The following is a 143,303-nucleotide window of genomic DNA, read 5'->3' as shown; positions in this document are numbered from 1 at the left end:
AGGCCAGACAGGAGGGGTGCAGGGACTGCCTGAGGAGGAGGCTGGGCAAGTCGCTAGGGTCCTGGAGGCTCAGTTTCCCCATCTGCCACCCCAAGCATCTCCATATTTCCAAACGGTGTTGTGAGGACCAGTGCTTGCCTGTGCGGAGTACCCACAGATCATGCTTATTTCCACTCCGTTTGTAGTAGCTTTCTATGGCCGCTGGACCAAACTGCCACCAACCAAGTGGTCCCCTCAGAGTTCGGAAGCTAGAAGTACCAAACCGCAGGAGCCTCTTGCCTAGCTTCTGCCATTCCCGGCGTTCCTCGCCCTTTCTTGGCTTGTAGACACAGTCCCGGCCGCTGCCGTCCAAAGTCTTCTTCCCTCTGGGGACCTCCCGTCTGCCTGATATCAGTTCACCTGCTGAAGCCCTAAGCCTCCAGGTGGTGGTGTTTGGAGGCGGGACCCTCGGTTTGGATGAGGGCCTCAGGGCGGAGCCCTGATGGGATTAGGCTCCTAATCAGAAGGGACACGGGAGGGCTTGCTGTCCCAAGTTCACTGTCTCTGCCTCCTGAGGCTGCTGCCTACAGGCCGGGAAGACAACTCACCAGAATCCGCCCAGAACCGTGAGAAATAAATGTCTCTTGGCCCAGGCCCCCCGTCTGCGGTCTTCTGTTAAAGCAGCTGAGCTGACGGATCACACTGTCTCTGTGTCTCTGTTTCTCTCGCCTCTTCTTCCAAGGCCAGGCCGTGTTGAATGGGGCCCGGCCCCGCTCCCCGTGCCCTCATCTTAACCGGACACATCTGCAAGGTTCTGGTTCCAAACAAACCCGCACTCTGAGGTTCCAGGGATGTGAATGTGAGTGGACACGATTCAGCCCAGTACAGTGACTATCTCGTTTGTTGCTCCATCCAGCCCTATAATAACCTGGTGAGGTCAGGATGATCACGCTCACTCTCAGATGAGGAAATGGAGGCTCAGGGGCGCCGGGGCCCAAGCGGCTGCCGAGTGACAAATGCAGGACTTGTACCCAGACCCTTAGCAGCCAGAACCTGATGGAGAAGGCAGGGTTTGCCTTCAGGGCCCTGAAATTGCCGACACCTCTCCAGCTCTGCAATCAACATAATTGGCCATAAAAAAAGAACTCTAAAGAAGAAAACTCAAATTGGCCCTGTGTGTTTACAACCAAAGGTTCTCTCTTGGGAGCAGAGTATGAAATTTTAATATTTTAGGCAGGCAGGCAATGCTTCTTGTCTAGACACGGGGAAATGTTCAGACGCAGACTTCTTTCCAACACTCCCGCTCCAGCCAATACAGAGCCGTTCCCACGCATACCCCCACCCCCCGATTAGGGGGTGTCATTTACTTTTTTTTTTTATAGAATTTTTTATTTTATTTTATTTTATTTTTATTATTATTATTTTAAATTTTATTATGTTATGTTAGTCACCATACATCATTGGTTTTTATGTGGTCACTTTGCATTGGCGACCAGAGATCACAGAGATCCTGGTCGCCGGCAGGAGGCCTTGGACCCCAGGGATGCTGGCTGGGCCACTGTCTTTTCCCAGACAATTGAGCTACTTACAAATCAATAAACACAAGGTTGATCGGGATGAGGGCTTCCTCCTTGAGGCTCACACCGCTGTCGGAATGACGGTGAATGTGCAAGTGGGATCATTAACCCTGTAATTAGGTCTGGGGAGCACTGGGGGGCGGGCCGAGGGAGTGAGGACGGGCGGGCGTTCCTGCAGTGAGCGTTGCCCTCTCTCTCCCCCTATTTGCCACCTGGGAAGGTACGCAGAGCCGGCTCCTGCTGGTCAGTCTAGTGGGGTGCCAAAGCTGGGGCTGACCCCCTCCGAGCTGTGCATCCTTCGGCCAGCTCCTCCCCCTTTCTGTGCCTCAGATTCCTCACTTATAAAATGGGCTCTGGCGTGGGGAGCTCGCTGAGTTGGCAGAATTTGTCTCTTCAGCCCCAGTGGTTCCCACAGGACCAGCCTGGGGCGCAGCAGGGGCAAGGACAGTCTCTGGGGCGCTCACTCTTCCTGCGGGGGCCGCTGAAGGACTGGGCACTGTGTGGTCATCACCAAGCAGGTCTCTCACCCGCAGATGGGGAAACTGAGGTTCAGAGCCAGGCGGGCAGAGCCAGGGCCAGGACTCCAGACTGCTCACCTGCCAGGCTTTCTCTGCACCAAACATTTCCTTAGCACCAACTGTGCCCCGGGCTGGGCGCTGCCCGACCTGGGTGCTGATCCGTGAAGCCCACCAACCAGACCCTGGAGGCCAGCCCTCACCAAGGCTCTGGGACGGCAGAGCACTGGGCATTGGGTACCTTTGCGTGTCCCACTTACTGGGCAATCCATTTCCTTGTTTGCTAGAGGGAACTGGGGACCAGCGAAAGGAGGGTTGGGCCAAAGGGGGAGAGGTGACAGTAGCCCCCGGGGGCCTTGCTGCAGAACGGCCGACCTCCTCCCCTCCCGCGGCCCCTGGCCCTGGCCCGCATGGTCTTCTTGCTTCCCTCTGTGCCCCCATGGCGGGGGGGTGGTGTCTGGTGGAAACACCCTGTCCGCCCTGTCCATCCATGGGGGGGTGGTGTCTGGTGGAAACACCCCATAGAAGTGGCACCAGAAATGTGGGGATCATGTGCTCGAGGTCTGGGGTTGACTTAGTGTTTTATGTGACATCATTTACTGCCCAAGCCCCGTGCTGCCTTTCTTCCAACGTGCCTGTGCAGCATCTCAGAAGCGCTTGCGAGCAAGTCCACAGATACCGTCCGAGGCTGGTTTCTGCGCCATCCCCTTGCTAAGTCCTCACGGACACTGGCTCTGTGCTGAGGACTCTGTGTGAGCTCCTCGCAGCCTGAGAAGGGCCTGTGAGGGAGTGGTCCCACTTTACAGACGCTGAGAGTGAGGACTGGCAAGGCAAGTGGGGGGCTCGAGGGGACAAGGGCCTCCCAGTGAGCTCCCCAGAACCGGTGAATGTGGTACGTTACCCGGCAAAGGGAGATAAAGTTGCTGATCAGCCGACCTTGAGATGGGGAGATGCTCCTGGGTTAGCAGGTGTCCCAAGACAACCACAGCGTATTCATGAGTGAAAGAGGTAGGCAGCAGAGTTGAGTCCCATGGGTGCTTGAGGGAGACTCAGCTGGTCATTTCTGGTTTTGAAGGAGGAAGAAGGGCTACCACACAAGGAATGTGGACGGGGGTGGTCTCTAGAAGCTGGAAACGGGGAAGAAATGGATTGTCCCCTAGAGCTTCCAGAAGGAACAGAACCCTGCCAACACTTTGATTTGCCCAGAGACACCCGCTTGGGGCTTCTGACCTTCAGAATTCTAAGATGATAAATTCGTGTTGTTTCCAGCCGCTAAGGGTGCGGTATTTGCTACAGCAACAAGAGGAAACTGATGCAGCCAAGTTACTTGTCTAAGGTCACGTACAGTAAATGGTGGGGCTGTATTTAAACCCAGACCTCAGTGATCGGCTCAGGGATGGACATGTGAACAAGGCTGGCGAATCCAAAGCAATCCTAGAAGTTTTGTTGGAACAAACAGGAAAGGAAAACTCCCTTTTCATCAGGACTGCTGAGGACAAACAACAGGTATTAGCTGGAGGTCCCAGGAGTTGATTAGCCACCACTGGGGAAACGTCTATCTGAATTACAGAGCTGGGGTGAGAGGAAAACAAGATGATGGCATCATTTGAGCCCCTGGATACCACCATGCCTGAAGCCAACGCATCTTTACATTTCAGGAACCTATAAATATGCCTTTCTGCTCAAGCTGGCTTGAGCTGGGCTTTTTGTCACTTAAAACTGACAGATTCCTGGCAATCTCAAGATTTGGACATGGCTTTTGAAAATCTGAGGGATTGAAACTTGGTCTTGCTTTCCCTTGTGCAGACTCCCCCTTTCAGGTTTTCAGAGAGAACAAAAGGTCGGATGCCAGGAGGCTTAGAATCATATAACCCTACTACGGCACAACCTTGAGAAGCCCCTTAGTCCCTTTCTCTACACTGTTTTGCACTGAGGCACAGGGAGGGGAGGTGACTTGTTCAAGGTCACACAGCTGCTAAGAGACAATTGAGACTAACATTTCTCTCCTCACCATGACCCCTCTCCTCTGCCCTCTGCACTTCCACAAGAAAGGGCTTTGAGTCCATGATTTCTGGACTGTTTTTCCTGCTGACAGGACTCAGGAAAGAATCAAGCTTGTCCGGCCTTGATTTTACCACACTCATAACCTGGCTCACATTTGCTTGTGGTCCAGGCTTTAGAAGCTGGCATTCTGGCTGAGCTACTCTCCAGGCCAGAACTGGTCTGGAAGCCATTCAAAGGGTCTGCCCATCTGGTAAGGTGTGGTTGTGCAGTTAATATTTCCCAGAGTAGGCTTTCTTCCTGGTCCCCAGACTCTCTGGCCTCCCAAAGATCTGTGAAGAGAGCAATGTGCCAAAGGCGGGTCTCCCAGCCACCCTGGTTTCTCTGTTGGTTACCTGCCACACTTGGAGGAGACAGATGGCTCCCCTCAATGTGCAGCTTGGAGCCAAGAGGTCCGCACCCCAGGTTGGTGCTATCAAACCCCAGACATGTCGGATGCTAGCACCAGCTCCCATGTACCAGCCCAACTGGAAACATCCTTTGCTCCAGCCTTGCCTCCATTAATAAAAAACTTTTTGCACTTCCTTCCTCATTCACTGCAGGGGACCAGCCTCCTCTTACTGCGAGCTGCTTTGAGCAGACTTGCCATCGCCGATCATAAACCGGATGTTTGGGTCCTTACCAAGTGTCAGGAAATTGCAGACTATTCGGTGACAACCCTATGATGTGGGTACAGTTATTATCCCATTGTAGATACCAGGGAACGCACCCAGAGACATGGAGCGTCTACCTTAGGACAGCACAGCTAGGGAGAGTCAAAAGCAGGGACAGAGGTGGCATGAATCTTACTTTGTCCATTTGACCAGTGAGACAGAGGCCCAGAATGAAGTGACTTGCTCAAAGGCACACAGCAAATGAGAAGCCAAGGCGGAATCGGCTTTCATGTTTCCTGACTCCTGGTTTCCTCTCCCCCCAGGGGCCGTACTGATACCATTATAGTGGGTGTAGCGGGTGGATGACCTTCACCACGGGCTACCATGTGTCCCTTGTGAAACCTGCCTCTACCCTCGGGATTGGAAAGCCTCCGTGGCCCCAGAAGCCTTGCCCTCTGGAAGGCAATGCTATCCAGCCCATAGATCGCAGCAACCCCCTCCACCTGGGCACCCCCACCTGCCCCCTCCTGACCCCCCAAGAACTGCAGTGGCACCTGGGGTGGGCAGTGGAGTTGCTCAGCCTGATGCTGTGCTTGAAGCTTTAGAAAACATTCCATTCGAGGTGTATTCTCCCCTTCCCAGAGCAAAGATTGCTTTCTCAAGTCTTACTTAGAAAGTGAGCATTTATTCATTCAAGAGCAGTATACTACGCATCTATGATGTGCCAGGCACTGCACTAGGATGGGGACACTTGGCAGGACCCTGCCCTCCTGGGGCTCAAATCACAGTAGGAGAAGCAGATTGATGCTTTGGGCAATTTCCCACGAGGAAGTGGTGAAAATGGAGCAGGAAGTTGGGCCGGGGTGGGGAGGGGCCAGGGGAGGCCTCTCTAGGGAGGTGGCATCGAGGTGAACCTGAACAATGACCAGGAGGTGGCCATGAGAACATCGGAAGAAAAGTTATGAAGAGTTCCAGGCATTCTCCAGAAAGAATGGCAGGTGCAAAGGCCCAGAGGTGAGAATGAGTGTATCTTACAGGAAAATCCGTGAGGTCAGTGAAGAGGGAGAGAACGGTAGGAAATGAGGTCAAAGAAATAGATCTTTTAAAATAGTGCAAATAACCTACCAATGGTGTATTCTGAGATACAAGCATCCAACTGCCATTGGCCAAGGGGGGTGAGATAAGAGAACTTCGGTTTCTAGCGTGACCGCCATGTGACATACACAGCATTTCCTGCCAACCTTGCAACGACCAGTGAGGTGGGCACTGTCGCTGTCCCTGTGCGGCAGATGAGGGGCCCGAGGCTCAGGGAGGTAGAATGGGGCCAAGGAAGCCATTCCTGACCCCACTGGTGTCTGGCGTCGGTCTTGGGCTGAAGAAGGCTGCTTCTTTCGTAAAAACATGAAGTCCAGCGGAGACAGCTTGCCTGGCATCTTCGCTTTCCCCCGAAGCCCAACATCGTTGCACTCCTCCTACTCCTAGCCAACATTCTGGAAAGTCTTGGCGGCGTGAGCCCCGAGGTCTCGGGCAGCAATGACTTCCATGAGCCTTGTGCAAAGCCGCAGGGAACGGGCTTCTGCCAACCTCGCCTTGCTCAGGTTGGGGGAGTGCCCTCTCCCGCTCGAGGTTGGGGATCTGGAAAGAGTCTCTCGGGGTGCAGGGCTTTTCAGAGTCTCAGAAACAGCCTTCATCAGGAAGCAACTGAAAGGGAACTCACGTGCAAATCTACTGACAACCAGTTTGAGGGGAATGGCCCCCACGGAGGCCTGTGAGCTCTGGTCGGGCCACATGGCTGGGGCGGGGGTGGGGCGTGACCCCCCCAAGTTCCCTTGGAGGCCGTGGCAGCCAGGATCTCCTGGGTGCTGCTCCATGCTGGGCCCAGGCGTGATGGACAGCTGGAGTGACCTGTGCATTATCTCCGCAGGAGGCCAGGGGGCCAGGGGAGGATCTGTTCATTCATTTGCAAACATGTCCTGATCCTTGCTTTGGGCCGGTCTCGCCTCAGCACCAGGATGCAGCTCCCCTCCCCCCGCCCCCAGACGGAGGAAGCCTGGTCTCCCGAGGCTCACGCTATATTGGCACAGCCGCCCCCCATACACAGAAACAAAGCTGTGTCCCCTGGGAGGGACAAACCATGAGGGGGAAGGGTCGACAGGTGGAAGAAGGCGGTCAGGGAAGACAACTTGGAGGAAGTGGCCTTTGTGGGGAGACCTGAGTGGAGAGAGAAGACCCCCTTCCCGGGGGAAGGACAGAACGACAGAGGGCCTCAGGCTCCAAGGTGGTGCTAGCTGCTGGCTCTGCCCTAAGGAGGCCCATTTTACAGATCAGGAAACTGAGACACAACAAACCCAAGTAACTTCTCAAGAGCTAAGAAGTGCCAGAGGCAGGCTTCAAACCCCAGCCCCCTGGGTCCAGGGCCGACACACGTAACCCCCAGGCCCGTTGCCCCTGGAAGATAGCAAGGAGCACAAAGTCCTCCCCCTGATACTCACCCCGGCCTGTGGCTCCAAATTAAGGTCCTAGGTACATCTAAAGACCAAGGGGGTGGTGGCGCTGGGCACTACCAGCCTGACCAGTGGAAAGCTGTCCTCACCCCCTCACCCCTTGGGGGTGCCAAGTGTCCCCCACCACTGCGGGCTGCCTTCGCCGGGGACCCGGAGCAGACTCCCGGGAGCTCTGCCAGCGGCAGCCCCCCAAACCCCGTGCGGCAGAGGGTCGGACGGCTCGTTCCCAGTCGGTCAGAGTCCCAAGGCGGCCCCACTGGGCATGGCTCAGCCCTCGAGACACATGTGACTCACGCAGCCCCAGCCTCGCCTGCCCGGATGCCATGGGCAGGTGTCAGATCGCTATATGGCTTCTTAAACACTCCCAGTTTCTGCTCTTCCTTCATCATGGGCGAGTAACAAAAAGGTCACCAATCACAGGAAGTGCTGAGTGAACACCGCCACACGGCATCTGTCCACCGGTGCCCCCAGCATTAGCCACGCTCGTCCCTTCCACTTCCCGAGGAGCCGCCCACGTGTCTCAACGATGTCAAGGCAGGGACAGGAGTGCCCAGGACAAGACTCTGCCCCTGAATGCCTCCAAAGCCCCCAGTCCCTGGTTCCCCGCGGTGGTCTGGGCTCCATGCTTCTGGGGACGGGCAGGGGCAAAGGCTTTTGCTGTTCAGCCCTGTTGGCCTCCGTGAGGCTCGGTGAACAAGCACAGCTACTGGGGGGCCCCGGGGGGGGCCCCCCTCTCAAGTGGCTGCACCAGCTTCTGGCCGCCCGTTGCTCAGCCGTTCCTACCTGGCAGGCCCCCAAGCTCCTGCTCCGGCTGAGTCTCACCTCAAAACTGCCCCTTGTCCAGGGAACAGCCCAAAGCTGGCCAGCCTCTTGATGGCCCACCCCGTACTGGTGGCAGCGGCAGCGGCGTGGGGGGCCGTCAGACCACCTGGTCCGGCCCAGCCAGCCCCAAGTGGCTCTTCCTTTGAGCCAGGGGGCCGGCAGCCTCAGGACCGGGGGCACCCCAGGCCCCAGCAGAAAGGGACGGAGGGCTTCTGGCGGGCAGTGCGACAGCAAGATGAAAAAATAAAGTGCATTTCTCTCAACTTCCGGCAGAAAAGCATTGACTCACCACCCCACCACCCCCAGTTTTTCTTTCCATAGCAATCACTTAAACTTTTCCCACTTCAGTCCCCAAAGCCGATTAAATCATTTATCGGGTTTGAGTTTTCCTGGAGACAGGCGTCAGGAACGTTCGGTGTTCTCAGGTAGGCACTCAGGGTCCACCCCACCAACCAAGTTGAGAGATTCTCAGGGTCGGAGCCTCCCGGGCCCCCTCCTTTTGCCCAGCTTCATCTGGGTTTTGGGAACAGTAAAAGGAAGCTCTTGAGCAGGAGCCCATGGGAGGTTTGGGGCGAACGTCAGTCTGATTTACAAATCTTGGTACAAATGTTGAAGCTGCTTCATTTTAACAGACCAAATGTTATGAAGTAGCTTTGAACGATGGGGAGCAAGTTGCAGAGGGCCACTACCCTTCTCTAGCCCCATAAAGCACCCTATAATCACGTCCTTTGTGGAATGTCTACCAGAAAGATGTTCTATGAAGGTGCAAAGCTGTTTGTTAAAGTCATCAAACTGCAACTGAAAAACGCAATTTTTTTTTCCACATATGCTTTCTCCCCTTCTCATCACCAAGAAAATTGAAGTATAAAATCCAGCAAACAATCACGCCTCGCGGAGCGGTGTCATGTCTGCAGGCTTCAGTGACACCTGCAGTGGCCTCTAATTAGATTCAGGGTTCTGTGGATGTGAGGGCTCCAGCTTCGTGCCAGTTGGAAACTCATCATGCTAAGTGAGATTGTACTATAGGGAAACAGCCAGGCAAATGGAAGGCTTGTGACACAGACTTGCGACACTTACAAAAGCCGTGTCACCGAACGCACCGTTATTATCGCGAGAGGAGCGGAGTCATCCACCCGCGGTATGTTTGAATGGCTGGATTTGCATCCACGCCGGCGTGGCACCGAGGGCTGTTCCTTCTCGAAGGTGCCAAGTTTTAATTGTGTCCTGGCTACCTCTGGCCCTGGGCTATGTCTTTGCAGGCAGTTATCTGGAGAAATTTCTTACTCTCTAGTGCAAGGTGTGAAAGCAGACACATACTTGCCTCATTTTCTTGGGACACAGGGTTCAAAGACAGCCTGGGGGGCTGACATCCGGAGTAGAGGTAGCCTCCAGCCTCGTTGGATACCTCATGTGTTACAGCTTATGGCCCTGCAACAAAGTAACCGAAGATGCTTGCCTGGATCTAATCTGCACAAGTGCAAGGTCAAGGTCAGTTCACTTCTTTGACAGTTGCGGAAACTGCCAGATCTGGGTAGGAAAACTCTGCTGTCTCCAGCTCTCTGAATTTATGTCAAGCTGGTTCATCTTCATAGAAGTGGGACGAGTTTCTCAGTTATCCACCTGTTTATATGAGAATAAGGCCTCCAATGCAGCCGCTACATTAATTTCTAGACCAAGGGTCCGAAGCGAAGACCCTCAATTCACCTCTTCTGTGTCTTTATTTCCCAACTGTAAGGTAAGTATAGAGAGATTTAGCTGATTAATTAATTCCTGTGTCATTCCCCAAATACTTATTTCCAGGTGGTAGAGATTTTAAAAAATGAATAAAACGTGTTTCTATCCTCAAGGAGCAAGGATCCTTTGGAAGGCAGAGCCTGAGGCAAGAATTAAGAGGCTAAGGTTTACTGGGGAGATGGTACGTTACTGGGGACTGGTAAGCCTGGGGTAGGGAGGTGGAGGAAAAGGGGGGTGAGGTGCTGCGGAGGGACACAGTAGGCGGCCCAGCAGGGGTGTTGACACAGCACACAGACTTCACCGGAAAGGTTGTAAGGGAGAACCACACAGAGTCTACGGGAGAAAGGACAAGGCCTGGCTCCCACTAGAGCCTTCCAAGTTGCCTCACCCAGCGCCTCAGCAGCTGCTAGGGAAGCCAGAGGCCATGGCCCAGTGTGTGGGGTTTCATCCATGTAGGGAAGCGGAAACGCAGGGTGGCACAGTGGGGTACCGTCCAAGAAGGAAGGAAGGAGCCCCTGGGAGAATCTGGGAAGGTACGCAAGGTTTGTGTGCCAGTTCGCAGAGACAGGCCGGTAAAGAGCCAGGTGCGTGTGTCTGAGTACAGAGGGCGTCTGGGGGGTGCACCTTGTGATCTGTGGGGTACAGACAGGAAGAAGGAGCACGTATCCTGACACCCAAAAGAGGAACAGGATTTGGCCAGAGGACGGGTGGGGTGGGGGGCAGGGCTCCAGGCGCTGGCACGGGTAGGTAAAGGCTGTGGGCTGGAGAGAGCATGCGGGTTCTGGAGAAGCGGGAAGTGGGCGGGGACGAGCGCCCGGAGAGGTGGCAGGGCCGCGGTGGGGGGCGCAGGGGCTCTCACCCCCAGGGCAGTGGGGAGGCGCCCTCCAAGCATCCAGTGCCCTGGCCCATGGCTCTCAGGGGTGGGAATCTGCTTCTCCTTTACCCCCACTTGCTTTCCCTCCCCTTTTTCTCTCTCCTTCTTTCTGGGCTGGGAGCCCAGAGAAATTTACAACCAGCCACAGTCTGCAGACATCAGGGGGTGAGAAAGTCCTGTCCTCCCTGTGCTAGCCTCATGACGAGTCACCCTCACACCCTGCCAGCCGCAGGGGACATCCGCACTCTGCCAAGAGCTGGCAGCCTCGCTCCTCTACTGGCCCGGCAACAGCAAAAGGAGGGCAGGGAGGCGGATGTGGCTGGTGGGGCAGGAACTGGCTCTCAGGTCCTCGCTGGGGCCCTGTCTGGCTGGGAAGCCCACGATGTGAGGCAGGGTCAGCCTCTGGGCGGGGACGGACCCAGGGCCGTGGCTCGTGTGGGACCCCGCCGGTGTCGGCTGAGCGCAGATCCATCTGATAGCCATGGATCAGAGCTGCCCACCGGAATCTCCGATAGCCACAGGGACCGGATCGGGGATGGGCGTGGGACCCAAGCTGGACCAGTCAGAAGTCCGACATCAAGGCTTGGACATGCTGCATGAATGAATGAATGATGAATGAGGCAGTCACAGGTGCCAGGTTCCAGAGGCAGAAGTGAACTTCAACTTAACTCCTCAGAGAGCCTTTTCATGTATGTTTCCTGTATGTTCCCTGCGGTTTCTTACGCATGGGAGTGTCCACCTGCTGTGCTGATTTAAATGACGTCTTGCGGTACCGAATGCTCCCGGGTCACGTCCACGGCCCCGCCCCCCAGGATTTTGTGGAAGTTGTTCTGTCTCCCAGCACTGTGTGTTGCCGTGGAAAAGCGTGAGGTCAGCTTCAGATTGCCCTGCTTTTCCGTGATTTGTTTTCCTGCTTCCACGTTCAAGGAAGTTTTTCTCCATCCTTGAAATTCAGTGGTTCACTTAGACTATGTCTCGGTGTCGAGCCCTTTAAATAAAATTTTCTTAGAAAACCATGTGTGTTTTTCAGTGTAAAGTTTTAGAGGTTTTTCTTCACTTCAGGGAAATTCTTCTGTTTCACGTCTTTGAATACCCTGTGGTTGTTGGGCTTAGTGATTCAGGGACGCCCCAAACCCTTGGACCGCACGGCCCGCGGCAGGTGTCTGTCAGCTCTGCGCCCATCGCCTACTGCGTCCGTGTTTATTTATTCTACCTCCAGCCTTCTCTCCATGTTAGTGATGGAGTCCCCAACCGCACCTGTTGGGAATTTATATTGTTATTTCTTTGTTATGTAATGATGTTATTTTTGTTTTTAATCTGTTTCCTTAGGTCAGCTTATAACCTAAATAGATTTCTTGTTTTTATCATGCTGTCTTTGAGCATTTGTTTTATTGAATGCATGGTTTTCATTAAGTTTTCTCTACAGTAAAGCCACTGAGAGAAATTCTCTTCTGTTTCCGGAGACACATATTCTTCTGGGTTGGGCTCTTTGTCCTTTTATACCTCTTCTTTTCTCCCCACCTCCTTCCCTCCCCCCTCCTTCCTTCCCTCCCCTTCTCCCTCTCCCTCCCTCCCTCTCCTTCCCTCTCCCTCCACTTTCCCTCTCCTTCCTCCACCTTCCCTCTCCTTCCTCCCTCCCTCTCTCTCGCTTCCTTCTCCCTTCACCTTCCCTCTCCCTCCACCTTCCCTCCCCCTCCCTCCCTCTCCCTCCCTTTCTCTTCCTTTCCTCTCCCTCCTCCCTCCCTCTCCCTTTCCCTCTACCTTCCCCCTTCCACCTTCCACTTGGTATATCTTTCTCCACTCCTTTATTTTTAATCTGTAATGTCTTTATATTAGAACCAGGTCTCTTATGGACAACACATAGTTGGGTCTTGTTTTTTACTCTGCCAGTCTCTGGCTTTTAACTCGCCTATTTAGACCATTAATGTTTAAAGTGATTATTCACATAGTTTGATTGCTACCTACTGTTTCAATTCATTGTGTTTATTATTTTTTGTCTTCTCTTTTTCTGTCTTGTCTGGTTTTAATTGAGCATTTTCTCTTTGATTTCATTTTCTCTCCTCTCTCAGTATATCAATTAGGCCACTTTTAATTTTTTTTTAGTGGTTGCCTTAGAGTTCACAGTATGCATTTACAACTAATCTAAGTCTACTACCAACCGGAACTATAGCACTTCATGGATAGTGAAAGTACCTTCTAACAGAGTATTCTCAATCTGTTCTTTCTTCTGTCCCCTACAACACTGCTGTCATTCATTTTACTTATCCATAAACTATAATAACCCAATGCATTTTTGCTATTACTATTTTATTTTGTTTAAGATTTATTTATTTATTTATTTTAAAGCATGAGAGAAAGAGAGATAACACATACATGGGACGGGAGGGGCAGAGGGAGAGAATCTCAAGCAGACTCTGAGTGTGTTACCAGATGTGGGGCTCAATCCCATGGCCCTGAGATCACGACCTGAGCCGAAACCACGTCAGACTCTTATTAAACTAAGCCACCCAGCTGCCCTGCTATTACCATTTTAAACAAATAGTTTTCTATTAGATTATGGATAAGAAAAACAAAACATTTTATTTTACCTAAATGTATTCCCTCTCTTTCTTTCCTCATGTATACCTAAATTTTCCTTCTCTCTGAAGAACTTGTTAAATTATTTCTCAGAAGGCAGGTCTACTGGTGACAAATGTTGTTTGAGAAAGTCCTCATCTGCCCTTCAAATTTGAAAGATAATCTCATTGGATACAGACTTCTAGGTTGGTGGTTTTTTTCTTTCAACACTTTAAATATTTCATTCAAATCTCTTCTTGCTTGAATAGGTTCTGAAGAAATCTGATGTTATTTTTATCCTTATTATTCTGTAGGTAAGATGATGTTTTCCCCTTCTGGCTTCTTTTAAGATATTCTACTTGTCTTCAGTTTTCTAAGGTTTGAATATGATATGGCCAGGTGTCGAATTTTTTACCTTGACCCTGCTTGGTGTTCTCTGAGCTTTTTGGTGTGTATCATTAATTTTGGAAAATCTCAACCACATTATTATGCACATATTTCTTCCATCCCTTTCTTTTTTCTTCTGCTGCTATCCCCTTTGACGTATGTTTCACCTTTTGTAATTGTCCCACAGTTCCTGGATATTTTATTTCTTCTTCCTCCTCCTTTGTTTCTTTTCACTCTTTTTTTCTCTTTGATCTTCAGTTTGAGAAGTACCTACTGTCATCTTTAAGCTCACTGATTCTTTCCTCAGCCATGCCCAGTCTATTGATGAGCCCATCAAAAGCATTCTCACTTTCTGTTACAGTGTTTTTGATTTCCAGCATTTCTTTTTGGTCCTTTCTTAGAGTTGCCAACTCTTTGTTTACATCTGTTCTTGCACTTTTCCCTACTAGAACCCTTAGCATATTAATCATAATTATTTTTAATTCCTGGTCTGATAATTCTGAAATCTCTGCCATATCGGATTCTGGTTCTGTTGCCTGCTTTGTCTTCTCAGGCTGTGTTTTTTCTTGCCTTTTAGTATGCTTTGTAACTTTTTGCTGAAAGCTGGACATGTTGTACAGAGTAACGGGAACTAGGTAAATAGACTTTAGTGTGAGGGTTGATGTCACTCTGGCTCCGAACTGGGCTGGGTTTCATCTTTATTGTAGCCACAGGTTTCAGAATCTTCAACTTCCTCTTGTGTCCTTGCTTTGCTCCCTTTGGGCTTCCCCGGAAATTCCTTCTTAAATTGAGTCAGTGTCTTGCAGGTCTCAGTTATAACCCCCTGTTATTATATTGGAGTCCTGTGGATGTGACAGCAAGGTGATGGGGAGAGGTGGTGTTCTGTAATCTTATGATTATATCTTTCAGCAGGTCAGAGTCCCTGGGCTGTGACCTTCGGAAAAGTTTCTTTTTCTTTGATTTTTACTTTTCTCCCCTAAATGAGATAGAAGGCTGGAGGAGTGGGGGGGGGGAGGGGGAGACTCCTGCTGTGTAGGTGCCCCTCCCTAGGTCAGATGAGGCTCTGGTATTTTCCCTTCAGTGCAGACCTTTGCTAAGGAGAATAGAAAGTTTGAGGCATGTTTCAAAATGGCTGATTTCCCTCCCCCTGCTGGACGCACAGGTGGGGCTCCCAGAGGGAAAACTCACAAAAGTGTGGGGCCTTGTGGGAGTCTGTCATGTCGAGCCAGTACACTCAGCCTCCGGCAACTGGTCAGTTGCTGTGGAAGTGTTCTTGCCAGCTACTGGCCCCCGCAGCTCCCAGTCCCCGTGAGCCGTGACTCTGTGGCTGCCCGTCCGCCTCTCAGCTTTCTGGGGCAGCCGTGTGCCCCGTGACCTCGATTCTCTGAAGGATTTAAGAAGAGATGTTCGTTTTCGGTATGTTCAGCTTTTTCCTTGTTGTGAGGATGAGAACGATGACTTCTGAGCTCTACATGTTGGAACGGAAACTGGAAGTCTCTGAATACATTTTTAAATCAAGTTGTAATGTATTTTATTGCCAGTTACTTAAAGCCTCTTGAAAAATTCAGATCAAAAGAACAAATTATTTCTTGCATAAGGCCTGTGTATAATTGCCTCAATTACCCCGATAGCCTTCTTGCGTGTGGAGGCATGTGACCTTAGGTCAGCCTCAGAACCAGGCCAGCACTTCTCTCGGCTCAGGTTCCAAGTGCTATGCCATGATCGGGCCAGGACTATGGGGGAACCTCGTCCCAGGGGGCATTGTTCAGAGTCATGAACAGGGTCCCAACAAGGGTGAAGAAAATGAGACACCCACGGCATGAAATCTGGGGATGCCTGACTCTCTGGCATCGACCCTGGACCTGTAGAGTCCCAAGAAGGACCTCTCTCTAAATTTTGCAGCCTGGGTGCCTTGCTTGATCACCCTGGTCCCAGCCTTGGCTATGAGCACAAGCTCTGAACCCAGACTGCCCGGGCTCATCCCTTTCTGCTGCCCACTGGCCAAGTGATGATGCAGGAGGAAATAACCTCTCAGTTCCCTCCCTTGCAAAGTGGAAATAAGGCTAAAGCTTCCTAGTGGGGTTATTGTGGGGACTAAGTGACTCATCAAGGGCAAAAACACTAAGATGAAGCTTGGCTGCTATAGAGGGCATGTCTGTGTCCTCCTCCCCGCCCCCCAATTCCTATGCTGAAATCCTAACCCCCCACGTGATAGTATTTGGAAGTAAGGCCTTTGGGACGTGTTCAGGTTATGAGGGTGGAGCCCTTGTGGATGGGAGTAGTGTTCTTATAAAAGAGGCCACTTTCACCACGCAAGGACACAGCGAAATGAATTTCTCACAGTCATGTGACCCCAAGCCAGTGACTGATGCTGATCTCCAGGTTGCTCATTGGTGAAATGGGCAGATGGCCCGGAGGGATTCCCAGGGCTGCAGTGAGCATGGGATGAGTTGTCACATGGAAGGGCTTGAGCCCTCCATGCACCCATGATGGGCTGCCTTTCAGTGGGTGTTTACAGTTCAATACAAAATTTATAAGGCCCATTGCCCCCGATTCCTTCTGATTCATGGGTGAATTTTACATTGTCTATATAAAAGCGAAATTACTTCCATGCCCACCAAAACCAAAACTGCATTTCCTTTAGGGGAGAGAAAAGCAACTACTGGCTTGCAGATTCCCCAAGAGACATTTCCTAATTTTGCATCATGGCGACTCACTGACGAGGCTGTCTTGTTGAAAGCTAATCAGAGTCGACACTTTTGCCCCAAAGAAAATAAACTTCTCCTTAATGATGTGACAGAGAGACAGAGCCAGGAAATTTTATCCGAAAAATCCAAAAGGGATGAGGAAACTGGCTTCTCCTTTATGCCAAGCATCTGTAATTTTGACAGTTCACTGATGAAAGAAAAAATATATCAAACAAAACATATCTTCTTAACTAAAGAAGTCTGCCTGGTGAGGGAGGAGGTTTCAGGGGAAGAAAGTGGAATTTTCCTCTCTCGGGTTGAACATGAGCCGATGTGGGTTTCCTTCCCTGCCTCCTCTCTCACCGCCTCTGTCCCCCCGCCCTCTTCCCCTTTCTCCTCGTCTCTCTCCACACTCCTCCTTCCCAACTCTCAGCCACGACTGCTCACCTTGAGGCCCCCCTGCCAGTTCCCACCCGTCCACTGCCTTCCAAGCCTTCCCCAGTTGCCCCCGTCCATGGATCCTCTCTGTCACCCGGGAGCTGGCACACCTCGCTGTGACTCCCAGGTTGGGCTCATGCCTAAAAATGCCATGGAGACCTGTCACAGCCCTGGGGGACCAGCCGTCTGCATCAGAGAATCTTCCCTCTGGGCTCCAAGTGTCTCCTCCTCTGACACATCCCTCTTGCCCAAAAGATCCCAGGTTTTCCCGGCACTCTGGGGTAGGAACTGTGAATGGTTGGCATTAGCTTAATCCTGGCCATTAGCTTCCTTTCATTCAGCCCATGATGCACCCCCAGAGCAACTCCTGTAAAAGGGTCAGGAAGGAAGGCCATCTCCACCCTACATAAACCACATGCCTCCGTCTGGTGCTTTATGCTGATATTCATCGGCGGGTAGATGAACCATCACTTCTAACCATCAGGAAGCCAGGGGATGTCCCAGGAAGACTTCAGGGCTCATAGGCATGGGAAGCTCCTCATAGCCAAGTTATGTTCCCCACTCTCAAGCTGCCCGGAGCCCTGTTCCTATTATTCTTCTGGGTCACTGAACCAAGTTCAACTCAAACTGCCTTAGGTAGAAAAGTTCAGAGATCTGGTAGCTTCAGGCACAGCTAGATCCAGGGGATCTGACAGTGCCACAAGCAGTGTCTCTCTCTCCGTCCTTTGACTACGCTTTTGTTCATGGAGCTTCCAGTCTCAGCAGGGGCTTCTCATGCCATGACTTCCAGGAGCTTCCAGCCTACATTCCCTCAGCTTAGCATCCCCACTAGAGAGAATACATCTCTTTCCCAAACTCTCTTCACAACGTCTGTGGCTGCCTCTCATTGGCTGGGCTGGGGTCACATGCCCATCACTGAACCAATCACCATAGTCAGGAAGCCGGGTGGGATGGAAAGCCCTGATTGGCTAGGCCTGGGTCATGTGTCTTCTCAGGGCCTTAGGGGTGAGATCAGCCCCACCCAAACCCGGTGGGTGGGGAGGGAGGGAGGGAGGGAGGAGGCGTAGCGCCGGAGAGTGGGGCGCTCTTAGTAGAAACGGTGGGAGGGGATGTTGGGCAGCACGCGGCACGCACACACGTCGAAGTGTGCCAGGCTGGGTGTAGCCCCTGGGATTGTGCCCCGCAGCCGGAATCTCCTACACGCTTGAGTCCTTTGTATCTTCTGTGGGCCCGGAACCCAGCCTGGATTTGGAGCACAGACTTTGGGGCAGAACAGAACTGAATCCACATCCCAATCTGGCCATTTACCAGCAGCGTAGACACTTGCACGACCTTCCTGACTAAGCCTTGGCAACGTCTGCCCCGGGCTGGCTTCATAGGTCTACAACCTGGGCAGGTGCCCAGGGCACCGTGCCCCTGCCTGGTTTAACGCGCTGTTGTTGCCATCCTGAAGTTCTTAACAATCTCGGAATAGAGGGCCCCGTATTTGCATGTTGCACCCGGCCTCATAAATGCTGTCGCTGAGCCAGACTTGTCCACTGAAGGTTTGGGGTACTGTGCGCTCAGTCCATCCCTGTCCAGAGCCAGGAAATGCAGCAGGTGGGGGTGGGGGGTCCCTGAGACATCTCAGCCCTCCCTCTGGCTTGCCCTTTGTACACCATCCTCTCTCCCTCTTATGGGGTACAACTCCCCCTGTTCTTTACTGCAGCCTTAGACCAGCCCGCCTCCGACTCCTGAGGATGCCGTTCTGACCTGACAGTCCATCTAACAGCTCCTGCCCCCACTGCCACCCTCTTCCTGCCTGCCCTGGGGCTTGCTGCTCACTGGGCACACACATGGGTACCAGCCGGACTGGAGGCAGTGATGCCTATGGCGACTTTTGACCCACGGGGCACAGGGGCAGATGGGTAAGTGCCTCCCCTGCCACCCCGGCTGGGCAGCTCCGAGGGGGCCCTGAGAGTGCCCACACAGCCAGGCCTCCTGGGTGCCTCTCCCACCCCGTGCCCTCCTCGCTCCCCACCTTGCATTCCGGCTCCTGGGGACGCTGCCTCGCTGAGCCCTCGCTCGGCTGCTGGGGGCAGCGCTTCCCCTCACCTTGGCCGCCACTGACCCCATGACGGCAGTGCTGAATGACGTCAGTGTAGTGGCCTTGGGCGTGCCGTGGGCTCTGCTGACCCGGCCCCCGACCCTTCTGCGCCCCCCCACCCCGAGCTGGCCTGAAAGCAGCTGCCTCACAAACAGGGCTGTGGGCTCAGAGAGCTCCCGGAATGCCAGGTCCCACCCTGATGGGTACAGAGCAGGACTCGGCCTGACCCCAAAGCCTACACACGCCCCTCACCTCAGCAATCCCTTCTGATAGAAGCGTATGGGAGCCCTGAGACAGGAGCTGATTGGGGGTGCCAGGTGGGGCTTGGAGGAGGCCCGCTCGGGACACCCCACACCCGGGGGTGTCCGGGAAGCCCAGGGTTCTTTGGGATTTGTGATTGCTCAGCCCTGCCAGCATCTTGGGTGGATCCACTGAGAACCCCGCTTGGATGGCCTCAGGGTATACCAGTCTTAGGGCTCTTGCTGGGGGCACTTTAGCCTCTGGGCTCCTTGAAAGTCTGGGGCTGAAGTAAGTCCACACCAACCAAACCGTCTATACATGGGCTGGGGTCCCAGACGAGGACATGAGGCTCAGGGCAATGAGGGGCCTCTGAGACCACCTGGGCAGCCAGCGTCAGAGTCAGAAGCCTGGCAGCCTCTTCCCCTCCCCCCCCCCCACCAGCCTGGGGATGTCCCCACTCGATGCAGAGCCCCCAGCTTCTGAATAGCAGAGCAAGGAGTAGGAATGGAGGCTTCAATCTGGGGGTCCAGCCACCTCCAAACTGGGGCCACTGGCTGGAACCGCCCTTCCCCAGAGGCAGTGGTGGGGAATAAATGAGAGGATGTCGGGAAACACTTGGCCAGTGCTGACACGTCATACACTCTCAGTCAACAGGAACAGGGCTGATGACCACTCTTCTTCCCAATTTATTACCCTAGTGATTTGGGTCCTTAGGGTCTGCCTTTCCTAGGCTCCCCGAACCCACGAAGGAGACGGCACTTTCTCCTCCTGGGGCCCAGTTGGCAAACATCTCTGGGCCCCCTGGCTGCCCTTTCCTGGGACCCAGACCCTGGATCCTGCTGCCCCAGACAAAGCCAGCTTACGGATGTCTGCACCACCTGCCGAACGAATCAGTATTTTTGCTTAATTTCTTTGCTCCAGGGTCCTGCCAAATAAGGTGCAGCGTCTGAGGGCAGTGGGCTGTGGCCCAGGGGGGTGGGGATCGGTCCCCCACAGAGAAGCTGGCCGGGTCACCCTCCCAAACACTCATGGCTGGGCGTTGGCAACTTTCATTCTCAAGGCCTTGACGCAGGGCCCGTGAGCCCACAGGGTGCAGCTCGGCTGAGAAGCAGCTTCTTTCCCTGGGTCTGTACAGTGTCCCCATCCCCCCCGGCCACCACCCCTTTCTACGCCCCCCTCCCCACTGCCCCTGGTGGGCTTCGGCTGGAGCTTCAGGTGAGCACCAACATTCATGAGACAGGTCCCCTGATGCTGACTGGCGTCTCCTTCACTGTTTGTTTTGGTTTGGGTTGGGTTTAGGAATTTTACAAAATGACTGTGTAGGATCCTGCTGTGTTTATACCCCAAATGAAACCTGAGACAGTACTCCTCTTTCCCACAAATACTTCTGACTATTTCCAAAGTCTGCTCCAGACCCCCGGGGGCGTGCAGGTACGGACCTGTGTGGTTACAGGCCTCCAGGGAACCTACCGACCTCTGGAGGCTTCAGTTTGCACATGCTGTGAAATGGGACTGGGGGGTATCTTCTCTGTGGGGCTGCTGGGAAACATGGTGGATTCGTGCTGAGGACGCTCCTTGGACAAACCTGGCTGTAACTTCTCAAGGGGTTTGCGGGAAGGCGGGTGGAAGGAGAAATCCCACATCTGGCTGAGTTGCTTCCACTCAAGAATGGACCCCGTGGAGACACAGCCTGCCCCGGGTCTGGATGCTCGCTGACGCTGCTAAGGGCTGATCCCGTGGCTGGGGAAGTGCTTCTGGTCTAGGGTGATGCACTTGTCCTAGTTTTCAGTTGTTGCACTGAAAGTCCCACGACCTGGAAGACATTTGGCCACAGGGCCTGGGCTCCATCATCCGTAGACAGGAGGTAAGAACGGGGTCGTTAGGTGACCGCATGAGATCACACAAGTGAAATGCATTATGTGCAGACTGAGCTCAACCCACGTAGCCAGCACGGTCCTTTAGCAACGTGAGAGAAGGAACCGACGTGTTGGCCGTCGGTGGCAAGTGGAAGGAGGCCTCATCCATGACTTCATGCCTCCTCTCCTGCCCTGGTGGCCCTGCGGGGGCCGACCACCTCGTCCTCCCAGGGCTGTCCCGGCAGCTAGCATCAACCGTGTGCCCGCTGCATGTCAAGCACAGAGCTAAACGCTCACCATGGAGTGTTTTCCACTCCCCAGTGTTGTTCCCAGTTCAGGGATGAGAAACCAGTGGCCCACAGAGCTGAAGCCACTTGCCCACAGCAAGTCAACCAGGGTTGCTCACCTAGATCTGTCTGACTTCTAAGCCCACCTTTCCCAAGGAGGGAAGAAACTTCCAGAACCAAGGTCGGGAATGAAACCCTGGAGGGTGGTCACTCTCATGGGCCCTGGAGTCATGTTGGCCCCCACAGGAAGCTCTGGTAGGTCAAGGCCATGGGTGTTGGGTTCCCTTTCTCCCACTTAGGTCTGGAGCAGACAGCAGTGTTCGTGACCCCTGGGCAGGGCGGGGCTCGGGGTTTGCTCCGTGTACCTGCTTCTGCTTTTCCCCTCTGTGCCCATATGGCCCGTGTGTTGCCCTGGCGCAGAGTCGGAAACGTGACTCCTTGCACCGACGCCGCTGACTTTGCCCGCTTTGGTGTCTGCAGTGCTGGGGGGGCCTGGGTGGGCTCCCGGGGCTGTCACTTCTGAGCCGGTCTGTCCTCTCCCTCAGCTCCAGCCCAGTCGGAGGGATGGGCGCTGGGTGGGCCCAGAGGAGCAAAAGGAACTTTCTTAAGCTTCCCAGAAATAGTCCCAACTGTCTTTTACTCAATTCGTCAACTCATGTCCTCTCAAGTCGACTCAGATTAAGTCAATGTAAGTAAACCCAGACCGAGTCACACCGAGGGAATCCAACTCAGTGAAGGCCAGTCCGCCGACCGCACCCTGTCCATCCCGGTCAGGTGTTTCCGGGGGGTGCGCTGGGGCTGGCCTGGGGAGGGCTCTGTCCGGTTACCCAGGGAAAGGGTTCCGAGGCTCCAGGATTGCTGCCAAGTGCTGAAGCCGTCAGGGGGCATCTTAGGGAAGAGAGGCCGGGAGCTCAGCCGCTGCGCTTACAGAGTTCGGTTGAGATCTTTGCTCGGAAGTTCACCGACCTCGTAACCAGAGCAAAGTTAAAGTTTATTATGCAGGTGAGTCTGACTTACTCTCCTCTCTTGTAAAATGGGAATACTAATGGCACTGTGAGAGTCCAGTAAGGATGGGATGAGATGGGGCACATAAAAGGTTTAGAGGCCTGGCTGGCCTGGAGGGAGCACCCAGCACGCAGGCGCTCTATTCCCATTATCTCCAACTTTTTAAGGGCAACCCTGTGCCAGGCAAGGTGACCTGAGAGACAGGGAGAAACGTCCTGTCTCCTTGGGTCTGGAGCCAGCCCTCTCTGGAGAACGCACCTTGAGTCAGACCACGTCGGGGGAACTTGACTGCTGACCGCAGCTATCCGAGGGTGGGAGGCACTCACGGCTCAGGTCTTGTGAGGCGGCAGATCGCCAGACACTGCATGAGTCCCTCCACCCCGACGTGCTCAGAGTAACACCAGCAGAATAACCAGGAGCCTCAGAAGGCAGCTTGAGCCCCTCACAAGCAAGAATTTCCAAAGACAGCGTCTTCAAGATGCAAGGGCTGCCTCGGGTTCCTAGAAGTTTGAGCGTGTAAGCAGATCCAAGCACCAAAGGACTGGTGGCCCAGAACCCTCTGTCCAACCCATGCTGCACGGCGGTCGGCCCTCCAGAGCCCTGACCGATGGGCTCCCTGACCCTGACAGGCTGCCTTCCCAGGGACACCTCACAGGCTGGTGGGAGGGCCGCGTTTGGAGTGAAGACAGATGTGGCCTGAGTCTCTGTTCGGCCACCCACCATCTGTGCGCACAGCCACGGCGCCCCCAAGCCTCAGCGGCCTCATCTTTAATAGAGTAGTGACCTTTTTGGGCTCATGCATTCATTTCCTGAGGCTGTCCTAACAAGTGACCCTAAACTGGGGAGCCTAAAACCACAGAAATGTATTTGTTCACAGTTCTGGAGGCCAGAAGGCCCAGGTCAAGGTGTCAGCAGGGCCACACCTCTCCTTGAGGCTGTAGGGGAGAGGGCACCCTTGCGTCTTACAGTTGCTGGTGGTCCCCAGCTTCCCTGGCCTGTGGCTGCTCACTCCAGTCTCCCCACCTCTTTCTATGGTCTCTCCCCTCCCCTGTGTCTCTCCCCTCCCCTGTGTCTCTCCCCTTCTCTATGTCTCTCCTCTTCTGTGTCTTATAAGGACACTTGTTGGACTTAGGGCCCACTTAGGGCCCACTCAGGTAATCCAGGAAGATCTCATCTCGAGATCCTAAGCTTACTGACATCCTCGAACACCTCACTTTTCCACAGAAGACCACATGGGCAGATTCCAGGGGCTCGGACAAGGACACACTGTCCAGGGGGCCGTCATTCCACCTGCTACAGTCAGTCTGAGACTTACAGGCTCTGGAGGACTGAAGCCAGAGCCTGTGTTCCAGTCCTGACCGCAGTGCTCCGCTGTGTGACTTGAGGACGTCATTATGTCTCTCTGCCTTACTTTTGTCAGCTACGGAAGGGAGATGCTAATAGAACGTATTTGGAGGGGCTGTTCTGATAATGGCGTGACTTCAGACATGTCCACGGCTTACTACGGTCCTGGCCATCACGTCAAACAGCCACTATACGGAGGCCAACATTGTCATTTATAAATAAGGCTGATACTTTTTTCCTGCTGAGCCTCGGGCTCCCCCTAATTCCCTCCCCCCTCCTGCCGCCAGGAGCCCCTTTCTGCGAAGCTGCCATAGCGCCCCCCTGCGCATCTTCCCAGGACACCTGCTTGCCTCCGGGTGCCTGGGCCCATTTCTTCCCTCAGCCTCTGGGGTGGGGAGAGCCTTCTGTCAATTAAAACTATTGTCTCCCCCCCCTCCCCAGTTCCCAACCGCCTTTGGGGCAGAACATTAAGATGCAATTTCTGCAAAGCCACTTTATAAAATGAGAGCAGTTGAATGCTCTCGGGTGTAGGAGTAATTATAATTCCCAAGTTTCTCTGAACATTTTTCTAACTGGATCTTTTTGTGTCGCTGTCTCAGAATAGACACGCTTGTGGGCTTTCCTGGGCTCAAAATAGTCGTGAGATAGGGGTTGAAATCGACATCTGAGTTTGAATTATAACAACTCGGGTACAACTTTTGATTGGATGAACTTCACCAGCCAAATGTGGCTCTTTCTGCAAATCCAGCTTCCTTTTATGGAAGAACAAACTCCCTGCTCGAGGACTGGGCCTCGAGGCGGGCCTTCCTCGGTGTGGCGGCCCGGGCCTTGAGGGGCGCGTCCACCATGGGCCATCTTCTCTGGTCCAGGCCCCGGATGGAGACGGGGTACCTGTCGCCAGGCTTCGGAGGCTGACGTGTGGGCAGGCCTATCTCGGCCAGAATCCGGGCCTTCTTGTAATCCGGCCTCGGGCTTTGGTCCCTGTTGGTGGAGCCCAGAGCCTACGGGCCTCTTCGCTGAGGCCAGATGGCTGGAGTCAGAATCTTGCCTCCTCCACTTATGGCCGTCGTGACTTCGGGAGACTTAACTCCTGTGCCTCAGTTTCCTCTTTTGTCATGCGGGAAAACCACGGGCACATCTCCCTGGGTGGTTGTAAAGATTGAGTGGGCGGATCCATTTAAGGGTCTTGGAGCTCTGACTGACACAGGTGAGTGTTGCTTATTTTGATTGCTTGGCACACAGTGGTGCACAATAAATGTCTGAGGACCCAAGTCAGAAGTCATGGGTCCTCCTGCTTCACAACTCCACGGATGTCTCAAGACCCATGGGGTCTCTAATGGGGTGGGGTCTGCGGGGACCCTGGTGGCGGCCACAGGTGACTCAGGAAGGGCCGAGGGGCAGAGATGGTATTGGGGCCCCCCCAGGCCCAAATGTGTGAGGGAAAGAGGAGCTTTCATTCTGGACTCTGGAATCCCTTCTTCAAAAATGCATTTGAAAAGCTGTTCTGGCTCCCGGCCCCCTGCCCCCTGCCCGGGACGCTGTGTTTCAAGGGACCGAATTTATTCTCCAATGCAGCAGCTTGACTGCGGACACCTGTCACCTTCAGGAACCTGTGTTTCTGGCACGGTCTGGGTTAGCCTTCACCATGTAATGGAAAGATAATGCACTTAACTTCATTTTCTTAAACAGTATTTTATTGATTGAACCAAAACCGTCTCATCCATGGATCCCCTCCCGCACTCCCTGAGCCTGTGCAGAAAAGGAGGGATGGAGGGAGGGGGGGAGGCAGGGAGGCCTGTCTGGCTTAATTAACCCCTTTGAAATGTGGCCGGAAGGTAATCACGCTGGGGCCCTTGGAGGGCAGGTACCCGTCCCCTCGTGCCTCTTCCTGGTGCTCGACACCAACCAAAGGAGAAAGCAGTCATACCTCCTACCCCGAGAGCTCTTCAGCCACGGAGCCTTTTCTCACAAAGGAGACGCAAGAAAGGGGGAGAGATAAAGAAGCCAAGCGGGGCAGCCGTGCTGGAGGCCGCGTATCCCCACCGGGCACAGCTTGGCCGATGCCCACGCCGCCTGCAGCAGAGGAGACCCTGTGCCTTTGATGACAGCCTCGCTCTGTGTCGTGTGACCGAGCTGGCGGCACGGGGCAAGTCGCTGTCTGAATACTTCCCATTATTATTGCATTGCTCGCCCCTGAGTGAAGGCAAAGCAGGAATAACTATGGAATTAAAAAAAAAAAAAAAAAAGTGATCATAGTCCCTCCTCGCTGCTAGGACAATTACTGTTTTAAAGTCACAGTGTGTCCCCCTTCATGGCCCTGTCATTCTGTCTCATGCCTATAACAGCATCCATCGGCAGGGCCACCTCTGTGTCCCGTTTCTCTGAGCACCTGGCATAATTGAATCAGTACGTAACCAGCAAACCACAGGCAAGAAGAGGCACCAAGGGCGGGAGACACTCTGTGACCCCAGGCTACAGGTGCTCCAAGCTGAATGCGATGACACAGTTGTATTTAACCAAGAGGATGCGCCACTGAAGATCGCTTCTTCCTCTAAAACCGTTGCCTTAGTCTAGGTGAATTTACATGTAATTAAACGGGCACATTTTAACCCTGTAGTTCCCTGACTTTTGACAAATGCGTTCACCTGCATGACCACCACCCAATCAAGATCTAGAACACGTCCAGCACTGTGGGAAGTTCTGAGCATCGTTTTAACAACAGAAGCTATTTTATAAATTGCACACCACAAACACACAGAACTCTTGTTTTCTTGTGAATTGCAGGTAGTTGTTCAGCTAAGAACTTCTGATTTATCACAGCTTGAAACAAGACTATTTTCCACAAAAGGCGGTGGCTCTCCATCACCCCAGTTACCGTCCAGGGGGAAGTGTTCCTTTCTCAGGGAAAGGAGGGGGCATTTTCATGGTGTGGCTAAGTGGGAAGATGGTCGGCGCGCTGATCTATTGAATTCTTGTCTTGGAGAATGTCACGGTGTCTCCTTCCCCGAGGAGGACCTTCTGGCTCTGGTAGACCCCAGCCCTGGGAGGCAGATGTAGCTGCAGCATCCTGAGCCCAGAGCACCTGCAGTCTAATCTGGCACCTTCCATGAGTCCCCATCCACCGTTCTGAGGCCTCCTCTCTGATTTTAGATGGCTGTTAACACTTGGGTTACTCTGGCCAACAAGGAAAGGCGGCTAAGCCCAAAGCAGGCTTGGCTAAAGGACATAGGATGGGACTAGGGCACCAGCAAGTACAGTAGAATGATGATTCCCTTCCTTGTCCTCACTCCCCAAATCCAACATCTGCTTCCTCACCAAATGCCACTCCCAGGCCAGCCACTGAGAGGGGGGATGGGATAAGCACAAGAGAGAGGAGGAAGAAGATGCCATGAGGGGCTGGGAGCAGTGTTCCCCGTGTCAGGAATGCTGTGCCAGGAAGACAAGACTCAAAGATGTCAGGGAGGTGTGACACCTTACATGTGAGTGTCCTTGGAGCTCTCAGGCCACTGGCTGGGCTCTCTCCTGCCTTTGAGGCTCTGTGCCTGGAGCTCGGTCTCCCTGGAAAACTCCTACACATCCCTCAAGAACCCAGCCTGAATGTCACCTCCTCTGGGAGACTCCTTCTTTCAATTCTCCCAGTCAGTGCTTCTGACTTCCCTGTCCTGTGCTTCTCCAAATTCCTTCGCTTTATGTGCTTTTTTTTTTTTTTTTTTTTTTTTAATGGAGTCAATTTCTTTAAATTTACTTTTGGGATCTCAGGGGCAGAGATCTGAATAAAATCTGTCTTCTGGGCTTCAAACTCTCAACTTTCCCTGCTCCCTGGAAAGCCCCGCCTTGCTTCATTTACTCTCTTCCCTGCTCCCTGCCTGCCTTGCTCACCACCGCTGTTCCCGCTGCTCTTCCTCCTGCAACGGCCCACACTTCGCGCTGGATGTGTGTCCTTGAATTGTATGTGTCTCCCCCATGAGAAAAAAACCTGAGGACGCAGAATGGCACTGGGGTCCTTTCCACTTCCTTCCCTCCTTGCACCCCCCACCCCCCGAGCTTTGTTTTCGTTGCCAAAATTCCTGCTGCCATTTTGGGGCCCCAGGGAGTGGGAAGCTTTGAGGCAAGAAGATGGGGCTGTGGGCCCAGATGTTTCTCATCTCCCACATCTGCGTCTTTCTCTGCACGTTAACAATTGTAAGAGTTTACTGTTATAAAGTCCCGAGAAGACCGGCCAACCGCTGTTGCCAGCCCTGTGTCTCTTCCATCACAGGTCAGCTAAGAAGGCTCTGGCTTCATTACCCTTGGGTGAGCCAAGAAGAGGGACTGGAGGGATTATTATTTTAATAATCAAGATACAGATTTCAAATCAAAGCGATTATCCTAGCCGGGCTTAACCAAGGTCTCTCACGAATACTTGGTCAACATGAGACCTCAAGAAGAAGTTCTGTCTTAAATTATTTTTATGGATCGTTCCAATTTTCAATGAATATTTAGTGTGCAGTTCACAAAAAATCTTGCTCTTTGGGGGTGGGGGGAAGAAAACTGGCTTTCATTTTACAGTTTTTGTCTCGGTCAGCATTTCTAACGGTGAGAATGACAAGCTTTGCTTGGGAAAGACCAGTGCCGTCAGCTGTGTTTTATTATCAAATATTTCTGGGGGTGAGCTTGGCTGCCGCTCTGTTTATATTACTTGTAAGATTTCATGCAAGACTCTGCGAGGTCGTGGGCTTCATCCGAAGTGTCTGATGTGCTGGGTAATTCATTCCATCCCCTTCATTCCTGGTCCCTTTCCTTTTATTTTTCTCCAAGGGCACGCTGAGCACTGTCAGAAAATGGAAGCTGGTGGAGGGGGTGCTGCAGACCCCCAGGTCCCCACACACCTCCAGGTCGCCCTCTCGGTCCATGAGGGTGCAAGGTGACTGTCTTGCTCTGGGGACCCAGGAATGCCACTTCACTAAGAGGCTTGTCCCCAAGGTCAAGCAAATAAGCTTCAGTTCTGTCTTGACACTGACCTTTTGGCAAGCACCTCCCCACACTCAGCCCGTCAGATCCTGCTGCTGACTTTCGGGGGGTCATTTTGTCTCCAAAACTCTCAGTTTTACCTAAAGCTGGTAAACCTGTCTTGGAGCGTTAAACCTGGCTTTGGAGGTATGAATGGGGTCTCGGCATCTTGCACTGTCTCTTTCCCTTTATTCTTGGTGAGAATGAAACAAACCCCATAAGAGAAGTCACCAGACTACCTGGGCTCCCCCCTAACACCCGCCCCAGGCCATTTGTCTATTCATTTGCTTTGTCTATAGACATTGCCGTCAGCTTCTGGGTGGGTATAGAACTAGAGTCCAAATATCAGCAGCCATCGCCTTGCACCCTCAAAAAGATTGCCTCCAAACCCCCTTGCACACTCAGTGGGAGTCCAAAACTCTCTGCTCGGCGTCTGCAAATGGGGGGAGGGGTAGGCGATTCGTCGAGGTCGCCTCTGGTCTGTCCCCATAATGAGCTTGGGTTATGGGTCCTCCAGGCCTCGGTGGCCTCTACTCTTTATGGTGCTGGGTCCTACAAGAGCTTCGGGCTTTCCTGGGCTTCCACTGAGAGCTGTTACTCCCACAAGACGCACACACCCTTGGAAGATTTTCCTGGGGGTTGGAGACATGGAGAGGATTCTAGCAGCCTTGTGTCTCCTTTCCTCCCTGGCCCTTGGGGGCAACCCTGCGCCCTGTCCTACCAGCTGACCTCAGAGACAGGCCCACGGGTGGCTTCCACGTGGAGGGTCTGACTCTCATTTCCACCAGGAAATAGAAGGTGGTCACGAAATCAGTGGAGCGGGGAAGGGCCCAAGGTCCTGGGGCTCCTCTGCCCTGAAGGGTCACCTGAGCCAGCTTTCTTCCTGAAGGTGGAGCTCCCGGTGTCCCCCTACTTCTGAGAAGTAGGTTGGAAAAGGCAACCGGGGCCCATGCTTGTGCCCACTGGGGGCATCTAGGAGACGGATCTGGAGACCAGGCAGCTCCCTGGCCTCTCTTGAGCCTTCCCTCATGCTGCCCTCTCAACCTTCATCTTCCCAAACCCAAGGGAAGTCACCTGCCTCCTGACGATCTGTGCTCAACACCGAATCCCAGGGCAGGAGCTGGGGCCAAGGGGTGTCTAATCTCTGGAGATCTCTAAGCTCCTTTGTGCAGGTGTTTTCGCGGCTAGCAAGTGGGAACAGTGAGAGTGCTGTGCTTGGGGGGAGAGTCCCAGGGGACGTACCGTCACCGTGACTCCTGCTTTACGAGTGCAGGTAATCAGGCGGCCTGCTGGAGACCCTGGGCTGGTGGGGGCCCCCCACTGACCCCAGTGCAGTGTGGCCCCCCCTGCCCCCCACCAGCGGGACACAGAACGATCCACCCAGCAGCAAGCACTGGGCACTCCTGGACTAAGTGCTCTGCACACTCTGACTTCCTCAGTCCCCACAAATGGAGGAGATGGTATTAGCATCCCTGTTGCACAAAGGGGAAACTGAGGCCCGGGTCGTTTACGTAACTTGCCCACGGCGGTGTGGTTAGCCGGCGGCAGAACCAGAACCAGGCACGCAGCTCGGTGGGCCCGGCAGGTAGACCCGGCTCCTGCCCGCACCACTCCTCCCAATCCCCACAAAAGACCTCACGGTCCACCAAACTCTCTTGATCACAAAGGACATTCAACCGAGATTAACAGCTCGAATCGCCCGGGGGCCCCTTTCGTTCCAGATGCTTTTTGCGAATTCCAGATGGTTGTTTTGTTGGTGGTAAACTAGCGTCTTCGTGCTCTTGGCTTTAGTTAGCGAGAGCAGGGTTTCTTTCCAGCCCGTGTGGAGTGACTCCTCCCCGAATCCAGGTCACAGAGGCAGGGCGTGGGGTGGGCGGCCAGATGTCCCGCAGCACTCAGGACTGTCCTACAGGTGTGAGACGGTGGGTGCTGGGGCCTTCAGCATGGCCACCTGCTGGGGAGACGTAGGGCCCTGGTCCTCAGCCTGGCCAAAGAGCCTACAGCCCCGAGAAATCACAGCCCCTGGGATTTACACACTTAAAGGAACGGCTACCCTAGCCCTCATTTTCTGGATGTGATTTTTTTTTTTTTTAATTAAATGGGTTAGCTCAGGGTTTCTTAGGTGTGAATGCACCCACACAACTTCCTTGGAGGTTTTGTTAAAATGCAGATTTGGGCTCAGCAGGTGTGGGATGGGGCCCAAGATTCTGCATGTCAGAGCAGCTCCTGGGGGGTGGGTGTGATGCTTCTGGGTCCCAGGACCACACTGCAAGAAGCAAGGGAAGAGGGGCCGGCAGATGGCCCGTGTGTGGTTTGCGCTTGCAGGGTGTTTGGGGGCTGGGGTGCGACCAGATTCCAGAGAGGAGTCAGGAGAAGGGTCAGCTTTGGGAACACAGACGTGGAAGGGCAGTGAGTGGCCCACATCTGTCTTATCCTTCAGGCCCAGGGACCAGAAGGGAGAAAGGGCTGAGCAACAGAGGCTTGGGTGCTCCTGAGCTCCATTCCCAGGGGCTCCCGGGGTTCTGGGACTCCTGTCTTCCCTCTGATTTCACAGCACAGTGTGGACTCTTCCATGTTCCTCAGCCCTGACATTGGCCAACAAAGGGCCTCAGGGGCATCTTGCTCCACTGAGGAGTTGGGGTCCAGAGGCCGGGCCCCAGGGGTGGAGCACCAGGGCATCCCAAGGGCAAAACTGTCTGGAAGAGGCACCGGGCTCATGGTTAAAGATTTTTTTTATTTGGAAATAACTTCCAACTTTACAAAAAAGTTGGAAATAAAAAATAAAAACCATACAGAGAACAGCCATTTACCATTTACTCGGATTTACTGACCATTAACATTTTATCCCTGTGCTTTATCATTGTGTGTTCTCTCTCCTTCCTCGTTCCTCTCTCAGTCTCCCCCCACCCCCCACATCCCACCCCACACACGTCCGTGTAGATTTTTCTGAGCCATCCTACAGCGTGTGTTCCCTCCGAAAAGGAGTGCCATCCTGTCCAGTCACAGAGCAGGGGGCAAATGTCAAGAAAGTTAAGGCAAGTGCAATTCTTTGATCCGACCCTCCATCTGCATACCAGTTTGAACAATCGGCCCGACATCGCCCTTTATAGCATTTTTTCAGGCAGTGTAGGATCCAATTTGGGACTGGGTTTTGCATTTAATCGTTTTGGCTCTCTAGCCTCCTGGAACCTGGAATAGTTCTGCAGTCTTCCCATGTCTTTATTATGGCTTAGACTTTTTTGAAAAGTATAGTCCCTCTTCCCCATCCCCTTCTGTAAAAACAATACAGTGTTCCTATTTGGGGATCAGTCTGATGTTTTCCACTCGGTTAACGTCAGGTTAGGCCTTCAGGCTGGTCCACGACGAGGTGACGTGTATTCTCTCTGGGACCCCTGTGCTGGGATGTTGGTCACCTGGTCAAGATACTGTCAGATTCCTTGGCTGCATCATTACAATTCTTTCTTAAGACCACCAAATATCCAGCTCCTCAACAAATCCTCAAATGACCCATCAGGGACCCGGGCCCTGACCGGTTTCCACCACTGTGGTTGCAAAATGTTCCCCACTCTAGCACTTTCCACAGCTCTGTCTGCAATCGGAATTCTACTTTAAGCAAGAACCTTTCCTCCTTCTTCCTTCCTTCCTTCCTTCCTTCCTTCCTTCCTTCCTTCATCTACTTATCATTGGTATGGACTCATGAATTCCTGTTTTTTACCCAATGGTTTATCACTCACTACTGTTCTTAATCATTTTGGTGTTTAAATTGTCCCAGATTTAGCCAGTGGGAGCCACTTGAAGCTGCTTTTGTGTTCTTCTGACATGTCTGCATCATTTTTGCTTAGCACATCCTGACTTTGTGGAATAACAAGCTATTTGAGGCTGATCTAGAACCTTCCTTGCCCTGGCCCTGGAATTAACTGTTTCTCTGAGGAGCCTGTTCCTTTTCATGGAGAATGGTTTTAGGAACCCAGATCTGGGTACTAGGGGGCACTCATCACTATGGGGTGTCTGCTTCTAGGCCTCTTTAGTAGACAGAGCTAAGAAATACCTGACTTTTAGATATAGACTTAGTTGCCTATGTATACACACACACACACACAAACACACACACACACGCATGGCAGTGTGAACATACCACGCACACCACATATAAATGCATCTTGGAAATCACCTGCAGACCCAGAAGCTTGCCTGTCAGACCTGCGGCCAAGTAGGGTGGCATGTCCAGCGGCCAGCTCAAGTTCCCTCAGCTTCCAAGCTGAAGTCAAGGTCCTGTCTGGAAGGCTTCTAGCAAATGGCTGAGCAGCTGGTGCCACAAAAGCCTGCCCATTGCAACCCAGCACGGGACACCTCCCCAGGCAGTCCTGGCTCAGAGACCCCCCATCGGGCTGACGGAGATGTCGTCATCGAGTCCACAGATGGTCTGAAGCCCCCACCGCCCAGTCCTGCGTCCTGTCCTTTCCTTCAAGAAGTTACTCTCTGAAGCCCTGTGCACGCCCAACGTCACGTCAGCCGTGCATCTCCCATGCCAACCATCTGATGCCCGTTCTTCCCTGGTGAGGATCCTGGCTCCGGAAAATCAAATCACACTTATTCATATGCTCAATTCATAACCCCAAACAACTTCACAGTTGTGTTGCTCAGAGCACCCCAAAAAGGTCTATTCAAGAGCTGGGTATACATCAGTACCCGTGCAGCCCCAAGCCCTGGGCCCCGGGGCTGCCCAGGACCGTGGTGGGTGTGAGTGAGTAGGATTAGTTCTTGCTTTCTTGTCCTTTCTCTTTTCCTCTTTCAGGCTGGTTATGGGGCTCATTTGAAATACATTTGAGCTCGTCTGTTCGTTCCCTTTCGCTCTTAGATCCTCTCCCCCCACTCCATTCTTAATGATTTAATTTTGTGTTTTTGGAGATGTTTTTATGTTTTGGACATCACCATGTTCCCAAATGTCACAACTGGACTGAAAGTGAAGAGCCTCCCTCCTGAGTCCCTCACTTTCCCCGACTCCGTGCTCTTGGGGATCAAGTTAATAGTTTTCTGGTTATCTTTTCTGTGCGTCTCTTTCTCTGTATGTTTTCTTATTTCCTCTTTCCTTACACAGAAGGCAGGACACGCACTACCTGCACCCTTCCGCACTCTGATGTTTAGAGAGAGCACCATCTCCTGGAAATCACCCCGTATTCGTTCGCAGAGGTCCCTCTCATACTTTTCCACAGCTGCGTCATGCGCCACGGGGTGGAAGGGCCTTGGTTTCTGCAACTCTGGTTCTGCGTGTGGGCTCTGGGGATGCTTGCGGTATTCCGCAATGGGGACAACCGAGTGAGAACAACCTAGTGTCGGTGCTTTTCTGTACAACGGGAGGCACGTCTTTAGCGTAAGTTCTGGAAGCGAGGTGGCTGGTTTGGGGGTAGGTGCATATATGATTTTGTGTGATTTCACCTTGTTTTCCTCCATAAGCACTGATCCTATCATGCTGCACTCCCACCTGCAAGGCAAGTGAGGGCCTTTCCCAAGCTTGCCAATGGAGGTGGGGCTGAGCTCTTGACCTTGGCCATTCCAGTGGGTGAGAAACGGTGCCTCCGTGGAGCTGACATTGGCGTTCCCTTATTAGGCCAGTTTCATAACTAAAGGGACATTTTAATTGAAAATAGAGCTACCATACGATCCAGCAATTGCACTACCAGGTATTTACCCCAAAGATACAAATGTAGGAATCCGAAGGGGTACGTGCACCCCGATGTTTATAGCAGCAATGTCCACAATAGCTAAACTGTGGAAAGAGCCAAGACGTCCATCGACAGATGAATGGATAAAGAAGATGTGGTATATATATACAATGGAATATTATGCAGCCATCAAAAGGAATGAGATCTTGCCATTTGCAATGACGTGGATGGAACTGGATGGTATTATGCTGAGCGAAATAAGTCAATCAGAGAAAGACATGTATCATATGACCTCACTGATATGAGGAATTCTTAATCTCAGGAAACAAACTGAGGGTTGCTGGAGTGGGGGGTGGGGTGGGAGGGATGGGGTGACTGGGTGATAGACATTGGGGAGGGTATGTGCTATGGTGAGCACTGTGCATTGTGCAAGACTGTTGAATCTCAGATCTGTACCTCTGAAACAAATAATGCAATATATGTTAAGAAAAAAAAAAAAGAAGATAGCAGGAGGGGAAGAATGAAGGGGGGGAAATCAGAGGGGGAGACGAACCATGAGAGACGATGGACTCTGAAAAACAAACTGAGGGTTCTAGAGGGGAGGCGGGTGGGAGGATGTGTTAGCCTGGTGATGGGTATTAAAGAGGGCACGTTCTGCAAGGAGCACTGGGTGTTATGCACAAACAATGAATCATGGAACACTACATCTAAAACTAATGATGTAATGTGTGGTGATTAACATAACAATAAAAATTTTTTTAAAAAGGGGCCATTTTATATCCCTTTTTGTGACTTGTGTGTTTATGTCTTTTGGTCATTTTCCTATAGTATTGTTGGTCTGTTTTCCTTGTTTTTTTTTTTTAATGTTCTATGTATTTTATTTTATCTTATTTATATTTTAATGATTTTATTTATTTATTTGGCAGAGAGAGAGAGTACAAGCAGGGGGAGTGGCAGGGAGAGGGAGAAGCAGGCTCTCCACTGAGCAGGGAGCCCAACACAGGGCTCAGCCCCAGGACCCTGAGATCATGACCTGAGCTGAAGGCAGACGCTTAACCAACTGAGCCACCCAGGCATCCCTGTTCTATGTATTTTAAACAATATTAATCCTTTGTCTCTGATATATATTGCAGAGAATTTTTCGCAGTTTTACCCTTTGTCCTTTGACTTTGCATGTGGTGCTTTCTGCCATGAGACAGTTTTTAATTAAATTAATAAAAAACATAAAATTTGTATCAAACTATCAGTCCTGATTTTTCATCAAAAGTCTTCCCCTTTACCCAGCTTAAAAAAATTCACCCACGGTAGAGGGAATTCCTTCTAACCCTTGCACGGTGTCTCTGATCCATGCAGGGTTACTCTTGTGTTCGGGATGAGGAATGGACTAATTCTATCTTCTTTCCAACTGGCTGTCTAGTTGTCTCAACACATTTATTACTCAGATTGCCTTCGCATTGGGCTCATTTTTAATTCTTTCATGAATAACCTTGGGGGTGGCGGAAGGAGGGGGCGATGGGGGCAGGGCTTTGATGATATTTCCAAGTGAAGAACGGGCAGCCTTCGCAGGCTGAGAGCCTCTTCCTTCTACCTCCCTGGAGGCTCAAGGATGCTGAAGGCCCTGCCCTCAGGGTGGTGTGGGGAACCGGCTTCCTGGTCCACCAGCAAGATGGCAGGCATCAGCATTCCTGGGGACCAGGGTCCCCTGACCCAGGAAGTGCGGCTCCAGCCTATTCCTGCAGACAGGGGGTAGAGGGGGGAGCACAGGCAGACCGTGAGAACCTCTGGAATTTCTGAACAGAAAGTTGTGAGTTTGGCTAGAGCTATCGGAACAGAGTTTCCTTTGTTTGCACTGAACAGATCAATATTTGAAGTTGAGTGCTCCTTACCTGCTTGAACTCAAAGTCAGCAAAGGCCGAATTTTGTAGTTAAAGAAACTCAGCAAGTTCCGGGGGCCTCAGTGTAGTTAAAGAAACTCAGCAAGTTCCGGGGGCCTCAGCGAGCCCCAGGGTCCCCCAGTACTGGAGGCCAGCCTGCGATGCTTTCTCTTCTGTATCACATTTTCTTGGTTGGAAGATTCAAGAACAGGGGGTTTCTGAGTCAGGATGTGGCAGGGCAGGCATGGGGTAGTCGCTGAGTTCATGGACAGCAGAGCTAAGCTCAGGTGTGGCTTCTCCCCCCAGCTCTCCCCTGACTTGGGTCTGATGTCCTGGGCTCGAGTGCCGTGGACCAGAGGGGGCTTTCGTGCTGGCAGGGTTTGTGGCCGGGGAACAGGGCTCTGTGATCAAGGCCACGCACTGCCAGGCTCCCGGCTCAAGGTGAGCAGATGCAGCCCTGACTCAAGGGTCCGGGGAGACCACCCTCATCCAGCAGAGAGGAGCTGGTGATCAATGCCCGCCCACTTTGTTCCTGTGTGGTGGGCTCTGAGCACATCCGCATCCCCGGGGACCCCAGGTGCCTGAGCCAGGCGGCCCACAGCAGACCCCACTGGGGGACTACCCTTGGCTTTCTTTCCTCTCTTTTCTTTTACCTCATTGTCCCCATTCATTCCCCTCTGCAGGTGGGATCATGTTTACAAGACTGTCTGGACCCAAGCCTTGCCTCAAGCTCTGCAAAGTAAGACCTATCTTCTTCCATCAGAGTTTGCCGGGGGCACCACTGGCCCTTGGGGCGGGATCACTCCCTGCTGCAAGGCTACCCTGGACCTTGCAGGGTCCCGGCCTCAATTCCCTAGATGCCACAGCAGCCCCAGCCCCCCATCTGTAAAGACTGAAAATGTCTCCAGACATTGTCCGAGGCCCCCAGCGGCCAAACCACTGTGACTGAGAACCGCTGTCTTAGAACAACGGCCAGAAAGTCAACTGCCAATAAGGTCACATAAAGGAGAGAAGAGGCCCAGGGGACCCAGGGGCTGCGGGGGCCAGGGGGATAGCAGCAGGGGGAATGGTCCCACCCCACCCCCATTCTAGTTTCAAAGGAAGCTAGAAACTGGGGGTCAGTGTCATTTTTTTTTCTGATTTCAAAAACCGAGTTGGCCAAAGCAAACATATGTGGCGGCTCGTTTGGCCCTTGGCCCCCAGCGAATGGCCCTGTTCCCCCACAAATCCCCTGGCCCTGAGACTGACCCCAGGCTTTCGGCTTCATGCCTCTGTTGCTGGGAGCCAGGCCCGTCAGGGGCCTGGGAGAGGCAAGGCTTGCTCTTGTTCTTGGAATATTTCCAGTGATTTCCCAAAATTACCGAGGTCTGGCAGCCTCACCCGTGGGGAGGGAGAGAAACCCAGGAAGGCCATTTCTTGGGAACCTCAGGCTGAGTCAGGGAACGAGGCCCACGGGGCTGGGCGGCCAAGGTCTCGCTGTCCATGCAACCCGCAACGGGTCTGTCCGAGCCTAACACACTTCGGGGATTCTTCGCACCTTAAAAAGAAACAGAGCCTAGAAGCTGAACTGCATTAGACAGGGGAGCCCTTTCTGCAGCCCCCCACCCCTGGGCCCGGGGTACGAAACCCAGACTCCAGTTCCCACCTGCACCTGCTCACATCAACTTTAGTGAGACACTGAAATTGCTGTGATCCCTTCAGTGAGGAAGTCGCTTGAACGCCTGCAGCGGACCTGGTCCCGCGCCTGAGTGACATTCTACCCCCGAACCTGCCAGAGCGTGGGCTCCACAAAGGTCAGGAGCTCGGTTCCTGGAATGTCACAGCCTCCCCAGCCCCTGGAACGGCACCTGGTGTGTGGCCAATGATCAAGGAACGCCCGCCGAGGACAGAAGGCCCAACCTTGCAGCTGCCGGGGGGGGGGGGGGGGGGGGGGGCAGGAAAGGCTAGGCCTCAGAGAGGGCAAGTAGCTTTTCCAAGGTCACACAGCTATATCAGGTGGGGGAGACTCAGGACTGCGTGGCTTTCAAATCTGCCATCTTAGCCACTTCACCGTCCCCACCACCGGGTCTGCTGGGAGGACCAAAGGCTGAGCTGTCTATTCACTGAGCAAATGAGCACCAAACACAGAGACGGACGGCCTCGCCAGAAAAGACCACACTCTGAAGTGTGCCGTCAATACATTACAGACTTTCCGGTGTAGACATTTCTTACAGCTGCTTTAACAAATTGCCACACACTTAGCGGCTTAAAACCGCACAGATTTATTCTCTTACAGTTCCGGATGTCGGAAGTCTGACATGGGTCTCGCTGGCCGGAAATCAAGGAGCCGGTGGACCCCTTCCTTCTGGAGGCCCCTATCTCCTCCTTTCCCAGCTTTGCGAGGCTGCCGAGTCCCCTGGTTCAGCGCCCCCTCCCCCAAGCTCAAAGCCAGCGGTGGCATCGCGAGGACCCCTGCTCTGTCGCTGACCCTGTCACCTCCGTTTCCTTCCATGAGGACCCTTGTGATTGCTGCTAGGCCCACCTGGATCGTCCAGGAGCATCCCCACCTCGAGATCTTCCACTTAATCCCAACTGCAAAGCCGCCCCCGGTTCCGGGGATTGTGGAGCGGACGTCTCTGGGGGCCGTGATTCTGCCCAGCGTGGCCGGTTTGTGGAGCTGGGTTTCCAGAATTGCAGAATGTCTGCATGAGCCTGGGCTGCCATCACAAAAGACCACAGAACGAGGGGAGTTTAAACAGCAGAAGAGTATTTCCGCACCGTCCTGGCGGCTGGGAGTCAGAGATCAGTCTGGGTTTGCAGACCGAGGAGCTGGAGCCGACAGCCCTGTCTCTCTCCCTCCTCTTATCAAGGCCACTGGTCCTACTGAATTAGGACCCCACTCTTACGATCTCATTTAACCTTAATTACCTCCAAACACAGTGCGTTGGGGTTAGGGCTTCGACATATGAATTTGGGGGACCCCACTTCAGTCCACAGGCCACCGGTGACTGCCCCACACCCACCCCCCCTTCCTCTGGGAGCTACATTCCCAGGCTGCCCTGCCCACTGGCTGCCCTTTACAAAATACCTCAAATGGTGCGGGAGGTTTCAAGTGTCCTCTTCGTTCCTTCCTCTCTTCCTTGCCCCTCCTTGGGGACGGTCAGTGGCTGAGCAACAGAGTGCCCGAGGTGACGATGGCAGGTCCCTGTTGTGAGTGCTCGGGGACTCAGTACGCCGCCGAGCCCACAGCTACACCCAAGTCCTTCTTTGCTCTTTCGTGGTATTCTGTATTTTCTAAGTGCTTTAGGACAAACAGTTGTTACTTTTGTTACTAAAAAAGCACTAATAAAATACAGAATAATAATAAAAAAAAAACCCAGGGCTTTCCTCAAGTCCAGTGCTGTCCAATGGAACTTTCCATGATCATGTAAATGTCTTTACATCCACACGGTCCAATTTGGTACCCACTCGCCACATGTGGGCCAATGTGACTGGGAGGAGAATTTTAAATTTAATTTAATTTCTATTACAACTGAAACAGGCATATGTATGGGTTACCACATGGGCCAGTGCAGCTCCGGATGCTTGTAAGATTCCTGGGACCGTGGGGACATGATAGGATGAACAGAGATTATTCCTCCTTCAGAGAATTTCTCCCCAGCATGTAAACACCTGCGTTAAAAATGTCCTGTACAGAAAAAGCATAAAATCATTCAACGAGCTATCACCGTGCCCAGCCTCCGGTGAGGGGGCAGCGTGGGCCGGGCTGGAGGGCGCAGATAAATGCCAGGTGGGCTCAGGGGGCAAGGCGAGCCTCCCTGGGCTGGCAGGTGGGGGATTCGGGTGGTGACTGCAGGGCAGACGGCCCAGAGGACATCCGCCCTCACTTCCTCCTCCCTTCCTCCTGAGCCCGAAACGCAGCATGTTTAATTCAAGGGCTTTTATAAAACCCTGAGTGGCACAAGTGAGGAAAACGTAGTAGAGAGGTCAGCAGGGAGTTTTTCATTCCCATGCAAATAAATCTGCTCGCTCACGGGGCGGGGGTGGGGGGGGAGGGGAGGGAGACATGCCCTTGGGGCTGGGTGTGGAAGACAAGCCCCCCCACCCCGCTCTCCTCTGGGTCCTCCCCCAACCCCAGCACCCCCCAGGCGAGGCCTACAGAATGTGGGGAACCTTGGGGAAAGCTCCCTGGTGAGTCAACAACTTCGGGAAGCAACTCCCTAAGTGGCCGCGGCCTTCCCGCCTCCCCTCCCATGTGCAGTGCCGCCCACCCCATTTATCAAAAACTAACACCCCCAGTATCCTCTCCCAGACCCGCTTGGTCATTTCGTCCTCCACTCAGTCATGTCTTACAGAGACCGTGGGACCCAATCTCACCTGGTGAGGAGTCCTGTCCTAAGAGGGGAGAGCACTGACCTTCATGGAGATCCAGGGAGGGGCCGGGACCTGGGCAGGGGGCTCTTAGGTGGGATCACACTTCATTCCCCAAATCACCCCTCCCACAGGAGAAAAGAACATGGAGGTGTAGAGAAGTAAAGCGCCTCGCCCAAGGTCTGACCACGAGTGAGCTGGGGGACTGGCATTCTGGAAGATTCTGGAGGATTCTAGAGTCTGGGTTGTTCTGCTTGCCACACCCAGCACATCTTTGCAGGAGAGACAGATACCACCACCCACAGGAGTGGCTGAAAGAGCGGATTCAGGACACAGAAAGGAGAGAAAGGAGGGGCAGGGTGGGAAAAGCTTTGGGTGATTGATCGAATGGTTTGTCTAACCTAAAACCAACCGCAGGAAGTGTTTAGCTGCGGTAGTAATGGTGGTAAATTTCTGAATGGCATTCCCTGCACTACAGAAAGCTTTCTGAGTATCCATTCTTTCAAATTTGCGGCTTCCCAGTGAAGGGGTACCACTGTTACCACCCCCCCAGTTTTACAGGTGGAGAAACGGGCTCACGATGGGAAAGGATTTGCCCAAGGTCACTTGATCGGTGAGGAGTGGCACAGGGCCTCGAACCCAGATCTCTAACCTGGCGCTCTTCGTGGGCGCCCTGCTCCTCTTCCTGGGTTGATGGAGCAGAAAGAAGTGTCACCAGAGCTTAGCCATGTCCCCATTGCATTTTGTGTGCCCTGACAGTGACCGGGCCTCCCAAAATACCGTCCCATCAAGACCATCAGAACTCAGCCCCAACGGGGCCCAGAGTGATTCTGATATTTCCCTTCCCCTCCTGATGTTGACAGTCACACACCATCCATCCTTGCTGGCCCTGAGGACAAGAGCATCTCGGAGGGTCCGTCTCACCTCTGACGCTGCGGGATGCTACGGAGCCCTCTGAATTAGACAGTGATGACACAGAATCTACCCCCTTCAAAAAGCAGGAGGCATGAGAGAGAGCCTACCAGGAAGGCAGGACACGCAGAGCTGGGGACCCAGGCCTTGCGAGGGGTGGGCCACCAGATGCCCATGCAAGGTTCCCGGGGGTCTTGGCATCACAGTCTGGGAGGTGCCTCAGCCCCCATCACCCAGCCATTGAACTTTCTCCCCATGCCCTCCTCTTGCTAAAACAAAAAATAAGGTATTAAGGGTTTAAAAAAGGAAACAGGTTTTGAAGTCATAGTGACCTGAGCCAAATCTCAGCTCAGCCACTTCCTTACGAGCCACTTAACTTCTCTGACCTTCTTCATCCCTCCTGCATAAATCAGAAAACAATGGTACCAACAGCATGTGTTCATTAGAAATAGATCAATATGTGAGTGCTCGGCCTAAGGCTGGACGCAGATGCCCACTTGTCCCATGGAATGAGTTGTGTGTTGGTCTCAGCCAGCCATGATGATTCTTTTCTACTTTGTCAAATGCTTGCTTTCCTAGCCTCCCTTATAACTAGGAGTGGTTGTGTGATCTGGTTTTAGATGATGAGGAGAAAGGAAAAATTCTACTGGGTTACATCTGGGAACAATTTTCTTCCTGAATAAAAAGGCCGGATCTTTTGGGGAGAAGGTTTTTGGTCTCTGCCCTCTTCTTCCTGCTGGGGATGCTGCATGCAAGGGCATGATGTTTGGAGTTGTGGTAGCCACTTGGTGACAATGAGGCAACAAGCTGGAGGACAAAACTGGGTATATGAAGGGGCAAAGCCTGGATCCTTGATGCTATTGTTGAGTGTCTAAACCATCCCTATGACCATATATACCTGTTTAAGTGAACAATAAATATTCTTATAGTTGAGTTTTCTATTGCTTGCAATCAAAAGCATTGTTAACACAAGTCGCTGAGGAGCATGTCCGGGAGCATGAGAGCGGTGTGTGAAGGCTGAAGCAGTGAGAATGAGGGGCTCTGAAGCAATGCTGGGCATGACAGAATTGCAGAGAAGGCAGAGGGCATTTCTCAGAAGTGTCTTGTGAGTTGCGATCTGGATCCCTTAAATGTCCTTTGAAAATGCAAGTATCTTTTGATTATTTAGCTGTGTGCTTTGACTAGTCAACACGGAGCCTTGTAGAGCAAAAGGTTATTTGGATTACATTTGAAACCACAACTTGGGTTCTTAAAAAAAAAAATCAGGGATTAAAAAGGAGATAGAACCAGGAGAATGATGTTCATATGCCATAAGTCGGGCCTTTTCATTTGGAATAACTTAGGGGGTATAAAATCAGTTTACTGCCTGCCAAAGAGACTAGAGAAAGGACACTTATGTCAAAGTAAAATATTCAAAAAGTCAAAAGCATAACTCTCAGAGAAGCACGCAGGGAGAATACATCACAGTAATTTTTTCATGAATGAGGGAACTAGCAGGATGATGAAGTTGGTTCAAAAGTGGCAAAAGCAAACCATAAAAAAGATATAAAACTGGTTCATGTCTTATGTCTTATTGGGGGAAAAAAGGTAAACTGAGGTTATCTTTTCTATTGACCATTAATCATTTGCATCTCTTCTGGACAATCACTGTCAACTTATCAATCTTCCCCAAGTTAACAAGTCACTTTTCTAATCTGGGCTCTAAACAAGGGTAAATGGTAAGTCACACAAAGTTACATCCGAGAATCAGATCACTTTTGTTCGGGCACGTTAGACATTGTTCTAGTATGATTCTGGAAGAACACATAATAATCTTTCCCCCTCATTTCCAAGTTTGAGTGATATCTCAAGACCATAAAAGGGAAAATAGATGGGTGATGCTCTGTGGCTCATCAAGCCCTGAGGTCTGGTACCTTACCTTTCATATCCATACACATGTATGCACGCACATGGGCACAAATGTGCACACGTGTGGATGCATGCACACAGAATTCCTCCTGGGGTAGAGTGCAACCCTGTTAAAACCCACTCCCCATGCTGCCCACTGATACAAGAGTCAGATTTGGTGCCTACAACCACAAGTCAATAGCAGGCAGTCAGGTAGTTACTGGTGTCTCTCAAAGAACATCAGAGGATCCTGTTCGTGACCAACAACGTGACGAGGCAGACCACATCCACTCTGGAGAGCTGGCCTTCTAGAAGCTCCAGGCTTTTTCAGACTCGCTGCCTGTTGAGGGATAAGCTCTCTCCTGTCCACCAAATCTCTATTCTTTTCATGTAGACAAACTTGGCTTTTCTGGGCAGGTCCTCCTCTCTCCCCTTCTGCCTTTCCCGTCCGATTTCTGTCCACTACCCTTCCAATTCTGCATTACCAAATTCTGGGACGTGGTTGGCAAGGGGTAGTTCTCGATTCGGGGGCCGGAGCAGGAAGCCGGGTCAGGAGGTGAGAACCGGCACACAGCAATACATCTCACTTATTATATATTGTGTCTGCAACCCCAAACCAAAGAAGGTTCAGGTGGAAGGACCGCACTGTGCACTGCACGCACACGTATACACACAACACACACGCGCGTGTGCACACACATACTGTGAAGTCCCACGCAGCTTGGGGCCCGGGGCCGCTCACTTCCAAGGTCCTAGGAAGGGCTCTAGCAATTCTGTGTTCACAATTTTATCTTCATTTTCTCAGCAAAGGCCTCCAACAGCGTAAGCATCAGGCCCCACAGAACCTGCATCCACCCCCTCCTTCTCTAATAACTGGAGAAGAGTTGCTGTGATAGGCAGCATTTGGGGTTTTCCACCAGCCATGTCTTTTGGGGTGCAAGCGCCCCCTTTCCTGGTGGTTAACCTTGCTCCAGTGGAGTGGGACCTGCTCCAGCAGGGGGTCCGCCAAGCTGCTTCCTGGGGGAGCCCTGGGACCACTCTTGGTCCCGTGGTGACCGGGCCATTTCCCATCCGACAGCTGGAAAGGAGAGAGGCTGGAGCGTGGCCCTGGGGGTCCAAGGGGGCGATCACAGGACTAAATGACATCTTAATTACCCAAGTCCTACTCTTTGGCCTCCGCTTCCCGTCCCACAGCTGGGAGGCCCCTACAGCCTCCAGAGCCGCCCAATCCGGATCCTGGCTAATCGGCTCTGTCACCGGCCTGACGCGCCTCCCAGCCTACCCGAGCCCCTTGGGCCTCTGTCGCTTACCGATTTGGGGAACTGGGGGCTTATCTTTAAAGAGCAGATGGAGAAGTTCTCATTTTTTATTAAAGCCATCCAGTCTGCACGGAAAAAGTAATCTGCAGGCAGCTGCTAGAATAGCTATTTTAAATGCATTTCCCTAGATCCTCAGCTGTCCAGTGGGGCTGGATTTCTGTCCCTCTCCTCTCCTGGAACACCGCCAAGTGCTGGTGTCCTGCTCAAAGCTGGGGGGCCTCCTGCATGATGGGGGGACACAGAGGGAGCCGCGCCAAGTCTCTGCCAGTGTCTCCTGGTTCGCGGCTGTCTGCTTCCAGCTGGCATGAGGACCCGGTGCCCAGCGCCCAGGACAGGCTCCTGTGGACACTCGATGCCCGCTGGCTGGGGTCCTGGGAACGCGGAGAAACTCACAGTGCTCCCTTTCAAGCCCCCCCCCCACCCCCCTGCGCATCCATGATCTGCGCTGTCAGTCTTCCTATAAGCATCCTTCGAACCCTACCATTCCCAGGCCCTGGGCTCCATGGCGATGTTGCGTGACTAAGGTGGGTGAGGTTCCTGCCCTCGTGGGGCTCACCTCTGGCGTGTCAGAGGCAGGAGAAGCAGCCGACAGATACACACGTGCAGAGAGCTGAGTGTGGACGCAGCAAAGCCGGGCGACGGGACGGAGCGGGGCTGCTGGTCCGGGGAGGCTGCGTGAGATGCGCGCGGGGGTCGGAGGTGGAGAGGCGAAGCAGCCGCCGCGTGCTGGCCTGGGGGGACGGATTCCAGGCTGTGGGGCCAGCACGCAAAGGCCCTGAGGGTGCCCATGTTTCAGGAGGCCCGGAGTGGCTGGACGAAAGCGAGAGAGGCGGCGTGTGACAGGGGAGGGCGGGCACAGGACAAGAACCTGGCATTATTCTGCAGTGACTGTGGGGCCCGCGGGGTGACGGAGATGCTCAGAGGCAGGCAGCGTGTGGAGGACATGTGAGGGCGCCACTGGCCGGTGGGGAGGACAGGTGCAGTTGGCTCTTCGTCTGCGCCCCCCCAGAGGCCGACCCTGACCCAGCCAGGGAGGCGGTTTCTCTGGGAGTCCCTCCCAGGAAGCATCGGTGGGGAGTGGGGGCCTGAGCAGGGAAGGGCAGACAGTGGATAGAGGTCACCGCTATGGGCACCAGGCTCCCCTCCACTGGGGACTCCGGGGGGCGGAGCAGAGCAAGGGCCCCTGGGATGAGGAGGCCGGGATGTTGATGGACCAGCCGGACACCAGGTGAGGCTGCTCCTGGGGGCCACAGAGGTCGCCTCCCCCCCCCCCCCCACGGAGGGTCACCACGTGCAGTGGAAAGCCCTTCCTGGGTGGGACAGAGCAGAACAGAGAGGGCCAGTGAGTGGGGGCGGGGCACAGAGGGCAGGCCTGGTGTCCGCCGTGGGGGTATGGGGTCTCCTCTGGGAAGTGGAACCTTGAGCCCCACCCTGCAGGGCTATGGTGCTCGTGTTTGTGGGGTGTGCATACAGAGATTAGCAGGGAGCCTGGTCCAGTGAAAAGTTCTCCTCCTCCTAGTAAGAATGGGGTGGTGCTGTTCTGAGCTAGGAAAGCGTGCCCTAGGGCAGGGAGCGGCCAGAGGGCTGATGAGGAAGAAGGAGGCTGGGGGAAGGGGTGAGGGATGTCACGATTCTAGGAGAATGTGGCCCGAGGAGGGGAGAGCTGCAGGCCCAAGGTCTGCCTCCTGCAGATGCAATGTCTGAGCCGCCCACCTTCGGGGTCCCCGCACACTGCATGCACTTCCCACAGGGACCACCCCCCCCACCACGAGGCCCCCAGGGAATGTTTGTTTAATGAATAATTAAAAGAAATAGAAAATCAAGAGAACCAAGGTCTAGGCCCTATGCTCTTCAAACAAGACACACGGAGAGAGCCACCCTATCCTCTAGGCAAGTGGTTCTCAGCAGGCACAATGGGGCCTTTCTGGAGTGGTAGTCACCACTGGGGTGGGGTGGGGCTATGGTCAAGCAGCCAAGGCCGGGGATGCTGCTAAAGCTCCTATAATACACAGTGCAGCCCCTGCCACAAGGAACATCCAGCCCAAATGTCAATGGTGTGGTTGGGAAACCCCCCTCCAGGGAAAAGATGAATGTTCCAGAATGTTCCAGAATGTTCCAGAAACACAGATTGGACTCCTATCACCTGGAGACTGCTTGGCTTTGTGACCCACGGTGAGTAACTTGCTCTCTGTGCCTCGCTCCCTCTACCTGCAAGCCAGGTTACTGCCCCCCCATGGCTTTCTCCCTTGACTCTTTCCAGGGCAAACAGAACCCATATAGGAATGAGGTTTTATAAATAAAGACCCGATTTTATTTCACTGCCTAGAAATCCGAGGGAGGGAAAAAAGTCACCTCCGGCCCCAGGCTGAAAGAGTTGCCTCATTTCTTTCTGGAAACAATCTGCTCTTAAACCCTAGCCGGGCGGCCCGGCTCTGAGCATCCTGCCCTGCAAGGTCAAATCAGTTTGAATGTGGCCGTCTCTCTTCTTCAAAGAGTTGGCGGTCCCGGCTCCCTGAGTGAGAGCCTTTTCATGAGGCCCTCAGTGTAACGAGGCGATTCAGCTGTTACCTGGACAGGTACCCTTCTTGCAAGGAAGTGCAATCTCTCCTCTCAAAGAGATCTGAAAAGCCTCCGTCAGGCAACTCTTCCTAAATGGTTCTAGCAGTTTTCCCTACCTTGCTGGGTTTTCATCTAAAGGGAAGTTCCTGAAAGTCCAAGACAGTGCTGAGTCTCCTGGCCAACCTCACATTTGCCAACCCTGTGCTCAAGGACCATTGGCCCCCGAGGAGTGGCTCTTGAACTGGAAGGATTTAAACCACATAAGGAAAGTATTAAACCCAAAGAATGCAATCATCTTGTCCCATTGGAGACACCCCGTTGATATTTGTACACAGATAAATCACACATTGGCCAGAGGATGGGTGAGGGTGGGGAGCAGTGATAAATCATCATGTGTTTCTCCTTAACTCTTGTGTTCTTCAGTAAGCTTTCTCCTGGGCTATGTCACCAGCATTGGAAGCACCCCTCTCGGATGCTTGCCCTCCCTCAGATTTCTAGGCAGTGAAATAAAATCGGGCCTTTATTTATAAAGCCTCATTCCTATAAGGGTTCTGTTTGCCCTGGACAGAGTCAAGGGAGAAAGCCCTCTGGGGCAGAAAATGCCAGCATTCTTTCCAGGGCTTCTGTTTAAGTTCTGCTAAAACTTCTAAATACTCACAGAGGTATTGACTTCCAAATTCTCACCCCACTTAGCCTATGTGTATTGGGAAGGACTGAGTGGGAGAAAGGGTGTCTATCGTGGGTAAAGGGCTCCATCACTGGGGTCAGGTGGCCTGGGTTAGAGTCTGGCTCTCGGTTAGGGGGTTGCTGTCCTTAGGCACTTGTGCAAGTGGGTGGGACCCAGGTAAGAACTGGAGAAAGGGGTCTTGACAGTATCCGCCTTGGACACTTAGATGCAAGAAGAATAGAGCAGGAAACTGGGCTCCCAGGCAACTGGTTTCAAATCCCGGCTGTCCCCCTCTCTTAGGCGTGTGACCTTGGTCACAGGACAGCTGCTGTGAGGCTCAGCTTCCTCATCTGTGAGATGGGGATCATGGCAGCCCCGCCCTTCTGCTTGGTGGCCTCATGCCCGCAGGAGTGTGCCCAACAGGCCCACGCAAATCCTCCATAATGGGGCTGTGACACTGGTCTGTAAGCCACAGGAACTCGTGACCCCGGGCTCGCAGGATGGAGGGTTGAAATGCATTCCTGAGAGGCATTTTATTTCTGTTGGATGATGAATTGATAACCACGCGTACTTTCTGTCTCTCTCTGGGCTGCCGAGAAAACAGGCTATGTCTAGAAAAGAGTGGATTCAGGATCCAAACAGCCCAGGAGACAGAGCCCAGACCTACTTCCTGTCCCGGATGGGTCCCTTGCACCCTTGGCTCCTGAGGGTCATGGCTTTGAAATAAAAAGCCTGAAAAAACAGGATCTACTTAGTTGGGGTCTTGAGTTTTGGTGACTTGATTTGGAGAAGCCCCACCCCACCCCCATCCCACGACCTAGGCTAATGAGGCGTGGGGCCGGACGGTCACCAAGGAAAGGACAGCCAAAAGGAGTCTGTCAACTTAAACACGGGAAGAACGTGAGGCCAAGAGAGGGAGGACGAGCCCAAGCTCGCCCCGCGAGTCAGGCCACAGCTGGACCACAGCCCCATATGTGAAGAGGCGGGATTCCCGGGCCTCATGCTCACTCACTAGTTCCCTCATTCGTTCCACCTAGGCGAGTGCAGCCAGGACAGACCTGGGTGGGCCTGCAACCCAGCCACTCACTGGTGCCAGGAGCCACGGGGAGAAAAGCAGGGCTGCCCCCCGCCACCCGCTGTGCTATGTTGGAGCGCACCCCCCTTTGGCCAGGCCTACCCACTGGGGGACGTATGCAGGTCTCCTCGGGGTCTCTTGCCCGTGGAGCCTGAGCCAGACCCCCACGGTTTCCCCTTTCCACATTGCTTATGAAATGAGGTCACTTTTTCTTTCAGCTCATCTTGAAAGGAGTCCTTTCCTTTAAAACATCGGGGTTCCTGCCCTTCATTTTGCCCCCTGCAGACCTCCTGGGGGAAGGCCCTGTCTCAGCCCCTTCCTCACGGCCCCCCAGCCAGTGCATGGACATGACCGCCTGTCTGCCATGTCACGGAGTGCAGCTGGCCGAGAGTGCGCACCAGCGCCCCCCGACCCCCCCGGTCCCCCCTGCCTCCCCTGCCCCCCACAGACCTGACCTGAGCACAGCTGCAGGCCAGACCGGTTCAAGCACTGGGGACGCTGCAGGACCTGCCCACGTGGGTAAACCTTCATCTGGCCACCTTCCAGACTCCATCCCCTGGGGTCGGACCGCCTGCCTTTGGCCACCAGCACAGCCTAAAGCCAAGGCAGGTCTGAGGCCCTGTTCTGTGTGGAGTCCTGGGCTCCCCTCCGCTCATGGACGGTTGTCCGTTGAATGCAGATTTCCCGATTTCATCTCTGATGGGATGGCAGTAGAGAGCTCGCCCAGGGTGGCCTGGCTAATGAGGACCCTTCGGGCCTCCTAAGCTGTGTGAGGACAGGAGATTGATGTTTAGGGAAATGCTAACCACGTTGGGCCCAGCACTGATCCTGGTGCCACCCATTGGGCTGGAGAAGGCCCTATATTCTACCCTCCATTGCTTTTCTCCAAATTACTTTCCGTCCTTGATATTCTTCCTGATGCCACGTTGATTCTCTTTACCAAGCGCTGTTGCATGACGGGGATGGCGAGTGGAATTACAGTCAGAACACCTGCTAGAAGCCTGTTACCGTGCCATGCCTATTTTCATGAATTATTTAATTTACCCTTCCCATCGGCCTTGGGTTTTATTATAATCTCCATCTTAATGGGACTGCTGTGTGATTGTCCATGGAACACTTATCACTGTTGGAAACGTTCTTGCTTTTTTATTTGACCCCCTGTGTGTTGTTCGTTTCTCTGGCTAGACCGTGGCTCCTTGAGGGCAAGTGTCCTCTTCTTGGCTGTGTCTCCAAATCTAGAACAGTGCCTGACACGAAGGCAGTTCTCAGTAAAGGTCAGAGGAACGAAACAGGGTGACGGAGAGCTAGAAGGTCATGCCCGGGCTCCTCTAGCTGAGACGTTGCCCCGTGTGCTCGGTGTCACCACGCAGGCTCGGTCCCCGGGGCACATGTCCGTGGTGGGAGGAGGTGATGGGTTTGAGTTCTCAGCTCAGATGGAGGCTTAAGCTCTGGGAACTGGGGTGGCGCTCCTATACCCTCCACGCTGGAGCCAATCCAGGTGGCCCTACTTGACTTTATCCAAGCCCGTCCTGCAACTTGGGCCCAAGAACCCTCTCCCCAGAAATCCTGGTTCCGTGCCTCCTGCAGGAGCACATGAGGATCTGCCCCTCACTCCTCTCTCTCTCACCATTCTGCCCACTGCAGCCCTTGAGCCTGTGGTTCTTGGCCCTGGTTGCACATGAGAGTCACCTGGGGAGATTTTAAGACCCACTGCTCCTTGGATCACCATCCTACCGAGGAAGTCAGCCCTGCAGGGTGGGTTCCGGGCATCCATGCTTTCAAAGCTCCCCAGGTGATTCCAGTGGGCAGCGAGGGCCAAAGACCACTGACTCAGACCCTCCCTGTAGGAAGTGGTGTCGTGGGTGACTTGCTTCCCTGGGCTCCTTCCCCGAAAGTGCCCACAAGCTAATCCACCAGCTCTGCTAAAAGGCCTTTTGCAACTTTGCCAATAGGGAGAGGGACCCAGGAGGAGGTAAAGCTGAGTCTCCTTTCTGGAGGCAAAACCTCATCCCAGCTCCTCCCTATTTATAGACCCTTCCAAGGCCCACAGAAGCATCTTTACATGTTGAGACCTTTTCAGGATTCTAGAAATATTGAAACCTGGCTGTTGACTGGAAACTCTGGAGCATGGGCAGGGGGTTGAGGGCAAAGTAGCCTGGAAGGGGGATCTTTCGGTAAAGTTGTTGGGGAAACAAAGGCACAAGCCATTTCCCACCCCTTCCTCGTGAGTGGCAAGTCTGGCACGAGCAAGGGTCTGTGTTCAGAATGGGCTGGAAGTTCCAGCACAATGGTAAAACCTGCCACTTGCCGAAGGGGTTGGGGGCTATGCTGGGCGCTTCCTGAGCAACGTCTCTGAAACAGGCTCTGTGATGATCACCAACCACCCCACGAGGACACCGAGGCTCAGAGAAGTTAATCTCCCACAGCCAGTGAGCCGTGGCCCCGACCCCAGCCTGGCTCTCCTTACTCCTGCTCCGTCTGGAGGGTCGAGGGGATGGGCTCCTCCATCCGGCAGCATCTCTGGCCTCTACCTTCTAGATGCCTGTAGCCCCTCCCTCCCCGGTCGTGACAACCCAACCTGTCTCCAGACATTGACAAATGCCACAGGGGTGGGACACGATGGCCCCCAGGAAGAACTGGTGTAGACAGACTGGGACACCCTGGTCTCATTGGTCTAAGTGGGACCTTTACTCGGGAAGGGTGTAGGTGCCCGGCCGAGAGCAGCCACCCCACAGCTGCCTCTCAGGTATGAAAAGCACAGTGTCCCCTGTTCCTGGCACCACCCCTCCTGCCCGACCCCTGCAGCGAGCTCCCGCCCGCTTCCCGCTGGCCCTGTCCACAACCAGTGGGCGGAAGGAGGAGATAAGCACTGACTCCAACTGGCCCATCTCCGAGGGCCCCCCACATTTCCCTGTCTGTCTGCCTCCCTCCCTGCCCCGGCCCCCGTCGCTGGTGTTCCAGGCTCTGGATAGGGTGTCCCGCTTCCCGAATCTCCCCTGGAACTTCTTGCTCTCCTCCTGGGGCCAACGCCGGCCACCCGTTTCACCGCTGAGCATGGCGCCCACATGCACTAGGCCCTCCGCCAAGGTTTTTTGTGGACGCACTAACCAGAGCGCGAAAGGGCCATTTGGAAAGCTTGTGCCTCTAAAGCACATGTTTGTCTTCCTCTAGGGTAGGTGGGCAAGCCTGACGATTGTAGGGGGAGGGATGCCTCTTTATTGGGGCCCTAGGGAGGTGTCACAATGTAAATATTTAGCAGCCAAAGGTCGGGTGCTTTAGGGTAACCATTCATGCTCTGGCAGGGCCAGGCGGGGATGATGTACCAGAGGCCGAGGGCCCCTGCGTGTTGAGTTCACTCCTCTGGCCTCCCCCTCCTTTGCCCCTTGTCGCAGATGGTGTCCCGAGGTGAGCCCCAGAGGATGCCCTGGCTTTGGGGCTTAGCCACCCAGACCTGTGGTCCCATTTTCTGACTTGGAGAAGATAGGGGTTGGGTAGCAGCCTTTGGGGTGGGGTTCATAACTGGTGAGTGCCCCAGCCAGCATGACAACCAACTCACTCATGCGCACTTCTGTCCCAGCCCCTCCCAGGCTCCTGAACATGCCTCCCAATTCATCCCCCCAATAGGCTGGGTCAGGGGTGGGTTAGAGGAGGGGGAGCTTTGGGGATGGTGGGCCAGTGGGACCACTGGTCTCCGTTTGTGCATCTGGAAAGTATGGTAATCTACAGAATCACCCCCAACACACATGCACACGCGCACACACACACACAGAGTAGGCTCAAGCCTGGCAGTGGCTGGCACACTTGCTGTCTAGACAGGGCTGGGAGCTGAATGGTCTCCTACTGTGCGAGGCAGCTTGGAGCTGCAGACACGCATGCACACCCATGCACACACACACACATGCACACGGGGATGGCTTAGTGATGCTTCATTAACATTCACGGGGTGATTGATCATTGTCAGGCGAAATTCCCGTGCATTGAGGACCGGATAATCAGCTCCTGCTCTTTGGATCCCTAGCTTTAAACCATCATTTATCTTGGAATTAAGGAAAACGTGGCCCCCGATGCTCTTCTTCTGCCCCTTCCTTTGTGGGTGTTCCAATCTGCAAACCTGGACGCTCCTCACCTCTGCCCCTCTGCAGGTAGTTCCAGTCACCCCCGAGGCCCCCAGCCGGATGCTGAGGCTCTGGGCTCAGGGATGCGAGGGTCTCCTTCGCAGCCCCCGGAGGCCGTCTCAGACAGACAGGAAGGAGGGGGACACGCATGCGGCTGCTAGAGCCGCCGGCTGCTCACTTAAAATATTCCAGTCACATCGCCGACGGCGAAGCCGTAACCCGGGTGCATTGTAACAGAGGGAGAATTTCATTTTGTTTTTGAAATGCTGTTATTACACACTCGGGAAACCCACAAAGGCACCTTGGCAGGACAGGATCAAATAAATACCTGAACTCGGAGTGCGGCAACATTTACTTAGCAAATGACATTTTAATGCTGTGAGTCGAATTTACATACTAATTAAAATTTCCCTTTAAAACATGGAGACTTTTGGCCTCTCCGCCTACCCACAGTGACAAAGATTAAAAGATTTTTATTACGTCCTGTCAAACAGAGCTCATTGGGAAAGGCGGGCGCCCATCCGCACCATCCCCGATCGCCTCCCGGGCAAGTCCAGCCGCCTGGCCTCCACCTGCTGCCCTGCAGGGGCTGGGGTCCAGGGACCCTGCTCCTTTGAGCCGGGGTCTCAGCTCTAAGGAGCTGTGATGGGGGTGCAGCAGAGACTTAGTGTCTGGTTCAATGCCTCCAGAGAACATGCTTCTGGTCTTTGGTGATCCTGGCATAACTTAAAAGAAAATGCTATAGCACCATGGCAGGAGGGACACTGGACGTTTCATTTTGTTTCAGGGGCTCAGGGTCCCAGGGATGCAGAGAGAAGGTGCTAGCAAAGACAAGTGTGCCCCTTCTCTCCTTCCCTTCCCTCCCAAGGTTCCTGTTGATCACAAGGTGTGGTTCTTTGTGTAGCGGCCCCCTTCTGGGCGCTGGACATGTAAGGGGTCCCAGATGGCCCCCCCCTTCCACCGGAGGCCACACTGACCTTCCATCAGTTCATGCGCCCGAAATGCCTCCTTTCTTGCCTGTTCTGGGGCTGCTCTGCCTCCAGGGTCCCCGGACACCCTGCTCAGTCATTTGATGAATATTTATCAAATACCTAGAGTGGTCAAGCAGCATCCTAGGAAGACGGGTAAGACTCCTGCTGCCTCGAAGTCTGCATGTCAGCCAGGGAGAAGAACATCACGTTAACAGGATAATCCCCGAGAACAGCAGGTACTCTGATGCCCATAGAAATCTGTGCGTAAGTCCCGGTCCAAGTTCACGCTGCCTGTCTTTCAACACATTAACTCGGTCAAGCCTCACATCCACCCATGAGGCAAGTACCATCTGACGTGACCATCATGGTCATTTAACAGATGAGGAGACAAAGACACAGATACTCTAACTTGCCCAAAGTCACACAGCATCTTTGAACTCACAAAATTGAGCCCAAAAATGTGTTTGTGACTCCCTCTCATAAGTACCTGGGGAAAATAAAATGGGTTCTCAGGAGAGAGAGTGGCTGAAGACTAGGTCTGCTTTCTTTCTTTTTAGTTATTTTTTTAGGTAAACTTAGATTGAGGTAGAACTCACATTCGGAAAAGCGCACAAACCAGAAGCAAGCGTTCGGCTCCCTGAGTCTTCACAAAGTGACCGCACCATGTGGTCACCCTCCATAGGAAGACCAGTTCCAGCCCAAGAAGCCCCCCGCCCCATCCCGGTCTCCCCCCCACATCTGTCCCCAAGGATGCGTCTTGTCTCTTCTTGAACTGAATGTAGAGGGAGTCATACTGTATGTGCACTCAGCTGTCTGGTTTCTTTCACAAAACTCCAAGTGTACGAGATTCTTCCATGTTGCTGGGCATGAGCACTACTCCACTGTGGAGTGGAGTTCTGGACACCGTGATGCACCCTTTTTATGGGGCGCACACTGTGCTGTTTCCAGTGCAGGGCTGCTGTGAATAGTGCCGCCCCGAAGTTCTTGTGTGTGGCTTTTGTGCACATATGTACATCTATCCGTTGGGTCTCCACCCAGGATTGGAACTGATGGACCCTAAGGTAGAAATAGTTCAGTTTTACCAGATACTGCCAAAGCGTTTGTTAAAGTCAAATCTGGTTTGCACTCACACCAGCAAGCAGTTACTCCACATTTTAGCCCACATCTGGTGTTGCCTGAGTTTTAAATTTTAGTAATTCTGGTGGGTGTGTATAGTATGTTACTCTGCCTTTATTTTGCATTATCCTAATGAGTAATGAGGTGAATCCCCTCTGATGTGTTGACTGGCAGATGGAATGTTCCCTTTTTGTGCAGTATCCTCTTTCTTTTTTTTTTTTTTTTTTAAAGATTTTATTTATTTATTTGACAGAGAGAGACAGCGAGAGCAGGAACACAAGCAGGGGGAGTGGGAGAGGGAGAAGCAGGCTTCCCGCTGAGCAGGGAGCCCGATGTGGGACTCGATCCCAGGACCCTGGGATCATGACCTGAGCCGAAGGCAGACGCTTAACGACTGAGCCACCCAGGCACCCAGTATCCTCTTTCTTGTGGGTTATCTTTTTCTTACTGGTTTGCAGGACTTCTTTATATATTCCGAATATCCGAGTCCTTTGTTGAATATCTGTGTTGTGAATATTCTGTCCTACCCTGTGGCCTGCTGGTTACTCTCTTATTGGTTTCTCTTGCTGGATAGATGTTCTTAATTTTAATTTTATTTTAAAAGAGTTTAGCAGTCTTTCCTCTTTGGCCAATGCTTTTTATGTCCTGCTCAAGAATTCTTTGCCTACTCCAAGGCATAAAGATCACTTCCTATGTTTCTGTCTCGAAGCCTCATACTTTTGACTTTACATTTAGATTTACAAATACTCTTAGAATTGCTTTTTGCATATGATGTGAGGGAGGGATCAGAGAAGGCCTCTCTGAGTTGGAGAAGCCAGAGCCCACTCTGGGCCTGGGGCAGAGCAGCGTGGATTACAGTGAAGGCAGCAGAGAGAAGGCAGTCTCTCTCTCTCTCTCTCTCTCTCTCTCTCTCTCGGGAGCATTGGAAGCTTTTACCTTTGAAGCAGAGCGGGAAGACAAGATGGACTGAGCTGCTGGGTAGGCAGCAGTATATAAAACCAAAGGGTCTGGAACATTCACATGCCAGCAGGTCAACCCCTTGGCACCTCTGAGCACATCAAGCCCTTATGTCCTGCTTGACCCACTGGTCACCCATCTTCCCCCGGGACCCTCCCAGACCACCCTGACCGTGGTTCTCTCCTCTCCTTCTCCACCCTAGAAGGGCTTAACCTGGTCCCTTCTGGGGACCTAAGCACACACTCTCCCACCTCTGCTCTCTCCTGAAAAGCCAGTTTTTCCCTCACCCTAGTATTTTAGGTTCACCCAGGCCTCTTTCTCAGTCTCTCGTCTCCTCTCTAAAGTTCCTCTCCCACTCTTGACTATTTTCACTGACCCAGCAGCTGACTGCTCTCCTCTGAAGGAAACAACCGTTCTGCTACGAGGGAGATGGAGTGCTGCCGCCTCCTCCAGGTGATACCCGCCTGATGCCCAAGGTGTTCCTGCCTACCCATCCATGAAGCTGCCTAAAGATGTTCTCCTAGGGACTCAGTCTGAGAACGGTGTCAACGAGAGCCCCGTGGAAGCTGTTGGCAAGTATTAGATGCTGAGACTGTGTAGCTGGCCCGTATGCCTGCGATTCATCTCCATGGAAGGATCTGTGGGCCCCAAGTCCCCAGTGTCTTTCCCCCTGCAGATGAGACCCTCACAGCCCAGCTGCAGAGGGGGGACCGCTTCTGTTCGGCCAAGAGATACATCACAGCAATAGATGACCAGAACGGGGGTCCTCCGCTTTGGCAGAAAAGACAAAGCCTTCAACTCTTAAAATAATTCCACATCCATCCCCATCTGATCTCACCTCCAGCATCCTCCCATGGAAGGTGAGCTCCAGGCTGGGCCCAGGTGCTGAAAAGAAATGGTAGGTTTCCTTGTCTCAGAGCCCTCTCCCCACACCACCCCCAATACGCACACAATCTAGAATGCTCCATTCCTCCTGAACATAGTTTTCTTGATTGCTGTTCTTAAAAATATAGGTCTTGCATTAGGGATTAGAATTTTCCAGCAGTCACATGGATAATGAGAACCAGCTGAGAGTCTGTTTTGGAAAAATTAAAGACCACAAGGAAAGGCCCTCCAAAACACAAAACCAAAAGAATGTTCCTGTCCCATAAGTCAGAAACCCACGGATATGCTGTTTATCTGTTTGTTTTTACTTAGAGGAGTGCTTTAAAAAAGCAAGCTCTCTCATGGGAGGATTTGCAAATGTGATGAGTGGGGGCAGGCGTAGCATTATTTAAATATCTGAAAGTATTGTCTTCTCTGTCAAAGCTGAGAAGCCCCTGTCCCAGTTGTCTGCTGCTGCATAACAAATGATCCCAAGCATCATGGCTTCAAATGGCAACTTAGTATTATGGGCCAGCATTCTGTGGGTCAGGTGGACAAGGCTCAGCGGGGATGCACGTGTTTAGGACCTGGGCTGGGCTGACTCAAATGGCTGGGAGCTGGCCCAGCATCTCTCCCTTGCTCTCTCAAGAAGCTTGGGCTTCTTCCTAGCATGGTGGCCTCACAGTAATCAGACTCCTTACATAGTGGCTCAGGGCTCCACAAGGAAGGAGGTGGGAGCTGGCCGTTCTTTTATAAGCTGGCAGAGCATCCTTTTTTACCATACCCAAGTGGTCAAGCCAGTCACAGACCAGCCCAGATTCAGGTGGAGGCAACATGGACTTAACCCACCATGAAAGAAAAGTCAGGTAATTTGTAACCATCTTTAACCACTACCACCCTAAACCTGATGGTATCTGGAAACTTCAAGGCTTGAAATAACAAATGACAAGAATCAAACCAAAAATAAATAGAATGCTCCAGGCAGATCAAAGAAACAGAAAGTAGAAAACGCAATGTGTTGCCTCTCTATGTCCCAGGGGAAAATAAAAGCCATTTATTCACACATGCATTTACTTATTCACCCATTTGTTCGATAAAGGGAAGACCTACCATGTGCAAGGCACTGTCCCAGGTGCTGAAGATGCAACAACAAGCCAGACAGGGCCCTGCTATCACGGAATTTACAAACAATTATCAGGAGGGGAAGACATTAAACACACAATTACAAAAATATTTAACTATCAAAAGGTGACATCATGGAATCTTAGAAACATGTACTGGGGGGCTCTACCCAGGCAGGAGGGCTGGAAGAGGTTCTTTTGAAGAAAGGCTGTGGACATAAAATGGACATAAAAAGGACCAGCTGGAGTTTTCTGGGTGAGGGAAGGCGAGGGGAGCGGGGCATTCCCAGCAAAGGAAGGGGCCCAGGCAAATGCTCAGAAGCAGGAAAACAGAGAGGAAACCAGGTGGCTGGAGCACTAGAGTGCAAGAGGGGAAGAAGGTGGTCTGGACGTGTCTGGGGCCTGATCTTGCAGCTTGCTAAGGATTTTGTCCCATCACAGGGACAATGGTAAGCTCTTGGGAAATTTTAAGCAGCGAGGGACCTGGCCAGACTTGGGTCCTCTAAGCTCATTCTGAGGGCTCAGGGAGGAAACCAGGAGACTGGGGAGGGGTTGGCAACAGTTGTCCAGGTGAGAAGCAACAGGGACTTGTTCCAGGCAGGTGGAGTGGGAATGGAGCACATTCAGGAGGTAAAACTGACTGTCCTTGGTGATGACACAGAGCCTGGTCATGGGAGGCTCCCTATTAATATTTGTGGAAATAGAAGACACATGAATGAATGGACCGGGTGTCAGAGATGAGACAGAGGCTTCAAGGTAGACCCCCAGGTTCGGGGTTTGAGCCCTGAAGGGGGTTTTGGAGCTGTGGGTGAAGCAGCACCGTGGGAGAGAAAAGAGGGAGAGTGAGCTCACTTTTAGACCCAGTGAGTTTCTGGTGTCTGAGGAGCAGCCACCCCCTCCCTGCTTGAGTGAGGCTCTCTCTCAGGGGGCCTGGGGGGGTCACTAGGGGCTTTGTTTCTGGGCATCAGCACCAGGCAACTGGCCAGAACATGGCTCCCCTCAGAAAATGGGCTCTGTCCTAGGAGAATGAGCAGTGGAGGAGGCGGGGAGGAGGCTGCAGCCCACCCCAAGGGCTAGACCAACGCTTTGATGTTTCCCAGAAGGAACTGAGACTCCAGCCCCCATGTCTGATGATGCCAGTCTCAACAGGGTGCACACCCAACCCTGGGCCCCCAGCCTTAATTATATCCGAGACTGTTTACAGTGTGTAATTATTGCCATTAATTGACTGTGGGAGGCCACACTTCTCCCCTGCAGCCAGCTTTCTGACGCTGTAATCCCCCATCCTGCATGCCTGCCTGCAAGGGCAAGAAGGAAAGGTGGCTGGGTTCTGGCTTTACTCTATTACCAGGATGTATTTATTTCTGTGACTTTCTAGAAGGAGATAAGCCAACACAAAGAAACACACACACACACACACACATACACACACAACAACAAACTCCAAGTCATTGCTTGACTCTGTATTCTAAATGTAAACAAGCGTTTCTGCATCTCACACAGGTGCCTGTGCTCCCTCCCTTCCTGCCTTCAGACCTCTCTTTCTCCCTCTAGATCTGTCATGATTCGTGAGCCTTAGTTTTCTCACCTGACAAGTGGGAGGACAGTTGTACCCACCTCAGAGGTTTTCCATGAAAATTCAGTGGCTGTCAAATGTTATTGCGGTTTCTGGGGTGTGAGTCACCCACTTGCAGGGACATTGTCTAAGTTGTCACGGATAGGTCCCGTCTTCTGGGTTCTGCTTGGGAACGGATGCATGCTGACTTGGGTTTGAACTTGGCGCATGCAAATCCAAGAAGCATACAATGGCAAAGGTACTCTGGGCGCCCAGCAGAGGGGAAATGAGTCCAGGAAAACAGAGAGTCAGAACACATTCGGTGTTGAGGTGCTCGGTGCCTACACACCAAAGCAAGTGCAGAATGAGCTGGGCAGACCTCATCAGTGTGTCCCCTTCACATCTACCCTTGTACAAGTTCCTACCTTGACCAGAGGCTGGTGTGTTTATACCTCCGTGCCCTTGAAGAAGCACTCTGCAAAGGTGAAGGTATGATTAGGGTCACACACCCTACAGGTGGGGAAGCCAGGACTGGAACTCTACCTTTGGACTCCCAGTCCAGTGCTCCTTCCATAAGAGCAGCCACGTCAAGCCCAGGGGACATGCACCATGTGCTCTTAATATGAGTATGCCCACAAATAAGGTGAGGTCTCCCTGAAATAGTCCCTGGGGAGGAGGGCGCCCCTCGCCTAGGGGTCACAGTCTCCTGGGCTGGCGGGCTCTGTCTGGCTTGCCCTCCTTGGAACCTCAGGTCCTGCTGCGATGCAGGTGGCCACTGGCTAGGCCACGTGCAAGAGCACCAAGAGGGAGCTTTGGCACTGAACCGACACCGTTCAGACCCACTGTGCTCCCTGCAGGGCCGTGGGCCAGTGACCCAGCTTCTTCCTGCCTCTAAGGTCAGGCAGGCTCCCAAGCAGATCCTGAGATCTGCATGCAAGTGATTTATTAAGGAAGGACTCTGGGACGTGTGACCTCACAGGTAGTCCCAACCTCGCCCAATCCCACCAGTAGGTCTGGAGTAGAAGCTGCCCCTTGGTGTGTCCTCACTCCAGCCAAGGGAACTGGGCTTTCGACCCCTGCACCCATCAGTCTCTGGGGACAGTCATCTGGAGGCTGAGCCACGAAAACCCCGGGCTCTGTGGCTCCATCCTGCCAGACTCCAGCAGGTCTCTGAGAGTATAGGGGCAGGCAGAGCCGGGGTGGGGGGACAGAGGGGTCAGGGGGCTTGCAGGACCGGAGCAGAGCACCTCTAGTGTGTGCTATAGGCTCCCATCTCCTCACCTGAGGAATGGGAATGATAGCGAGACCATCTCGTATCGTAACTGCCGGTGGTCCACGGGAGACTTCCACTCAGATGGAAGTCAGGCTGGAAATACAGCGGATTCTCTCTGCTTCCACAATTGGACAAACCAGAATGCACGGGAGGCAGGGAATGACCTCTTATTCACCCCTTAGGAGCTGGGGCACCTGAGCCCCTGCATCTCCAAACCTTGTCGATTTGGACAGGGTCTGGGCACTTAGAGAAGCCCCAGCCGACGCAGTCACGTGCCTCCCCCTCCGTTCCTTCTAGACTCTTCTTCGGGGAGGCCTCGTCCCGAGGGTTTCTCAGGACGCTAGGAGAAAGTTCTTCTAAAGACACAAGGCTGAGGCTTTGTCTCCCCTCAGCCTAAAACACGTCCTCGGCATTGGCAGTGTCCCCCCGCTAGGAATTAGTTCACTCAAGAGAAAACTGTTTGCAAGTCCAACTGTGTCTAGCAGGATCAGAGTGTGGGCTCACCAGGAGCCAGCCCGAGGCACATATATCACACTGTGTAATTAGACTAATCATAGTAATTGTATTAACTGTCACTTCTTGAAATTGTACTCTATGTTCTATTATTAACACCCCTATTTTACAGATGAGGAAACAGTCTCAAAAGGCAAAGAACCTCTCTCAAGTTTACCAACCACCTCCACGTCTTGGCAGCCTCCCCACCCAGGGCCCCCGGGGGCGGTGGGGGGGGGGGGACACAGGAAAGGAGCAGTTTCTCCCGTCATGCACGGTCTGCAGTAGGTATGGTGAGTTAATGAAGCAGAACCTGCCGGGGGAGGTCAGAATGGCTCCGCTCCGCAGGTGGAAAACACAGCATCCCCACAAGGCATCAGGGAGGGGAGCGTGGGGCTTACTAACATATTGCAAAGGGAGGTGGTTTTTCTTGGTATGCCTTGCCCATCAGGGTGTCCAGAAGCCAGGGTCCGGCCAGCCCGTGAATGTGGCTCTCCCTGGGGGGAGCCTGGCACGCTCCAGAGCATTCCAGGGTCCTGGCCAGGCCAGTGCAATGGGAGGGTGCTACACACCATGTTGGTGACCCGTCTGGATCTCTCGTCGCTTCCCCAGCCTTGCTTGAATGGAGCACTGATACCTGGTTTTGAAACAAGGTCATATCTAGGGAAACGTGCTCTTCAGCCCAGGCGTCTGCCTTCATCATCTCTGCTCCCGTCCACCGGGAGTGGACTTCCCCAAGAACTCTTGTGAGAAGCCACTGATCTGATGAGGAATCAGCCCCTCTGGGCTGGAGCACCTGCCTCGAGATGCTTGCCTGGGACTCAACTGCCTTCCTTTTACCTGTCCTTCACGGTTTAATTCTTGGGGTACAGGTGACTGATGTTGACGGTTCTTTGCTGACTTTCTCTTCTCCGTTCAGGAGGCCAACCTGATCCCCTACTCGGGGATGAGTGCTGACCAGCCCAGGTGACTCATGGTTGGGGAACAGGCATGCAAGTCAGTTCCAGACAACGGGATATGAGAAGACATGGTGGGGCTGCTGCCGTAGGTTTTCTCACTTTACAAAGAGACCTACAAGGAGAGATGGCCCCTTCCCTGCCTTGGAATATTGTCATATCTGTGTGAGATGCTTGGAGGGGTGGCAGCCTTTTTGTGACACTGAGGGGAAGCATCCAAAGACAAAGCCAGCACACAGAGGATAGCAGAGAAGAAACACAGTCTTGCGCTGTCCCTGAGCCACTGAATCAACCAACCCTGGAGCTGCCCCGCCTTTAGATTTCTTGCCCGATAGCCTAAGCAATTATCTTATTACTAAACCAGTTAAGGCAGGATCTTCTACCACTTGCAGCAGAAGTCTCCCTAACGTGTCCAGCAAGGCTCTTGCCCAGCACTCCTGAGTTCCTTCCTGCCCCTGGTGTCAGCCGTGAAGGACAGTGACTTTCTGTTTCTTTGAGGTGCCGCCAGAAGCCCCCCAATGTAAATGTTTATTTACATTCAACATCCAAGAAACCTTTTTGAGCACTTACCGTCTCTTCCCATGCTGTATGTTCTAAGTGCTGGAGTTACGATGATAACCAAGACAGACCTTATTCCTGCCCTCATGGGGCCCACAGCCTTGTGTCTGAGCACTTGCGTGTGCTGGGTAGTGAGCCAAGTCATGACAGCCAGCCTCGTGGGGCTTGTGGCCTTGTGCTGCTCGAGCTTCTAGCCTCTACTGTGTCAGGAATGGTGCTGAAAACCCAACAGATGTTGTTACCACATTTAACCTTCAGGACTGGAGGACAGTTACAGTCTCTCCCGTTCCCAAGATGAGACGGTTAAGGTAGTTGCCCAAAGGCAAGCAACTTTTCCAAGGACAAGCAGAGAATGGGAGAGGCCCCCGACTCAAGAGCACAAGCCACCAGCCCACCTGCTTCCTGCCTCCCTGAGCCACTCCCTCCACCCTTAACTTAGCCTTGGGGCTGCCACCTGGGATGGTTGATTGCTTGGTTGTCCCTGGCAGAAGGGCCCTCCTGTCTTACCCACTTTAATCAGTTGGGTGCAAGCCACCATTTCCCGACACTTCGTAAGAACCAGGAGAGCAGAGGAGATACGGGTTCCTGCCTTCCAGACACCCAGGGGCTAGAGCCACGGTCCTCCGCTCTGCTGCACAGTTGAGCCACCAGGAGCTTCAGACCCCATGCCCAGGCCAATCCCAGACCCGTTAGATCACAGTCTCGGGGGGCAGGGGCGGGCCCAGGCCATCCCACATGCGGCCTGCAGGAAGTGAGGGGACCAGCGCTCCAGGCAAGTGAGGAGTCTGCTTGCGCATGACGGGCGAGTCTATTGTGAACCGAGTGAGGGGTCAGATGGCCAGTTCAGACCCGTGGACCCTGGAAGGACTTCGATTCTTATTCTTGGGGAGGCTCATACTTGAAAGGAGGACTCCGTCAGCTGTGTGGAAGACAGCTGGGGAAGACAGGAGGAGGAGGGGCGGAGGCCAGGGTAGAGGCACAGTGATGATGGTCTTGGGCAACTTGGACCCCTTTGCCTGGTGACCCGGTGAGAGGTGGTTGGCAGAGCTAACCGGATTTGCCGAGGGACTGGATGTGGGGGAGAGGAGAGATGAGCAGAAGGTCAAGGAGGACTCTAAGGCAAGGTTCTGGCCTGAGGAATGAGGAGAATGGGATTCCATTTATTGAGATGGGCAAGAGTCGGGGGCGGGGGTTGGGGCTGGGGGTACCAGGAGCTCCATTTGGGGCTGTTGATGGAGCTGATGCTCAGGCATCTGTGTGGGAGTCAAGAAGAGGATTTTTCTTAAAAACTGGGGAAAAATCTACAGCATTTTTGATGCTAGTGGAGATGACCCAGCAGAGGGGGAGATGTGGGTGGTCCAGAGGCAAATGGACAGCAGCTGGTGCCTGAGGGGAGGGATGGGTGGGGTCTGCGGGGGATGGGGCGGTGCTGGAGAAATCCTCCGAACCAGGTGGGCAATGGGGAGCAGCAGAGGTTTGAGGAAAGAAGTGGAGAGTGAGAAGTAACCATCTAAGAGAGCGAAAGGGACATGAAGCCGATTTGTCGGGCAGCTCCAAAGCCCATGCAACATCGGCAGTTAAGGGGCAACTTCTAAAATCATTTAAGCTGCGAAATAATGTGGTTGATGACAATACCGACCTAGGATCCAGTGTGATCTGGGCGCACATTCTGGCATTGTTCAGCCCTGGGCAAGGTGCATCACCTCCGAGCCTTGGTTTCTTCCTCTGTAAAATGGAGATGGTGAGTCTCCCTGGTGCGGTTGTGGGAGGACCAGACATGGTGACACGGGGAACCTGGCAAGGGACTCAGACGCAGGGGACAGAGTATTCTCACCCGCCTTCCTGAGCCCTCCCTGAACTTCCCGGCGGTTGTCCCAGGCGTTCTGACTTTTCTAGAACTCAATGCTGTTGAGTTCTGACAAACTCTGACAAACGCTGACAAAGGCAGACGAGAAGGCATGCCCACTGCCGGTCTGGAGAGGGAGGTGGACTCCTGTGTGGCCCGCGGGTTGGGACCTGGGACCCCAGGGCCGATCTGAATAACAGGCAGAGCTTGCGTGCCAGTGAGGTCGAGTCTTCAATAAATAAAATCACAGACAGAAAGCAAGGGAAGGGGAAACAAGGAAATTGTAAAATCAATAGGTGGCTGACATCAGAATTTACTGTGCTATGTGAGATACTGAAAAACCACGGAGTCTGGGTCTGAAAACATTAGCATTTCAGAAGCGCTCAAGTGCCATGCTGGTGGGCAAGAGGAACCTCACTCCGCATTAGATCATCGAGCAATCGCTCAAGTGTCTGCCTTTTGCTGCATGGACACTAACTCCTTCCTGACATCCTTATGGATGGAACCGTCTGGAACCATTTCCAAAAGCCAGGAACAGAATCAAGAAATAATTTCCCACCTTGGTTGCTGGCACCCAAAAGAGCTGACTTGGAGTTGCTTTTGTAATTATTGATTTCAAGTGAGATGTTCCCTGACAGGCAGGCTCGTGAACCTGGAAGGGGTCAGGGGGTGAGTGCAGATCCCATGTCCTGGGCAGTTTTCCACATACAGGGCATCTGGGGAGAAACTGAGCTTGGGGCTAAATGTCTCTGGCTGGGGAGCCCATTAGCCATTTGCTCTCAGGGCTGATTCGCTGGGACGGATGGCAATGACCGAGGATTCCAAACCTGTCTTTCCAGGTGTCTGTGAGCGTAGCGTTCAAGTCATAGTCCACATTCAACCAAACACTCCTCAGTCAGTGTCCGTTTTGCTGAGTCATATGGAATACCATGAAGGACAAAGCTGGGGCGGGGTGGGGAAGGACTCCCCTATACTCTCAACTTCCCCTGTCCACCCCTTGGCTTCAATCGTCCCCCATCTGGATTCCCTCTGCTTTAAAGACCCACTTCAGTGATGCCTCCTCCATAAAGATAATTTAGATCCCCTATGTCGAACAGGATTCTCTCTGTGGCAAGGGACAAAAAAACAACTCAGCTCGGCTTAAATAAAATAGGTCGATTTATTTGCTCACACAACTAAAGGATCCCTGAGGAGACCTTCAGGAGAGGTTTGATCTAGGAGCTCTATGGATGCCACTAGGGTGTGATCAGCTTGGTGTTGTCCTACTCCACTGCACAGGGACACATGGGAACAGGGGCACAAGGGCACGGACAGCAAGGGTCTTACACCCTAAGGCTCTAAGCATGAGAGAGAACGTCCATCTCCCAGCGTCCAGGCATGAAATCTCAGGGATGGACTTGGGTTGGGTCTGGAGTTGGAGCTCCTGGTTGGTAGCACTGCCCTCCCCACCCACCCATCCTTGCAATGGGAAGGGTGGTTCCCTGAAGGAGAGGGAGGTGAGGGACTGGGGAGAATGTGGGGGGTGCTCTGCCCCACACCCAGGACCCCCTTAATCAGAACCAACCTCTCCCTCTCCATAGGACCCCGGTGGGCAGTGGGGGTCTGTCTTGCAGCATGATCCGTGAGCTTGCCTTGCTTCCCTACTGGACCAAGAGCTCCCTGGAGCAGGGACAGTCTTGTGTTCATCAGTAGATCCCAGAGCCAAGGGCAGGGCTGACACCGAATGAGCCCTCAGCAGCTTTTGTTGGGCTGGACTGGGGGCTTTTGGCAAGCAGCCATGAATGAGAACCACGCCCTTTCTGGAGATTTAGGGGGTTTGAGCCACAGATCTAGAAAGAGAGCCTGCAGGGTCTGGTAAGTTGACAGACAGGCAGCCCCAGGTGTGCTTTCGGGAGCACCCTGCCTCCCCCAAATATCTTGCCCTTTCCCTCACATTCATATTGACAAAGATTCTCTTCTGGACCAGACTTGAGTCAGGCTACCCTGACTTTGGCTCCACGAGGCCCCACGCCGCGCTCCGTCTCCACCCCTGCAGAGCCCTGCAGACAATCCTGCTGCATCAGTATGGAAAGAATCCACCCCCTCCACGTCTGATCAGGGTCCTTACCGCCCCCTCCCCGGGCCAGCCCTCAGGGGGTGTCTCACCCCTTGGCTGCCCTTAGCAAGAATCCTGTTGGTTCAGCTTATCCAGAGCCCCCCGACCCTGAGATTCCCTCGTGGTAATTTGCCATCCTGACACCCCCACCGCACCCCCACTCCCTGGCCGGGAGTCCCCGCTGCTCCTGGCGGTGGTCAGAACCCTTCCACGCCAAGGCCTCTCCCCCCTGCTGCCACAGTTCCTGAGCAAAGTCTGCTTTTGCTGCTTTCATGACACTCCAGCTCCCTTTTCTTTGACAGTATCTTGGAGTCACGAGGGTTTTCATATCTTTGAGCCAAGTTTCTGTTCCCGTCCTTTGGAGAAGCATGTCATAGCTGACCCCACCCTGGATGCCACGGCAGCTCGCCCTCCTCCTCCTCCCCCTCCTCCTCCCTCCTCCTTCCTCCTCCTCCTCCTTCCTCCTCCTCCTCCACTGCAATGCAAACTTCCCAACACGTGCACGTCACCCGCTACCGACGTCAAGTGAGGCCAGCAGCCGTCCCCCCGGAGGACGAGGGAAAGGTGAAGCCACCCCTTTCTCAAAGCCTGGCAGGGCCAAGCATGCAGGATGCTCTATGGTTCCCAGCCGAGGGGCTCCGTGGCAGCCTTCCGTGGCAGGTGGACGCCTCGCCCCGCCAGCTGAGTCTGCCCAAGCGGAGATGTTAACTTACTGGAGCAGCCGTGCGCCCACGGTGCCTTGATCCAAAGGTGCGATATCCTGTATGGGCTCCCGCCCAGAGGAAGCATGGACAGCGGGAGGGGCCGTCCTGTGTGCCCCGTTGGTCATTTACCCCTCGGCCAGGATTCCAAACCTGCCGGTCATGGCAGAAGCTTGGCCAGCAGGGGAAGGATCCAGATGGGGACCAGGGAGGGCCAGGAGCAAGGCAGGAGGTGCCCAGGGGTCTTCCCAGTTTGCAAAACCCAAGGAAACAGCCCTTCCCCGAGCGTGTGCCTCGAATCAACCTGTCCCACCCGCGCTCACTCGCGGATGGATTTGTTCAGCCTTTTAATTCTGCCGATCACCTCCCTGCGCGGTCAGATGGGTTCCTTCTTCAGAGCCCGGCGGCATGTGCACCCCGCCCGGTGGGATGACGGGCGCCCAGGGCGGCTGAGCTCGGCCCCCCCCTGAAGCCTCCGTGGGGAGCGAGGGCGAAGTCACGGAGCTCCGCTGCTGCAGGCGGTTAACACAGGCGTCCCGGGAAGAAAGATGTCGTGGTCCTTTATGTGAACCGTAAACAAGGTGGTGGCTGTTTTTTAAGCAAGCATATTTTTAAGGGATGTTCTGGGGGACTGTGCCTCCCCCTCACTTACAAACCACGTGTGACAGTGTGCCGGGCCTGTGGCCTTCGAGACACAGAACTCCAGACAAGGAATCTCGTCCGACAGGCGATTTCTCCAGTAAACCCCGTGAGATGTTTCCTGCTGGTGGAAGGCGGCAGAGGCAGGGCCCTCGTAGACGCTGGCAAGATTCGGGAGCCATGAGGAGGGGGCTGTGGTTCGTCTCTGTGCTGGCTTGGGGGCTGCGGGGAGGAGAGTCATTTTATGAAGTCGCATGTGTCCACAGGGTCAGCTTTTCCATTCGATGCCAGCATCTGTCAGGGGAGGGTCGCTTTAAACACCTGCCCCGTGAGCTACTGGGAGGCCCGTGAGAAACTGCTCTCCTGCAGGTGGCTCTTGGCAAAGTGGGGTTCCTGGGAGCTGGGGAGAGGCCTCCTTGTGCTCCAGAAATCACTTGTGTCCTTCTGCTTAAGAACCAAGTTCCGAACACTATGGAGTTTCCTCAAAAAGTTAAAAATAGAGCTACCCTACGACCCAGCAATTGCGCTACTCAGTATTTATCCGAAGGATACAACATACTGATTCAAAGGGGCACCTGCTCCCCAATGTTTATAGCAGCAATGTCCACAATTGCCAAACTGTGGAAAGAGTCCAGATGTCCATCGACAGATGAAGGGATAAAGAAGGTGTGGTGTACACACACACACACACACACACACACACACACACACACACACACGGTGGAATATTACTCAGCCATCAAAAAGAATGAAATCTTGCCACTTGCAACCATGTGGATGGAACTAGAGGGTATTATGCTGAGCGAAATAAGTCAATCAGAGAAAGACAAATACCATACGATTTCACTCATATGTGGAATTTAAGAAACAAAACAGAGGAGCATAGGGGAAAGGAAGAAAAAATAAAATAAGATAAAAACAGAGAGGGAGATAAACCATAAGAGACTCATAACTCTAGGAAACAAACTGAGGGTTGCTGGAGGGAAGGTTGGCGGGGGCATGGGTAACTGGGGGATGGGCATGAAGGAGGACACTTGATGGAATGAGCACTGGGTGTTATATGCAACTGATGGTATCTAAATTCTACCTCTGAAACTAATAATCATAATAGAAAAAGAAAAGAAAAAAGAACCAAGTTCCAAGGTCCCTGTGACAAGGGCTAGGTCAGAGGTTTTTGAACGTTTGGGTCTTAGGACTGCTTTACCCTTTTAAAAATTATTGGGAAACCCGAAAAGCTTTTGTCTATGGAGATTGTATCTATCGATACTTAATATGTTAGAAATGAAAACTAATATATCTTTAAGGCACCAGAATCACAAGCACCCAGAGCAAGGACGTCAATCACATGTCGTGGGCCTACTGGAAAACTTCACTGCGTTGCCATGAAAGAATGAGGGAAAGAAGGCAAGTGATGGCTTAGTATTAGGAGGGCAATGGTTTTGAGCCTGTAAACCCTCTGAAAAGGTTTCAGGAACCCCAAGGTTTCCCTGGACCATGCGCTTTGAGAATCACTGTTCTTAACCCACAACCACTTCTGTCTCCACTCTCTGCTGTGGGTTCATTGGGCACCTTCCAATAGGAACGCTGTATCTAAGGGGTACATTTCTGAATCCAGGGCCTCTCCAACTTTAGCATGTACAAAAGTCCCTGGAGAGCTTGGGGGAGCAGGAATTCCTGAGCCCTGTCCGTAAGGATTCTGACTTAGTGGATCTGGGTAGGGCCCAAGGGTACGCATTTCTTACAAGCTCCCAGTCTTTCAGCAGCACTGTTCTGACCCAAAAACTCAGACAAAAAAAAAAAAAAAAAAAAAAAAAACTAGGTTCTAAAAAGTCTTTAAATATACCTCTGTCTGATTCCGAGCTCCCAACACTCAAGGGAAATTCAGTCTTGGTCATCCTAAGATGTGCAAAGACACTGGGGTCTTGCATGGAGCCAAGCATTTGCAAGCCCCTCTTGTCTTCAGTTCGTGTCAAGTCCCCCAGCTGTGCTCAATGCCAAAGCCCCAAATTCTTAGACTTTCTGTGCCTCGCTTGGAGACCAGGGCAGAAGCATGATCCCTTTGGCTGCTAGAGCTACATGGAGGGAGGGGGGAGAGTGGACAAGGCCCATGGTTGTCCGGGTGAAGGCAGTGGGTAGGAGGCGAGGTAAGTGGGTCACAGAAGCACATTCTAGAGAAACCCACTACAGAGAATCAACAGGGATCGGCGATTCTCCAGAGTGTCGTGGTTTAAGGGGGCAAGAGCTTGCCCTGGGGGTATTTTTCTGCTGGATGGCTGTTCTGGAAAGACAAGGACCTGGTTTCCTGGAATCCGTGGCTGTGGCCGTGAGCGGGGTGTCTGGAGAGAAGAAGGAGAAGGGCTACGCGCCCCCCACACCCAGCCCCACCTGGTTCATAGGCTCCTATTGCCTTGTCTGCCCCGCAGTCTGATGAGTGCCCCAAAAGGAGATTAGAAGTCACTCTGGAATGCTGCTGGGAGGCCGGGAGCTGAAGTCCCAGGCCTGGAGTGCACGTTAAATACGCACGCGTGGGGCCGCCAGCAGCAGTCGGAGCGGAGACCGGAGTCGTGGCCATATGGGGATGTGGTTGTGGGAAAAAATATTTATAAAATGGCTTTTCCAAATGTTTAATCTACAGCAGATGCATCTTACATTAATCTGTTTGGCTTGGCTTTTGCTGTGGGGAGATGCTGTTTCATTGTGCAGGCCCTCCTGGAGCACAGGAAATGGGGACTAAGATTCATCTGTGACTCAACTCAAAAGGAAGGTCTTTGGGGGGGACAACCTGGGGTGGATGGGAAGGGCAGCAGGGGCGGGAGGTGCGGGGCCGGGAAGAGAAGGCAAGGAAGCCTCCCACATCCCTGTGGCTCCCATGGGTCACCCACAATTTAATTTTCATCCCACAGATGCTGTGTGTTTAATCTCCACTACTGGAATAATAAGCGGACGGCCGAATTTCTTACTAAAAAGTTGTGCTGTCGCTGTGATTACCATTGAGTAATGTGGCCCCACACCCATTCCTAACTGTGGTATTTCCGTGACTTTTGCAGACAGTCCCTTATTGAAAGTGTTTAATATCATAGATGTTTCTAGAATGGGAAGTGAGACCTCTGCTTTCTCTAGCCTCCCGCTCACTATATGTCAGCCACCTTCTCCATTTCTCAGATCCCAGAACACCCAAGCCCTACCCAACCACAGGGCCTTTGCATATTCTGTTCCCTCTGCTGGGAAAACTCTCCCCTCACCCTTTGCCTAAATAACTCCTGCTCTGGGCTTAAACATCACCTCCCCAGCGAAACCTTCTGAACTTCCAGGTCACCGTAGCTTTGTTGTCATAGAACCCTGCGCTTTCTGCATTACTGTTAAGATACTCAAAACCGCATTTCAATCCGTGCAACACTACGGTTCAGGTCTGTCTCCCACCGGGGACCTTGAGCACCACTGCTGTGGACACCTGCATGACAGCCGGCCTGAAGAGCTGCCCAGACCGACAGAGCCGGAGACGGTGACGTGTGCCTCTCAGGTGATTCCTTTCGGAAGACCTGGGTAGGGGAACATCACAGCAGGAAGGGCATGTATGTTAAAATGTTGGCAGTCCTTTCAGCCCTTGGATGATCACCTTCCACCTGGTCTGAGGACAGGGAAGGGGACGGGGCCCCCAGAAACTCTCCAGCTCCATTTTCACCTGTCCAACTGTGGAAGGCAGTCCATGTCCCAGGCCCCAGAACTACGCTACCTTTCCCAAAGGGACTTTGCAGAAGTGATTACATGAAAGATCTGGAGATGGAGAGATCATCCTGGGTTATCTGGGTACCTGGCTGGTCTGATCGAGTTAACACGAGTCCTTACCAGCAGAGAACCTGGGAACATCACTAATCATTAGGGAGATACAAATCAAAACCACAAGGAGATAGCACCTCATGCCCATTAGGATGGCTACTATCAAAAAAATAAATAAATAAATAAACTAAAACAAAATAACAAGTATTGGCGAGGATATGGAGAAAAAGGAACCTTCGTGCATTGTTGGTGGAAATGCATCCTGGCGCACCTGCCGTGGAAGACAATATGGAGGTTCCTCAAACAATTAAAAATAGAATTATCCTATTATCCAGCAATTCCACTTCTGGGTATAAACCCAAAATAATTGAAAGCATGTTCTGGAAGAGATATGTGCACACCCAAGTTCCTAGCTGCATTGTTCACAATAGCTAAAATGAGGAAGCGAGCCATGTGTCTCCATTGATGGATAAATGAATAAGCACACTGTGATGTATATATACAATGCAGCATCATCCAGCCTTAAAAAGGACATTCTGACACCTGCTACCACATGGATGAACCCAGAGGACGTGATGCTCAGCAAAATAAGCCAGGCACAAAAAGACAAATGCTGCATGGTTCCACTTATAGGAGGTACCCAGAAGAGTCAGACTCATAAAGGCAGAAAGTAGAACCCTGCGACCAGAGCTGGTGGGGGGGTGGTGGAAGGGGGGGTTTGTGTTTCATGGGATAAAGCATCAGATCTGCAAGATGAAAAGAGTTCTGGAGACTGATGGTAGCAATGGTCACACAACAATGTAAATGTATTTCATGCCACGAAACTGTATACTCAGAAATGATGAGGATGGGACATTTTAGGTTCTCTGCATTTGACCACAATTAAAAACAACTTCATTTTCATGGAGAACTTTTGCCGGCTACAGCTCTGAAGAAGGGACAGGGAGATGCCAGGTGAGAAGCCGTCGCACCCCGTTGCTGGCTCTGAGACACGGGCCCACAGGCGGGACGAGGAGCCCAGAGGCCCCGCTGACAGCCGGCAAGGAAATGGGATGTCAGTCCTCCAACCTCAAGGAGGTGAATTCCACTAATGACCCAAATGAGCAGGACACAGATCCCACTGTCAAGCCTCCAGAAGGAGCGCGGCCTGGCCGACACCTTGATTCTAGCCCCGTGATTCCAGAAGGAGCGCGGCCTGGCCGACACCTTGATTCTAGCCCTAGTGTCCAAGGTCACTCACCTGCAGGCTGTAAGAGATACGTTCATATTGTTTAAGCTGCCGGGTTTGTGCTCATGTGTTAGGGGAACACATGAAACTAGTACGCCAGGGAAGCCCAGGGGAGGGCAGAGGAGATGCCGGGACCTGGGCAGCTGCATCCCTGGCCACGCCGCACCTCAGGGTCCCCGTCTGCACATAAAGGGTTGGGCTCAAGAGTGGTGTCTCTTTCTTTCTTTCCTCCTTTCTTTCTTTCCTTTACTTTTTTCTTTCTTTCTTTCTTTCTTTCTTTCTTTCTTTCTTTTCTTTCTTTCTTTCTTTCTTTCTTTTTCTTTCTTTCTTTCTTCTTTCTTTCTTCTTTCTTCTTTCCTTTCATTAGACCAGAGAGAACTTCCCTTGAATGAAATCTTCTGTGGAAGTCCCAAAATGTGTACCAGACAAAATTTTTTCAAAGGTATGCTTTGTATGAAGCGAGGGTGGGGGTCTGAGCCCTGCTTCCTGGCTACTCCTCAACCCATCTGTAGGGCCCTGCACCCCCCAGCTCTACAGAGCTCTGGGTCCCTTCCCTCACCATTAACAGATGACCAGCCTGGGGTGTCCAAGGCCCTCAGCACTGACAGAGTTTGTTTTTTTGCCAATCTCAATCTTCTAGAAATACAAACATGATCAGACTCCCTTCTCCTTCCCTTCCTGGTCTCTCCCTCTGCTCTTAGAGAAGGTCCCCCCATTACTCTCCGAAACCCCCACCAACTCAGTCCCTGCTGACCTTTCAGCACTGACCCTCCACACTCATTACCTGGCCCTGAGTGTTAGCCACATGATCTCCCCTCAGACCTCGTTCTCATCGTGCCTCTTCCCACCACAGGGCCTTTGCACATGCTGTTCCCTGACCATAAAATGCTATTCTCAGCCTTCATCCCCCAGGTCACTTCTGAACCGACTTCTCATCTCACCTTCTTTTCCCTCCTTACCATGGTCAACCTTTCCTTCCCTCTCCCACCCCACCCTGTTAGTGTTCTCACTGCACCTTTCTTCTCTCCTTTGTGGCACTGATAAGAGTTATAATTTTAGGGGTGCCTGGGTGGCTCAGTCGGTTAAGCGTCTGCCTTCAGCTCAGGTCATGATCCCAGGGTCCTGGAATCAAGTCCTGCGTCGGGTTCCCTGCTCAGCGGGAAGCCTGCTTCTCCCTCTCCCACTCCTCCTGCTTGTGTTCCTCTCTCACTGTCTCTCTCTGTCAAATAAATAAATAAAATCTTAAAAAAAGTTATAATTTTATACTTTTTTGTGTTATTCTTTTGTTAATGTCTGTCTCCTCCCCTAATATAAGCCAACATTCACATAGCACTTACCTTGTCCACACCCTATTCTAAGCACTTTATATAACTACTCATTTTATCTTCAGAAAAACCTTCTGAAGTTGATACTATTATCACCCCCATTTAACAGATGAGGAAACGGAGGCACGGACTTGTTAAGCAACTTGTCCAAGGTCACTCACTAGTGAGGGGAGGAGCTGAGATTTGAGCCCAGACACTCTGTCTGTCTCTGTGTCTCTCCATCTGTCTGTCCATACATCCATCCATCCATCCATCTAACCATCCATGCATCCATCCATCCATGCATCCATCCATCTATCTGCCCATGCATCCATGCATCCATCCATCTATCCATCCATGCATCCAACCATCTATGCATCCATGCATCCATCCATCTATCCGTCCATGCATCCATGCATCCATGCATCCATGCATCCATCCATCTATCCGTCCATACATCCATCCATCCATGCATCCATGCATCCATGCATCCATACATCCATCCATCTATCCGTCCATGCATCCATCCATCCATGCATCCATCCATCCATGCATGCATCCACCATCAGTTCTATAAGGACAGAAATCATGATGGTCTTATTGCTCTAACCCCAAGGTCTAGCAGATTTGTAAATATTTGAAGAATTAAAAGATGAATCTTGATCTTTACTCTGCAACAGTTCCCCACAGAAGGACCCTGTTGGAACCACCAGGAAATAAGGAGAAGAGAGCTTTGGCTGCCTTGACTCCCTCAAGCTGGCCGAGGCGGCCTCCACCAGAGATGTTCTATGATCCTGCCGGCACGCCCTGTCCACATGCTGTTCTGAAGCATGTCCACTGCTCCACATGCCAATGGCCCCACCTCTGAACTTGAGGAGCTGGCACAGGGTTGAGTCTCAAGTGGAGAGAGGAAGAAGAGCCCCTTCTGAACTCTGCATTCCTGGACCACACGGCAGCAGACAGAGAGGCTCCTCCATCCCTTTCCAGTCACAAACCACCATTCCCACACACAGGACAGATCCACCCTGAGAGGTGTCCAAGCCCTGTTAAGACGATGGGTAAGTGACAACTCACCACAGTTGGGTGGTCACTTGCAGAGCAGGAGCATTTCTTGGCTCTCCCAAACACTTCCGTTGGGAACAGATGGACACCTGCCCAAGGTTATCTCGGAGAGACTCTCTTCCAGGCCTTAAATGAGTCTGAAAGAAGAGCCAGGACTGAGAGCCAGACAGATCTGGTTGCAGTCGTGTTTCAAACCCAAGACCCTGATCCAACTCCCTAACTCCCCGAGCTTCATTTTGTTATCTGTGAAATGGGGATGTTCATGGCACCTAGTTCATGGGGCCGCCATATGTACACGCCACCGAAAACATGCTCAGCGCCACACCAGGCCCCGTAAGAAGCAACCTGTACACGTTAGATGCAGTGATTGTTAACGAGACCCCTCAGCCTTCAACTGTTTCTTGTCCACCCCATCCCCACCGCCCCCTCTCCCCCCCGAGAGCATCTCTCTCAGCCCCAGCTGGGGCGGAAATGAGGAAATGAACCTAACATTCACTCTACACATCCCTTTGATGAGAGTCACCCTTCAGGAGGAGAGACCTCATCGAAATGTAATTTTTTTCCCATTAATCATCCACCCAGACAGCTCTTAGTTCTCCAATTCTCTTAAGCAAATAACAACCAAAGAAAAAAATCTTTTCTTCCAACTAGAAGTGCAGATTTGTGCAATAAAAGCACAGCACTGAAGTGCTTATCTCCTCTCATCTGGCTCTCCTTTCATAACTCACAAAGGTTCCCTCCTGTCTCTCAGTCTCCCGCCCTCTCATTCCTTTCTTTGAGGCCACACGCACACGCGGGACAGATAGCATCACTGTAGGCCCCAGACAGGTCTCCGCTGAGCCCAGCTCTGAGCAGTTGAGCAGCCCCTGGGGGCCCCCACCGTGTTTTCCCTGGGTGCTGCCCCACCCCCGACTCCCTCTTCCCCAGCCTCCTTATTCTCAGCCTGTCACTTTCCCAGCCACACAGTGAGCAGAGGAATGGAGGACAGTAGAAAATGTGGCTTTGAAACCTCAGACCAGGGTTCAAATCCTGGATCAGCTGTGTGGTTTGGGCAAGTCACTGCCCCTCTCTGGGTCCAATTTCACATTGTAAAGTGAGTGTAATAAAACCAACATCCAAGCCTTACTGAATGTCAAGGGCTGCCATTATTGAATGGATCAATTCAACAACTATTTGTTGAACGTCTACTGTGTGCTAGGGCCAAGGGATCCCGCCGTGCAAGACCCAGCCTGAGACCCTTTAGGCACTTACGTCCTAAGGCCCGTCACAGAAGAGGAATTCTCAAAATGGAAATTGCAGAGTATAGGGGTCCCCAAGATCATCCTCACCTTGACACCAGTTGCAAGTTTTGGGGTCCCCAAGGGCACTATCTGTTTTGATAATTCACTAGAAGGACTCAGAACTCACCGAAAGCTGATATAAGTCACAGTTACACTTTATTACAGCAAAGGATACAGATGCAAATCAGTCGAGAGAAGAGATACAGGGGACAGTGCCCAGGAGAGTTCCAAGCATGGAGCCTCCAGTTGCCCTCTCCCCATGGAATCATGGAGAGTGCTAACTTTTCCTGGCAATGATATATGACAGCATGCACAGAGTACTGCCCACTGGGGATGCTCGTGAGCCTCAGCATCCAGGGCTTTTATAGGATTCAGCCACTAGACTTGGCTGGCTGCCCACGTGGCTGACCTTCTTGTCTCCAGCCTCTCTGGAGGTCAAGTTGATGTCACATGGCCCAAGATGGCCAACAAGTAAACCAAGCCACTCTGTGAGGCTGGACACTCTGAGGAATTAGGGGTAGCCTCCCAGGAGCCTGGACGAGGGCAGACCTCTCCTTGAGCAAGGTGATTCCTTTACTGCCCAGAAGTTGAGTTGCAAAATCTCTCAAGACATGAACTCTGCAATCTGTCGCCCTCGTCCCCTTCCAGCCAGGCCAGTGATGCCACTGGATGGACACAAACGTGTCCACTGTAACTCCAGTTAGAAAAGGGATAAAGAAAGAAACCAAACAAATGCTCAGGACCAGGGCACATTTAAACAGAGAAAGACACGCCCATCCCGTGGAATACAGAGCGGCAGATAAAATGAGGAGGCCCTGCTCTGTGCGTGATGTAGAAAGAGGCCAAGGGCATGTTGTTGGTTGGAAGACAAGTTGTCAAACCCTCGCTACTGAGAAGTCGTGTGGCCCTGAGCAAGTGATTTAATCTCTTGACCTCCTCAATGTCCTTGTCTCTAAAATGGGGCAGCTCTCTGCCCTCCCCCAGCCTGGGAGCCACACATAGGGAGCAGCAGGTGCAACGTGGGGGCTGTGCCGGGACAGCTCTGAGCTCCACGCCACGCCTGCATTCTCAAGTCCCCAGGATGGAGTCCTCCGGAGCAGATGGGGACAGATGGTGGCTCCTCTGTGTGACATTTGTGACCGGGCCGGTGCCTTGATCACTCAGTCATTAAAAGTTCTTGATAGACTGAATTGTTCATTCATTCATTTATCTACATTGAGGCCCCACGCTGAGTGACGTGGACTCAGGCGTACTGAAGCCAAGCAAGGTCTTTATGGTCAAGGAGTAGCCAGTCCAGAGCAGAAGACACTGGGGACTGAGCCCAGAGACAGGGGTGCACTGGCCCAAGCTGGCCCAGCAAGGCCTGAATGCCCTGCTCAGGAACAAGAAGGACGTTCTAGCAAAGCTGCATAGAAGCTGGTTGGGCGAAGAGGACGGGGCAGGGAAATGGTGTTCCTGGCCGGGACAGCTGTGTGGGGAGGGGCTTAGAGGCCTGGCAGTGAGGGGGGTGTCAAGACTTCGAGGATGGAAGAGAGCCCAGAGTGGCCGAGTGGGAGGTCCACGAGAGAGGGAGTGGCAGAGACGAGGCTGGGGAGGTGGGCAGGCGTCAGCAGGGCAGGGCTCCATGGACCCAGGTGCAGAGGGGGCACTTTACCCTGGAGGTGATGGGGAGGCCTGAAAGGTGTAATTCAGGGGTGGCATGCTGGAGCTGTGTGAGAAATGCGCTTCTGCTCGTGGTGGAAGGAAAGATTCCAGGGCTGAGAGAGGAAGCAGGGAGGCAGCTGTGGTCACTGGGCCAAAGGGATGCTGTCCCGGTGCCGCCCGGCCGCTTTCCACCCGCCCTGCTCCCTCCAGCTGCGGCGAGGCTGTGCGGGCTCAGCTCCTCCTGGCTTGTGAGAGCTAACTGTCAAATAGCCAGGAATTTGTGGGCCAGTTGTTACACCACTGGTAGCTTTGAAATCGGCCACAGAGGGAGTGTGGACACCGCAGAAATGGCAAAAGCTACAAATCAGGACTTTGGTCCTCCCACGCCCGGAAAACTGGTTTCCCAGCACACTGTCACTCCCTAGGACTACCACCCCTTCTCTGGAAACATGTCCTTGACTGGGGGGAGCCTCCCCACCCACCGCAAGGGCACCCCACAGCCCACGACTGATTGACAAGGGGGTTCGAATGCCTTGCCTCCCACCCGAGGCAGTTTACACTCCTGGGGTCCTTCCCCGTGGGACCCGGCTGAGGCTGGACACTAGCTGAGACCTCACCTCCTTCCCTGCCCTCGCTGCCTCTCCAGCTGCTCCGGGAATCGGCACCCGCACCAGAACCCCTGTCTCAGGCTCTGCTTCCTGGAGCCTGACTGGCGACCCCACCTCCCACGGCTCCCACATGGGTGTGCCCCCGGGGGTTCCCTCCAACCACACCTGGGCCCCATAAGACCAGCAGGGTGTCTCTCCCAGGGCTGGGGAAGAACCAGAACCAGCGACTGCCAAAGTCAGCCTTCTGCAGCCGTGGAGAGCCACCTGGATCTCCGTTTTGGAGACAAAAGCTGCTCATGAGCCACAGCTCCTGAGCGCTTAGAAACGAAACGAAATTCAGTTTTGAATAACAAGCCTTCAGTCGTTGGGGTGAGGTCAGTGTGGAACCACTGTGTCAGTCCCAAAGAATGTTCTTGCCCCCCTGCCCCTGCCCCCCCACCCCGCCTTTTGGGTGACCGGGAACGGAGAGGCGTGCCCGTGCAGCAGGTCACCCAGATACACAGCCCTCCGCTCCTAGCAGCCACCGCATGCTGGGGGGAGGTCCCTCTGGCCGCTTCGTTTGGGTCTGTTTTAAAGCTGTTGGTGTCTTGAGAATCACTCCAGGTTCACAGGAACCGGCCTGGGCAGCGTTGGCCTCACAGACATCCACAGTGGGGACCTAGAAGGGACCGCAGGCTGTCCCCAGATGCTATGTGATCTTGGGCAGGTCCCTTCCCCACCCGAGGCCTCGCTCTTCCCATACACAAAACTCGAAGCTTCCCCTGGATTAGCATTTCCTGAATCACCCCCACACTTTTGGCCCAGCCACTGTTTCTGCGAATCACCTCAGGTTTTTCACCAACTTTTAATTTAAAAGGAATTTAATTTAATTTAAAAGGAATCTCGGTATCACCATCCTACATGGAAATGAGCGTCCCTTGCCATTAATAGAAGGTAACTACAGAAGCACATGCCTTGAAACGATTATTTTAAATAATAATTTCTCTATTATTCACAACTCCGAGAAATAAGTATTTCTAAACTAGTATCACTCCGTGCCGGCCCGGTGCGGCTGCCTGCTGAAGTCTTCGGGCCTGGGGCCCGTCTCTTGGGTCACAAGGGAGATTAGAAGCATCAGGAGGCGCTAAAGGCTCTTCATGCCCCAGGAGGCGTCCCCCCGAACCACCCAGAGGGATGGAAAGGGGCATAATTTCTGCACCGCCTGAGCCAGTGTCATTCAACGCCACGTGCATGCACCACTGAAAACCACTTCACCTGCAACCAGGGACCCTATGCTTTGGAAAACACTGGTTTGGATCTTCCCTAAAAAAAAAAAAAAAAATCTAATTTTGCATAATACTTGGGAGGTCTAGAATCTTGCCAGAGCTCCCCTCAGATCTAGCTCAGTGTTCGTCCCAGGGTTTTGCACAGACGGCTCGGATCAGTGACCCAGAGAACCTGTTATAGAGGCAGATTCCTGAACCCCACCTACTGAGTCAGAATCACGGGCTGAGGGGCCCCAGAGTCTGCCTGTCACCAGCCCCCCACCCCGGGATTGGAGTGTAAGGAGTGGCGTTCAGGTTAGAGAAACAGGACGGGTGCTTGTCCGGAGGCTGACGAGAGCAGGCCCATACTTGAACAGGTGCTGAAAAAGTCAAGTTTCAAGAGCCAGGATCTGTCTGGGTTACCCTCCCGGGGTCAGCTGCGGCACATCCATGCACAGAAACGGTTCTCTTCTGGGTGGGGGTTGAGCTACCCGGCGGGCTCCTCCCAAGAGCCACAGCGAATCCCTCTGCCTCTGTCCTCAGAACGGGTTCACATCAACCCACCACAAATGCGCCCTCAGGGGAAACAACCTGGGGTTGAATTTTGCTGACGTCAAGCAGCAAACACTCATCGTGTCCTCAGGAAGGATGAGGCCTGTGCCAGGCTGAGGCCAGGTTCCCGGAATGTTGGAGAAAGCAAGAGCTCTTCACACCGGGGCGTGTAAACCCAGAACCCGCGAGCCAGGCTGGACGCCCGGCCGGGCTTCTGCTTGTGCCCCAAGAAAGCACCCCCCACGCAGAGCTCCCGGCTCTGCTCTCTGCGCCAACATCAACTTGGAAGTAGGCCGCGCGCTCCTGCTCTCTTGGGGGGCCTCCAGCTGGTCGGCTCCGAGTCTGTTTTATAACCAAGACGTTTCTTCTGGCCGTGGGGCCTGAGAACGCAGGGCGCTTTGGAGCCAGCACCATGTTGTTCCCTGTGCTTTCAGGGGAAGATGCCATCTTGAGAGAGGGGTCCAGGTGGGGGCTCAGTGCAGGTCTGTCTCTGAAAATCACATGCATTCAAAGCCCAGGCAAAAACAGGGGCCCGTCCTGAGGGCTGCCTGCCCCTCCTCGCCATCCCTTCTTCCCAGGGGGGTTGGAGGATGGAATGAAATGATGTCTACAAAGCACCAAGCACGAGAACAATAGAAGGTGTTCTGGGCTGACCAATGTTCACCCAGAATTCACATCTACCTGGAGTCTCAGAATGTGACCTTATGTGGAAATAGGATCTTTGCAAGTATAATTAGTTAAGTTGAGGTCATGTTGGATTAGGGTGGGCTTTAAATTCAGTGACTGATGTCCTTATAAGAGTGGAGGGACACGAAGACATAGGGACATGCAGGAAAGGGGGCAGGTGACAATGGAGTCAGAGATTGGTGTTTTACTGCTACGAGTCAAGGAACAGGCAGCCAGCAGGTGCTAGGGGGGTTGCATGGACAGACTCTCTCTCTCTCTGAGCCTCTACAAGGCACCAGATTTCAGACGTCTGGCCACTAGAAACATAAGGAAATAAATTGTTGTTTTAAGCCACCCAATTTGTGGTATTTATAACAGCCCTAGGAAATTAATACAGGAGGTAATTTACTGAGCATTTACTACATGCTAAGCATTTTGTCGAGTGCAGTACAGACATTTCTCCAATCTGCCCAACGATCAGACATAATAGATACTCCCGCTATGTCTATCTTATAGCTGGGGAAACTGAGGCTCAGGGTGCTTTGCTGCTCAAGCGCACCCAGGTAAGTGGCCTACGATGTTCAAAATCCTGTCTCTCTGATTCCAAAGCCTGTGTCTGTTCCATGAGCTCACTCAGCTCACAGACGCAGGGATCCAGCGGGGCTCAGCAAAGTTCCTGGCACAGAGCAGGCCCTCAGGAGATACGGGAGGACTGCGTTCTGTGATCCAGCGAACTCGGAGGATTGGGGGATTGTATGCCCTTCATCTGTTAACCGAGTAACACACACTGCAGGCCTACTGTGTGCCTGGCCCTGGGGACACAGCGGCAAACACCACAGTCGTGGCCCCGGCCCTAGTCCCCAGCCCTGGGGAGCATGCCGCACAGGGCAGGGGACTGACGCCGTGGAAGATGAAGAAATCACTGGTGTGCTAACCACTGGGCCGAATGCTCTGAAGGTAAAAAGCAGGGAAGAGCCTCAGAACGGAAGATAGTGCTGCTGATGCCCAGCCCTCTCTCCGAAGGCCTGTCTGCCGGGACCACGGAGGCTTGGGGCAGCTCCTTTAAGAAGTTGCTGGAAGGGCCCCCAGATTTATCAGCTGTATTGTTTGCTCTCTAGAAAAGAATAAGAGGATGGCCGCCCAAAGGCCTCTGGTCCCGCTGGTCTGCTCGAGCTCATCTGGGCCCTGGTGCCCCACACCGGCAGCAAGCCTGGTGCGCAGGAAGATTTCCCAGGGAGCACAGCGAGCGGCCTGGTTCCTGAGCTTCCTAGCTTCCTGGAGGACAAACTCTCCTCCCTGTTCACCTCAAACCCATGTCACTCAACAGCATCCGGGAACCATCCCTGAATCAGGAGGGGAGGGCAGGGAGGGGCTGGGACATCTCTGAGCAAGGTCTTAACTTCTGTTCTCTAAAAGGAAGGCAGGAAGGGAGGGAAGGAGGGAGGGAGGGAGGAAGGATGGAAGGCAGGCAGGCGTTGAGGGAGAGAGAGGGAAACAGACCGAAAAGGAAGAAGGGAAACAGACTGAAAAGGAAGAAGGAAAACCTCTATGTATCTTGATTTTTATTTGACTATAAAAGTAACACAACTTTGCTGTAAAAAATTTAAACATAAAAGAATCTGTTGGTCCTTAGCCTTTGGTGGGCAAAGAATGTTCTGGGGAAATGATTAAGACCGCAGGTTCTGTGGGTGACCCCCTGCCCTCGGGTGATTTGGGGGCAGGTGGCCCATGGGGTGCACTGTGAGAAATGCTGATCGGCAAAGTCAATATGCACCTCTCCTTCTGAATTAGATGCATCTTGCAGGGAGAGAACTCCCGCCAAGGAAAGAGAGACTCGGGCAAACTGGTGCAGCCCCAACAGAAAGAGCCGTTCCTGAGGGAGTCTGAGTGCAGCCTTGCTGCCGAGTACCCAGATGGAGGGGGGTCCCAGGGGACCACAGCACTGCAAATACAGAGAAGGTCTGCAGACTGGAGGTTGGAGAAAATTTCCCAAACCATTTCTGTTGTCACTCAAAACCAACAGTTAACATTGGTGTGGCCCAAGTTAGGAGGGTCTCTCGTGAGGTTTATTCTTGGTCATATAAATGGAAATTTGTCACAGGGTCAGCCCTGAATGTCCATCATTCAAGGACATGGTTATGCCCACTCTCAATGCACCCAGGATCATTCTGTTTGGTCCCTAAGTAAACAAGTCAAACATTCCAGCCGGAAGGACTGACGAAAAGTTTCCGGCTCCAACATGGATGAAGCTCGAAACTAGTTGTCCTCCGTGGAAGAAGCCAGTCACAAAAGGACAGGTGCTGTGGGCTTCGCTTACAGGAGGGTCTTAGCCCATTGGGTCTGCTGTAACGAAATCCCACAGGCTGGGGGCTCAAACAACAGACACTCATTTCTCACAGTCGAGGCTGGAAGTCCAAGAGCGGAGTGCCGAGCATGGCCGGGTTCTGGTGGAGATTCATGAGGACAGGAAGTAGACCGGTGACACCAGGGGCTGAGGGGAGAAGGGAGATGGGGAGTTGCTTTGTAGGGACAGAGTTTCAGTTTGGGAAAATGGAAAGTTCTGGAGATGGGTGGTGGTGACGGTGACACAACCCCATGAAGTGTACTTAATGTACTTAATGAACCGTTCACTTTTTAGGTAAACTTTGTGTTATGTATATTTTACCACAATTTTTTAAAAAAATTCCCCCAAAGGCCACTCTTGACTTTGCAAACATGACCCTTGGGGGTTAACAGTGGACACTGATTTGCCTGAAGCTTCCATCAACAGCTTGGAAGCTTCACCTCCTTGCCTAGAACCCGAGTTGCTACAGATTGGGGTCCCAGGCGCCTCCAGTTCTTGCCTCCCCTCAGAGCCCCCACCACACCATGGCCCCCAACCCCTGAGACCGCAGTGATGGACTGCCGGAGCCTGGCCCCAGCAAGGCCACCCCACAGGGCTCTCTGTTCTAGGACCAACAGGACGGGGCCACGAGGACATTGCCCAGAGGGTCTGGCTGTTTCCACTCCACATTTTAAGAAGGCTTTGAGCCTAAACTGAAGCCAAGTATGCTTCAGGTAAATATTTGCTTTGCTTCTCTGTGCCCCCAGGGGACCAGGCCTGGGGCCAGATGAAAGCAGCAAAGAAAGAGGAATTTATGCACTGAGAAAAATTGGGCAAGAAGCAAAGCCAGATGTTCTGCCCAGCTGTTCCGGCCACAGCCGGTCACATTCTTGGGGACCACGCTGGCCCTTTCACTGCGTGGGAGGCGGCCCCTTGTAAAGGGACACCACTTCCGTCTCGTGGGGAGAAGTCAAAGAGCACAGGCTTGCTGTCGGAGACCTGGGTGCCAGCTCTGCCCTCTGAGCTGACCTGGAGGGCACGGCACTCATACTGGGGCTGGGGCTGTGCTCCTTGCCGGCTGTAACTCGGCCTCCATGGATCCTAAGACTGAAGGAGGAGGAAGAGGAGGAGGGAGGGATGGTGATGATAGCAACCTTCTGTCCAACCAATCCCAGTCAGCGAAGCTTTGTGGGCAGGTGACTCAGATCGCCAGTCAGGGCCTTTATGGCTGGGTTTGGAGGTGGAGAAAAAGAACACCTGCAGACACTGGGGACTGCCATTCTACTGTGGGGCAGGGCAGCCTCTTCACTGGAAGACAGCAGAAGCCAAGCAGAATCAGATGAGAAGAGACAAAGAATCCAGAAGACAGAGCTTGAGTCCCTGGATCCAGCCATACCTGCAGCCAAATACTCCTGGAATTCCTGATAAAAATGAGCCAGCAAATTTCCTTTCGTTTCTCAGCTAGTTTACTAGCTCAGTTTATTTCTTAGGCTTCTGCACCTGCTATAGAAAGCCTAACTGATAAGCAAAGATTATCTGGAAGGAGAGAGTAATCTGCCTGGGGCGCAGGGCCTCTCAGCTGTGGGCCTCACCTGACCAGCTCACTCAACAATTTACTGAGAACTGGGGAAGAAGAGGCAGGGCTCATGATGACCCAGCTGCTCGGTCAGGCCTGGGGTCTGCCATGCCCTGGCAATGTGGACTAGGGGAAGTCACTTCAGTTCTCAGAACCCCCCACACCTGCAAATGGGACAATGATAGTAGCACCTCCAGGCTCATAGGGCTGCAGGGGGACGCGAGCGAGAAGCCATTAGGAGCCCCCCTCAGGCCTCCTATTCCCCATCACCCGCACTCCTCACACTGCCCCGGGGTCATCCGCAGATTTTCTATCTTCTTCCTTGAACTGGGAACTACTTTGGCGCAAGGGTCTTGTCTGTCCCATTCATCATAAAGGCCCCCCACTTTTGAAAGTTTTGCACCCAGTCAATAAATATGTTGCTGAGGCTTTGCACCACTGATTTGTGACAGTTGCTCACCCAAGAAATGCTTACATGCGTAAATGCTAACGGCCCCCAGGACCACCCCCCCATAACCTGCAAGATCATCACTTTTCTGTGAACAGTGCAAACAACCTGCATCCCTCTGCCAGGTTCCAGCTAGCGGGTCCATCTGCTGTGGGTTTGTCTCCCCTGCCCCCCGGGAGGTGTTTGGGGCGGGGATGTGGTCTTGTTCCTGTGAGAGCAGAGGGCAGGGAGACACTGTGGATTTTCGCATTCAAATTTACATTTCTAAAGCTCTCCCTGAGTTCTTTGGTGTGTGTGTGTGAGAGGGGACAGGAGGGGGACAAGTGACCGCTGGGGGACTGGTTGGGAGGCAACATGGCCCCCCAGGTGGAGATGGACAGCAGTGGTCTGGCCTCAGGTGGGCAGTGGGGCAGGGAGAGGGGACCAGCCAGGACTGAGTGTGGGAATGGGGACCCCAACTCTGGAACCTGGTGGCCTCACGCACCCTGGACACCACCACCTGCAGACTCGCCATCTTTGACATGTGACTGGAGCTCTCTGGGCCTCTGTTTCTTCATCCATGAAAGGGACTCATCATAGAACCTACCATGCTGGGTGCCCGTGAAGATTATAGAAGCTGACATTGCAAGGGCTGAGCACAACCCGAGCCCTTCCCGTGGGCCTGACCACCACAACCACTCCACGGGGACGCCACCAGGAGTTTCCCGGGGCCTGGGGCAGGGACCGTGCTATTCATCATTTACGCCCAGTGGCCCACACACAGGGAACATGCTCCAAGCGCTGGACGATCCAAATCACATGAAATAGAAGCAGATCATTTGGGAAACCATCCCAGGCAGCCCGGGCCTTCCTTTGTTGACGACGTGTCCCTTCGGACCTGACCTTCCCTGGGAGTCCACGAGTATTCTCAATCCTGGGGACACCCTCAGTGTTCCCGCTTCAATTTGCGGCAGAGAACAACAGTCAAAATTTTAATTTACAGGTTCTCCGTAAATTACCGCCTGGTCTGATTTATAATTCATAGTACAATATTTATTTCTAAGAGGAAATTAATTTTGGAAACTCAGTGGGTGATTAAATTAAATTGCAAAACCATTCCACTTGCTTGGGAGGGGGGAAGTGGGTAACTGGTGATTATATTTAGAGATAAATGGGAAGAGTCTGTCCTCAGAACACATGCGGCGGGAGGAGGGGTTGCAGCTCACCCTTGCTCAGAGGAGGGGTCTTACAGCACGTCTACCCTGCACGCCGGGGGCTCGCCCGTTCCTCGCGGCTCTTTCCCGGTGAACTTATCACTGAGGAAAAGAAAAATGTAGGCCGAAATTACTTGCATGCAGTTCAGTGTCACTCCCCGCTTTTCCTCTTGGCTGTAAACCAAGTGTTGGGACAGACAGAGGTATATGCGCTGGGTTAAGACAATTGGTCTCTGTGATGGTGAATTTTATGTGCAAAACAGCTGATAAAACCTTATTTCTGTGTGTGTGTGTGTTTCTGGAAGAGATTAGCATGGGAATCAGTGGTCTGGGTAAAGAAGATGCCCTCCCCGTTGCAGCTAGGCAGCACCCAATCCACTGGGAGCCTGAACACAGCAAAATGGCGGAGGATGGGCAAACTTGCTCTCTCTGCCTGAGCTGAGACATCCGTCAGTGCTCTTGGTCCTTGGGCTTTGAGAGGTAGACCAGGGCTCTTCCACCATTGACCCCCTAGCTCTCTCACCCCACACCCCACTGGTTTTCAGGCTTTCGGACTAGGACTGAATTATACCAACAGCTCTCCTGGGTCTCTTGTTTGCAGATGGCAGATCATGGGACTTCCTGGCCTCCATAACCGCATGAGGCAATTTCTATCCTATATGTTCTCCTTTATATGTCTTATGGATCTGTTTCTCTGGAGTACCCTGACTAATACAGTCTCAGAGGGGGACAGACCCGGGATCTAATCCCAGCTCTGAAAATGTTTGGCTGTGTCACTCTGCCCCTATCCCCTCCTCTGCAAAATGAGGATAATGACAGTCCTTAAGTACTTTGCAAGTTCCTTTAGGATTAATTGGAGAAATAGGTATTGTACAAGTTACTTATTGTGTAACTAATTACCCCGCAGACATTGTGTCACATTTTCTGTGGACTGGGAATTTGGATGGAGCTTATCTAGGTGGGTTTGGCTCAGCGTCTCTTGTGAGGTAGGGGTCAGGATGTCGACAGGAGCTGTATCATCTGAAGATAGGCTGGGGCTGGAGGGCCCATTTCCAAGATGGCACCTCACGCGGCTGTTGGCAGAAGGCCTCAGCTCCTTGCCACGAGCATCTCTCTACAGACTCCTTGAGTGTCCTCAACATGGCGGTGTCTTTGTCCAGAACAAGTGATACAAGAGAAAGGGAGTGGGAGTGAAGGACAGTGCCTAGCTGCCTCACCCCTGGGGAAGGACGCCCCGGAGGCGTGCCCTATTCCACCTCCCAGGGGTCCAGCGAGATTGAGCCCCAGTTGCCTGCAGGGTGACCTGCACATTAACATACCCTGTGTCAGCCTCCAGCCCTTCCTTCCCTCATTTCCTCACACCCTGTGGGAGCATCCCAGGCTTACCTCCCAAATGAACCCCTTGACTAAAGTCCTTGTCCTGGGGCTGCTTCTGGGCCAGTTTCAGACAGCTATGGACTCCAAATGCAAAAACCCGAAGACGTTAATGATGGATTAGGCTTTGCACACACACGTGTGCATGCACACCACACACGTACCCACTCACATTTATGTGCACCCACTCATACATGTGCGCGCACACACACACCAGCCAATACGGTACCTGGCCCATAACAGATGCTCAGCAAATTCTCCAAATAGGTGAATGAATTAATGATTGGCTTTCCTCTATCCATAATCTCCTTTGCACTCCAGCAGTCTGGACATCAAACAGAGGTGCCTGAACAGACAGGCAGGTTTCCCCACGGGGAAGGACCTGTGCTCATTCCAGGAGCCTATCTGCTGGCAGGAAGGGGCAGGGAGCCCCTTATCTTCCATTTTGCACCCCCAGCAGGCTGCCCAGTATCTGCTGGGGGTTCCCCCCCCACCAGCTCGCTTGCTGGGCCCCCCACCCCGGCCCATCTGTTCTGCATGTGTGAGCATTGTCAAATTGTTTGAATAAATTGTCACTCTGATTAAAATGTTTATGTCTGCAGGATGACTCGTTTCTGCCAAAGTGTACCTAAATAGTCTCGCATTTGCTGTAGATACTGACATCTGTGTCCGGTGTCCCCGCTGACGGCCAGCCAGAGACCAGGACCCACGCAGTCGCTTCCCTGTTCCTGCACTCACACCCTGCAGCCGCTCAGGGCTTGAGCCCAAGTCAGTGGGAGGGAGAGTAATGCTGTTTTGCCTACCCTGCCCTTGACCAACTGCACGCATAGACACACACACACACGCACACACATGTACACACACACCTTTAATTTTAATACTTATAATGTACTTTTAATTTTTTATAATTTAAAAAATACTTCTAATTTTCCTGAGATCAGATTTAGATGGTAAGACTCTCAGTGCCTTCTCAAAGCTGGTCAAAGCTGGTCTGCTAATCACATGCAGACAAGGGACAACCCACGATGGAGCCCATATACCCCTGGGGTTCCAGACATTGCTGGTCAAAGCATCAGGCTGGCTGCAACATACAGAGCTTCCTCGTGGTGACCCTCACTCTGCAGGATGGATGGAAAAATGAACTAATAGAATAACAATAATACTGCCCAATGAATGTCTGCTGGAGTACATGTGACACTTACATCCATTTGCTGACAAAGAGCAGAGCGTGGTTTGGCCAGAGTGGTCAGGATGGACTTCCTGGAGGAGGTGACATTTCAGTGTGTACAGGCTAAATGGAGATGGAATTTTATTTTATTTTATTTTATTTTATTTTATTTTATTTTATTTTTTTAAAGATTTTATTTATTTATTTGAGAGAGAGAGAATGAGAGAGCACATGAGGGGGGGAGGGTCAGAGGGAGAAGCAGACTCCCTGCTGAGCAGGGAGCCCGATGCAGGACTCGATCCAGGGACTCCAGGATCATGACCTGAGCCGAAGGCAGTCGCTTAACCAACTGAGCCACCCAGGTGCCCGGAATTTTATTTTAAATGCAATAGGAAGTGATAGAAGGGGTCAATCTAGGATGTGGCAGGATTCTGTTTAGGCTTTCAGGTCACTTTTGTCTCCATCGAGCAGGTATGAGAACAGAGACTTCCAGGAGGAGGATTTTGCAGAGAAATGGGGACTGCCTTGGCCAAGGCTCCCGGGAAGCAGGCTCTGAGATGCAGTAGGTAAGCACCAGAAGGATTATTAGGGGCCCTTGAGATCCCACACGGGTGAAGAGGTTGAGGAGGAAGAGGAGTGGGTGGAGGTCCAGGCTCCATGACAGCCTCAGCCTGCCCCAGGGGGACTCGTCCTGACTAGGGCCGTGTTGGCCAGGTCTTTATAGCCCTGCATCCATCAGTCAGTGGACACTGGCCAGCAGGGGAGGGATGAGGCATTGGGCAGGTCAGCAGTCTAAGCTGAGGCAAGCCCCCGGGGCTGACCACGGAGGTCTGCCTGCTGATGGAGATCCTAGCAACTGAGGCAGCCAATCCCTCCCTGCGGGGATCTGGGAGGCACATCTGTGTCCATCACAGGCAGGCATGCTCCTGCACCCGTGACAGCCGTGAGCCCAGAGAAGCATCCACTGGACACGGGCGCGGAGGTGGCGCCGGCCCCGATCAGTGTGGGGCTGGTGTACTCTTTTAAAATGCCCGCTGCGGCCATGTCTCAGCTCTGGGAGCTCTCCGCCTCCCTCTGTGCCCACCTCCCAGGCCAGGGACAGCCCCCCTCGGCTCCTCGCCTGTCAAATGGGGTGGTTTACAGGTCTCCCTGAAAGGGCCGAGAGAAAAAAGAGGATGTCATTGTAACGAGGTCAGGACAGCACCTGGCTTATGAAAAGTGCCGAGAGCCGGCCAGCCACCCATCATCGTCCTCAGCACAGGCCTTCCCGGCCTCCACCACGGACCTCTGAGGCAGCCCACTCCCTGCGGCGGGCCATCCTGGGCTTCGCTGGATTTCAGCAGCATCCTGGCCTTCACCCACCCACCCCATGCCGGGAGCACGCCCCCTGCCCCACCAACTCTTGACAACCAACCCTGCCCCCAGACAGCACCAAATGCCCCCAGAGGGCAGGAGGATCCCTGACGGAGAAGCACTGAGCCCACAGAAGACAGACAAGAGCCACGACAGGACCCTGGAGTTAGAGAAGCGGGGGGGAGTCCTCAGGTCGGGAGGAGCGGAGAGAACATCCCAGGCTGTGGGGTGAGCACAGGAGGCCGGGTGGGGTGCCGCGCGGCTGGACCGGCTTCGCCTCCACGCAGGCGCTCGGTAAATACCAGGACATGAGTTACGCAGAGGTGTGCAGGAGGCAATGCTCATCTCCGGCTCTGCCTGACCTGTCTCCCCACTTTCCCCCCAACCCGGTCCCCGCAACCCGGTCCACGTGGAATATTCCACAAGGGGACACAGAGCATCTGCACCCCCATGGCCTGGCCCGCACCCAGCGCAGGAATGTCCTTCCCATCCTGTCCCTGTGCCGTTCCTCGGGGGGTTCCTGCCGCCTTCAGCTGAAATAACACTAGGCCTGCATGGATCCAAGCCTCTGCGGGAGAGGGGCCGTGGAGACAGCCATGCCCCGCTCAGCCTGGGAAGCCTCTCTGAATTTCTGTTTACCTGACCTGCTGGCCAGCATCCGGCCGTGAGGTCCTGGCTCCTGCCGGGCCTACAGCCTTGCCAACCCAGGTTCAAGGGCTTGGTCTCTGCCAGCTTTCATACCCTTTGCGGCCATTCCCGGCACCTCGAACCAGCTCTGTCCTTGCCCCGTCCTCTCTCTCAGCCCCCACCGTGAAGGCACAAGGGGACCAGGCTAGAAAGAAAGCACAACGGCCCAGACTCAGGGAGCTCAGGCATGGAACACAGGAGCCCTTCTGGATACATGTCACCCTTGTTCCCCCACATTCATTTGGCTCCGAATTGGTCAACAAATAGATTCTGAATATGAGCACTTCTTTCAGAAGATCCCACCGTGCTGCAACCCACACCCTTTCTTACCCAGATACCTGCAGTTGCCTCCTCCGGGGCTCCTGAGCCTGCCTGGGCCTCAAGTCTGCATCTCAGCAGCCAAAAAGATCCCATTAAGGTGCAAGTTGAGTCCTATCAATTCTTTGCTCTCGATCTTCCCACCAATCCACATCTCATGACGTCTTGGCCGTGACCTAGGTCCCACACCACCTCCCCTTGCCTTTTTGCACACTCTGCCCACTTTTCCCCCGGCTTCCCTCTGCTCCAGCCCACCTGCCTCCTTGCCAGTCCTTCGATACCCCAGGGTCTTTGCACTGGCTGTTTTGGCCACTTGAAACAGGCTCCTTGCTATTCCAGCGGGTTACTCCCTTATTTTCTTTAGATTGTTACACAAATCCTGCCTTCCCTTTGAGGCTTTATCTAACCACCGTACATGTAAATTGCGCACACACACACTTGCACACACACTCACGCACACACATACACATCTCCCTCCCGCCTTCGTTTTTCTCTGTAGCACTTACCAGCACCTGGCAGCAGAAAGTCCAATAGCCTCACCAATGCTTGCTCTTTAGAGACAATTCCAGCTCGAGTTTCCCCTTTTTCTCTTTATTGACTACTCTGGGCTATGAGGGTCTCTTTCTCATGGGTAAAGCTCTGTGTGACCTAAAAATATTCATAGTAGCTGCCATTGCAGGTTCACTGCATCCCAGCTCCACGCAAAGTGTCTAATGACACTGTCCCACCAAATCCTCAAGTCAGCTCTCGGAGACTGGAAGGATTATTATCTTCATTCTGTAGATAGGGATGTCATCCCTCACAAGCATTTAAGTACTGGGGACTCACACCCACAGCCGTGGAACAGCTCCCTGAACTTCAAGTCCAAATGCCACCCATTCACGTCAGAGCCAGGACAGGTGGGCTCCACCCTCAGCCAGGCCAAGCCCAGGCTCCTTGGGCTTTGCTTGGGCAGGGAGGCTTGGTGAGGGTTTTGGGGTCTGGGGCATGGGTGGAAGCCTCGCTTGGGACAGGGGACAAGGGAACTCAGACGTGACACTCCACGCTCCTGGGTCTTTGGCCAACACCTCTCCAGGCTCGTGGATTCTAAGACTGTCCAGGCCTCCTGGGAATTTCTTCAGGGCTAAGAGTAGAGATCTGGGCTCTTTGGAGCCCCAAGGGAGCTGTTCTCCAGGCACATTAGAAGGAGGAAGCCGGCAGGGAAATCAAAGCTTCATCTACAGTCCTTGAGGGATCTGAAGATTAGGCAGGGTGATTTGGCTTTTTTTTTTTTTTAATATTTTATTTATTTGACAGAGAGAGACAGTGAGAGAGGGAACACAAGCAGGGGGAGTGGGAGAGGGAGAAGCAGGCTTCCCACTGAGCAGGGAGCCCGATGCGGGGCTCGATCCCAGGACCTTGGGATCGTGACCTGAGTCGAAGGCAGACGCTTAACCATTTGAGCCACCCAGGCGTCCCAGGCAGGGTGATTTGGCTTTTAGAGCATTTATAGCCATCTGTGCATGCGTGCATGTGTATATTAATATAATGTATAAATCTCACTAAACATACGTAGGCATTTGTTGCTCAACATCGTGGTAGAGACTGTCTTCCTTGTTTTCAGATGATACATCATGATAAGAGTGGAATCATTCAGCAGTAATCATGCTCAGCACTGAGCTGAGTTGGAATGTGTGTGTGTTCTCTCACTGAATGCTCACAACTACACTGGCCGTGGGTACGGCAACACCCCTATTTTACAGGTAAAGAAACTGAGGCCGAGGAAGCTTGAGTAGCTTGCTTGGGATTGCAGAGCTAGGGGTGGCTGTCCCGCACTCCCTCCTGGAGTCTCCCAGAGCAGAGGTCCGGCTCCCTGGTAGGCCTAAGAAGGGCAGGCTGTGTTCTCCCCTAATATGAGATATGCACCACCCACAGCCCCCGAGAAGACCCAGGTGACAGGCAGACAGCACTGGAGGGAATACCGTCTCTCAAAGAAAGCTCATTCCTGCAGGTCCTTCCTCCTTCGTGGAGAAAGTCTCCTGGAGATGCTAGCATGTCTTTAACCTCCTTCTGACACATGAGTAACAGCAACCACAAAAAAAGGGAGCCTTGTGCTCAGAATCTTCACAGGCAACCATCTCCAGCCAATGTGATGAACAACTTCGGCCGCATCTTCGTTGTTCTTATTTTGAGGAGTACCGTCTATTGGTGGCATGTGATACTGATTTTCCAGATACAGTAGTCACAGGAAGTTCTCACTTCAGATACATTTATTTGACTTGAGAAAGCAGAGTGCCTCAGTGTAAAGAAATCTATGAAGGAAATAACTGAGGCCGATTGGACCCAATTCTAGCCCAAGTTCTGCTGGAATCAACCATAGGGCTGCCAAGGGGAGAAAGGAAGGGAGAGAAAGGGTGGAGTTCAAGGTCTCTCCGCCTGGGCACTAGTGAGGTTTGTGACCAGAGCATTCATCCTCGGGGGGCGAGGGTTGTTCTGTGCATTGTAGCGCTGGGCAGCATCCCTGGCCTCTCTCCACCAGATGCCAGCAACACCCGCCACCCCCAGGAGTGACAGTCAAATGTCCCCAGCCACTGCCGCATGTCCCGGGTGAGAACTGTCGTTCTTGGAATCCTCCTGGCCATTGACCGGCAGAGGAACCCAGCAACAGGGCTACAAGCTAAGAAGGCTGGAGAGGAGGAGGGAGAGCAGCCGTCCCCGCGGGCGCTCCCACACCTACGTCTCGGCGCTGCTGGGGGTCACTCTGGGACGCGCAGAGCCCAGGCGGGAAGAAGCAGAGGTACAAGAGCTATTTAGGGTCCCGCCTCTCCCCGGGTTTGTGTAGCCCAGTTCCCGGAGAGACTGCAGCTGCGCTGTCAAAAATACCCAGGCTGGGGTGACTTGGGGAGCTGCTCGGTTCCTCTGTGTAAGCGGAGGGCGCAGGGGCGCGCCAGGGAGGGTGCGTGGGGGGCGAGGGCTGGGGGCGGGGAGACATTCGGGAGGGAGAACCGCAAAGCAGGAGGAGCAATCGGGATGGAAATAGGGTCTGGAAGAAGAGAAGGATGGGACGCAAGGATTGTTTTATCACCTGGAAACTTAGTAAGATGCCAGAAAAGTTCCCTGGGACAAAGAGGGAGGGGACCGGGAGGTGGTGCTCCCTGGGTCCCCACTGCGGGCCTGGGGAGCGCTGCTTCTCAGCGTTGGCTGCAAGGACAGCCAGGCCAGCTGGGAGCGAGGGGGCATCACCCCTTCTTCCCCCTCCCCCCTCCCCCTCTCCCCCCCTCCTCCCCACCCCCGTTCGGGGTTGCGCGCGCCGCGCCAGGGCGAGGGCCAGTTTCTCCTCCAGCTCACAGCCTAGCAGGGCAGTCTCAGGGAAACTGCTTCCATTTTATTTCTAAATTACCTTTCTCGGCTGCCCGGGCTTCTTTGTGTTTCCCTTCCTGTGGGCCTCCGTGCCCCCCCCCCCCCCGGCCCGCCCCGCATTCTGTTCTGTTGGTGCGATTTTTAATGTTTCTGCCTGATTGTTACCACGTTAGGGGCTATACCAGAGCTGTCTGAAGCAGCAAAATCCTCTTTATCACTACGTCGTTCCTAAGCTCGGGGCAACGGCACCCCAAGGCGGGCTGTGCACCCAGCAACCTTGGCCCCAAGTGCACAATCCGGAACAACACCGTAGCTATGTCCACGCAGCTTCACAAGTTCTCAGAAGGAGGAAAGCGGTAAGCTATCCCTCAGATATAGACAAATGAGGAAAATGCTGAGCCCAACAAACTAGTGGAAAAGTTCAAGATCAGCATTTCTGGAAGTGGGCGTGGCAGGACCTCGGTGGCAAGATGTTAACAGATGTTGCAGGAAAAGGGGGCTACCTGTGGAAATGCAGAATCTAATCTGCAAATGCACATCAGCCAATCTCTCAAGGGCATCGACTAGCCAGCATTTCCCAAGTCTGTTTGACACTGCACCCCCTTTTACTCTTGGGGCGCGCGCCCCCAAGGACCAGCCACTTTTGCAAATGCTGAAGCAGGAAAGCTGGGCATGGCCAGGAACGCGCCCAGCTTCACCCAGACGCAGACGCATTTTTCTACCTTCCAGTCTGGTTTTGCTCGAGCAAATACACAGAAGCCTCTGGAATGCCAGACCCCGAGAGACACCTGGCCTGTCTGGGCACTGCTGTTTCCCAAGTGTCTAGCAAGGCGTTTGGACACAGTCAGCTTTCAGAAACTATTTCTCAAGAGTGAATAAGTAAATGTTAGGATGCTAACCTGGTGAAGGACCTAATTGTCTCTGTGTTATCCCCACTTGAGATCTTCAAGGAGGCGCTTTGTAAGAATCTCATCTGCTCTGGTGCACGGGCGATGGATGCTGGGCGCAGCTATAGCAGCACCCCTTACCTTTACTCCCATCTCCCAAAATGCGGCGCAGGCAGGCCGGGCATACAGTGAGGAAGACGCAGACAGGTGCACAACGTAGGGAGGTGTCAGCTTCAGGGTCGTGCTCGCCCAGGGTCCGCACAGACAGGGACCCCTCTTTACATTTGGAGCCCGGACTCCTTGCCGGCCTCGCCCAGAGCTGGTCTTCGTGGAGTGCAGAGTTCACGCAGAGACTTGCCAGGGAGACTTATTGCTCCTTGAGGAAGCTACAGACATATATTGTAGAAGAATGAGAACTGTGAGAGTTTTCCAGGTAAAACACAAGCTCTAAATAAATTCCAACCTTGCAGCCCCTCCCCAGGTCCCGGGGAGACAAGCCCTGGCTTTGACTTCTAGTGGAATCTGGGTGGAAACGTTAGAGAAGTTCCAACTCAGCTGGGATGAAGATTAGAAGACAGAGGGGTCATTTAGTTCGCGCTTCGAGCTCCTGAAAACCATGTCGTCGGATGAGAAGCAGAGAGCAGGCATGGGACTGGGACACCGGGAGGTCACGGAGATGCTCACGAGCAGCACCTCTGCAGAGGGTGGGGAGCAGGTGGAGGGGTGCGGCCAGGGGCTAGGGTGAGCTGGCAGGCGGCACAAGGAGGCATAAAAGTCTGTGGGGTTGTGGCAGGAGGAGTGGGGCACAAATGGGGAAGGGAGGTGGGAGCGTGTGCTGGTCTGGCTACAACAGCTCTCCACTTCTCTCCACGTCCCAGACTCAGACCCTCCACCTCCCCCTGCGCAGCACCGCAGTCTCGTACCCCTGCACTCCATCCCCAGGGCTCCCACCCTGTCCTTACCCCAGTGTCATCTTGTATGTGCCCCGGGTCCCTGTGCCCCCTGGTTAGACCCCCCAAGACTCCAGCATGCTTGTGGGACCCTCCTCCTCCCACCCCCTGTCAGCCCCTCCCGCACTCAGCCTCCCAGAGCTTTCCAGACACCCTGCTCTCTGTCTCCTCCGAGCCACTGTTTCTCCTGATTCCAGAAGATGTTGGACCATTCCCATGGGCCCCTGATAGTCCTGGGTTCCCTAGGCACTGTGCTTAGGGAGAAATCGACCCCATGCCAGGGGTCCTGTCGAGATGCCCTGTTCAGGTTTTCTGAAGCTGCCCACCCTTGGAAGGACTGGTCTCCCCACCTGACTTCGCCAACAAGCAATGCCCCAGGCAGCCACTTCGGGCTCAATTCATCACGACCTCGATTAACCAAACTCAATTAGCCAAGCGGATAATGCTGGGGAAGGAAGCAAGCCAGCCCCACACTGGACAGTCTGTTGTGGCTAAATGAGCATGAACGTGGCCATCTGCCTGGAGAGATAAATATTATCATCACCATAAAAGCACGAATGAGTTGTTGAGGTTGTTGTAAACACAGAGAAAGTCTGCAGCCACTCGATGACCATGAAGCTAGAGTTTAGATGCTAAATCTGTCACCAGGAGCCTCTATCTGGCCACTGTGGGGCTCATTCCAGGGGCAGGCTTATCCTAGCGTCTGTTTTGCCCACATCGCCAGCTAAAATTACTCCAGCCCAGCCAGTGTTACGAAGGAAACTCTGGCTCAGTCCGATTTTTTATTTTCCGTTGTAGGTTTTTCTTCAAAAAGCATTCTGATGAAGGAAGCAATGGTGAAGTAACCAACAGGGTTTACAAAAAAAGAAAAGTTTCTCTCATTTTAAAAAGTAGTCTGGGGGTGCCTGGGTGGTTCAGTTGGTTAAGCATCTGCCTTCCTCTCAGGTCATGATCCAGGGTCTTGGGATTGAGCCCTGTGTCGGGCTCCCTGATCAGCGGGAAGCCTGCTTCTCTCTCTCCCTCTGCTGCTCCCCCTGCTTGTGCTCTCTCTCTCCCCCTCTCTCTCTCTGTCAAATAAATACATAAAATCTTTAAAAAAAATAAAAATAAAAAGTAGTCTTTTTTATATAATTCCACTACTTTACAAAGTCGGTTGGTTGTGCCAAAACCATCGTGGAAGGGAGGTAGGCTGCACCTCCCCTCCCCCCACCCCCGCTGTATGGATGCTGCTTTGCTGGTCACGAGGTGTCTTTTACCACGCTGCTTTATTTTACACATCAGGTGAGAACACTGAAGGTCAGGGGCTTCTGACTTGCCTGCGGTCACCCAGCTGGACTTGAACTTGGATCTCCTGACTCCAAATGCCACAGCCCATCAGCTCCTCTGCCTCCCCATGGCGCTCACTTACCGTTCCGCGAACCTCAAAATTGTCCCAGAGAGAAGACTGCTTTAATTGTTTGATTTCTCTTTCCCCTCGCGTGGAATTTAATCCATAGTTTAAATAGGGCATAAATCAAAGTTGCAGAATTAATGAGATGTCTTCTAGGTGCTGGATCTGCTTTCTGGCTGACTGATAAATGCCAAGGCAGTTCCTGAATTTAGGTCCATGATGGATGTAGTCCTGGGAAGAAAAAGCATGTCTGGTAAGCCAGCTGAACCGCTGGTCTCATTGAGACGCCTCCTGAAGGTTGCAGCTGAATAAAGTCATGAAAGTCACCCAGGGCCCCGTGGGCCAGTCACCCGGAGTTCTCCACCCCCAGCTGGGCCATGTAGTGTAACCCATGAAAAGATATCCCTGTTCCTGTTGTCTTTATAATCCTCTATGCCGACCAAAGTATTCTTCAGACCCACTCGACAGAACCATCACACCACAACTGTGCGCAGGGTTCTCTCCAGAGCACAGCAAACCCCAAATTGTGCCTGATGCCCCGGTCCCCTAGCCTGAAAAACCCAGACCATCCATCCCCACTCAGGGCCTCCAATGCCAGTGCAGTCTTAAAGCTCAGATCGCTGCAGAATCACAAAGGTAACCTCCTTCCCCTGGGGCTGTTGGCATTCCGGCCCAGCTGCCCTGGACTGCGAAGGCAGGCGGGTATCTTAGTGGGGCCCCTTCGAGCTCATTCAGGGAGGACAAGCCCTTGAACCCAGCTGAGATGTTCCCTTGAGGGCTCTAATTTATAAAATTGTTAGCAATGGACCTGTGGAAAAAGTATATTCAGAATTGATAAATGTAATCAAGACAGTGAGAGACCATTTTAGAACTTAATGGAAGAAAGGTCTTTTAAAATAATAATACTCAGAGCCTGGAGAGTGGAGAACAACAGAGTCTCACACATTCTTAGACACACCTTCACGATGAAAAGCAACTTGTTGATGTATGTGCACCTGAAATATATTTAAAACACTCATCGACTTTATTCGGTAGTTCCACTTTTGGGAATCTGGCCCAAGAAAATAATCAGGAAATGAAAACAGGTTAATATAAACAGACATTAATCATGGCGTTATTTGACTTTTTAAAAAATTAAATGTCCAACCCTGCAAAAAAAATGGTTAAATAAATTATAGAATGTCCTTGTGGTGGAATATTTATACAATTATTAAAACTGATGTCTACAAAGCATTCTTAATAAAGGGAAAATGGCATGCTTGGGACATAATGCTGAGTGAACACCGGATCCTTAGCCCATGTCACCCAGAGAAGACGTGTCGTAGAGAAGGGCCTGGAATCAAATCTACTGAGAGATAGATCAGGGGTCGAACACGTGGAATTTCCCATTCCTCCTTTACACCTTTCGGATTTTTTCTTCCCAATTTTAAAAATTAACTTGATTTCCTTTCCTTATAGGAAAATATACACTCGAACTACATTAGTTATTGTTGGGGGATGGAGGGTTTTCGAGACGGTGGCCATGAAGCTGCATAGTCTCATCAGGAACATGGTGTCGCCGAAGCGCAGTCAGTTCTGCCTTGAGGTGACATATGGCTCCTAAAATCACCACGCCATGCAAAGTGACACAATCACAACCGCAGGGCTTACGGTAAAAATGGGGTGAGGAACGCAGCATGCAAAATGTCATCAGTAACACATTAAAAAAAAAAGATACCTTGATCCAGCCGGGAGCACTTGTCCACGTTCACCTAGTATTTCTTAAGGTCAGTGTCGCATCTGAGCAAACACGAAAGGCCTGTTGTGTTCAGACTGCGCACTAATCTATCGACCCCATTGGAGCACATCTGTGTTTTCCCAAGCCGCTGTTGGAAGCCCCACTGCATCCAGCCAACGGTGGGGCTGTCAGGGGAATGCTGGCTTGTTTCCGGCATCCAGATCGTTCTTCTCCACGGTACGTTTCTACAAACTTTTCCTGCTTTTCCTGCATGGTAGCCTGGCTCCAGGGGTTCTACTGAGGTACATGGGGTGGGTGGGAGTCATGGCGTGCCATGGCGGGGAAAATAAGATCCAGCTGAACCCAGCGGAAGAGAGGCCCACGATGGGGGGTGCGCCCTTCAAAGCTTCGGGATGAGGAGCGTCCGAATTCCACTCCAGATCTATCACCTTCCCACAGCCTGGGCTTTAGCAGGCTCCTCGGTGTCTCTGGGCTCAGCTTCCTGATCTGTGAAATGGGGACAAAGGTAGTACAACCCTCCCTATGCGACTCTGAGGATTGTATGACGTCAGGCATAATCAGTAAACTCAGTCACCTCCCTCCTCCTCCTCCCTCAACATCTACCACCTCCTCCTCCTCCTCTTCCTCGTTGCGTGCTCTTCCCTCTTTCTGCTCGCTCCTCCTACTCTGCTTCCTCATCTTCTTCATCATAGCCCTCTTCCCCATCCTCCTCCTCATTGCCATCTTAGTGCAAAGAGCTAAGGTCATGACCCACCAGTTCCTGAGACTCTGAAGATGAACATGGGGGCCGACGTCTCAAGAGCACCAAGTTCTCAAGGCCCTCGTGGGCTGGGGCCTGCCTCCTGGTCCTTCTGGAGGCCTGGACTTCACTTATCGCAGGGAGCAGACTCTTCTGGAGGAAACAGCAGGAGCAAAGCTCGCCTTGGCCTGGTTTCATCGTGTGAAGAGTCGTCCTACTGGGTCCTGTGCAGTGGCCTCTGCTCCCTGTGGCCCTGCATTCTGTGGGCCCAGTATGAATCCAGGAGGCCAGCTCTAGGGAGGTGGGACTCCAGCTCAGAGTGTGGTCTGCAACCACAAGCAAGGGCATCACCTGGGAGCTTGTCAGGAGGGCAGAGTCCCAGGCCCACCAGGAATCATATCTGCATCTTCATGGGATCCTCAGATGATTTGGATACACACTCTGTTCGAGAAGCGCTGGTCTTACAGGACCCAAGAGGCCACAGGTCCGGATTCAAGAAGAAATGACTCTTCTTCGACACGTCTGTGCTGATACCCAAGTGACTGTTTTTCTTGGTATGCCTGGTGATCAGGCGCGTGGGCTCTGGACTCAGATGAGACAACGCTAGAATCCCGGTCTGCCTGACACAGTGGAGTGAGCGGCTTTGCCTCTCGGAGCCTCAGTTTCTCTCTCTGTGGTAGGAAGTAATAGTAGTCCTGCATCACTGATCCGAACCATGTCGGACACCCAGCACAGAGCACAGCAGGTGGTGAAACCACAGGAAGTGATGTTAGGGACATCACTATGTTTGGAGAAGGATATTGCAAGGTCCCTAACGAGTATCCACTCTCTTTCTTCTTCACTAACAGAATCTCAATTTTGCTTAGGCAGTAAGGTACCTGTTTAAAAATATTCACCTTCCTAGACCTCTTTGCAATTAGAAATGACCATGTGGTTCAGGACAGTGGGAAGTCAGAAGCAATCCTTTGGCAGGGTTTTAAATTTAAAATTTTTTTTAAAAAGGAATTTTAGCATTTGCCCTCTTCCCTTCCTTTCTCTCTCTGAGACTATGGATGCAATGTCTGCAGATGAAGCAACCACTTTGCTCTCATGAGGCCGAAGCACACACCATAGGATGAGTGAGAGAAAGAGGGTGGCTGGACTCTTGTAGAATTATGGAGTCATTGTTTGCATTACCTGTTTCTGAGCTTCATGTTACATGGGGCCTAGGGGTTGGGGGTGAACCCGATTTTGTTGAGTTGTTGTTGAGTTTCTGTTTCATGTAGCCTAACACAATCCGAATCAGCACACCACCACAACAACAGCTATTGTTATTGGCCATTTCTGACCCTCACTAAGGCCTCAAACTGGATCCTTGGCAAGCATTTGCTAATATCATTGAGCAGTTTGAAGGAAATTTAACTTGAGAAATAGAATTGATTGCCGAGATTCATTAAAAAATCAGAATCAAAAGAAAACATGACCCAACTATCTATCCACCAGTAAAAGCGAACACTTTGACTTGGAGCGCTTCGTCTTTCTTTTTGCAGACACATTTAAGTATTTACTCAGTTATCATGGGATCATGCACCGCACTCTGCCTTGCTACTTTTCTTGTAGCTCATGGTAACACTTTTTTCATGGCATTGAATTTGCTTCCCAATAAAAATAATAAATCAAGCAATGAGATGACCCCGATCCTTCAGTTACTCCAGATCTGCCTACTAAGGAGCAGGTCTTTACATTATTCAAGCAGACCTCCGCCCCACAGATACCTAAACGAACCCTTCCTGTTCAAAGTGCGTTAGGGAAAGACTTCAGAGCCGCTGGTGAGGGGTGTTTTCTGGATGGCTTCTTAGGATGCCTTGGAGGACATATGGAATCATCTCTCCCTTAATAAATACTCATTATGTTCTTTCCAAGTATTTCTATGAAAAATTCATACAGATTTTCACAATGAATATGCACTTTTGCACAATTATAGGAAATGTGAAACTTTAATTCTGAAATTCCACCCCACGGCCCTGGACGCAGCCCCTGAGCTGGCCTGAGCCTCACGACTTTGTGCTTCCGTTCCTGCGTTCGTGCAAAGTCCAGCCCATGTGGGGAGTCCCGTCTTCAGAGGGGCAGTGAATCAGAAATTACTTGTGAAAGTGAATCCAATACTGATAACGTGCTGATCACGCTACTAATCCTATGTTGCTCACTGAATAAAACAACCCAAGAAACAATTCAGAGAAGGCCTTAACTCACTGCCACAGGGGCCAGGCTGGCTGGGGAGCTCGTATTCCCATCCCCTTCCCCGGTGCTCCCCCCCCGGCCCCCACCGCACCGGAGGGGCAGGCAGTCTGTCCTCAGCCCCAGCGAAGAGGCATCTATGTGTCCCAATCTGGAGTCAGTACTGCTAGATTTAAGAGAAATCAGAAATACGGATTTTTACTTAAAATCTTCTCATTTGTAAATATTTGCCACTTCTTAAAATCACAAACACAAAACAAAAAAGGGCCCCAAAGTAAAAGTGCTCTACTCTGAGCAGAAAGGGCAGAATCTCACCACCGCCTGTGGTCTCCGCGTCAGTGCTGCCCTCCCCACCACCCTGTCTGGTTAGGGGAAGAACACACTTTCAGAAGGAGGGACACCACATTCTGGTAAGAGCCTTTTAGCTTAACACTCTTGTACCCTGTGCTTTAGGCACAAATGAGGCAAATTAAGGACATTCAGCTGCGAACGAGTGCACATTTTTTTCCGTTAAGGAGCTGAGCGAGTCATTACGAGCCCAGTGCCGTGGGAGGCGGGGAGGCCCCTATAAACCCCGGAGGTGCAGAGGATCCACGACCTCATTCTGTCCCAACCCCAGTCTTCAGGGCCGAGGCAAGGAGCAGTGACGGGGCCGCCGCCTCCAGCCCCACGTGGCAACAGCAAGCCCAAGGGGGTTGGGGGCTTGCTTTTTGTATCCCCCCAACTGTCCAGGCCTCCAGACCCAGGTCTGGGACATGTAGAGGAAATTCCAAAGAGCAGTCTTGTCCCACTTCATTGGAGTGGTGCTGTGACTGAAGCCCTCATCTGCCTGGGGTGCTCTAATCCCTGACGGACACCAGCAGCCGTCTACCCTGTTTGCTTCCAAGGACTTGACTGAGTTGTCTTGCCTTGCGTTTAATCATTCAGGCTTCAGTCTAGACAAGGCGACCCACCCTTCCCAGTCTGCCAGGACTGAAAGTCCCATATCCTGGGAAGCCCCCTGGCCCAGGCAAACCAGGACTGCTGGCCACTCCGAGTCTATCCGAACCCCAGGGAATTGGTTTAGAATCCACAGCTGAGAAGTCCTGTCAGACTGCAAGAGGGAATAATCTAGAAGACCTGCAGACAAGGTGTGGTTCCTCCATCTGCCGAATGCACAAGCCGCCGTGGTTTCATGTTATTTATCCCCGACTGGTGGTGAATTTTTGAGAACAAGGGACTTTGTGCTTTTTTTTTTTTTTTTAACCTCTTCTGTCTAGATTTTCCAGAATCTTTCAGCTAAAAGTCACTGAATTCTGCTTCAGTTAAAAATGCTAGAGTCTGCAAGTCACACGAAACTCAACTAACAGAGGAGTAAACAAATGGAGTTTATTTTTCTTGTATGTCGAGGAGTAAGGAGGGGGGCTGCTGGGTTGGGGCCCGGGTTTGGTGACACCCTCAGGGACCAAGGCTGTCGCTGCCCACCCCTCCAGCATTCCAGGCACCGTGGCTTTTTGTCCTTGGTTTGGGGGCCTCTTGGTCTCAAGATGGCTGCTGGAGTCAGACATTTTCAAGATGAAAGGAAAGCAAAAGGGGAAGCCAGTGAATATGGCCTTTTTAGCAGGAGAGCACACTATTTCTCAGACACTCCCTGTCAGACCTCAACTTGCGTCTCATTTGTGGATGCAGCAGGGGCTGGAAAATACGGTGTCAGGCAAAGGGGCGTGGGGAGGGGGGGTCCCCTTGTAAGTGCTCAGTGGTCTTCACCCGATGGCCTTCATCATGTGGGTTTAGACCGTCTGTGTGTGTCCAACTCCCCTGAAGCTGATAGAACCCCGGACAGCAATGAACGTGCCTTGAACGTGCCTTAACTATCTCCATGTATCACTGGCGCTAGCATGCCAGGCACAAAGTAAGTGCTCAGTAAACATCTATCAGATGAATGAATACATGAGCGTACCCTCAGTGGCCATGAACCTTATTGCCTCGACGATGATATCGTTCCCAGAGCTGCTTGTCCCCAAGCATTTGCAACATGGTATCATTGGCTTCATCTGATCACTCTGCCACCTTCCAGCTCACTCCATAATGACTTCTCTTTCCGAGCTGGAGCTGGGTGGGCTTCAGAGAGCCCGGGGCAAAGTCACACAGAACAGGCCAACCTGTGTCCGAAATTCGGTTCTCTGCGGAGCCTGGGTTTGGAGTGCGACTCTCGAGCTGCTTCTCCGCGGGCAACCACGCCCATAAGGCTGACCACATCAAACACAAAACAGAGGGAGAGCCAACCTTTTGGGTCAGGGTGAGCTGCTTGTTCTTGAAGGAGTCACCAGCAACACCAAACTGTGGGTTTCAGGGCACTCACGGCCCCTGAGACGGGACGGGCCCAGGGAAGAGGCGATTCCGCCCCATCCGTACCATCTGACGGCTGCGAAGGCACTCGGTCTCCTGCAGACATTTCACGGAGAACCAGGCCGGAGCTGCAGCCAAGAGCAGGGACACTCGACTGCCTCGTTGGAGAGCTGGCGGGGCTGTTTGGGCTACATCTTTCCCGTCATGAGCCAAATTGAGGCATCTAAAAGCCAGGGAGGGTGTTGGGTCTCTCCAGGAACTGATTTGGACGGGACAAATACAGGCTTTATGTGTTGGCACAGGCCCTGGATTAAAAATAGCAGTGATCTAAATCAGGTCCCGGCAGCAGGAGGATGCGGTCCAGCCGTCCAGCATCTCTGGTGGAGGGACCAGAGTGGGGCGGACAGGGAGTCTGGGAACCCCTGGGTCTTGGTGCTGGAGGGTGCAGGGGTTAGAGCAGGTAAGGGCACAGGCTTCAGTGACATGTGTCCTAGGGCAGGTCTCTTCCTCTGTTTCCACATCTGCAGAAAGATCCTGAGGGTTAAAGGTGGGAAGGTGGACATCAAGGACTCAGCAGATGCCTGGCAGAGTGGCTCTTAAGAAACAAATCTTAAACATGGTCATTAATAGGATCAAGTCCCAACTAAGGTGCCCTGAGGCCTCCCCCCTCCACCCCACAGGAGGTGGTAGAGTTGCCAGATTGAGCAAATAAAGATACAGGACACCCAGTTAAAATCGAATTTCAGATAAACCAGAATAATTTTTTAGTATAAATATGTCCCAAATATTGCATAGGACATACTTCTACTAAAAATTTCTTTCCTTTTTAGTTGAAATTCAAGTTTATCTGGGCATCCTGTGTTTGATCTGGCAACCCTACCAGGTAGGGACAAAGTGGGGAACAGAGGCTCTAAGGTGTCAGATGGGAGGAGGGACTCAAGATATCTGAGCAGAACGTGTCAAGTCAAGTCCATGTCGAGATATCTGAGCACTCAAACCAAAATTCCCAATTCATGAAATCCAACTACCAAGACCTAAAAGGAAAAAAATCCTCCTTTAGTCCATAAGCAAATCAGTGTATTGACCCATGATGGGGAAGAAGGTGTCCCATCTTCCCACCTTCAGCTTCCTGGCAGAAGCCTCTCTAGATTGGTTGGTCCCATGTGCACTCCTGTTCCACTTTGCAGATTAAAAGAGTAAGGTTCGGGCGGGTGGAGTGAAGTGTGAGGCTGGTGGATGGCCACAGCCCAGATCTGCCTGATGTATAAGCCAGTTACCTTCATCAGGCGACCCCACTGCCTGACAAGATCCCACCTAGAAGGCCAAAGGCCACCCTCAATTTCGGGGTGGGGGGTAGCAAGTATCAAAAGATATCAGGAGACCATTCCACCATCTTCATAGGGTTGTTGGGTGGCTTCGTAACTTCATGTGCATTAAGTACCTGGACCTTCATCATGACTGGACAAATACTTTATTAGTATTAGATGATTTATTAGAACTTTACTGTGTCATCATCAAGGACACAGTAAAGTTTCATCATTACAGTATCATTCCTGAAGTCCGACAGAACTGGTTCAGCCCTAGATCCACCTCTTACCAATCTTGGGCATGTCTTTGAACTTCTCTGTGCCTCGGTTTGCTCCTCCATAAAATGGGTACATTATAGAACTTACCTCCCTGAGTTGTTGAGGATGACACTGAGTCACACATGGAAAGGATTTAGCATAGTGCCAGGCACAAGTCAGCACACAAGGGTGGGCTAGCTGCATTTTAAAAGTCAGGGAAGTTGGAGGGAGGGCCTTTCTCAAGACCCTCCCTGAAGTCTGGACACATGGTGGGTCTTCTCTCTGGCCCACCCTCCCCAGGCCCACTGTGTCCAGACTTTTCTCTCATGTTTCCAAGAACGCCCACAGCCCTTCTCTCTTTATTTCTATACCAGGAATAATGCAGACCCAGAAGTCAAGTGCCTTTTCAATTTTCAATTTGAAACTGGGTCTTGAGGAAAATGGTTGTCCTTCCAATAAATCCACACACGTCATTGTTAATGACCCTGGACAGCACTGCCCACCCAGAGTGCCTGCCCGTCGGAGGTCAGACAGTGGTTAATGAGCTTGCCATCATTAATTAATCCATGAGGCAATGCTTCTGTAATCCTGCACACAGCCAGAAGGCAACTCCTCCCCCCCGTTCCTAGGACCTCCCCCCTCCCCTTGTACAGCTCTGCTCTCTACAGTGTCTCAGCCTTACCCAAACTTCAGGCTCCCCAAGGGACCAACGTGTCAAGTGCATTTTCTGAGCTGGAGGGATGGTGTGTTTCATAGACATCTTTACAATTTCATAGACATCGCGCCCCGGAGTGTCCTTCAGCTGAGAGCTGAAATCATCCACTCAGGGCTGGGAGACAAAGAAGTCAGACCCACATGGGACCTCTGGGACAGGGAAGCCTGCAGTGAGGAGGGAAGGTGCTCCTAACAGCCCCTCTCCTGGGTCAGAAACCAGCTATGAACTCTCCTTACCCCTCCCTTGACCTTCACACCCTGTGAGGTAGTTCTTAGCACCCCCTTCTGCTGAGGGAGAAATCTCAGCCCTGGAAAGTGACATGGTCACCCAGACATGCAAGCAAGTAGCAGAGGGAGGGAGGGAATCCATCTGCCAGGCTGTGTTCTTTCTACTAATGTAACTGGTCACACATGGGTCATACACATGTTTGAAGCCCACTGCAGAGCCAAGCTCCGGGACATCATATGTGCATGTCTGGGGGGCTCAGTCAGTTAAATGTCTGCTTTCAGCTCAGGTCATGATCCCAAGGTCCTGGGATTGAGCCCTATGTCTGGTTCCCTGCTCAATGGGGAGTCTGCTTCTCCCTCTCCCTCTGCTGCTCCCCCTGCTTTTACTCACTCTCTCTCTCTCTCTCTCTCAAATAAATAAAATCTTTTTAAAAAAAGACTTTTTTAAAAAGATTTTATTTATTTATCTGACAGAGAGAGATCACAAGTAGGCAGACAGGCAGGGAGAGGGAGAGGGAGAAACAGGCTCCCCACTGAGCAAAGAGCCCGATGCGGGACTCAATCCCAGGACCCTGAGATCATGATCTGAGCTGAAGACAGATGCTTAACCAACTGAGCCACCCAGGTGCCCCTTTAAAAAATGATTAAAATGAAGTAAAGAACTGAAGCCAGGGGTGCCTGGCTGGCTCAGTCGGAGGAGTGTGCTACTCTTGGTCTTGGGGTTGTGAGTTCAAGCCCCACGTTGGGTGTAGAGATTACTTGAATGAATAAATGAAAACTTAAAAGAACTGACAGACGTTTGCAAAGTTTCAGAATATAGAATTCTTCATAGTTCAGGTAGTTTTTTATCTTTGCAGTAGTCTCTCCCACACCTAATTCTCTAGCAAGATTTTTAGCAACTCATATTGATCAAGTCATTCCAAAGCACTTGACTTATTTTTCATAGAAATGACTATTATCTTTCTCTTCACACTCACGGTGTTTCATCTTGTATAATAACTCCATTGAATTACAGAATTAAAATTACACGTGTAACTGGCATAAGCAACTTCAGGAACAAATCCATCTGACTCTTGGTAACCAGATGACTCGTTAGAGTCACGGGAGTAGAAGCGGAGGGCTCATTGGGGTGTTGCTGACCATCCTCAGACATTTAAGGTGCTGTGGGCATCCACATGATGTTTACAGAGGCAGTGGAGAATTAGTCTCGTGTCTTGTAATGTAGAGGCAGGTAAAGAGAGCTTCCACTCCCGTGTCCCGATGGGTGGTAAGGGGGCTGTGGCCGCTGCAGTAATTTCTACATATTTAGTGGGAGTGCCCTGCATTAATGTCTGACCTCACAACAACACTTTGAAAGTACCATATTTGCAGTCTAAAGATTAGCTAGTGCATATGAAGTCACTCAATTTTACCAGGAAGCTTTTCTGAAAAATATTAACTCCTACTCCAAGTCCTCCCAGAGAAATGCCAAGCAACCAGGAGGACTGGGTTGGAGGTGCTCCTCTTGCTCGTTTTTGCTGGGGCAGAAGGTGGGCCAGGGGAGGAAAGGGGCACATTGCTGAGATTTATTCCATTCAATGGCTTAGGGTGGGCTTGATGGTATCACATAAGGAGGCACCTGATGAACAGAAAAAAAATTTTTAAAGATTTTATTTATTTATTTGACAGAGAGAGACACAATGAGAGAGTGAACACAAGCAGGGGGAGTGGGAGAGGGAGAAGCAGGCTTCTTGCTGAGCAGGGAGCCTGATGCGGGGCTTGATTCCAGGACCCTGGGATCATGACCTGCGCTGAAGGCAGACGCTTAACAACTGAGCCACCCAAGCGCCCTTGAACAGAAAATTAATCTTATATACTGGCAAATGTAGGATTTTAATCTCCATTTTAAAGATGAACAAACAGACTCAGAAGTGAAGTGACCTGCCCAAGGGCACACAGCTTGTAAAGGAAAGAACTGAGATTTTACCTCAGGACTTTCTGACTTTAAATTGTGTGTGCTTTCCACTGAACAACTATTGCCATTGAGTTGTGTTGGGTTGAGCTGGGTTGAGTTGAATTGGTTTGAGTTAGGTTGGGTTGGATTGGGTTGAGCTGAGCTGGTTAGGTTGAGTTGGTTTGAGTTAGACTGGGTTGGACTGGGTGGCACTGGGCTGGGTTGGGTTGAGATGGTTTGAGTTAGGTTGGATTGGATTGGGTTGAGCTGGGTTGGGTTGGGTTGAGTAGGGTTGGGTTGGGTTGAGTGGGATAGGGTTAGGTTAGATTATATTTAGTTGGCATGGGGTGCATTGAGCAGCACTGAGTCACACTGAGCCCTCTGCTAGGTACTTGTGGTCTCATAAGAAAGAGGTAAAATATCTCTATAGACTTCAAGCTCCTTGAGGGCAGAAACAGGCATAAATACACAAGAAACAGACCAGAATCATATATGATTCATTGTTAAATTGTGGTCAGATTATCAAGCTAAGTCACATTTCTCCTTGAGCAACCCCACAGGGTATGATGCACCCCTGTGAGGCTTTGGGGAGGAGGGGTCCTTTCTGTCACTTTGTCCAAGATCTAACTATCCTCCTGGCCATGTGTCACAGAAGTCCCAGTACCAACCCCTTCATGTGCAAATCACACACCACAGCCCATTAGCTCAGCAGAAGTTAGTAGAGAGAATGACCTTCTACTGAGTATCTGCCATGTGCAAGATGCTGTTCACATACCCTCCTTTTCATTTCAAAACCTCACATCAGCTTTTTTTCAGAAAGCATGATCCCTACCTTTTTACACACAAAGAAACTTGTCCAAGTTTGCACAGCTGATCACAGACAGCAGTTAGACTTAGATCTAGGTTTGTAGGACTCCCAAAGACTGGCTCTTCCACATTCTCACAGGCCCATTCAGGAAGACGGAAATCAGCACTAGCAGGTTGATCCCGCCTGGGGCAGCTGGAAGGGCTCCCTCTGGAAGGAGGAGGGAGAGTGGCGTGAGAATGACCTTTTGAGCAAAGAAGCCTATTGCCCTGCAGCATTCGGGACAGACGTGGCCAGCACCCAGACCAAGAAGGTGAAAGGTCCAATGGGCGGGTCTTCTAACCCTCGCTCCACTTGATTTATAAGCCTCCATGTTCTCAGCCATCTCCTACAGTTGGCATGAGCATTGAATGAGATAACGCATGTCAGGTGTTTCATCCTGAACCTGGCAGAGACTTTATTTTTTCTTGGTGAATTAGGCAAACACTGATGGAGCGTCTACACTGTGCCAGGCTGGGAGGAGGATCAGAAGGCACAGTCCTGGAGGCGCGGCACCATGTCTGGGGGCACATCCCTACCCTGCCGCTTCCACGCTGGGGGGTGATAGGGAGAAGGGTGATAGTACTAGAAGCTCAGGGTGTCGTGAGGGCTGAAAGCAATGGTGTTCGCGGAGCGCATGGTACCCGGCCGGGGCACAGACAACCCCTGGGAGCCACCACTGTTACCGCCTTCTCAAACGTTATATTCAACTATCCTTTCAAAGTCATGGCTGAACCCCCATAGGCCTGGGAATACCTTCCCTCTGGAGAGAAAGCCACCCCAGATTATACGTGTCGTTTTAAAGTGCAGCCTGCCTCGGACAGAGGGATGGATAGATGTGTGACAAAGCAAGAATGGTTCAAGGTAGCATCTCGATGGCGGGCATCTGGGTGTTCACCGTCTTGTTCCTTCAACGTTTCTGTCATTTTGAAAATTTTTATGATGCAACTTTGGGAGGGAAACGCAGTCTGCCCCAGCCCTCCAGGGGAGGGTGGTTAAAGCATCATTTCCTCGCATTTCTTTTAGTTTCTTAAAACCTTTTGCTCATAACCACACAGTTTATAAATGTTTGAACAATTATTACTGGCAGGTTCACAAACAAAGCCCCCACACAGCAGTGTGTTGTTCCACAGATGGGAAAGTCTGTTAGATGAGATGATTTTTTAAACCCAGGGCGAGGAGGGTGGGGATGTGTGTCCGTAAGAGATGTCTCAGACCTGGGCTCTTGAACAAGCACATTGAGAAGATCCGGCTTCTAAGCGACTTCCCCCAGAGCCGCCTCAGTTTACCAGGACTCGGGTTTAAAGCTTTCCAACCCAAGGCTTCTTTGCAGGAGGTATAATAGTCCTGTTCTCACTCCTGGGTTTTTAAGTCCAAATGGTTTATCCAAGCCAAAGACAGACCCCAACCCAACTCGGGGACCTTAACACAGTGATGGAGAGTACAGGGTTTGAGGGCTCAGCCTCTAGCTGGACCTCCTGGGTCTGAATCCCACTAACGCTGTGATAGGCTGGCTCTCTGCGCCTCTATCTCCTCATCTATAAAATGGGAACAACCATTGTTGGCTTGTTGGAGGATCAACAGAGATACTACATACAAAGAGCTGAGACCAGATGAAAGCAGCATGTAGTCAGTGACAAATAACTGTTCCCTATTATCATTAGTAGCTGGGTAATGTGTCTGAGTCTCATTTCTTCATCTGTGAAGTGTCTATGGAGATTATATACTATATTCTGTGAGGATAACCAGACCCTCCTCCTAGGGCTTCTGAAGGATGAAAGGCCATTGACCATGCAGGGGAAGTTGCTTAATAGAATGTCCTGGCTCCGTAAAAGATTGCTACATGAAAGATCCAATTTGAGGTGTACAATGGGACACTTGTCCTCGCCTCTGCCACAGGAAAGCGACATGCTTGAGGCTGAAAATGTGAGCAATACTATGAAACGCACAAAGAGAAAGAGCCACAGAAAGAAACCAGCCGGTCTGCTTCTCACGTGCCTGGGCCCCGTTAGGCTGGCTCCCAGACGGCCGTGACCTCGATACGGTGTGTGCGCCGCCGGCTGGCCCGACCCCCATTCTCATGACCGCGCGCCTCACTGGGATGACCTACATTTCCACGGTGGCGGCCGGAGCAGACATTCCAGGGTAATTAACAAACACACACACAGACACACACACGCACACACACACACAGAGCCAGCTCGGGCCTGGCACTGGCTGGCACGCTCGCTGTCTAGACAGAGCTGGGAGCTGAATGGCCTCCTGCCGTGGGACACAGCAGCTTGGGGCTGCAGCCGGGGCAGCCACCCCCCCCCCCCACTTTAAACAGAGGCATCCAGCCAAGACCCCTCCAAGGAAGGCATCCTCAGGAATCATCAGGCAAGAGAGCCATGCGGGAAGCTCAGAACACCGTTGTTTATCATCATGAGAAATAGAAGTATCCTTTCAAAAAAACAGCTAGTTAAGCCTATTCTAGGGCATCCCGAAGCGGGACCTGGGAGCAGCACCGACAAGCCTGTTGGAGGAGTCCGTCTGACAGCACGCAGTGACTGTCGGCAAATGTTAGTCTCGAAAAGCAGGATTCGGAACGGCGTGTCATTGGGGGTGACAGCTGCGTATGTAGGAGGTGAGCGGGAGCATCGCGGGGACGGCACCCCCAGGAAGCTCAGTGCTCCCTCCAAGTGTTACAGCCGGGCGCCGGGGCTCTTTGCACACTTTGCCCATGGCCGGCGTACAAATACAATAAGTACTCATACCTGTTGGCATAACACAAGATTCTGACCCTTCACCTGCCCCAAATCCCAGGGCAGCCCACTGGCATTTCCCACATGTTGACCATGTGGGGACGGCCTTACCAATTTGGGCACCAGCACTATAATTTCCTGAGAATTATTCTTTCAGTTGACACACCCTTTTCACAAAAAGCAAACTTATTTTATTTAATTAATTAATTAATTTATTGATTTGAGAGACAGCGCGTGCATGCGCATGCAAGGGAGGGGGAGGGGCAGAAGGAGAGAGAATCCCAAGGGGACTCCACGCCCAGCATGGAGCCCAAGGCAGGGCTTGATCTCACCACCCTGAGATCACCACCTGAGCCAAAACCAAGAGGCAGACACAACTGACTGAGCCACCGCCAGACTTATTTTTAAATAAAAACCTGTATCACAGCTATGGATGGAGAAACAGAAATAGAAGGAGGCTGTAAAGATCAGCACATCGATATTAAACATTTTTTTAACTTGCTTCTGTACCACTGGACTGATCATCACACCTACCGACGCCGTACCCGGCGTCGGCCCGTACCGTCTGGGATCCACTGCTAATTTACAGAGTGAGGACGCTGAAGTTCCGAAGGGGACGTGTTTTCCCTCAGGTCATTCGGGGATCCAGGAGCCCTGGACTCTGATTCCGACACTGCTTCACCTGGACCTGGCCTGACGATCATCTTCCCACCTGTCTGTGGAACCATGGGGGGGGGGGCAGGTCTGTCTCCATGGAGACAGGAGCAGCCCCACATCCTGGGGCCCAGCCACTGAGCCCCCGGGCACCCGGCCCACCCTCCCAGCCGAGGTCCCCCTCTCTCCACGTCCTCAGTCGGGCATATGCTGTTGTCACAGGTGCCCCAAATGCTAATCAGAAAGCCAGACAATGATGCACGAGCTTCATACGAAATTTTTTCAGTTTCATGGTGCTCAGCCTCACAGTCCATCCCATTTCACCTTCAAGGGTGCCTTCATCTTCTCTTTTTCTTTTTCCGACAGTTCCAGCAATGGGACCAGTCCTGTTTGTGTCTAATCGTGTACAAACGTGTGGCTGGTCTACATCCTTCTTCTTCCATCAGGAGCCAGAGTCCCCTTTGCACGGATGCCACTGGGCATGTGACCCAAGCTGGCCAATCAGAGTCTTTGGGGGAATGAAATGGATTCCCCCTTTGGAGGAAAAGCTTGTGATCTTTTCTCTGACTTCCCCCAGCTGTGGAGGAAATGGAGGCTCAGGGCTGTTGGAGGCCATCTCTGTTGTCATTTGGAACCCAGCCTGCTTTGGAATGAAACCAACTAGAAATAAGAAAAGCCTAGAGATTGTGGGAGAAGAGTCAAGTCTTGCTGCTGTCAAATGACCCCCTAGATACAACCGTGCCTGAAGGCTGCCAGACTGCTCAACTTTGAAGACGCACGTGTCAGCAAATTTTCTGGGGTTTTGTTGTTGTTGTTAATCTAGTTTTTTATATTTCCTTCCCTTGTTCAAGTCACAGTCAGGAAACATCCCTCTGGATATCTTGGCCACCTTCCTTCCCCTTGACCTTCATGTCCTGCCTTAATCCAGGCACAGCCTAGATGCTAGATGTGACAGAGACAGAGGAACTCTGATGAAACATTTCATCTTTCAAGACTCAGCTCAGGCTTTGCCTCCTCCAGGAAGCCTTCCCTGGTGCCCTAGCATGCTTTCCCAGGCTGTTCAAAATCCCATCTCTCACCCCACAGCCTTCTGTGTGGATAGCAGTGTGGGAAAGAGCGAGACTCTGGAATCCAGAAGTCCCCGATTAGAATCCCAGCTCCACCTGTTACCTGCTGTGTAACCTTAAGCAAATAAGTAAACTCTCAGTTCTTTGGTTTCATCATCTATAAAATGAGAGTTCACATCAGTACCTAAACCACAGGTTTGTTACAAGAATCAAACAGGTTAACCCACGTTACTGACTGAGCACAGAATCCAGCAGGTGGTTGGTACTTAGTACCAGCCACGGTTCTTACGCTCTGTCTCGACCTTTATTGTCCTTGCCTCACACTTGCTTGCCTCAAACCACAGCCCTTTCTCATCCTCTTATTTCAATACCTTTGCCCCCATGGGCCTCACACAATGCCTGGCACGTAGTGAGCATTAAGGAATGTTGGCAGACCAGTGTGTTCCCCCAAATTAATAGGCAAACCCACAACTCCTGTCCTTCCTTCTACCTATCAAGAAGAACATTTGGCTTTGCCAGCTCATTTCTGGTCCTTGTTCTAAAAACAGGATTCACGAGTGACAGGGAGGGCAGAGAAGCAGAAGCAAAGAGGGAATGAAGAGAAGCACAAGGTAAAGGGGACTCAGGGGAGTGAGAGGAGGGTGGGCTGGGAGCAAATCTGGGGACGTTCTCCCACTTGGCTGAGCCTGGGGGACACTGGGAGTTTTAGCAAAGGGCATGCCCAGGCGCCGGGAATTCTGCACCTATCCATCTGGGTAAGGCGGGCCCCTCCTGGATAGAGGGTGTCACAGAGCGTCAGTGTGCACCAAGACTGGGAGCTCCTTGAGCCTTTTTGAGAGATTTCAGCAAAACATTGAAATTGCTTTGCAATTATTTCTGCCCCTCAGCCATTGTTTATTTGAATGTGACTCAATTGTGAGACTGGGTGCCAAGGTGACCTGACTCATCTGACATAAGTGAACAAAGGAAGAGGAGGACGGGCTCCCAGCACTCCCACCAGGGGCCCCAGATGCATGCGGCTGGAAGCAGGGGCAAGAGGCTCAGAAACAGGGACCCATGGGAAACAGCATCGCCTCCCCCGTGATCATGGGGAGGGGGCATTTACTGCGGCCTCTCTTCCCTGCGTGAAGTGCAAGAGGCCAGTGGTTCAGGGGTGCCCAAGTCTCACGTAGAGAAATTAGTGTGACGCCCAAAGTCTTGACCAGGTAGCCAGCTAGACGGACAGACAGATGGCTCTGTGTGAACCTCCCTGGGGGAGAGCTTTGGGGGACAGTGGCTGGAGGTGCACCCCCTTCCTCTCTGTCTCTCCATCTCCCTCCTCCTTCTCCCTGGGTGCGTTGTGTCACACGGTCACCTATGGGAGACCGCTCCAGGACTGGGGGCATTTGCTGGGAAGTACTGGGGCCTGCAGCTCCCCACCCCTCCTCCAGGGGGCCCCTCCTCTGTCACAGCTGCGTGGCCCTCAGCTCTCCACACTCAGCGAGCATCAGCCTCCCCTGGAGGGCTTGGCATAGCACGCCTTGATGGGAAAGCCCAGCGCGCGGCCCAGGTGACCCGGATGCAGCTGGTCTCGGCACCAGACTTCAAGGACCACTGACCTAGAGCCCTGCCCCCCGCTGCAGGAGCGTGGGAGCGTGTTACAAATGCAGGTTCCCGGGCCCCTGACCCAGATCCCCAGGTGACGTCTGTGCACACCGCCGTCAGAGCGGCGCCGGGGTGAGGCAGCGTGACTCCGGGCAGGGCTCAGTGAGAGCTCCCCGGTGCCGCCCCGCAGTCCATTCCCCTGCCTGCGGGGAGGGTGTGGGGAGACAGTTCTTCACGGGCCCCTCGTGTTTCCGCGTGTCTTAGGAGCAGGGGCGCAGACAGCTCATTTCCAGGCAAACAGCTGAGTGCCGAGGGGCCACGTCTGTCTCCCCAAGTCTCTTGAATATGGAGTGCCCCCCTCTCCACTTCCCCATCCCACCGTCACTGCCCTGATTGGCCTTCGTCACTCCGTGGAGGGGCCCCTGCACCGCCTCACTGCTCCCATCTGCCCACACCCTGTCCTCCGCACAGCTGGGGTCTCAGCGCAGGGGGCAGCGTAGGGGGCTACGGTGTGGTGGGGGGGTCCGTCTACACAAGCACTAGCCTAGACTAGTTAGGACTAGACCCTGGGAACCTGCCTCGAATCCTGGTTCTCCCGCAAACTAGCCAGTTACTCTCCAGGCCTCTGTTTTTCTCATCTGTAGAGTGGGTCCAGTACCCACCTAGACGGTGATTGTACAGATTACATGAGATAATCCAGATAAAGCTCGCGTAGATGTGAGCTGTTCTTAAAACATTCTCCGCTCCGTTCCCTGCTCTCCATCCACATGGACGCCACCTCACCCAAGCCGCCATCCTCGCCCCCTTGGGCAATGGCCCAGACTCGCCGTGTCCAGTCTCCAGCCTTGCCCTCCTCTGACCCTCTCTTCATGCAGGAGCCGCAGCCAGATCCCTGCACAAAATACAGGATGTCAAGTTGAGCGTGGGCTTCAGATCAATAACGAATACATTTTTAGCATAAGTATGCCCCAATTTAGCCCATACTTAGGCTTAAAATGTATTCGTTATTGATCTGAAACTGAAACTTAACTGGATACCTTGTATTTTTGTTTGCTAAATTCGGCAACCCTAAGTGAGGGAGACTTTTGTAGAGTACAAATCGGATTATTTGCTCCTTGCTCAAAACCTTCAGTGATTTTTTTCATCACAATTAGAATATAATCTGGATCCTATCCTGACCTACAGGGCGCACCTGGCCTGGCCCCTGGGCAGTGCTCTGACTGCATTCTCCTTGTGACAGTTATTTTTTTAAAGATTTTATTTATTTATTTGACAGAGAGACACAGTGAGAGAAGGAACACAAGCAGGGGTAGTGGGAGAGGGAGAAGCAGGCTTCCCGCTGAGCAGGGAGCCCGATGCGGGGCTCGGTCCCAGGACTCTGGGATCATGACCTCAGCCGAAGGCAGACGCTTAACGACTGAGCCACCCAGGCGCCCTCCTTGTGACAGTTATTAACAGTTTTTGCAACCTCAGTGACCAGACAGTGCCCCTGTAAGGTCTCACCGCCAACCCCCCCACCCCCAGGATCCATCATTGACTGAGTCCATAGGAATGCACAGAACGGGGGTCTTGGGGATTTGTCTAGAGCCTCAGGAGGGGGCACAGCCCTGCTGGCATCTTGATTTCAGACTCTGACCTCCAGAAAGATAGGAGGATAAATATCTGTTGTTTCCAGCCACCAAGTGTGTGATAATTTGAATGACATTCTTGGAAACTAAAGCAATGTTTAAAAGTTCCCTCTGGCTGAAACCTGCAGAACGGGTTTCCGGGGGCAGGGGAGGAAGCAGAGAGCCCCATCAGAAGCTGTCCCCTGGCCCTCCAGGAGCAGGATAACAGCTTGAGTCAAGGCAGGGACAAAGGGGAGAGAGGAAGAGGGGCACATGGAGATATGTTTCGATAGTCACAGAGGCCCCCACTCGCCACCATTACCCTGCCTCCCAGCACCAAGCGCTAATGGCATTATGCAAATTACTATATTTAATCCCGAGTTCAGTCTGGGTGTTGGTTATCATCACTGTCACCATTTTATAAATGACGAACCAAAGGAACAGAAAGGTGAGCCAGCATGCCTGAGATCACAGAGTTAGAGGCGCAGGGTCAAGATCCCACCCCAGGCGGTGCAGGGAAGAGCCTGCGTGTGTAACCGCTCATCACACAGAGCAGCGCACCGGCTGAGGCTAGAGGTGGCAGGTGGTGATGGAGGCAAGGAAATGAGTGGCTTATTATTAATTAATAATTAATAAGGAAATAAGTCTGGCTGGTGCTGCCTACAAAGATGGGGCCTGCTTGGCCAGCTTCAGGGTGGAGAAGCTGTGTGTCTCCAGAAGGAAAATGGCCATGGTGCTCCCAGGAAGCCCATCTGGGCAGAAAACCCTGGAGCTGGGGCCCTCAGGATGGTTTCTCCCACCCCAGCCAGGTTGGGTGCTCAGAGCCCGCAAACCCACTGCAGTCGGATTAATTATCTGAAGGCAAACAAAGCCTCCAGCTTGACTGGCCAGAATCACACAGACTGTTTGCGGAAGGTGGATTTTGGCGGCGTGTCTCAGAGGTGGTGGTTTCTCTTGGCCTCAAGGTTGGAGCCCTTCCACTCGGTGTTTGCTTCGCTGGGAAGCCATTGTTTTTCCCAGTCCAACGTGTCCTGTGAGTGCTCCTTCTCCAAATGCCCCTACTTGGAGAAAAGAACGCCACTTACTGAAACAATATTAGGGTTTTCCGTGGAAGTATGAGTAATCGCTATCCCAGTGCCGTCCAGATAAACTATCGGGCACTTTCGGCAACCCTGTCTGCCACCAGCTTGTTCTCATGACCAGAAAATTCGGGAATGTTTGAGAAGCTCGCACTCTATTGCATCGATCTGCTAAGTGGGTCAGAGCTCAGAGGTCTTGGCAATTAATGGGCTGCGTCAGTGAGTGCTGAGCGCAGAAATTTCATGAGCAAAACATGTTCAGATAAAGGAACCCCGGGACACCTGCAGCACTAAGTAAATTAGTGTAATTTTATTACAACATTGCACATCTCGATCGTAGTTGTTAACCTTGATCAAAGGTAAAAATGGCATCTGTTCATCAAGTTGGAAAATACCACTTTCTGGGAAAATTGAGCTGAAACAGGAAGGGAGAGGGAAGAAAAAATTGTGTCAGACCCTCAATCGAGGCAAATCCACGTCTTTTCAGCAGGCTCGGGGCTGTCAACAGTGGCTCTGCGTAAATATTCAGTGAGTGACTAACAGAAACAGAACGTAATGGGCCCTCAATCTATACCGAGCTCCCACCATGCCACAAGCTCTATATAAGTCCGAGGGACGCACATAGAAGGTCCTAGAAGGAAGGAAGTTCAGGTGCTTTGGGGCATAGGCCCAAAAAAAACAAGAAAGGGGTTTCTCACATCTAATGTAAGTCTGGCACATAGTAGGTGCTCAACAGATATTTGGGGGATGTTATTGTTAAACCTTTGAGGCATAAAAATTGGTGCATTTGGCAAGGCGGCCCTGAGGAAGAGAGAGACTTGCCCAGCTGAAAGCAGAGGTGATGGACCGCTGGCGGAGGTAGGAGAAGAATGTTCCAGGCTGCGCCACAGTCTGGGGTCACCTTCTGATTACAGGTCATCGTGATGAGCACATGTCAGATAGTGGGGTGTGGGGGCTGCGAGGGTCTGTACCCCCTTTAGGCCCAGCCCAGCACAGAGCCCAGGACAGCTGCAGTTTGCTGGAAGGCAAGGGAAGAAGGGAAGGAGACAGAAAGAGGGGAGACAGGATGGAGGAGGAGGGGAAGGGAGGGCAGGAGAAGAGAGAGAAAGGGGAGCAGGGGGGAGGGGGGGAGGGAAGTGGAGGGAGGAGAGAGCTCCTCTCTTTCAGAAAGTGTCTTCTTCAGGTCACACAGCTAACTTAACGTCTTTGGAGATACAGCTCAGAAGGAAGTTACTATTTGTAGGGTGATTGGTGGCTTCTCCAGCAGTTTACTTTTCCCCAGTGGCTGGTCTGGGGCATTCACCCTCCGCATAAAGAGGCATCATTTGCCCCAAAGAATTTCACGAACTGCCATGGTCTGGCCCCACTCCCACACTCACGACCACCTCAGCAGAGGAATCACAGGAACTGACTGGTGGGCAGGTTTGGACATGAGGAGAAATACCAGGAGACTTTGGGTAAAGGGGCTGGGGGAGGGTCTCGCATCTGTTGAGGGGCTGGTGGGCAGGAGCTAGTGTGTGAAAGGGCCGCTAGGCCCAAGCCAGCTGTCCTGTGGAGCTTTACTGGGTGGTGGGGCTACCCTGGGTTGACTGAAACAGGAAGATGCACAGTGCATCTTAAACCCTGACCCCCACCAGAATTAGCAGGGGATTTTTTGAGTGCTGCAATGATTTTATGAACAGCAGATGAAATCCAGGGCTGTGTTGGTAAGCCAGCTCTTCAGAGCAAAGGGGCAGAAATCCCCTGGTTCGTAGCGTTTACCAGTTTTTATACCTGGGGCGGGGGGGTGTAAATGCTCTGCAATGGCTGATTACAGGCCATCAGTGGTTCAAGAACCAGCTCTCGAATCGTCCAAATATTTAACAGTAGACCCTCACAACCTCTTCCAGCTGGCATTCGCTCAGTTTCTGTCCATAAGTTATCACTTATTAAACGAAAATGGATGAAGTATACCACCATCTGTAACCCCGGGGGCCGCAAAAGGTCAAGGGGTGGGGCAGAATCTCCTGATGTCAAAAATCACACTCGTAAAACCCTGTCCGTTCTGCTCTGTCCTGCTGTTTCTAAACCTGGAAAGCTTCTGAGTCCCCCAGACCACAATCCTCTTTATTCTTCTCTCCTCCCACAAACAGTGATTATTCACTGCCATTCTCCCCATATCCTCCAGGAAAACGTCCCTGTCCCCTGTCTTCTGTCACAGCATTCAGATTTCACTCTAGCAATCAATCACTCAGTCATTCGACAAACATCCACCGGGAATTCATTCTCTTGGAGGCACCTTCTAGGTGCTATAATAATAATAAAGCTATCTTGTTTTAAATAAACTTTGGGGGGATTACAGTGATAATACATGTTCACAGGGTATTTGGAAAATGTAAAAAAAAGAATAAAAAATAATTTTGTAACCTGCTGTTCAGTTATTCAGAGATGACTATTAATATTGTGATGTACTTGTATCCACTTATTTTTCCTTATATAAAATGCATGTTTTTTAAAAAACTATCATAACCACTTAATAATACATTATGAACCTCTCCACATCATTAAACATTTTTCTGTACAATATAATTTTAATAACTGTATAATATTCCATTGCATGACTATGCCATAATATGTTTACCTAATTTCCTCTGTTAAGCACTTGGATGATACTCCATTTTTTACTATTCTGAACCACCTTGTAATCAGCAGCCTCATGATTAATTTCGCAGGACAAATCATATTTTCCAGCTCACTTTTGGTTTTCTCTTTGGCCCGAGAATTATTTAGGAGATAATTCTTTATTTTGGTTTGTCGTGCTCTATTTTATTCATAAATCTTATATTCTTAGTACACTTTTTTTTGAAGATTAACATACTTACCAAAATACATCAAATCATAAATGTCAACTCAATGAGTCTTCACCACATAAACATACGCATGTAACCAGCAATTAGATGCAGGAATGGAATATTGCCATCACCTCTGAAAGCCAACTGGTGCCCCTTCCGGATGCGCCCCATGCCCCGCCATCCAGGGATAACCATTATCATGACTTCTAACCCCATAGACTAGTTTTGCCTGCTTCTTTTACATAAATGGAACCCCAAAATGCAAATTCTTTTGTGTCTGTGGGATTCATCCACGTTGCTGTACATGGTGGCATGCGCTCACTTTCACTCTGCTGAGTGTTCTAGTGCGTGAAAGGCTACCATGCTTTATCTATCCTTCTACTGCCGATGAACATCCAGGTAGCACCCACTTTGGGGTGATGATGAATCACTGCTATGAACATTCTCTTTGTGGCTTTTGAAAGGTAGTGCACTGGCAAAGACTCTTCAGACGATGAGCCCTGATTGGTGTTTGCCAACTTCCATGGTGTAAATCCTCCCACCTCCAAACTGCCATGGTGAGGTCCCTAAAGGAGGAGGTGTAAAGAGATGTGGGCAATTGGCTCTGCCCCGTGTGAGCAGCTTAGCCCATTGCTGCTTTCTGGGAGCGCGTACCCGTGTTTCTCTGGGCTTGTGCACCAAGGAAGAAAATCGTGGGGTGGGGGGCAGACATTTATTCATCTCTAGACCTACTAGACATGCCTAATAGTTTCCCAAAGTCAGTGAATCACAAATACTTACCTTCTTTTTGGGTTTTGTTTTCATTAGTTATGACTGATTTTCAATGTTATCGTCAAAATAGGTCTGCATTATTTCTTTTTTGGAATGTATTGAGGTTGTAGGGTTTATTTGTGACTTTAAAAAAATTGTCCCATAGATATCTCATGGAAGAGAAAGTATATTCTCTATGTATCCTTTCATTTTTTTTAGCCACCGATAAGATCGCGTTTGTTAATTAAATTATACAGACCCTCTATGGGTCTACTTTTGTCTCTACATCTGCAAATAGAAACTGAATAAGGTGTCTAATATCCCCACACTGTGCTGTATGTCACGAGGTGGAGGACTCAGCCCAAGGCCACACCATCAGGAGGGGCGGGGAGAGTCCAAACCCAGCCACTGGCCCCAGGCTTCTGTACATTGTGAGGATTCAATGTCATAATGAAGTCAGTCTCTCAGCCCCCAAAAAACTGTATGTCAGTTCAGCATTGACTGCTTATTTTTGTCTTTTGGGTAAAATGCTCAAAGGGGCTGGATGAATATTGAATGAGGAAAGAATGAATGAATGCGCAAATGAATCCGGACGGCCTCCATGGCGCATAGATGCCCAGTCCTTTTGCAGAAAGGAACTCTGTGGTTTGTAGACAAGAAGAGATGTTTGCTTTGTGAGCCTCTGGTGGGTCTGTGGGGGTGGTGCCGCCCGAGCAGCTGGACCTGCCCCCTTGCCCCCCGCTGCGCTGACCAGGCTGCCCGGCGGTTTGAGCCAGCAGCTGTGGCCGCCAGCCCAGCCCAGCCCAGCCCAGCCGGCCGTGCAGACCCAGCGCTCGGGGCCCTGGAGCCAAAGAACAATAGTAACATTGTCGCCACTTCCCCGTCCCCTCGACTGTCCCAGTTACTCATCAAGGACGTTGGCGGGCCCAACCCTGGGACACAGTATGCTTGTCCCTCGATTAAGCCGCAGACACGCTCAGACAGTGGCCCTGCGGGAGGTGGCGATGAGTTCATCTCTTGGCTATTCAGACAACCCAACAGCCATGGACTTGGGGCAGAAGATGGGTCAATGGGAGGTCATGCTGGTGGGTCCCTCCAGAGGCCACCTCCAAAGGGAAATGATGACAACATCCTCTCCCCCAGGAGGGGCCGCGGAGCGAGGCAGATGGGAGGAAGTGGGGTGGGGGACAGTCGGCTCTCAGAGGTGCCCGTGAACAGACCTGCTTGCTGCCCCCTTGCAGGGACCAGCTCTGTCTCCAGCTCAGAGGGGCTTCCTTAGAAACGAACAGTGCCTTTTTCAAAAAAATCCGTGTTTCGTCGCTCCCCTGCTTAAAGTTCTGAGCGGCTTCCCACTGCACTTAGAATAAAATCAGGGGCTCCTGGGGGGCTCAGTTGGTTGAATGTCTGCCTTCGGCTCAGGTCATGATCCCAGGGTGCTGGGATGGAGCCCCACGTCTGGCTCCCTGCTCAGCGGGGAGTCTGCTTCTCCCTCTCCCTCTGCCTCTCCTCTCCCCACTTGCTTGCGAGCTCTCTCTCTCAAATAAATGAATAAAATCTTTTAAAAAAAAGAATAAAATCAAAATTCTTCACACAGAGCCCTCCATGATTTGACCCCAAACCTCCCCTCTGCCCTTTGCTCACACCTGCCTGATCTCCGACCCTGAGACGCACTGGTCCTTCTGCCGGGACACGCCTCCCCTTCCCCACCCTGGCTCCCCGCTCGCTCCTGGCCGCTCACCATCGTGCCCAGGCACCAGGGACGGAGCGCCCCCAGGGAAGGAACTAGCCCCGTTGGCTGAGCAAACGGATCACTCAAGGGCTAGCGGGGGGCCTGGCACGTAGAAGGTTCTCAGGGATGTGGGGGGAGGGGGCGGTGAGGTGGGGGAAGGAAAGGACAGAGAAATGATAGTGCCACTTAGGTTTGGAGCCTGGAGGGGAGCGACACAGAGGGCCCCTCCCACCACAAGGGGCCCCCTTCCATCCCACTCCCTGTGGCCAGAGGCATCCCAGCCCCCACCACCAAAGGCACTCAGAGAGGGGGCCTGCCTCGAGGAGTCGGTGGGAAGTAAGCGGGAAGTGGGGCTCCCCGTCCCCCACCTCGCCTGCAGCCCTGGCCCTTGCCCCAGGGTTGACTTGGTCCCACGATGACCGACAGTGAGGACATCCGCTTACTTCAAGATACTCCACAACGGCAGACCCATCAGAGATCACGTTTCCCTGTTTCCTCCATAAGTCCTTTGACAACCTAGAATGCGCCAAGCCCCGGGTGAGGTGCCAGGCCAATGCGGGTAGGGAAGGCACCATGCACTGCCTTCAGGGAGCCCAGTCCTGGGCAATCAGCAAAACTTGCTCTTTGGTTTAATAGGACCCTAGTTCCCAGGGGCCTGCAGTGAGCAGGCTGCTTGCGGGGAGGGTGCCCTCGCCCCAGGCCCAGGGGTAGAGCGGGGTGGGGAGGCTCAGTAAGGTGGACGGTCCTGCACTGCGTGGGGCTCCCTCTCGGGGCAGGGGTTCTAAGACCCCTGGGTGGTGAACTAGGACCCCTGGGTGGTGACCAGAGCCTCTCATAGCTGGCCCTGGCTGCACCCCGGGACCACTGTCCGGGAGGAGCCCTCTCCCCCTACACGGCCCGCAGGCTCCCGGTGCCCAGGATCTAACAGCACTGACCATCTTCCCAGACAGAGCCTCGAGTCTCCAACCCAGGACAGCTTGGCCCCATCAGAAATGAGTCTCTTGAGCCACCCAAAAGCAGGGATGCACCTCGAGCTCTCTGAGGGGTCCCACAAAGCCCCTCATCTCATGTGAAATGAGGGACCCCCTCCTCCTCCTTGGAGTGGGGGTAACTCGCTGTCCCCATACCCACAGAATCAGAACGCCTGGGCTACCGTCCCCACTGCCCGCCCTTGGGCATGATGTCTGTTCACCTTCCTGAGGCTCATTTTCCAACTCTGTACCATAGGTATGATACCCTCTTACCGGGCTTTGGGGGTACCATGGGACCCTGTGTGTGGTGAGCTTGCACACGGCTCTGCAGGAGTATTTCTATTATTATGGGGTGTGTGGTCTTGGCATGGAGCGAAGATGGGGCATGTTCTCAAGAAGCTTCCAGGGCTGAGGAATAAAAATCTGGACGCACAGCCCGGGCTCAGGGAAGGGCTGACTCCAGACCCTGCAACCTCTGCAGGACTCTGAGCTTACTGCATTCCCAGCCTGATTCATGACCTCGGAGCCAAGCCAGGAGACAGGTTCAAGTCCACTGAAGTACTTACTTCCTGGACCGGACCAGACTCTTTTCTCCGGCCATGTGCAGCCCACTGTCTTAACAGAAAACGAGGCGTCTCCATCAGAACAAGTAGGTTGAACACATTGTGTGGCCCAGAGCTGTTGGCACCCTGCTGCAGACGAGACAGTTTCTGTGGGAACCACGGGAACTGGAGAGAGGCCAGGTGCCCGGTAACCAGGGCAGGGACATGCCGGAGCCCAGCCAGGCCCTGGAGAGACCACTGTGCTCCCTCCAAGATGCCTCTGGGACCTCTGGAGCAGGAGGGTGGGCCAAGCCATGCTGAGGCTCTTCCCCAGAGAGCAAGAGGCAAAAGCAGGAACCAGGCTGAGAGAAGGCTGGCCATGTCCGCAGCCCTCACCGTTCCGCCTCCAGATCATTCATGTATTTACTCATCCTTGTGTTCCACCGTGGTCATTGGCCATGACTCTGGGCCATGCTATCTGGATAGAGCAGAAAGAAAACACAAGTTCCAAGGGACTTAAGTGTTAGGAGGGAGAGGGGTGAACAATAGACCAGGAAGCAGGAACATCAATGAGATAATGTCAAATAAGGCGAAAACAAATGCAAAGCAAGAAATGCACCAGAGGGTCTGAGAGGGACAGTGGGGGAGGGGCTACTTTAGCACCCACTCTCCCTCCCCCTCCCCGCTGCCCCCACAAGGTGGAATGCCTTCAGCAACCTGCATAGGACAGGGTTCCAGCCATGTGAGAGCCAGCTCCTGGGAGAGCTGTCCCTAACAGAGGCGCCAGCGAGGGCAAAGATCCAAGATGGGGAGAGCTTAGGGGGACAAGATCTAGCTTGTTTCAAACTTAGTGACTAGGTGAAAATTTTAGGACATAGCTCAAAAGGTCAGTAAAAAAAAAAAAAAGGTGGTGTTTTTTTGTTTTTTGTTTTTCTATTTCCCCTTTATTACTGTAACAGTCATGGTTCTAATAGCAAAAAAGAACCAGTAAGGAGGCACCTGGGTGGCTCAGTCGGTTAAGCGTCTGCCGTCGGCTCAGGTCATGATCCCAGGGTCCTGGGACGGAGCCCCGCATCGGGCTCCCTGCTCAGCTGGGAGTCTGCTTCTCCCTCTGCTTCTGCCCCTCCCCCCTTGTTCATGCGCGCTCTCTCTCACTCTCTCTCAAATAAATAAATAAAATCTTAAAAAAAAAAAAGAACTAGTAGGAGACAAATAAGGGATTTATTGCCAGGTGTAGGCATGGGTGACTGGGGTTGGCTAGGCAGGTCTAGAATCCGTGACACGGGCCTTGGGGAAGGGCTGTGACCCTCAGGCACGGGCCAAGGCCACTGTCCACAGGCAGAATTCCTTCTTTATAGGAGATCCTAAGCCCAGCTCTTAAAGCCTTTCAATTGATTATACCAAGCCCACCCAGAGCATCCAGGACAGTCTCCTTTCCATATAGTCACCTGATTGTGGACTGTAATCACATCTACAAAATACCTCCACTGTGGCACCTGGATGAGGGATTGAAGGAACACCTGGGGACTGTCACCTCGTCAGGCGGACACCTCTACTGGCCTTCACAATTACCTACACAAAGCCATATGAATTATCATTCAGAAATCACTCACATGGTTTTAACCTTCTTCTGGTGTGATTTCTTTTTAAAGTCTGAGTAGTTCTGGCCCCCATTTTGGAGGGGTCCCCAGAGTGTCGGGCCCACATCAGTGACTCTTTCCCACGGGGAGGCATCCTGCCCCCCTCAGACATTCCCCGGTCACTGCATGTGACCTCTTTAGAGGCAGGTGCAGCAGACAGACAGACTGTCCTGCTTCCCAGAGGCCACATCAGGGATGCCGGCAAGCATGTCCCCTGACAGTGGCTGGAATATTTCCAGTGCCCTTTCTGGAAAAGGCATGTATCCCCATAACATACAAATGATGCTTCCCACGGTGGAGGGAAAGCACGTTAACTTCATGATGAGGCTGGAGGGCCTTCAGGGTCTTCCAAAGAAGTCCACACTTTCATGTTTTCTTCATCTGTTCATTTGAAATGGATGGGCAGCATGTTCTTTGAGGAATATGCTTTTATTTTTGTTTAATATAAAACAGAGATGAGGGGCTGGAGGCCTTCAGTTTTAAGACTCTTTGTTTGGCAGCCCTATTAATACTTCAGCTAACGTTCAGCGGAGTCAGGGCAAATGCCCGCTGTTTCTCGGTGATGTTACCTTCTCTCAGGCAATCTCGCAGCTCCCAACTTCAAGGCTTAAATTGACCTGAAATTTGGGTAATATTTTTGTCTAGTCATCAGATTTTTTTTTTCCATTTTAGAATCTCGTGCACTAACTTTATATCATGCCCATCATGTTTGGGGGGTTGATCTTATCTCCTTTCCATCTCGTTTAGGTAAGGACAGCAGAAGACACGACATTTCCTTTTCTTCCCACTTTGCCCAGAAATGATGTCCTTGGTCCCCAGGAGCTGCGCCCCAAGAAATGTACACCCGCTTCTGAACCGAGCCTGCTTTGCTTCACCAGCAGGAAGTGGCATCAAAGAGGGGCCCTGTGTCCTTTTAGGATGAGACCTGACAGTCACATCAGGTGGCTGGAGTCTGGCTCCTGGGCCCAGCAGAGAACTTACAAGCCCAATAACTTTGCAGACTCCAGAGCACATGGATTGACCAGTGACACGAGGAGGTGTATGTGATTTAAGGGCCTTTCCCAGGGGAGATGCAGTCTGAGGCTGCTTTGGCAGAAAGACTTGTCAGAGACACCTTCTTTGATGCCCCCGGGAAAGCATAATCAACCCCAACCTACAGATGAAGAGAGTGACGCTCAGACAAGAGAAGGCATTTGCCCAGAGTCAAACCCAGATCTCACTGAGTCCCCCGTCCTGCGCTCTCACTCCTGTCCCCACTGCCTCCCAGGGAGAGAAGGACCCCTCTGGGAGGACCTCAGAGACAAGCCGGTGGCCAAGGCCACTCCAGGGACCCGTGCGGCCGTGGGAAGCACACTGTCCCCTGGGAACACAGGCAGCTGGACACATTTGACTGGGAAGCGCTCTGAAGCTGGGCAGCTTCCAACGTGCTGGCCAGTCCCTGGGGCTCCCAGAGGCTGGGAACACAGGCCTCTGCTCTGTCTGACATGCTGCTCAAGTACCCACCAGGCCCTTTTGTGTGGGAAAGGGACAGCCCAGCAGCCAGGCGCCTGGAGTGGGACCAGAGAGGAAGAATCACATGCCAGAGATTCTACATCGGGACTTTCCACAGAGAAGAGGCCCCAGGGTCGCACTGCCTGTCCCAAGGTTGTCGCAAACGCACAATAAAGGGGAGCCGTGGGTTGCCCAGAGGGGCCTCGGCTCAGCGCGTCACGCGCATTCTTGTAGGAAGCAGACAGACACTCTGGGAACCGAGGACTCAGCTCCGATCCCGGCTCAGCCGCTTCCTGGCGGGGCGGATTTGGGAGGCCTGGGTCTCCTCATGTAGTGGGGTGGCAGCACGACCCGCCCCACTGAAGGATTTGCCAGCTGATGCAGGTAGTAAGAGCCCCCACCGTGGTCATCACCCCACATCTCAGATGCCGAATCTGTGGCAAAGCAAGGACGAGCAGCCAGCTGAGGGACTCTCTTTAGCAAAAGCTGATTCTCCCACTGCCTCTTTTTGCTTTTTCAATTTACTTTTTATTTACTTAAATTCAATTAGCCAACATAGAGTACATCATTAGTGTTTGATGTAGTGTTCAATGATTCATCAGCTGCGTATAACACCCAATGCTCACCACATCTCGTGCCCTCCTTCATGCCCATCCCCCAGTTACCCCAGCCCCCACCCCTCCTCTCCAGCAACCCTCAGTTTGTTTCTTGGAGTCAAGAGTCCATCATGGTTTGTCTCCTTCTCTGATTTCTTCCCATTCGGTTTTCCCTCCCTTCCCCTATGGTCCTCTGTGCTGTTTCTTACGTTCCACATATGAGTGAAACCATATGATAATTGTCTTTCTCTGACTGACTTATTTCACTCAGCATAATCCCCTCCATTTCCATCCAGGTCAACTGTGTAAGAGGGTTCCCCTTTCTCCGCATCCTCACCAACATTGGTGGCTCCCTGTCTTGTTAATTTTAGCCATTCTGACTGGTGTAAGGTGGTAGCTCATTGTTCTTCCACTGCCTCTTAAGCAGGACGAGGAGGGGAAGTGATGTGCTTAAGGACGCAGAGACTAGGATGGGGTTAGACTCTGACCCAGGCCCCTCTGTACCCAAACCCACCACTCCAGGGCTGGCTAACTCAGTTGTGAATACAGAGTGAAGGAGGCCGGAGGGTGGACATGCTGGGGGACCGAGGAATGGGGTGCCCGGGCCCCCAGAGGGAACGTCTGCCATTCAGCTGCAACCACTTATTTTCAAAAAGGCAGAAATGTGAGCCCACTGAGGCCAGAGCTAAGAAGTTCCCAGGAGAGTCAGAACATCTGGATTTTTGTGGGAAATAACCTCACATTTAGAGTTGACAACTAATCTGATGAAAGCGTTCACCATTTGCAGGCTGACTACGGCCCCCAGGCCTCTGGTTTGAGAACTCTTCTCTATTCTACACTGCCTAGGATCAAGCAAAGCACATTCTTTCCATCGGTGGCTCCCTCTGCCACACCAGAGAGCTTTAGAAAGAGCCATTCAGGAAATGCCTCTTGCAGAAAGGCTGTTTATGCATCAATCCATCCATGCATCTATCATCCACCTGCATTCACCATTCCATCCATCCATTCGTCATCGTTCACCTGCCCACTGATTCATCCACCCAACCAGCCATCATCCATCCGTGTGTCCATCCACCCATGCATCACTCATCCATCTATCCACCCATCCATCCATCCACCCATCCATCATGCATGGATGGATCCACCCAACAACTTATCAGTTCATCCATCCATGTCTCTTTCCATTCACTCGTGAAACACATGAAGCACCACCTATCAGGTGCTGAGGCACACAGAGATAACAAAATGTGGTCCGTACATACAGCAGAATATTATTCAGCCTTAAAAAGGAAGGAAATTCTGACACTTGCTACCACCTGGATGAATCTTGAGGACATTATGCTAAGTTAGTAAGCTAGTCACAACAAGATGAGTGCTATATGCTTCCACTTATACGAAATACCTAGAGTAGTCAAAACCATAGAGACAGACAGTAGAGTGGTGGTGGCCAGGGGCTGGGGGAGGAGGGAGTGAGGGGCTATAATTTAACATGCACAGAGTTTCAGTTTTAGAAGATGAAGGAGTTCTAGAGATGGTGGTGGTGGTGCCGGCCCAGCACTGGGAACGTATTTAATACCACTGAACTGTGTTCTTAAAAATGGTTTGGATGGTAAAGTTTACGTTATGTAAGTTTTACCACAATTTGGAAAATTGAGGAAAGGGAGGGGAGGGATGAGAAATTTCCAGGTCCATCCAGCTGACCACTGGCCAACCCAAGGATGGAATCAAGTTTCTTTCCCCCAACACCACAAGCCCATCTCTTCTACCGCCCAAACTTACCCAAGTCCCTTACTGCTCACTGGCTCCTTGAGCAAGGCCAGCGCCATCCCCTCTGAAAAGGTCACTCCCTACCTGTCCCCCCTGTTTCACTTTCCTTCTTCCCAGTCCATCCTCTGCACTACCACTGATGTCTCCAGGAAATTTAATTTATTATCTTACTCTCTTACTTGAACACTTTCCATGGTTTCCCTTCATTCTTAGGACTAAGACCAAACTCTATGAATCAAGACTCCAACCTCCCCTTTCATTATTCTTCTCTCCCAGCACCAAAAACCACACGCTGGCCTTGGTTCAGACCCATTTCCTGCCCCAGGGCCTTTTGTCAAGCCATCCTCTCTGCCCAGAATCTCTTTTTGCCCCCACGATTGGATCCTTCTGCTCTTTCAGGATTAGCTTCAATGTCACCACCTCTCAGACCTCTTTGTAGATTTCCCCCAAAATTCTTGTGCTTCATAGCATCGTCATAATTTCTGATTATACATCGGCTTCCTTGTTTGTTTTCTATCTTCTCATAGTGGAATGAAAGCTCTGTAAGAGCAGAGACTGCACCTCGTCTGCCCTGTTCCGTGAGCCCAGTGACCAGCATGCAGTAGGTGCTCAATAAACGTACACTGAACAGATAGAGGGCTGGACAAATGAACAACAAGCCTTTTCTGTATGGCGAGTGGTCACACCAGAGAAAGAATGGGATCCAGAGAGAAGGATGGGGAAAAACATCCAGGTAACTACTTTGGTTTGAGGTGACATCGATTGTCAAGAAGATGGGGGAAAGCATCAAGGAGATACATGGAAAATATAAAAAAGAACCCAAACTTCTAGAGATGAAACTAAGAATGTCTGACAAGAGAAACACCCTGGATGCGATTCCTAACAGACCAGACACCACAGAAGAAAAGAGGCGTGAACCTAAATACTTAACAATAGAAAATACCCAAAAAGGCAGAGAGAACTAAGAACAACAAAAAGAAGAGGATTTCTGGAAAAGTGATGAGATTTGAAGCGTGGAGAAGAAGCTGTAAGGAAGAGATAACAGGAGTCTCCCAGGAAACCCAGCAAAGCAAGGACACGCAACCAACAGGAAACATCGCTGAACACAAGGAGATTGGACTCCTCCTACGGAAGGAAGGATGGAACTGTTTTAGATCTGTATCGTGGCGGTGGCTACATGGCCCTGTCAAGGCTAATAAAAATGTACAACATGAAGCGTGAATTTCACTGTAGGCAAACTATACGTCCATTTAAAAAAATGATTTAAAATTACATACTGCGAGGGTACACGGTACCTGAGGATATTCACCCAGAAGGACCATCCCTGGGTCATATTCTAAAGTAAAATTGCAAGACTCAAAGAAGTATAATCACATAATTTCTCTTCTCAGTCATTTGCTGCTTTTGCCTAAATGGCCAGTGAACCGGCTGCCAATTTGCAGAGAACGCTGAGGACAAAGAAATATGTTAAAGTGCCCCAGACCGTGGGAAATTCCACAGGTCAATCTTCTTGGGCTCTGCTACAGATTATAACAAATCCAGGGAAGGGGTGGCAGGGGAAGAGGAGGAAACAGTAGGTTAAAAGAGATTTGAAAGACATAACAGATTTTCTCAAATGGGCAGCCCTGAACCATAGTGGCTAGGGCAGCCCACCCGGGCGGTAAAACCATAGAGAAATGCAAGAAAGCGGTTGCTTGAAAGGCGGGAACCCTTCCTTTTGGAGGCAGGGGTGGGGATGGCGGAGGGTCTTTGAGGATGGAAGGCAAAGTCCTGCTCCTTCGCTCCGGGGGAGCTGCGAGGATGTTCAGAGTATAGTAACACACCCAGCTATACACTTGTTTAGAGTGGCTTTCGATCTGCTTTACTTTACAATAAAAGAAGGTTAAAACCCTGCAAACACTGAATTGTCTTGATGGTACTTAAAATACACATGTTGGAAGAACAGAAGAAAATCCCCTGAAATATGACAGTGATGGTCTCTGGGGAACGGGATCCTTTCTTCCTAGCGCCTTTCCATATTTTCCACTGCGGCCTTGTAATCGGAGGAAAAAATTATGTGTCTATTTTCTACTTGTTTCATCTTTCAGCTTTTAACTGGGTGTCCCAGAGGGAGGAAAGGTCTGTATTTGGAATTTTCTGTCTTGTTAACCATTATATCCCCAGCACCTAAAACAGTCACCAGAATATAAAGGGCAGTCAATACATATTGATGCAATAAAGGAACGGATGATGGATCCAGAAAGTTTAAACATCCTGGAAGGGGAAAAATAATTGGCATCCTCACATCAGTCCTCTTCAGAAAACAATGGACTCATCCATCAAAACTCATTGCTGCCTCCCCAGCTGGTGCTCTGAGGTCCTGGGCTGCACGTCATGGGTTCCTTAAGCGCTGGCCCCTCTGTCCGGAGACAGCCAGGCTCAGGGACATTGCTGGGTATATGCCCCACAGAAGACACGGGAAGGACACAACCTGCTGTCCTACCTGAGCACCCTGGGACGCGCCCTCCTCCGCATTAAGACAACCACCCCCAGACCCCACGGTGGCTCAGAGCAGAGTGCCACCCAGCATGTCACAGGTGGCACAGGATTCAGAGATGGAGCAGTGTTCAAGTCACAGACAGAATCCTCATGAATGCCACTGCCACCGAGGGCAGCATCTAAGTGCTATTTACTAATGGGTATGTTGAGGCAGAAAAAAATTATGAGCACCATTTCTTCATTTCAGTAATGGAAATGCAGCAAAATTGTTTTCAGTGTGCAAAAGTAAGGGTAAAAAAGCAGCGCTAAGCAACCTTTAGAGGGTTCACTATGTGCCAGGCACTGTGAAGTCGTTCATTGAATCTTACAACTGTAACTCCCGTGGGGTAGGAACCGTTATCCTTCCCAGGGTAGGAAACAGAAAGCTGATGCACAGAGAGGTTAAGTAAACTGCCCAAGGTCACACAGCTCTTAAGTGGCCAGGTTGGGATTTGATCCTACTTCTGTGTGGCCTGGAGTCTATGTTCTTCACCAGATGCTGGGTGCCTGGGGGAAGTAATTCAGCATGACTGAATAGCTTTGCAAGGAACAGCAAATCGACCTCCGAATGGCATGAGGACTGTAACTGGCTCTTGTAACAGGACATCCAGCAAAGGATGGGCTTCAGCAACTTGGTGATGTCATGGGGACCCTCCCTGGTATCTTCCTGTTTTGTTCCCTGTTCATTGTGTCTCCAGCAGGTCCTGGGTAGGACAGCACCCACTCAAAAGGGGTGAAAACCATGAACTTAATGACAGTCTTCTTTACAAAGGTGTGGGAACCACAAGACGCAGGGCTCCCACCCTAGACTAGCAACCACGGAAGCTGTTACCCCCTTTCCAAGGAAGGGCTCTTGGCCCCTGGCAAGACCTGCAGCTAGTGGTCACCCCACAGAGGTGGAGGAATGCAGGTGCAGTCAACCCCAGCTCCAAAAGAGGCAACCAGAGACATAGATACCACAGCCCCTCTCTCCTCCCACCCCCTGAACAAGTGCTGGAGGCTCCCGTTAGGCAACCCAACCAGAAACCAGAGAGCAAGGGAGCCTGGCCACACAGCAGTCTTCCTGGGTATGGGAGTCCCTTCTGGCCTCGGTTTCTCTACCTGCCAAATGGGTGTAAGCTGCTGGACATGGTGGTTGGGGCGTAAGTGAGGCAATCCTCACAGATGGCCTTGGAGCTCTTCAGAAGAAAGTCCCCTTGGATTCTGAAGGGGAGCCATACCTGCCCTCCTACTCTTGGATCCCCAGCACCCGGCACACCGCAGGTGCTCTATAACACGTATCTTGTAACCCCGCATGCCTTCCTCCCTCATTGGCAGACAGTCCTTACCATGACTCTCAGGCTCTGCTCGCCCTCAAGCGCTCTCTGCCCCTCCCCCTGCAACCACTCCCCTCCAGCCCCATGGCCTCCCTGTGCATCCTCAAACACACCACACTCCCTCCCACCCCAGGGCCTTTGCACTTGCAACTCCTGCTGGGTCTGTCTGTCCCACCGGAACGACATCAGCGTCTTGTTCTCCGCTTCACTCCCAGCTCCAGCGCCCATCACATTCTTGTTGCACTGCCCAAACCTGTGTTAGCACATTCATCCCACATGCACTGTCCTGGCTTCCGATCGGCCAGTGGCTCACTTCATCCTCCCAACATCCTGCATCCCGGGTGCAGAGGCTCGAGTTCAGGCTGGCCTCCCTCCCTCGGAAGCACACAGCCAGACCTGAACTTGGGCCGTCTGCACCACGCCCCCCCAGAACCACCACAGAACACAGCCTCTCTGTAGAGAGCAACAGGCCACCGCGTTGTGGACAGCGAGTCAGCAAGTGGACAGAGAGGAGTCCCTCTGCACGGGGGAATTGCCACTCACACCGTCTCTGACCCGGTGGATTTCCTCTTCCTTGGCCAGCTTCCTCAGAGCATCTCATCCCCTAAGAAGGGCCTGAAGGCTTGTGCTGAGCGTAGGCCCCCCTCTGAACGCCCAGGCAGCCAGCATCCTCTGTAGTTTTGAGGAGAGGGCCTCTCTCTGGCCCCCCTGCCACCCCACCTCGCCCTCTGCCCTGTGGCCGGGGAGTGAACAGTTCTCTGTGCACACTCGGCTTCCCCTTGCTTTTGTCAGCTGCTTGAGCTATTAAGATGTTGACCGGCTGCCACGGCAAGAGACGCAGGCAGAAACTTGGCCGCGTCTGGTCTTGAACCCTGCACAAAGAGGACGGATGCCAGGAAGGGCCTGGGAAGAGGCCGGGCGCTGGACGCCTGCACACTCGTCTCCGAAACCCTCCTTCGTCTCGTTCGCTCTGCGCTCGGGCTGTGGGAAGTTGACGGCCCGTCCATCAGCCGAGGGGTACAAGTCGTTATTAAAGACGCATTTCTGACTAGGGCTGGGGCTCAGGTCCAGGGGCGTGCGGGGGCCCCACCCACATCAACCTGCTGGCCGGGCCAGGGTCTCCTTGCAGAGAAAAGCTGCTATCAGGACCTCAGAGCCCTGCCCCCCCGCCCCCCCGCCCGAGCCCTGGGGTTTGGAATGATTGGCAGGTCCTGACGCTGGTGTGGGCAGGGCTTCTCCAGCCCCCGAGGCACTAACGGGGACATGAAGGAAGTCACCCAGACTCCAAGCCCAGGACGGGGCCAAAGGGCAGCCACAAGAGGACCGCTGCCATTGCTGATGTACGTACACAGTGTGCCCGCCTGGCCCGCATATGATCACTTACTCAGCCCTGCACGCAAGGAGCCCCTCTGCCTCCGTGCCATGGGAGTCCTGGGCCTCAACAGGTCAGAGGCAGCAAGAGGTGAGACAGGGCGCTTCCGCACTCACAACACAGCTCCTGACCGCCCGCCACCCCCCACCCCAGTCCTTCTGTCTATCCGCCAACCTGCAGTCAGAGCTCTCTAAATGGTCAAGCCCTACCTACAGAGCTCCGTATCCTTCAGGGGCTCCCCAGTGCTCTGGGGGAGAAAGTACAAACTCCTTAATGTGGTTCCTAGAGGAGCTCATCACCTACCCCCACCTCCCGTCCAGCCCGGTTACCAACATCTTATATCCATTCTCGTTCCGTCATATTCTCTCTCTCTCTCCTCCCTGTGTCTCTCTCTCACCCCTTCTCTCCCTGCTCTAAGCTTCTTTGTTCCTTTAAGGGTCCCGGTCTCCCTGCTTCCAGATTTCTCTAATCACAGCACTTACTGGACCGCGAAGTAAGTGCTTTGTAAGTTGTTGGCACACACAGGCACACACACGAGTGTAAATCCTGTGAGAAGGGCCAGGACCGCTTTCCTGTCCACCACGCCGTCCCAAATGCCCACGTGGTGCCTGGCAGATGGCAGATGGTCCAGGTGTGTGTGTGTGTGTGTGTGTGTGTGTGTGTATGTCGATGCATTGGTGATGGAAGTCTGCTTCCAAAGTCCTAGTTCTTTCCTCAACACCCTGTTGCTTTCATATGATAACTTGCTGTGCATCAATGGCTCGATTTATTTTCCCTTCTAAAAATGCAGCCCTGTGATGGAAGTGAAGGAAAGAGTGGGCTTGGATAGCTGGGGCAGATTTGGGGAAGAAGATGTGGGTCACCATGCTCCCTCAAGGTCAGAAGGTTGGGTATGATTTTGCCTACTGTGTTCTGGGGAACGCGAGGTGAGCAACGCAGGGAACCGTCCCATCCGCCAGATCCTCGCCCTCCTCCCAAGTAAGACCTGTGTTGGCGGCTACCTCCGCTCCTATCCAGTTTCCAGGAAGGTAGAAGACAGTACATTCAAGGCTCTTTGATTTAACTCTCTTGTTCCGGTTGTCTTAGTCTGTTTGGGGGGCAGTAACAACATCCATAAGTGGGGAGCTTAACAGCAGACATGGGGAGACTGGGAAGTCCAAGATCAAGGCGCTGGCCAGCGAATCTCCTGGTGGAGGCACGCTCCCTGGCATGCAGAAGTTCTGCTTCTCACTGTGTCCTCAAGTGGTGGAGAGGGAGATGGGCTCTCCTGGTCTTGAAAGGCCGCGAATCCCACCATGGGGGCTCCAGCTCCCCTGTCATGACCTAACCACGTCCACAGGCCCCACCTCCTAAAACCATCACCTTGGGGGTTAGATTTCAACTTATGAATTTGGGGGACCCGAATATTCAGTCCCTGGCACTTGTGTGGGCTCACTGTCCTCATCCCCACTGACCCGTGATACTTCAGGGTCCTCAGACTTGGCAGGCAGCTGAATTACCAGGCTGCGGGGGAGGGGGGGCTCCTAAGAATGCAGACTCCCGGGCCCGGCCCCCACTATTCAGGTTCAGGAGGGCTTGGGTAGGACCCTGGAATCCGTGTGCTTTACAAGCCTCCCATGTCACCCTAATGAAGGTGGTCCATGCAACATACTTTGAAAAACACTGTCTAGGGTGGTGAACTTAGAAGCACTTGGTAACATGTAAGAGCCATATCAATGAAAAGTTTAGTGTCTGCAATGTGCCAGATACAGTTTTTAACCATTTCGCTTATTACTAACAACAACTCAACAAGGTGATACGGGTCTCCCCCGCTCTCTGAAAGTAGAGTGTTCCTACGAAAACTTTCATAAGCAGCCATGGCACAAAGCCAAGAAGCAATTACCATTAATTTACATGGACAATTCTTTGAGTGTTCCCAGACCCAATAAATCATCTCTCTTAGGTTTTTCTGATACCTTAGGACACATCTTGCTAACAAAGTCGCAAAATAGATCGAGATAAAGCACGGATGCCCACAGGCACAGTTCGGGCTCTGGAGGCTGGAGGCTGAGAGGCTGCGTGTGGTTCCCCGGGAAGGAGCTGGGGGGGCACCACCCTCGCAGCCTCTGTGAAGCCTCAATGCAAAATAAACGCTGAATTCGATTTTCACTTTTCACCTTTTTTGTAAAAGCAGAAATTCTCCTTGGATTTCTTTCTTTAGCCATATCCTAACACAGGTCTCTTATAGAAGCAGAGTCACAATATGCAAACTTGAAAACTGGGGGATTCCTGTAACTCCCTCTGTTTCCCAGGTTGGAAAGCAGAGGCTCAGAAAGACACGGTTTCTTGCCCTGGTCACACAACGTGCCAATACCAGAAGTTGGATCTGAACCCAGCTGTTGCCCACCGAGGTGCTCCTATCCACAACGCATCAGCGTCGCTTCATAAAGCCCTGTGGGTCCAGAGCCAAGATGAAGCCAGATGGGCGATCAGGAAGGAGATTTCGGTGGACTCTCCTGGGCTCAGACGAGCACCGAATGGGTGAGCAGATGGTGGACCGTGGACATAGACGGTGCTGACCTTGGGCAAGGAGCAGCTCTCTCTGCCTCGGTGCCTTATCTACGAAATAGACATCGAATGACAGCTCCATGGGGTTGATTAAAGATTGAAACACGTGTAAGGAGCTCAGTAACCAGCAAGGGCTCAGTAAAGAGCAGTCATGTGATGGTAGTTGACGTGGTGCCTCCTCCCAAGGTGGGTGGGGCTTGACATGTCTTAGCCTCGGGAAGTGGCTTTACTGACCCACACGTAGGGCTCCTTTAAGCTTTTAAACTAGTTAACTGGTTATTGAAAACATTTTAAAAATTAACTAGTAGAAAAAATTTCATTTCTAGTTAATTAGCAACCTGCCCCATCACTACTTTATTTCCTAGTAATCTTTCCAACCTGCCTTCCCCTTTTCTGCTCCATTCTACAACTCATGGAAATCTAGCCCAAGGTTTCTCTACATCCGCATCACACATTTTCGTAAATGTTACTCTTTATCTGCGTGAAGTATTACGGGATATGTTTAGAATGAAAGTCACTTGGCAAATAGAAGTGAAGTTGACATAAATTGCATTTAAATCTCAAGTAGGGGGCAGCAGGGGGTTCGAGGGAGGAGTGCACTTAGATGTACTTGGGTCCTGGCTTAGAAAAATCTCTCTTCCTGCCCAGCTGGCCAAGATAATATTACTGAACGAACTCTCCCTGGGAAGGAAAAAGTCCTTCAATGTTTCTGATGATATTGAAAATGAAGAGATAAGTCGAGAGCTGAGCTCCTTGGCTCCTCCACTCTACTCCTCCCCAATACTGTGCAAGAGACACACAGACACTTTGCACCTTCTATCTCCACACCTGAAAACAGTAACAAGTTCTTGTTGGCGGTGGAGAGAGTGAGAGGAACGGGGCCAGCCCCTGCTGTCCCATAACTCTGGGGCTGGGGAGTGCCAGCTGATGGATTTGAAAAACAAGACTGAAGGTGTTTCCATCAAAGAAACAAACAGATGCGTAGAATTCTAATTGAGCACAAACCTGCTTGGTATCAACTCTTTGGCAAATGGGGGGCCAGGCCAGGGCAGCTGCATGTGTCTGGGGTCCCTAGCTAGACGTTTGAAGGGTCTTCCTCCGTTCTGTCCGCTGGGATGTCTGGGGCTGCCAGGCCATATGCTGCCCTCATGCAAATTCGGAAGCACATCCCCTTCGGAGGAGGCTGCTCCACTGGAATAGGAGCACCGGGCTGGATTTACACCCTCTGCTGAGCCCCATGGACGCATGCGTGCTGTGCAAGGAGAGGTGCCCTGCCCCCTTCAAGGAAGGACTGCCCAGCTGTGAGAGCGTCCTTCACAAGGTCACGCCTTCCCAGCACACCTGGCGTTGGCAACTGAGCCTCGCTGGGGCCAAAGGTCTGGCTGTCGGGGCTCGAGGCAGGGCTCGAGGCAGGACCATGCTGGGATCCCCTGCCGCAGCACCCCCCTCCACCTCCACGCCCCGCCCCCCCCGCCGCCAGCGGGGCCCAGCCTTGCCACGCCAGTGCTGGACTTCTCCCTCTGCTCAGTCCCGCTTCCCATCTTTGACTTCCTCTGACAGGTGCCGATCCCTGATAAACATGCCGGACCCCAAATTCTGTGCTTCTGAAGAGCCTAACCTGCAAGTCCCTGTCCTGCTCTCTTGGTCCGTGTGCAGAGAAGGAATCAAAGACCCATTAAAAATGGCAGCTGAAGTCTCTGGTGAAGGGGAGCCGCCCCAACCTGCAAAAGGGCACAGGGCAGGAGCGGGCCTGGAAGGGGCCCCATCTGGGATGAAATCTGACGGGACGGTGGGGCTGCCTAGGGGAGGGGGTGCTTTGCAGGCTAAGACACAGGCACAGGCCCTGGGTGGCAGGGGGCAGAGGAAAGGCTGGGGTAGGGGAGCACACAATAAGGCGGAGAAGGATGAGAAGAAGCTGGGAAATTTGGAGGGCCTGGGGGACAAAGGTAAAGAGTTCGGTCTGTATTCCAAGGCTCGTGTGTTTAAATCTGGGCTGATCTGATCATATCTGCCTGGTAAAGAGGTCTTTCAGCCCACTGAGAGGTGGGTCTGCCTTTTGGCGGGGAGGGGGTCTGGACTATTTGGGCAACAAGGAACTTCAGGGGACAGCACCTGCCGAGGGTGTACAGCTGAGGGCGGGTGGTGCAGAGGGGCTCAAAGGACCTCAGTGGGGCCCCAGCTTGGCTGTTGCTGTAGCCCCCCCAGGGCCCTGGCCAGCCGTCCTGCGCCGTACCCATCTGCAGAGGGTGGGCATCCATCAGTTCCCAGGGCCCGTGCCTCACAGATGAGCTCCACGCTGGGCCCTGCCTAGGAGGTGGCCTGCCCAGAAGGACGCTGTGCCAGAGGGTTTGTTGGAGTTTGGGAGTGCTGGGGCCGAAGCCAGGTGCTGTCATTTATTTTTCCAAGCCCCTGGGACTGGCTTTCGAGGCAGGAGGCAGCAGTGAAGTAGCGACTGGTGGAGGCAGATACAGATCGGGCCACTGCAGCCCTGCATCCTTGTCAGAACATCCATCGGACAGGCACAGGTGGGGGGAGCAGAGGAGAGCACGAGGCAGGGTGAGAGAAAGTGCCGCACAGTGGAATTCTCCAGCTGGCGTTTACAGCCATGGGTTCTAGAGCTTGAGGGATGACGTGGACTCCCCTCCATTTGGAAAAATGTCAAGCGTGACCAACAAGGGAAGAATGGACAACAGCATTGTACATTGTGGGACCGTGGACCAGGTTACACTTGAAAACGGGTGTCAGGCTGGCCGATCTTCCAGGCCAGCCCACCTACACGAGCACCGAGTGGCCCCTTACGACCCCCATTTACAGGAAGGGAGTGACCTTGGAGAAGACAAAGACATGCTTGAGGCCTCCCAGCTACAAAGGCACAGCCAGGATTCACACCTGGGTCTGGAGCCCCAAAGCCTCCCTCAAGGCACCTGCCCGCCCCGAGGGCTCCAAGAAGAGCAGTCAAGGCTCCGTGTGCAGGAGGCCGGCGTGCTAGGTAAACACCTGGGCGGTGGAACCCACGGGGCCAGAGGTGAGAAGTCACCGCACCCAGGAGCACTCCAGGTTACAAAGTGCCTGTAATAAAATCTTGAAAAATATGCAAAAATCTATTTAAATAAATAAATAAGTAATAAAAATTTCTTCAGCTTGTTTCCCCAGCAAGACCAGGAGAACACTTTTTTTTTTTTTTTTTTAGATTCTATTTATTTATTTGACAGAGAGAGAGAGAGAGAGCACAAGCAGGGGGAGCTTCAGACAGAGGGAGAGAGAGAAGCAGACTCCTTGCTGAGCAGGGAGCCCGAGTTGGGGCTCAGTCGCAGGACTCCGGGATCATGACCTGAGCCGAAGGCAGCCGCTTAACCAGCTGAGCCACCCAGGCGCCCCTAAGAAAGTGCTTTAAAGTCTAACATGGTGAGTAGCAGAAACTTCAGATCTTATTTCATCCTCTGAGACAGTTTCCTGGCGGGCCATCAAACTTCCCTTCTGAGGCTCCGTGCAGATTAGATTAGATCATGCATGTAACTGAGTCAGTACACCGCCTGGAGTACAGCACTTACTAATATCCTTCACTAATAATGGAGGCTACCATTCAGTAAACATTTCCTATATTCCAAACATTGTTCTGAGTGCTTTACATAGATTAACACATTTAGCCCTCACCACCCTATGAGAGGGGTATTATTTTCCCCATCGTAGAGAGACACAGAGAGGTGAAGTCACTTTTACAAA

This window comes from Phoca vitulina, unplaced genomic scaffold, assembly GCF_004348235.1.
Source record: "Phoca vitulina isolate PV1807 unplaced genomic scaffold, GSC_HSeal_1.0 scaffold50, whole genome shotgun sequence".
Lineage (NCBI taxonomy): Eukaryota > Metazoa > Chordata > Mammalia > Carnivora > Phocidae > Phoca > Phoca vitulina.
This window is presented reverse-complemented; position numbering follows the sequence as displayed.